The sequence below is a fragment of the Notolepis coatsorum genome, assembly GCF_963971535.1.
Source record: "Notolepis coatsorum genome assembly, chromosome: 17".
Classification (NCBI taxonomy): domain Eukaryota; kingdom Metazoa; phylum Chordata; class Actinopteri; order Aulopiformes; family Paralepididae; genus Notolepis; species Notolepis coatsorum.
In genome coordinates, this window is record NC_140181.1 from 52947121 (window position 1) to 53069016 (window position 121896).

General features: G+C 42.6%; 3 protein-coding genes across 5 annotated transcripts; all 3 read right to left on the reverse strand.

Annotated features, from left to right (window-relative positions):
- Nucleotides 1-7096: 7096 nt before the first annotated feature.
- plekhm2 (pleckstrin homology domain containing, family M (with RUN domain) member 2) lies at nt 7097-56581 on the reverse strand. 3 transcript variants are annotated; one of them, XM_084334141.1, is made up of 21 exons: nt 56041-56581; nt 54981-55087; nt 52409-52518; nt 51203-51302; nt 44668-44755; nt 43758-43932; nt 42063-42122; nt 38583-38880; nt 36737-37609; nt 35812-35881; nt 35369-35459; nt 31605-31669; nt 30891-30929; nt 30010-30098; nt 29576-29708; nt 25348-25538; nt 25143-25208; nt 17623-17782; nt 14690-14875; nt 12357-12473; nt 7097-10746 (listed from the first exon to the last, which is right to left on the reverse strand). In XM_084334141.1, the coding sequence occupies exons 1-21, from the start codon at nt 56098-56100 to the stop codon at nt 10609-10611; spliced, it is 3216 nt and encodes a 1071-aa protein (XP_084190267.1). In that variant the 5' UTR covers nt 56101-56581; the 3' UTR covers nt 7097-10608. The 3 variants fall into 3 exon arrangements, with proteins under 3 accessions (XP_084190267.1, XP_084190269.1, XP_084190268.1); XM_084334143.1 differs by lacking the exon at nt 42063-42122; XM_084334142.1 differs by lacking the exon at nt 30891-30929.
- A 284-nt stretch (nt 56582-56865) lies between these two features.
- Nucleotides 56866-65992, reverse strand: ddost (dolichyl-diphosphooligosaccharide--protein glycosyltransferase subunit (non-catalytic)). The gene is made up of 11 exons (XM_084334216.1): nt 65663-65992; nt 65008-65118; nt 64806-64892; nt 63836-63939; nt 63563-63657; nt 63328-63421; nt 60307-60455; nt 59057-59204; nt 58183-58303; nt 57711-57817; nt 56866-57550 (listed from the first exon to the last, which is right to left on the reverse strand). The coding sequence occupies exons 1-11, from the start codon at nt 65895-65897 to the stop codon at nt 57401-57403; spliced, it is 1401 nt and encodes a 466-aa protein (XP_084190342.1). The 5' UTR covers nt 65898-65992; the 3' UTR covers nt 56866-57400.
- Nucleotides 65993-67791: 1799 nt separating this feature from the next.
- On the reverse strand, nt 67792-118463 carry zbtb17 (zinc finger and BTB domain containing 17; the record flags this gene model as incomplete). The annotated part of the gene is made up of 15 exons (XM_084333453.1): nt 118149-118463; nt 117166-117374; nt 116077-116256; nt 112176-112478; nt 111104-111193; nt 107978-108330; nt 104530-104672; nt 102395-102783; nt 99528-99644; nt 92773-92893; nt 90748-90878; nt 89201-89461; nt 77908-77997; nt 68491-68765; nt 67792-67815 (listed from the first exon to the last, which is right to left on the reverse strand). The coding sequence occupies exons 2-15, from the start codon at nt 117368-117370 to the stop codon at nt 67792-67794; spliced, it is 2682 nt and encodes an 893-aa protein (XP_084189579.1). The 5' UTR covers nt 117371-117374; nt 118149-118463.
- Nucleotides 118464-121896: the final 3433 nt, after the last annotated feature.

A 121896-nucleotide genomic window follows, 5' to 3' on the forward strand; every position in this document is an offset into this window, starting at 1 on the left:
GCTGTGGTCTCGACTCCCGGAGAGTCAGCATTGCTTTGGCTCGGGCTGATCGCTATACTAACTCATTTGGCTGAGTTAGGGGGAGGGGAGCAGTGGGTGGGTCCTGGGCGTTGTGGACAGCGACCCCTACAGTTCGGTCGGGGCGCCTGCTCAGCGAAGGTAGGATCTGGTGAGAGGTCGTGCGGCCTCCCACACGTTACACTCTCCCAGTGAGAATCTGCGCGGCCAGGCTGGCTGCCGGCTGGCTGCACATGCGTCGGAGGAAAGCATGTGACAGTCTCCGGCCTCTCGGACCAACAGTAGGGGAAAGTGCGCAACAACCATGAAGGGGTTGGGAATTGGCATAACGACTAACAGTGGGATGGGAGAAAAAAAAATCGGAAAAAAGGAAAAAAATAAAAATAAAAAAGCCTGCCTGTAGAAGTACGTTTTTAGCTGCCTTTTAAAAATTTGCTCTGAGGGAGCGGTTTTCAGGTTTAAGGGGAGGGCATTCCAGAGCCTTGGGGCAGTCACTACAAAAGCTCGGTCCCCACTCCCCTTTGGTTTTAAGTCTGATCCTGGGCACCACCAGGAGCTCCTGATGGGATGACCGCAGTGACCAGCTGGAGGAAAGTGGATGGATGAGCTCATTAATGTAGGGAGGGCTTGTCCATGGAGGGCTCTGTAGGCGAACACCAGGTCCACTCGATCACTTCCCAGATGAGCTGGACATGCTTCTAAGCTCCTTACTGGAAGATGATACCCCCCTCCTTCTAATGGGTTACTTCAACCTGCCTGACTCATCTCAGTCGGACACAGTGGTCTCCCTTCTACAATCCTTTGACCTGACTCCCACTGCCATGCCTCCCACCCACAAAGCAGGCAACTCCTTGGATCTCATATTTTCCCGTAACTCCAGCATCATTAACACCACGGTAACTCCCCTGCATGTATCTGACCATTCCTTCATATCGTTCTCACTAACTCTCATGCTTAACCGAAAGCCCTTCACCCCAACTCAAACCGTCTCACTCAGACGCAACCTGCCCTCCCTATCCCCCTCCACCCTCTCCTCTGACATACTATCCGCTCTACCTTTGAGTGACACCTTCTCTGCTCTCCCCACAGAGATGGCAACCTCCACCCTCCTCTCATACCTCGCAACCTCCTTCGACAAGCTCCGTCCCCTCATTGAGAAACCTGCCCGCCGTTCCCCACCCAGTCCATGACTGACGGATGCAGTGAGAGAACAAAGACAGGTCCTGAGAGCGGCTGAGAGGAAGTATAGAAAGTCACGCCTGACTGCTGACATCGCCACATATTATCACAACCTCTTGATAACATTCTCCAAAACCATTAATACTGCCAAAGCTTCTTTCTTTCACCATAGGATCGAGGCCTCTGCCAAGAACCTTCGCAAACTGCATGCTACCATGTCCTCCCTCCTCACTCCCCCCCACCCCCTCCTCTTTCTCTGCCGAAGACTTTGCGATGTTCTTTGAGGAAAAAGTGGAGAACATCCGCAGCTCCTTCTCCCAACCCCCACCCATTCCAAACACTGAATCGAGAACCTCATCCTTCACTCTTGTCATTTTTCTCTCCCATTACAGAAGCCGAGACCCTGACACTGGTAACGTTGAACCGTCAGACTACATGCCAGCTGGACCAGTCCAGTTACCCTCCCCACTCCTCCAGACCATAGCACCAGACATCCTCCCATTCCTAACTGCAACCATCAACTCCTCCCTCAACTCGGGGGTGGTCCCCACCTCCCTAAAACAAGCCAGAGTCACACCGCTCATAAAAAAAACTCTCTCTTCTCTCCTTCCTTTCTAAAACACTTGAACGTGCTGCATCCACTGGCCACTCCACAGAAACGGCCCTCATTGCGGTCACAGAGGCACTTCACTTAGCAAAAGCGAAAGGCCTCTCCTCTGTCCTGATTCTGCTAGATCTATCTGCAGCCTTCGACACAGGCAACCATCAGATCCTCCTCGCGTACCTCGCAGGAATGGGAGTGGCTGGCTCTGCGCTGACATGGCTGACATCATACCTCAATGACTGCTCCTACCAAGTGTCATGGAGAGGGACCCTGTCGGCCACCCGCCCACTGCGGACGGGTGTCCCCCCCAGGGCTCGGTCCTAGGACCCCTTCTCTTCTCCCTCTACACTAAATCTCTGGGTAACATTATCACATCTCATGCTTTCACGTATCATTGTTATGCCGATGATACTCAACTCTTCCTCTCCTTCCCCCCCTCAGATATCCACGTCTCTGAGCGGATCTTGGCCTGTCTGGCCGACATCTCCGCCTGGATGACAACCCACCAACTCAAACTGAACCTAAGCAAAACAGAATTGCTCCACCTGCCGTCCCCGACCGCCAAGAACCTTGGTGTTGTCCTCGACGACCAGTTGAACTTCTCCGCTCACATCGCAGTGACAACCAGAACCTGCAGATTCCTCCTGAGCAACGTCAGAAGGATCCACCCCTTCCTGACAAAAGAAGCCACCCAACCCCTCGTCCAATCAACAGTCATCTCCCGCCCGACTACTGCAAGCCTATTCAACTCATTCAGAATGCAGCGGCCCGCCTGATCTCAAACATACCGTTATAGCCATTACTAAATAACTAGAATAAATACAAAAATAAATACTGATCCTCTCATTCAATAAAAATCCAGTAAAACTAATCATTCAATAAAAAAACGAATTAATTCAATAGAAAACGAATCCATTCAATAAAAACCTAGTCTAATTCAATAAAACTGATTTTCAATTACCTGCTTTTAGAATCTTTCTCTCGACTTTTGCCAGCTTTGCCTCCTAGACAGGGTCAATTTTCAGAAAATCATAACCCTGAAGGCATTTCGTGTTTATTTTTGGTACACAACATTTCTAGGGGTATTAAGGGGTGCTTGGCGGCCATGTTGGATTTCTCAATTTTGAGGCCTTATTTGACATTTTTGAGCTTGGTATACAGCAGATTTGGATTCAGCACCCCTTAATACCCCTAGAAATGTTGTGTACCAAAAATAAACACGAAATGCCTTCAGCACTTTATACAAGCACATTTTCTGAAATTCTGCCTAGTCTATCCTTGCTACCTTGGATGGTTTTCTGTAAAGACAGCAGCATAGTATTAAATTAAACTGGACTTGAAGAAGTCTTCATTCGTAGCACACATTACTACGTAGTCATGCGACAGCGTTAGCGATCTGTTCTCCATGTTTTTCCATTGGGTTTATCTCTTTTTGGGGGGGCGACAGTGTTAACCACTACACCACCGTGCCGCCTTGTGTGATGATAGCTGCATTCTTTTCAACCATTTTTCACCTGAAGTGAAAGACTTTCTTCCTCTTGGAGCGGAGCTTCCACTCCACAAGGTCAATTGTCTACATCTTCTGGCCACCTCAGACCCACTCCTATCCAAGCTTCGGGGGGTCATCAAAGAGAAGCCGGTTATTCTTGGTCCTTGCTCCACAATGGTGGAACGAACTTCCCACCACAGTCAGGATGACCAATTTTCCGCCATCCACTAAAAACACACTTATTCAATCAATATCTGAAAGGAAAAAATATATAAATAAGAAAAAGTATTTTACTATCATGCACTTTGCTACAAATGTTCCTTGCTGATACCACCTACTATGGGCGGTATCCACAAAGAATGGATTGCACAATGCTAATTGCACCCTTACTTACAATTCATTATGAATTGAAAATGGGGGACCCTGATGTAAACCAGACGAAAGTCATTCTCTGGTCTGAGCCTTACTGCATTGTACCCATTCTGTGCAGGTGATTGATTGATTGAACATTTTATTAACAGATTGCAGAATGGGTACAATACAGTACAAGCTCAATACACACAATTGTTAAGGGATTGCAGACCAGAGAAAGACTTTCGACTTGTTTACATCAGGGTCCCCCATTTTCAATTCATAATGAATTCTAAGTAAGGGTGCAATTAGCACCGTGCAATCCATTCTTTGTGGATCCCGCCCTATGTCTTTACTATTATGCACTCAAGACTGTAGCACCCATGTTAAACAGTTTTTTGACGAACATTGGGCTCTCTCTCTCTCTACCAAATCCATTCTGAGACAACGGAACGCTGCGTCAAAGTCAGTTGTTTATTTATTTATTTTTACTGTTTGCATACGAGGTGGTCCGCAAATGTAGACAATCTCTAAATATGCATTCTATGAGTACGACCTGGGCGGCCAGAGCATCTAACTGTTCTAACAGGAACATATAATCCATTTCAGAAGCAGAACGCATGCAATAAGTTATAATAATAATAATAATTGAAAAGTTCTGGGTTTTTAAAGTCATATTTGACCAATGGTAGGCTTTTTTAAGAACAAAATAAGAGGAAATTAAATCTGTTCTTATATCGCTTCGTGAATGAGGTCCATTGTTCCTTAGCTGAAAGAGTTGTACCCTTCCTGCTAACCTGTTGTACAGAACTTCGCTTTGGATAAAAGCATCAGTAAAATGACTAAAAGTAAATGTAAAATGTATGCCTGATGGCCATGGTCAATCTTTCCTCTTCACACAGTGATTTTCAGGTGCTGGCCTTTCCCTCACTGGACAGCACAAGAGTCTTACCAATGCGTATTTCCCTCTTGTTGCACTTACCGTAGTCACCAATCCATCAGAGACTGGCTGTATTTCCATAGCCTTTCCTCGGAGTGGGGTCTTTCTCTGGCCATGGGTGGTCTCCCTCAGAATCAATTCCATTTGCGTAGAGACTGTGTAAGCGTCCATCCAAATTGTCAATAGTAATAGTAAATGTCAATATCTTTGCCTGTGAGGAGAAAAGTAGGAAATGAGACAATTTATGATTTCGTCAATCCATACAGTACATGGATCCATATGTGCATCTGCAAATATGATCAAGGTGATGGGATGGCTAGTTTAAGCAGCCACACCTGTCCTGGGTCAAGCTAATTAGACCTGGGAGCAGGTGTGGCTGTGCACCTGTTGTGCATTGAGGTAATCTGTTATCCCCACACACATGATGAGGGGAGCCTTTATCTTGACAGCATTCCATTTGCTCCTGGCCTGTAAATCAAATCAAATCAAATCAAATCAAATTTATTTGTAAGGCCCGACAACACACGTTAATGTCCCCATGGGCCGGACACGTCTTATTTAAACAAGTCAAGAAGAAACATAACAATAAGTCAAGAACAAAACAAGAACACCATAAGGTCCAACAAATTTAAAATAAATGCAAATAAATGAATGAATGCAAGCACTCCCAGACATACCCCACGCGAAGGTAAGGAAAAACTCACTAAAACCTAACAATAGGGAAAGAATGCTCCACAGGCAGTGTGGAGGAGAGAAACCTTAGAAGGGCCATTCAAGGGGGGGATCTCCCTTCTTAGATGTAGGTGATAGTAGTGTTGCAGACTAACAGTTGGTAAGCATGCACTCATGTGTGTAGTGAAACACAGATGAGTGCATGCAATAGCAACTGAACATTTTGAAAAATTAAAGATAGAGCTGATAGCGATAGCAACTGAACATTTTGAAAGATTAAAGATAGAGCTGATAGCGAATCTATTTGAGGCACAGGGGCGACGCAAAGAGGGTCGCGTCCTCCCCGTCTTAATCACGGGACGTTCAACACTCCGGTCATCGCTCCAAGACAGCCGGAGACAGGGAGATGGGGGGCGGCGCAGAGAGGGTCGCAACCTCCCCGACATCATCGCGAGACATCCAGCACTCCGGTCACCACTACGAGACCGCCGGAGACAGGAGGGCACGCAGAGAGGGTCGCATCCTCCCGGCCTTCATCGCGGGACGTCCGACACTCCGGTCAACACTCCGGGACAGCAACTCACAGGGAGACGCCAATGCACACAGGTTAAATCTGTCATCCCCACACAGACATGGGGAGAGCTTGTCATGCCAACGTTCCATCTGCTCCTGGCTTGTACCATCTTGCCACTCTCTTCAATAAACTGGTCTCAGTCTGTTTAAATTAATTATATTTCAGTATCTTCATAGCAATCATTAGTTTAATCTTTTGTGAGTCAAAGTTGTCTTAAGGGTAGAATCCACCTGGTAGTGCACTTTGTTTAAATTTTTTGTTTTGGTCTGATATTTGGAGTTCAGTGGGTATATATGGGAGGGGTTGCTATTGCTGGTCACACCTCAGGCTCTACCAAGAGAGGTCTGGAGAAATTCAGCGTAATAATACGTTACTAAACTCCAACTCCAACCTCCAACCAATAGCACATCTCATGAAGAGGGAATTCTATAATTACTTTTACAAGGCAACTCACACGACAAAAAAAGAAATAAGAAAATGTGTACAAGACATCATTACCATCTATGACCCCGGGCTACGATTTATTCTTTATAAATAAAAAAAATCATCTACCTTCAATAGTGTATCAAGATTATCAAAATCCAAAACTGTATAGATTCTCGCTCTCCTCCCTAAATGTCCCTCATACTGGTGGTATGGTATAGCCACTGAGACTACAAATCGATATTTTTTTGCATACTCTCTCATTTCCCGTCAGTTCCAAATCATCAATAGTGATGCCTAGGTCTCTCTCCCAAGCTTACCCAGTAGTCTGGGAAGATGAGTTAGAATTAAATAGTTTAGTAAGTTTTCTTGGATAGTTAGTTAACAAATTCTAAGGCCCATTACTAATTACCCTAAGTGTTGTTACCACACTTAGTTTCAGCTTTTATAATCAGTGTTTCATGTGCAGAATTAATATAATTTTGAGTTATGATGACTAGTCCAGTGCATGTTCAAAACGTGCCGATTGCTTGGCCCCTGGTATTGTTGCTGTGTACAGCGTTCTCGAGAACCCCTCATCCCATCATCTTCAGACTTGACACAGCAAGGGTCATGCTCAATACACCCACCAAGTGTGAAGTCGATCACATGACCGGTTCTCGATTGAACACAAATTCGAAATAGTCACAAAATAACTATTAATACTTAAAGTATGTTTTTCTGTCATTTTCAGTGACATAATTCCAGATGTTTTAAGCTCTATACAAATGTAGCCTAAGTGTGTTAACCTATATCACCACAAAAGCCATGGATTAAGATGAAGTTGTTTATTTGTTTTTTTTTGTATTTTGTCCTATGCACAAAAGATTTTATTTGTACATTCTTTTTCATTATGTACAATATAAAAACCTTCTGAACATGCATGTCTTAGCGCAAGTGTTACAATTGGTTATTCCTATATACTATTTACAATTCAAATAATACAAAACAGCTTAATAACACAAACTATATATATATATAAAATGCAAATAAGAACGTTTCTTTTTCTTCCATAATGTGTTAAAGTCTAATCCATCATTGGCCAGCAATGCCCAACATTCAAATCACTGCTCAAAACAACAAACTTCACCTTGATTTTGGACATTTCCAAAATACACTTTCAAATATTGTAATTGTACTCTCTCAGGCCAAACAAATCTATTACCAATTAAATGGGTTTTGGTTTCAAAATATGATAAGAACCTTAAGATTTTATTTTACTTTGAAACCAATTCTAATAGATCTTCTTGCTAAATGACAGGTATTTTTTATTCGTTTTTATTTTTTTTTTACATAATTTCAATGTCTGACTTTCCAGTGCTCTCCAAGTAATGCATAGAAAATGTGAGGGAAGTACTAAACTGGGAAAAACTAATTTTTATTTGGTACAAAAATAAAATAAAAGAATGGAGGTTGTCTTAATAATAATGGACGTGTCATAATAACAGAGGATGTGTCTTAATAACAGACGTGGTGTCTTAATAATAATGTTGGACGTGTCTTAATAATAATGGGGGACGTGTCTTAATAATAATGTTGGATGTGTCTTGGGTCTTGAAATAAGTACCATATTAACCTGAGATGATTTGTCCTTTGAAAAAAACAGCAGAACAGAGGTGAGATCAACCAACATCAAAACCAAAACACGTCTCTTAACACGAACATACACAGGCCTCAATGACACCTAAGTGACTTTTCTAGTCTCTGAATAGAAACCTCATTCCCAACATCAATTCAGTTGATTGTTAATTGTGTTCCAACAGCAACTAGCAGCAGTGTAAGGCCACATTCAAAAATAGTGCTTTATTTGGTTTAGGTAAATGGGCCACTAAGCCCAATTAAATGAAGGTTGTCAAAAAGGCCACATTATCACTAGGTGTAGTGGCAACAAAGCTTGAGAAAAGCTTCTATTAGTCTAGCGATGACAATGAGGAGTAATGAGACGTCTAACAATGAGAAGGTTTCTAAGAGTAATAGGCTTCATTGTCAAACAAGACTATGATTGACAATGGCATCATGCAAGTAATATGATTTGTGTAAAATAGCAAAGAGTTAAGCGATGATCTGGGGAAACGCATGGTAGTATATCATATTACTGCTTTAAAGTTATTCTTTATGTTCATCATGTGAAGCTTTCAGAAAGAGCCATAACTACAGTATATTACAGCCCCTTTTAAATATTTTAGACTGATTGTAACAGATACTACACGCTTGACCTAAATCTAAAGGCCAATGAGCATGTTTATAGACCACAACAGTGGTCAAGGAAAAAAACATAGTACTCCCATTAATTAGCTCCCATTGTGAGTTCTACTGTTGACCTATGATGGATACAGGGATACAGACTAGGAAATGGATGCAAGAAACCCCTTCATAGAACACAGGCATTACAGAATATGCACCGACCACCATCTTACTTCGCAACTAGATTGCAATGACGGAACCCACACTGAGGGTAGTATACGTCAGCCGACACAAACCTAGGTTTGTACCAAATAACACACACAGAAATGAACCACTAATTAACTCATGACTATTCTAGAACAAATGAACAAGACTTAATTGTTCCCATTATCACTACAGTTAAAGAAGCAGCACAATTTGATGAATTTGCACAAAACCCACAACAGTTAAATCAGTACCATTGACAAAAATTAGAGAAGACCGGATGCTGAGAAGCAATGTGCAATCTTGCATTCAATTGCAAGTCTCACTTGTATAATTTTGAGAATCCCGAAACAAGGCAAGTCTGATAAATCTCGTGGTAAGATTTTACTTACCGACCAAGGTTAAAATGGTAAACGGAAAAGCAAACAGACAGGCAAGAAGTTAACATATGATGTAACAAGGGGTGAATTCTCCAGACAGACTTCATAACGTAGGCCACTTTTGAGAGATCCTCATTCTTTCAAGCAAAGCACTATTGTAATTGCGAAGGAACATTTGACATTTGCGAGGTATTTGCCAATAGGCAACGAGTGAGTTTATAATTACTGTATAATCATATATGAACGCGCAAGTACAATTGATCATATTAATACTGTACAGTACTGTACACTTGCACTATAAACGTAGTGCAGTTAGGTTTCAAAAGAACATCTTGTAAGGGTGAGCAAGCGACTTCTCAGAGCGACGCGAAAACACCTCTTCTGTAAGAAGTAAAGTAAGCATAACGTACATTATTTGTGCAAGGCAAGGAGTGAGTGAACATTCCAATGTTCAAATAAAATACCCCCTATATGGCTTTCGTACTGTATTTATATCACCTATATTCTGGCATACAAAGCCGACTGGATACCAACTCTAACAGCACGGCTGAGAGAAACACTGTCTCGCTCTACTCGCGTCAGTTTGACAGGCGATAACTAGCAAAACTGGCATGAAGACACGCTAGTGTGTTTGGTCTCGACAGTGACATTGTTGACATTTACAAAAACAAAACCATTTCTAAATGTGACCTATTCAATATGTATATAGGTTAGAGAGCATTCATAGCCGTCTATTTCATATCCATTGTTAAGATGTACCTCTATTGGTTCCATCTCACCTGGCGAATTTCCTGCTCAAGTTGAAATATTTTCAACCCAAATGAATGTTGTTCACGCCGCCTAGAGCGAAGCTACGTCTGTTAGCCGCCGTTCGCATCGTTCAATTGACCTTTGCTTGTATTTGACTGTACGTAAGAGCTTGTTGGTGATTCGTTCTCTCAACGTGAAGAGAAAGCGCGGGGAATGAACAGGCAGTTGAAGTGATCCCTCCACTGTCTCCCATCTTGTCCTCCTCCTCACCCAGCCTCAGCTAAGCATTGACAAGGAGTGGAGTTCCCCATTGAAGGACCTTGTCTGTTATTTTTTGAGTGGACCAGAATGGATGTTCTCTTCTAAAAGAGGCAATCATTCCATGTTTATTCACTCAGTTGAGCCAAAATGCAGTTCATGAATTGAAAATAATCCTCATTCCACAACAATGGCGATTATTTTATAATTCAAGTCTGACACAGACTGGCATTGAAGGAGTCTTATGCTCGCCGCGCCCTCTCTCCATTCATCCATCATAGTGTTTCCCCCAAAGATCCTTCTTCAGCTTGGGCCTCCGATTACCTCCACCTATTCACTTGCATGGGAAACACTAATCCATCATTACTTGCTACACTGCGCTCAGCGCTGAGGAACAGCACATTTTCTAAATGAGTTAATAGCAACCTCACCTGCATCCATCCATTCACACATCCACCCACCCATCCATCCAATGTCCTGAAACAGGTGTCTGCTGAAACAGCCTGTCAGTCTGTGTTCACATCCATCTGTGCGTATGTCCCATCAGCACCAGGGCTCTCTCTGAGCTCGGCCGCGGGCCAGGCTGTCAGCCCTCTGCCAGGCACTCCTCATCAAGGCCAGGGCCTCGCTACAGCGCTTCTGCACTGCAGGGTCCAACACTTCCTTACGTGGGAGGGCCACCTGGAGGGGGGGGTATAAATTGAAGAGGGTTAATTAAAGTGGTGCTTAATTTATGCTTAGTTGTGATGTTTGCAACCGAACAAATTATATATTTCTGCACACTCTCTCCCTCTTTCACACATACACTCTCTTACATAGTCAAGACATGTAAGACATTGGAGTATTTGGAAAAACTTGTACACTCTCACACGCAGACATATATGAAGTCCTATGCATGTATTCAACATACCATCCCCCACGCTTTCCTTTCCTAAGTTGTCACACATGCGGACCGAAGTGACAGGAAGTTGGCAAAAACCAAAATGAACAACTATCACCCTGGTAAAATATGTACCCGTTTGTATATAAGTTGGAAGATGGCCAAAGGCGTTGAATTAAATTTCCCTGATGCATCAGTAAAGCTTGGTGAAAAATGTTATTCAAATCTCAACCCACTGAACTTAAGTTTTAATAGGAATTTTTCTTGAGGTTTCTCCTACAAAATGTACCGTGGACATGCAAATGGCTGCATTTATATAGCGCCTTTATCCAAAGCACTTTACAATTTGTTACTCACATTTTACCCATTCACACACAGACGGCAGAGGCAACCATGCAAGGTGCCAACCTGCTCATCGGGAGCAGTTAGGAGTTAAATGTCTTGCTCAAGGACACTTCGACATGCTGCCTGGGAGGAGCGGGAATCGAACGAAGAACCTCCGGATTACCAAACGACTGCTCTACTGTCGTCTACACTTGTTTCACCTCGTCTTTCAGACGTTCTGTTGAGATAATTCTAGTTCCTTCGGACGCATGTCAGGGCTTGGTTAGTGATCATCAGAATAGGCTTCTAGAAATCTTCAACAACGCCTTCAAGTTTTCAGATCTGGAATGTTTTCAAATCGTACTATTTAAGGACTGTGCATTTTAGTGTTCTATGTTTATTAGTGATAGTTATAAACAGTGTTAATTATGTTTAGGGCAAGAAATAAGATACTGCCAGAAAAGTTACAAAATCTTTTTCATTTAGAAAGTGAGTTTAGTAGGAGGGAATTTCATTTTAAACATTAGTTTGCACATACCACACTTAAAACAGATGTCCTTCAGTTATTGGTGTAAAATTGTGGAATTCTCTCCATAGCGGTGTAATATTTGTCAATTCAAAAAGAATTATAAAATTTTTATATTTACCGTAGTCATATGAATCTGAATAGTGAGATCTTTTTTTAATCTGTGAATTGTTTGTTTCTTTGTATATTGTATGAATTATTATTTTGTGTAAATTAGGTTATACGCCGACCATCAAGTGTTACTTGTTTAGTTCAGGAATAGGGGGCAGGTAATTATAAGATGTATTCTTCTTCCTGCTCCTTTTGACCATGGTAGAACTGGATTTATGTTTTTGTATGAAAACTGTATGATTTATATTACTTCCATGTGGCAAATAAAACTCTGAATCTGAAATGTATTCATAGTTTAAACAAAGTTGTGCGTTGACGGGTGACTATATACAAAATAAAATCTAAATCAAAACTACATGGTTATTTCCCTTTAGTTAACTTTTAATAATATGTAGAATTATTTTCTCCAGTTATGGCCAATATGTCCACAGTTGCCTTTCAGCATCATACCTGGAAGATGTCTTTCCAGGCGGTCTCTAGCACCTCCAGGAGGCGATCTCTCTCCTCACACCCGCTGAAGTACAGCACCCAGGGTGGCAAGAACTGAGCCCGGTCCAGAGCAAACTCCTACACAGAGGGAACAGAGACAGTGGACAAGGCATGAAGTCTTTCATTATGAACACTATTTCAATACTTTGACTATGATTTCAAACAGTCCATTTAATTTAATTCAATCCAAAGAGCGTAGAGGACATACATGTTCATGACGGGGCTCCCTCCCTTTGGAACACCCTCCCTCTGGAACACCCTCCCAAACACATCTGGGACTCCACTTCACTCTCCACCTTCAAAGCCTCATTCAAAACCCATCTGTTCAAGACTGCTTTTAACCTCGGAGCTTCTTCCTATTCTCTCTGTTACCTTGTTCTGTTCCTTGTCATTTTAACCTCTGAGCTCCGTTAACGCTAGGAGCCATGAACACTGTTTCAAAAACCTTTTCAGTACAATTAAAAAAATTGCATAAAGAAATTCATCAATAAGAAAATAATCGTTCTTAACCTTTAACGTCGAAATTTCATACAACTTTTGTGTCGAACAAATCTCAATATTATTGCCATAAAATACAATGTATTGTATATTGTTTCTTTACCTATCTAACATCATACATAATAGTGGTTAAATGAGAAGACATGTAGCATTGTGGATGGGAGTGCTTGCATTCTTTCATTTATTTGCATTAATCTAAAAAATGTTTGGACCCTATGGTGTTCTTGTTCTGTTCTTGACTTATTGTTATGTTGTCTTCTTGACTTGTTTAAAGAAGACCTGTACGGCCCATGGGGACATTAACGTGTGTTGTCGGGCCCTATAAATAAATTTGATTTGATTTGATTCTGGAGATGGCACTGGGACCTTTGGGACACTTTGAAATTCTGTAGAAGTTGTAGTGAGTTCTTCATGCAAGGAATCCCTAAAACGTCAGTGAATTGAGGGAGTTCAATGAGGAAAACTAACCAAAATCCATCAAAGCACATGCAAGAGACTAGTATAGGAAAGGTCTCCTTATAAGGCGAATGAGGCGGGTGTAAAACAGCCGAGTTTCGCCATCTGATCCCGGTCTGATATATTCAACAGGAAGCGCTTTGCAATCTCAAAATGACACAGACACACACACGTCTCACGACTTGCGACTCAGTCCATGTGTGTGTGTTCCTGTGGGTCGCTCATCGCATGTGTGTGTGTTCATCTGATGACAAATAAAGACTTATACGTATACGTACTGAGAGATGTCATCTCTCTCTGAAATGTCCGTGGAGAGATGTCATCTCTCTCTGAAATGTCCATGGCTAAAACTCCAAGTGCGCTCAGAACTTTAGGTGTGGAGCAGAGTTTTGATTGATTGATTGAACATTTTATTAACAGATTGCAGAATTGTTACAATACAGTACAGCTCAATACACACAATTGTTAAGGGGATGCAGACCAGAGAAAGACTTTCGTCTGGTTTACATCAGGGTCCCCCATTTGCAATTCATCATAACATATATGACATACATGACATACAGATAGATAGTACTGCTACATCTTCATCTATACAGAGAAGAGGAGAGGAGAGGAGAGGTTGTAAATATGCGTTATATGCGTACGGCCTGGGCAGCCAGCATCTAACTGTTCTAACAGCAATATATAATCCATTTCAGAAGCAGAACGCACGCAATAAGTTATAATAATAATAATAATAATAATAATAATAATAATAATAATAATAATAATAATAATAATAATTGAAAAGTTCTGCATGGGTTTATAAAGTCGTATTTGGGGGTACTGTATTTGGGGGCAATTGACCAATGGTTTGCTTTCAACCCATGAACTCCTTCCTCTCTCACCATTTTATATATATTTTTTTATTTTATCTACTAAAACTGTAATGAATTATATTGTTTGTTTTGTAAAGTGTCTTTGAGAATTAGGAAAAGCGCTATATAAATCTTATGTATTATTATTATTATGAATGGTAGGCTTTTTTAAATGTTTCTCATCTGGGTAAGAATCTCTTATTTCGGTAAGAGTGCTCTCGACCACTCTTATAATTTGTTCTTGCCTGAGAAAAAAGCAACAATAAGAAAACGTTGCTGAATCCCAGGTAAGAACAAAGTAAGAGGAAATGCTAGTTAAGAACAAAATCTGTTCTTATATCGCTTCATGCATGAGGCCCAATGTTCCTCTGAAAACTTAAAAACAGAGTTATACGATTCATCATCTCAGGTATTCAAATTATCTTCATGAAAAGCGTGGAAAATCAACCATGGAAAGGACCAAGTAGGACCACTCTTACTCACAATGACACAGTACTCCTTGTTGGCCTCCAGGTTGACAGCGATGACGTCACAGAGGTCAGCCCCACCCAGCGAGCGGAAGAAACTGGTCTGGCAGTCCTGGTGACACGTCAGCAGCTTCCCGTCTGTCACCACCAGGCAACAGGGGATACACGGGGTGGGGGCCACACCCTGAGGGATCACCTGGAGCTGATAGGATAATTTAAGACAGGTGCAATTTAATGCATTTTGATACCCTACTGTAAGAGCTAAGCTATGTTCGCTTGCAGCCCGGATAGCTTTCTACTGAACACACAGAGAGGAAATTAGTATCCATCTTCTTGTCTGACTCTACACCCATAATGTTGGTGTATTCCTTTAGTTTAGATTAGTTTAAAAGTTCACAAGTCAAAAGAATATATGCACACATAATATATCCAAAATGCATGTGGTCAAATAAATTGGGGCTTTAAGGGAAATGCACAAACACCACCGCCAACAACAACATGCAAAAGAGAGGTAGGCCTTAATGACTGATGGAGGTCCGTGTTAAACAGTGTCCTATTGTTGTGGGGATAATGGATTTACTGGATTTAATGGTGGAGGCATGATGGAGGAATTGAGTGAGTGACCATGAATGAGAGAGTAAGTCATGAAATCGGCATCTTTGTGTCAAATATCTAAAGAAGCAGTAAGAATTTGCATTTGAAACAGTGTGATAAAGAAAATAAACTTGATTTCTTGATCAAACGATCGAGTGCAAAACAGAAGCTGTTTCAAATGCAAAACATGTTCAAGTGACCTGGATTCAAAACAACCTACAGGCCTACAGCGAGCCCCTTGCATACCGACTGGGATTATTTCTCTGGAATGGGTAATACTTTCCTCATGGCAATAGAAATATGCCAAGTCACCTTCTCTTCCAGGCGGTGAGATTAGCAAACCACCGTGACAGATGAGATTCCCACTTATGTTTGAATTAAACAGCAGTTACGTGTGATACCGCAGAGCGAAGGAGTCATGCGTGTGTGATATGGTCACACTAAGGTCCAGACATGAGTGTGTAATATGGTCATACAGTACTAAGGTCCATGCATGGTGTCTTGATACAAAAACCTATATTCAAACTAGGGATTGGCGTAAGTAATGATTTCCCAGATCGAGTACTGGCATGAATTACTCGAGTAGTGCTCGAGTAATTGTTTAGGGATTTTTTTTTTTAGAACGCATCTTAAAAGCGCCTGCCAGCGGCAATAACGACATTATTCGTTACACACAGACTACCGATTTTATTATGTCTTGCTCCATGGACATAACAATGCACAGCAATATACCCAATGCTTAATGCATATTGTCAGTCAAAACAGTCAGTTAACATTTGTAATAATTACCGCCACTCTGTTCCCAACAGGTCTCTCCACTCAAGGAATGGCATGTCCGTATCAATACTAGTCTATGAACGCTACGCAAAGTGGGCACAATTTGGAAATGCACAAACACAAACCGGCATTTTTATCTTTTAGATAACGCTAAGCTAGCTTTCAACGCAACAACATTTTCGTGGTACGCTCTCATGCTCCGCAGCTGACCAGTGTTGTCTTGCTGCAACAATTCACGCCTCGCAGGATATGAGTGGCACAAACAAGCACTTTGTGATAAAAAAAACCCACTAGAGTTCAGTTGAAACGGCTAGTACTGAAGTAATCGATTACTCACACCCATCACCAATTCAAACCCAATTGCCGCTTTGTTACCTACTGGCTGCCACCATTCCCAATAGAATTCACCCTGCCAAGAAAACTGTGGACAAATACTTGTATAATGCGTTCTTTGTGAACTGTAGTCTCCTTTAGAGAATATGATGCCTCTGACAAATTACAAAAATGTTTGTTGTTTCGTCTCTGTACTCCAGCACATTGGATTTGAAATGGAAAAACTACTATGAGGTTAAAGTGCAGGTTTCAAGCTTTAATTTGACGGCATTTACATCCATATGGGGTGAACTGTGTAGGAAGGTTTAGCCTACAACTGTATTTATGTTAATATTAACTTGTACGATTACTGGTACTTTTGGTCCCCCATTACAGGGAACAATTTATTAAAAGGCTACAAAGGGCTACAGTTCCTACACAGTTCACACAATATGGATGTAAACACACTCATGTTAAAGCAACTCTGACCTTTAACCTCAGTCATTGTTCCATTTCTAATCCAATGTGCTGGAGTACAGAGCCAAAACAAACAAAAAGAATGTCATGCTACGCAGATTGCACTGTATACTCTGGCATACATGTCTGTTTTACGGTTAGCTCCTATAACAGATACAGGATAGAGTCTAATTCTGTTTCAATCAGCATGTATGTGCATATTTAAATGTAGAAAATGCAGAGATATATAACCATAAGCAACTGCAAGGCACTAATGAGTCGAAAAGTCTTTAGTTGATGCCTGTGATACAGCAAATTTCCCACAACAATGGAACAAAAGCGGAAGATAATCATGTTCGATGGGATATGGCAGCCAATAGGATAGTGGCCTGTAGCAGTTTCATTCCAGTAGTCCATAGTTATGCTGCGTTCATTTATGGTCGGATGTGGGAAGTTGGAAGTGGGAATCTAGCTACAGAAAGTCAGAAAAGCATGGATGCCTCACGGTAAACTTTTTTTGGCAATTTCTTCTTACAATTTGAACGTTTATAACGACATACCGGTATGTATAGCTAATATACTTACAAATGTACTCTTAAAACAGCCAATAACAACATTAACGTTTACACAATGTGGGTGGCCATGTTGAAATTACGTCAAATGCAGTAAATAACTGGGGGTTGAGAAATCATACCTGACCGAGTCTGAGACTAGGAAATCAGTTTTATAAAATGTTTCCTAGTAATAAATATCCGACTTCCAGCATTATGCATTTTTCCTGTATGTTCTCTGTGTGTGTGTCCTCCTCACCCCTTTGGAGGCAGACTGGCAGAGTAGCAGCATCCAGTCGGCCATGTCCTGCTCATTGTTGGCACTGAGCTCCAGCGCGGGGCGTTCCGTCAGGATGACCTGGAAGGCGTGGGGGCGCTCTGTGCTGTTGGAGCGACGACAGCCTCCACAGTGCTCTCCTCTGAGGGGAGAAGAGCAGGTCATACAGGGAACAGACAAGGTGCAGTGCTCTCCTCTGAGGGGAGAAGAGCAGGTCATACAGGGAACAGACAAGGTGCAGTGCTCTCCTCTGACAGGGAGAAGAGCACGGCCATACAGGGAACAGACAAGGTGCAGTGCTCTCCTCTGAGGGGAGAAGAGCAGGTCATACAGGGAACAGACAAGGTGCAGTGCTCTCCTCTGAGGGGAGAAGAGCAGGTCATACAGGGAACAGACAAGATGCGTAAAGATGGCAGCCTCTGCAGTGCTCTCCTCTGACAGGAAGAAGAGCACGGTCATACGGCAGGGAACAGACCAGGTGCATAAAGATGGCAACCTCCCGGGTAGAAGATATCATCTGTCCCACAATGAAAATGATTGAAAATGCAGTTTCCCCAAACACAGACTCTATTTATTTCATAAAAATCCATTCAGAAATGAGTGATTAGGAGCGATTTTGGTCAACTGTGTAGCGTTCCTGGTCTCCTTTTCCTCATAGACTTCAATTCATTCTGCGTTTTTTCTCTTCCTGTTTTCGCTTGTGACTTTTCACCTAGATCCCTGATTCGTACATCCCCAGGTAGGGTATCATTGGAAAGCCACTCATTGGCTACAACCCTGTTCAATAATTTTCGAGATCGCCAAATGATTGACGGAGCTTGTAACTGAGGGGTACAATTCCCTGACTGTATTAATCAAGTACTAGTATCATTAAACTACTACCGTCTTGTACATTACTGACCAATACCGTACAAAGGTATATTAGATTAGAACACTTCCACAATGAACGGTTTCCACACAAATACTCGGTTAGAATATTTATTACATAAAAGAATATGATATTACATCAAATAGTATTACTTTGTTCACTTTAGATGCGCTTATAAGGCAAAGAATGTGCGTAGGCAAGTCAATACTGAATATTAAGGAATTAGATCTGGTATTCTGGGGAGGGGGGGTGTACTACCGGTTGTAAGCCAGCAGGGGGGGGGCAAAGCTCTATGCAAGTCAATGGTCCACAGAGCTGCAGCAAGGCACCTGGAGACGGTGTTTTACTCCCTGAGTCAGCGGGGAAAAGCAGCCTGGTCCCAGGGTGCGCGCCGTGTAGGTGAAAGCCGTGGAGGTGAAAGCCGTGGAGCCTCTGGTACGACAGAGGCGGGCTCGAGTGATGGTCTCACGGGCAGGTGTAGATCCCACAGTAGCAGTGGGGTAGGCGGTTCTCTGCTCCAGCAGCTTGGTCAAAGCAATGAAGAAGAATAATCCTTGCCGGAAAGTGCCACTGCTGGCGGGGTGTAAATCCTCCGTGGTGCGCGGTGTAGGTATCCTCCGGTGCGTGGTAGTGCACGGTTGAACTTGACGTTACTACTATCCTATTAGCACGCGGAATAAGTGCTCTATGTAGACGCACAATTACCCACTTCACGTGGTCTTTGACTCGTAATGAAGGTTTACTAATAAATAGCGAACGATACGTTAAACGAACGTATTAGGATAACACAAGACTCTATCTTGGGGCAATGCGAGCCCTACTCTGCACCACACGTTGCGTAGTGGGTGAGGCTTTACTCGGTAACTGAACCAGACTGAACTGAAGGCGAATTGAAAAAGAAGTTCTGTATTTGCTGGTCATATTTATACGTACGGTGGACAAATAGTGCCGTTCGTATTTTGGTAGCCGTATTCATGGGCAGAAGCGGGCATGTTAAGACAAGTCATGTCGGTAGCTTTCAAGTCAGCTCGAGGGGGTAAGGCACTGGCGCCAGGGGATCGCTTCCAATAGGAGAACGAATATTATGGTCTGTCCTGTAGACTAAAGGGATATTCCGTATATATGTACAAAGAATATACAAGGGATATCAAACGATATGCAAATATTATACACGGGATCTCAGGCAATAAATATATATATTCGGTTTAATCTGACCCTTTGTAACAGCCGCCCCCTAATTAGTCCCACCTAATTAGCTAAGCAGAGACAGATTAACCGCACTGTCCACTACTCAATGTCTGTGAGGGGTCGGGCAGTTCACAAAGTCAGGGGTCATGGTCGTCATTAGGCGAGTCGGGGAGCCTTGGCGACTCTTATCAGCCTCGCCACGGGTCGGTTGTAGATCCGCCCTTGGCCGAGCACTTCTGCCACTCTGACCTTTCCGTCGGCACCAGTGATCACTTTGCTTACGCGGCCGGCCGGCCACGCAGCTCGGGGTGGTGACTGGTCTATGGTCATGACGACTGGACGGGATGAAGGGGGGCTTAGGAGGAAGCGGGCCTGAGACTGCTTTGATCTGTGCTTGGCTGTGCTTTCTCCTCCTCCGTCTGTTTCTCTTGTTCGCTCTGTACCCCGTGTGAGGAGGGGCCGGTCCCGGCCGCCCCGTCAAGGAGTCGCTTGGGGTGCTGGGTTCGAGGTCAGCTACGTCTGAAGCGCAGCTGAGGGGGGTGGAGTTCCGAACTCCCTCTGGTACCCACGGTTCTCTCACGGGCCTCTCGCTTAATGTCAATAGCCTCTGCTGTACGGGGGAGAGGCCGGTGTCTTCTTCTGTCGCTCTGGAGTGGAGGCAGCTAGTGGCTGCTGTTCGGTTGAGAGATTTAGCGAGGGGGCCTTGTAGTGTCCACCCTAGGCGGGTCTCGACTGCTGCAGGACAGCCTCGGGTTCCGGTATGGACCCGGTCTATCGGGACGATGAGGTCTGCATGGTCGGAGCCTATCAGCAGGGTCGGGGTGGCGCCGTCTATGAGCGGGATAGGTAGTTGACTCAGGTGCACATATTTATCCATCAGCTGTGGGATGGGGTAGGTGTACTGTGATAGTCCTATTTCTTGGCTGGTGAAAGCATTTGTAATCCTATACCGTCGCTCTGGCTGCCCGCTTGCTGCGATAGTGAAGGAGACATTCTCGCCCTTTATCGTCTTTAAATCTCTTCTTATTGTCCGAATCGTCATTTGGTTCTCGCTCCCCCGCAGTCCCAGCTGGGCCGCAGCGGACGCGAGCAGAAGGGTCTTCTCTGACCCGTCATCAAGGACGGCGTAAGTGTCCATGACTTTGTCCTCGTGGCTCAGGAGCACCCTGACCACTTTGAGGAGCACACGGGGGGTCCCGCTATGCTGGGGGTCTATGTGGAGCACTCCTGTCTCGGGTGGTGACGTAGACTCTATATGGTGCGAGTCGCACCTTGACTCCCAGTGTCTGCCGTAGCAGTCGGGACACCAGGGAGCGGTCTGGTGGAACTTTGGTTCTGGTGCCACCGCCTCGGCATGGTACATTACCGCGACGGGCCCACTCGGTTGTCCTGGCTGACGCTTGTTGATGTCATGCAGGACCTCCAGGTGGGTGCCACCGCACCTGCTGCACTTCTTTTTCAAGCGGCACTCAGCTGCTAGGTGGCTGCGCGCGCAGCGGAAGCAGCGGCGGTGGTCCTTGACCCACTGGCTCACATCATCCGTGGTCAGCTTCTTGAAATCTTCGCACTGATAGAGCCGATGTTCTCCCTCACAGTACTGGCACTCAATCTTCCACTGGTCCTCTTTCGTCGAGGGGGTGTTGTGGTTCTGGTGCTGCGGTACTGATTCGGCTTGGTGCATAACAGTCACCGATCTTCGGCCATCGTTTACTCTCCTAGGTCCCTCTCTGTAGCTTGGTGTGCTCCGCACGAACGTATCCAATCGTAGGCTGCTGACTTCTCTCGCCAGGAAGTCGGCCAAGTCTAGGAGGGATGGTTCTGGACCGTTAGGATCACGGTGGTCTCTTTGCCGCCTGAAGCGCTCCTGTCTGGCGGGCGGCAGCTTCTCTAGAATCCTCTCGACGTTAGAGTTGGCGTATAGCTCGTGCATACCCTTTTCTCGTTGCGCTCCCAGCATCCCTACCAGGGACTGTACTTTTATAGACAGGTCGTCTAGTGAGCGATTGTCTGTTGCTGGGGGTAAGCGGTCAATATGCCTTATCTCTTCTATTACGTAATCCCATATACGTCCATATCTCTGGTCCAGCGCTGCTAGAGCCGCGGTGTATGGGGTCGTAGAGGTGGCATAGGCTAGCGCTATATTGTGCGCCCGGGGCACTTTCAGGTGCTGCAGTAATATTGCATACTTGTGGCGTTCATCAGCGACATCCACCATCATTGTCTCTAAGCACATCCGGAGCTCCGTATACTGTGCTCGATTCTCATGGGTGAAGTCTTGAAACGTCGGTGTGCCAATGTATGATGTCATGGATGACTGGCACATCGGTGAGCGTTGGGGGAGAGGCCTCCTCGGCGAGTCTCCTCTTGCGTGTCGTCTTGGGCTGGTACTTGGTGGGTACCGAAGGTCGGGTACCCAGGTGCTGTTCCTCGGGGCTGACGGTGCGTCAAACTCACCCGTGAGTTGAGTCGGGGGTTTGTAGCGCAGGGCCTCGGGGCTGACTTCTGGGCTGTACTGGACCTCCTGGTCCTGAGTACGTTGCTGCTGGTCGGGGCTGTACTGAGCCTCCTGGGCCAGAGCACGTTGCTGCTGGTCGGCTTGACACTCCTCCTCCTCCTCCTCCTCTCCCTCTGCTAGGACCTGGAGTCTTCTGTTCAGTCTCTCGGCGTGGTCCGGTTCTTCCCGGTTGCTGGGTCTCGTATGGACCGGCCGGGGAGGGGGTTCGGAGACGTGGACAGGATCCTCCTGTAGGCGGGGTCCCGGGTCGCTTCGTCGGGTAGGGGAATGTGTCCTAGACCCATGTCTTGACGATCTCTGGGAGCTCCGTGCAGAGTGAGGGGGTGTCGCCATGGCAACCAGTTTGTCCATCAGCTCCGCCTGCAGCCGGTCGCGCTCTGCCTCGCGCCGGGCATGGGCTGCGTCGCGCGCTGCTTCGCGCTGGGCATTGGCGATGTCGCGCTGCGCATTGGCGCTGGCCTGGGCAGCGTCGCGCTGTGCGTTGGCGACGTTGCGCTGGGCATTGGCGCTGGCATGGGCGGCGTGGAGCTGTGCATTTGCGACGTCGGCGCGGCTTCTCTCGATGTTCTCTTCTGTCTGGAGGCGTCTGGTCTCCAGTCTTATTCGGTCGTCTTCACTCCTTTGTTGCGCCTGGAAGCGCTCTCGCTCGCCTGCAAAATGTTCGCGCTCGCACGTCTGTTGCGCTTGAAGTCGATCGCGTTCGGTGGAGGCTGCCAGGGTGGCGATGAGTGCCTGCGCCAGCATCTTGTCCGCCTCGCTGGGGGAAGACGCCGTTCGGGGCGATCGGCTCCCGGCAGTACTTGTTGGAGATCCGTTCTCCTGTTGCATACCGAGGAGATCCGTCTCCTGGGTGCGCGTCTCTTTAGGGTTGTCTTCCTCCCGGAGCTGATCGGGGACTATTTCTTCGGTATTGTCTGGGGGTAAAGTCGTGTCAGTTCCCTCCTGGTCCCCACCGTGAGCTTGGTCAGTTACATTAGAACCCACTAGGGCCTCTGTGGTCGGGGTAGCCTGGTTGTTAGGGTCGGACATAATTTTACTTTCTACTTTTTCCGCGTTTAACTTCCCTTTAAAGCTAGGTATTGGACTGACAGAGTATGCCTCTAGATAGGGAGGTGGCTGCCGTCTGCGCTGCGGGCGATCTAGCTTAGGAGAACCGTTTGTGGAGTGTTCGTCATCGGCCATGTCAATATTAATATTATATTAATATTACGCGAATTATTATCCGGCTCGAAGGACCAATTGTAACTGAGGGGTACAATTCCCTGACTGTATTAATCAAGTACTAGTATCATTAAACTACTACCGTCTTGTACATTACTGACCAATACCGTACAAAGGTATATTAGATTAGAACACTTCCACAATGAACGGTTTCCACACAAATACTCGGTTAGAATATTTATTACATAAAAGAATATGATATTACATCAAATAGTATTACTTTGTTCACTTTAGATGCGCTTATAAGGCAAAGAATGTGCGTAGGCAAGTCAATACTGAATATTAAGGAATTAGATCTGGTATTCTGGGGAGGGGGGGTGTACTACCGGTTGTAAGCCAGCAGGGGGGGGGGCAAAGCTCTATGCAAGTCAATGGTCCACGGAGCTGCAGCAAGGCACCTGGAGACGGTGTTTTACTCCCTTAGTCAGCGGGGAAAAGCAGCCTGGTCCCAGGGTGCGCGCCGTGTAGGTGAAAGCCGTGGAGGTGAAAGCCGTGGAGCCTCTGGTACGACAGAGGCGGGCTCGAGTGATGGTCTCACGGGCAGGTGTAGATCCCACAGTAGCAGTGGGGTAGGCGGTTCTCTGCTCCAGCAGCTTGGTCAAAGCAATGAAGAAGAATAATCCTTGCCGGAAAGTGCCACTGCTGGCGGGGTGTAAATCCTCCGTGGTGCGCGGTGTAGGTATCCTCCGGTGCGTGGTAGTGCACGGTTGAACTTGACGTTACTACTATCCTATTAGCACGCGGAATAAGTGCTCTATGTAGACGCACAATTACCCACTTCACGTGGTCTTTGACTCGTAATGAAGGTTTACTAATAAATAGCGAACGATACGTTAAACGAACGTATTAGGATAACACGAGACTCTATCTTGGGGCAATGCGAGCCCTACTCTGCACCACACGTTGCGTAGTGGGTGAGGCTTTACTCGGTAACTGAACCAGACTGAACTGAAGGCGAACTGAAAAAGAAGTTCTGTATTTGCTGGTCATATTTATACGTACGGTGGACAAATAGTGCCGTTCGTATTTTGGTAGCCGTATTCATGGGCAGAAGCGGGCATGTTAAGACAAGTCATGTCGGTAGCTTTCAAGTCAGCTCGAGGGGGTAAGGCACTGGCGCCAGGGGATCGCTTCCAATAGGAGAACGAATATTATGGTCTGTCCTGTAGACTAAAGGGATATTCCGTATATATGTACAAAGAATATACAAGGGATATCAAACGATATGCAAATATTATACATGGGATCTCAGGCAATAAATATATATATTCGGTTTAATCTGACCCTTTGTAACAGAGCTAGAGCCCCGGGAGTCGGGGGTGGTAATCTGACTCTGCCGTGTACTTTGGCGCACGACTCACATATCGGCATGTAACTTGAGAACCGCTGAACGGATTTTGTCGCCTGAAACGGCAGTCGACAGGCAACAAATATGGCTTTAATTCCATCTATATAATGTATTAAAAGAAATGCACACTGAGCCGCTAGACGTCAGCAAAGTGGCGGTGGGCAAATCGTCCTCAAGAGGGCCCAAATGTGGGACCCCAAGTGTTTCAGTGGATATCCTTGAACTTCAAATAGAACTTTATAAAGGCTTGACCTGGCTAAAGAAAATTTAAATAAAGAAATCTTGTTCTCATAATCATTTGATTAAGGAAGCCCTCTTATCATTCATTTTGTGGGTTTTATCTTTCAGCCAGAGAACCTTACCCCATAGTGATTGCCAGCAGTGGTGCAACGTCAGTCCTCTCTGCATACTGATACAGAATGCCATTGCTGTAGAGACAACAGAGAAACTCACTTTCAACTGAAGCTCTTTGCAGAACATTTCCACAAAAAAATAAATGCTTCTCAGCTCTGACAGAGTTCATTAGAAAGTCAAAATTAAGAAAGTTGGACGGTGGTCGGTGGGTACCTGAGCACCAGGTAGCAGCTTTTCCACAGCTCCTTTCCCAGGTAGGTGGTACCAGCCTTATACAGCAGGGCACCTTCCTTGGTGCTGGATGGCCCACCTGGGCCTGGGGGGCCATGCTGAGGGGACAAGGCCATCTCCATGGGGTCCTCCCAGTGGACCAGTGAGTAGAGACGGATAGATACCTCGGACACCTGGATATGAAGCCAGTGTTGTTGTTTTTTCTTGTAAACAGCTCACGTTTGTTTATATTCACATTTCCACCAAAATAGACAGTTTTCTATTGTTGTTCTATAGCGTAACTACAGGCTGAATACATTTCCTACCTCTACCTCCTGTATACTGAGAAAACTGTGAAAATGGACATTTGCAGGGAGCTCCAGTAGCTCACCACGTACCGCGAGCGCTATTTCAGCGCCGGGGACAACCGTGCTCGTCACGGATCTGGGGTTTAGCGAGTTCGAATCCCGGACTGCAGCCGTGCCTTTCCCAGAGTGTCTTCCCCCCCATCTGAACCCTTTCAGCCTGTTTCTGTCGGTCATCCTTGACCAGAATAAATGCGATAAACGTATAAAAGAGCCAGGGGAATGGCCAAAGTTTAAAAAAATAAAATGGACATTTGCCAAGGTTATACATTAGATTAGAAGGAATACATTTTAATATAAACAATAAACATTCATATTCTTAACACATTGGGCGCCAGAGGTCGCTGTGGGCGTTGGGCCGTTGTGTGCCAGCGCTCTGTTCAATGGGGATAAATTCCGGTGTTTGCAGTGCTAAAACTATATTAAATATTATAGCTATGGATCTAATAACATAGTCGATTGTCAGTGAGTTTCTTCCGGTCAACATGCAAAAAACTGATAATTTTTTCATCCATACATTTTCATTTTATACCGTGGTGAATATGAGTATAGTTTTAGAGTGATTCTGTGTAATCCCGGGAAACAATGCCAAACAGCGTTTTACTGCATTTCATTATAAATCGTGCCATTTCTCGCCTGGATCAATAATCAATCTGAAATCAACGCTAGATTATTGGTATTATGTTTCATCATGCATGCAAGAAAGGGTGGGGGGGGTTCCATGCTTCGATCGCCAGCAACAGGACACGGCCCACACACACACGCTCCGATCGTGGGGAAGAAATTATTGGATCAACGCAAGATTGATAACATAGTCCCAGGGATTAAAGCAAAAAAAATTTCGTTTAATAGCGTTAGCATTTGAACCCTTTCACTGCCACACGACAGAAGGTTAACCCTTTACTATCACACAACCGACGGTCGTCGTCTGTTGTGTGATAGTAAAGGGTTAACCTTCTGTCGTGTGGCAGTGAAAGGGTTAACCGGCTGTCGTGTGGCAGTGAAAGGGTTAACCTTCTGTGTATTTTTCGCAGTGAACAGGGTTAACCGTTTTGGTAGTGCAGCAGTGAAAGGGTTAAGGGAGCCTACTTGTAGAGCCTACTGTCCTGACTGTGACTATAGACCCTACTGTTGTGGTTGTCGCGCCAGGCAGGGAGGCTGTGTGCTGGAGAGCGCAAATGCAAGTCTTGTGGCTAGCTTCTGATTGATGGCGAGCTAGCACCCTTTTCTCATTACTGCCACACTGTAATTTCCTGTGGCATACGTTGCAAAAACACACACCTGGCTCTTTTAGTTTTTTGCACCATGAACTAAAAGGCTTGTTATCATACAAACAAGGGACTAAACACGTTTCGCAATTATGCCACAACAATGTGGAACGCCCTACCCACAGGCGTCTATACTTTAAGCAAGTGGCTTGTCCTTCCGCGTTCCCGTTTTGCGCACGTTTCTGGTCATGTGACATGTGCGCCAATCGTGGGACGGCAAGTTCTGAGCCTATTTCCGGGTCTAACAGCCTGCAAACTACCTAACGCCTAGTTTATCACTGGTTAAGCTTAGGCGACTCTTTCGCAGTTGGTTAAGGTTAGAGTTTGGAATCAGGGCAGGCGTTCTATCGCCATGCTCTAAGACAAACTCTAACCTTAACCAACTTCGAAAGAACGCCTAAGCTTAACCGTCCAAAAACTTGCCGTCCCATGATTGGCGCACATGTCACATGACCAGAAACGTGCGTGGCCAATCAGAGCGCAAAACGGGAACGCGGAAGGGATAGCCACTTGCTTAAAGTATAGAAGCTACCCACAGCCGTAAAAAAAAAATGTAATCCTATTCCCTACCCACATTCAAAACCACTCTCAAAGAGCACCTACGGGAGGCTGCAATTCGAAACTGGCCACCATAAATGTCCAACCCCCCCCCCCCCAATGGACAGTCTCCTCCCTACCGTATGTATATATTTTTTACCACCCACCCACCCCCTCCTAATGTACAGTCTTCTCCTCATCATATGTATATATTTACTGTTAGGATCTCTGGGTAACAGTACTGTATATTTGCATATCGTATATGTGACAAATGTTACAGTACTATATACCTGTATCTGTATGTCCCTATGTCATAAATGTCATGTATGTTGTGTATGTCATAAATGTCACTATGAATTGAAAATGGGGGACCCTAATGTAAACAAGACAAACGTCTTTCTCTGGTCTGCATCCCCTTAACAATTGTGTGTATTGAGCCATACTGTATTAGTGTATTGTACCCATTCTGCAATCTGTTAAATAAAGTTTTCATTCATTCATTCAAGTTTCCACGCTCATATGGGCTCCGATGAGTATCAGAGGTAGATCAATGTGTGAGAAATACGTTTTGTCCGCTAAAGTAGGCCTAATGCAGGATTTGTGGATGTGTTTTCTGACATAGACTAATGATGTGAATGCGTTTCTGCTACTGGATCTACCAGATCCAGAGAGATACACCTGTGTGATGTTGCTACGGAGTTAAGCTAATAAAGGATACTCACAACCACAGCAGAGGTCTCACGTGTTTGTACTGTGAAGTAACACGACAATGACAAATGTGTTGTTTCTGTTTTTATTTTTGATATAGTTGCGGCACACAGAACAAGTTAACAACTCACCACTACAGCCCCCAGTAGCCTAGCCAGTCTCTTGAAACACCGCTATCTTCAAACCACTCCTCTCGAAACTTTCTTTTGTTAGGTGGTCCCACTCTTCCTTTTCGTCTGAGAAAACCGCGGTGGGTTTTCTTTTTAGCGGCCGGCTTACTCCTTCCATTTAACGTTATTAAGCTAACGTTAGCTAATCGGTATAGCAGGCGTGCGTAATGTTAGAGTGCAAACAGGTGGTGGATGTGACGTCGGTAAAAAAGGCGACTGTCGTAAGACCAAAACACACCGCAGTTGTGTAATTATTTTACATGACTATTTTGTTACCCGCCATGTGGCGGACAGACCTCTCATTTTCACTCGCCAAACCTAAAACCTGCCCGCCATTGTCGCTTGGCGGGTGCTTATGTTGTTCCCAGTCTACAAATCATATTATACCAGGTAGCCAATTGACGGAAAATCCGTCACGACTCCGAATCAAATTGACGGAAATCCATCTCAAGACCTAGCGCTTTAATCCCTGTAGTCCTTATCTTGTCTATGATGTACTGCAAAAAGAATAATCCAATTATCTGATCGCCATTCCAAATACTGATCACGATCGAGTGTCCAACGTAATCCAGCATTGAATATGAACAGGGGGCGGGGACCCTCGTCGATGCCATCCCTATAAGCGCTTGTCTTGCCAAAGTATTTAGACCCCGCCTGCACGCCGCAGCTCGGCCCAGAAAACAAACCACATCGTTTTAAATGGAGTGTAATAGCGGCCACAAGGCGTTAGGAGGCGGTATTGGCCGTTTGCGATCTCAGAGCCATTCCCAATGATAACATCAGGCTGGATGGATGAATTATGAATGGATATAGCGAATAAAAGAAATAACGATTAAAACCCGACTTTTCTCGGGTTTGGCGCTCAAGCGATGGCGAGTTCCTTGTACAATTTACAGCATTAGTTCTCTGAGAATCTCTTTCATATCCAAGCAAAATTTGTATTGTAACTGGAATATCCCTGACCAAATCAGGACCTTTGGAGTTGGATTTGAATCGAAAATCAGTAGGGATACACAGCCCTAGTTCCAATAGCATTATGTTTGTTGCCAATATCATATCAATATAATTACAGTCACAACCAGAAATCTTTGCATGAAACCCATCTTCCTGAAGAAATATACAAAATTAAATAAAAAAGGTAAAGAGAGAACTGTGGCAGGTAGAATATAATGAATTACTGTACCTCACAGTGTGATTCCTGGGAGACAAATTTGGTGAGGGCCAGTTTCTCCATGGTGGCGTCAGTCAACACGGAGGGGTAGGGAGGCTCTCGGCAGCCCTTCACCATGGCAGACTTCAGAGCCGACAGTAACCAGCTATAGAAGAGGATAGGGACGGGAAGAATAGAAAATAATAAATAAAATAAAACTAAAGAAAAGATGAAAGAGGAGAATATCAAAAGTATCTTCTTAAAAAAATCTTCTTAAATATGGCAGCCTCCTGCTTTGACAGGGTTCTCTGGGTCCATCCCGAAATACAATGTACATCCAATTATTCTGAATTGGCAAGAAGATGATGTTGATGCATTGCGTTATAGGAGGAGTACAGTCAAGCCAGGGGGCTGCCACCTTTGTTCCTCTGGTCTATCAAAAGAGAATGAGATGAAAGTACACTCACCCAGTCAGCGAGGAGTCGGCCGTGTCCAATAGGAACTGTCGTCGTCTGTTGGTGCATACTAATGTTATTGTCTGCTGGTCCTGGCCTACCTAGAAAACAGAACAACATACTAATGTTATTGTTTGCTGGTCCTGGCCTACCTAGAAGACAGAACAACATACTAATGTTATTGTCTGCTGCTCCTGGCCTACCTAGAAGACAGAACAACATACTAATGTTATTGTTTGCTGGTCCAGGCCTACCTAGAAGACAGAACAACATAGTAATGTTATTGTCTGCTGGTCCAGGCCTACCTAGAAGACAGAACAACATACCGGTAGTAATGTTATTGTCTGCTGGTCCATGCCTACCTAGAAGACAGAACAACATAGTAATGTTATTGTCTGCTGGTCCATGCCTACCTAGAAGACAGAACAACATAGTAATGTTATTGTCTGCTGGTCCTGGCCTACCTAGAAGACAGAACAACATAGTAATGTTATTGTCTGCTGGTCCTGACCTACCTAGGAGACAGAACAACATAGTAATATTATTGTCTGCTGGTCCATGCCTACCTAGGAGACAGAACAACATAGTAATGTTATTGTCTGCTGGTCCAGGCCTACCTAGGAGACAGAACAACATAGTAATGTTATTGTCTGCTGGTCCAGGCCTACCTAGGAGACAGAACAACATAGTAATGTTATTGTCTGCTGGTCCTGGCCTACCTAGGAGACAGAACAACATAGTAATGTTATTGTCTGCTGGTCCTGGCCTACCTAGGAGACAGAACAACATAGTAATGTTATCGTTTGCTGGTCCAGGCCTACCTAGGAGACAGAACAACATAGTAATGCTATTGTCTGCTGGTCCAGGCCTACCTAGGAGACAGAACAACATACCGTAGTAATGTTATTGTCTGTTTGCTGGTCCAGGCCTACCTAGAAGACAGAACAACATAGTAATGTTATTGTCTGCTGGTCCAGGCACATCTAGGAGACATAATAACAGCAATACAGCTTTCTCAGTTGATAGTTACAATATTAACTTTCTCAGTTAATAAGGTACAGGAGCACTTTCACCTAAAATGCCTTGCCGATTTTAATATTTTTTTACAGAAAATCAATTGTGATCAAAATAGTCCCATAATGTCTTAAGTGGACAAATAAGCAAAATAAATACAGAAAGCATCACATTTCACACTTAACTCATTGAACGCCGACCACAAGTATAGTCTGGTTAACTCGCCGACGCTTGAACGCCAATCACGAGTATAGTCGGGTTTTAATCGTTATTTCTTTTATTAGCGATATCCAGAACCGGAAGTTAGGAACCGGTTCCTATTAGAACCGGTTCTCGGTGCCCAACCCTACTGAGAATACAAATACCTTTTTGATTTGGATTGATTTACATTTAAATATCAAGTGGGCGTTCTCACCAGATTGGCTTATTGTTTAGAAACAGAGCCAGCTTCCCCATGATTAGAGAGCACTGTTTGCATTATGGCTTTTTCTCAAACAGAGCTACTAATGTGACACATAATATGAGGTTGGATCAAACAGCTATGAAACACGACGCAGCAAAGACGACAGCAAAGCATTTGCCATTTGACTTACAGAGATGTAGTCGAGCTCATTGTAAGAGACGGCGTCCTCCACGGTGTACGGCTTCTCTTCGGCTCCTGAGGAGGACAGGGAGGTCAATATAATTTACATCCTCTATAAACACCATTGGAGGACCCTTATGTAAACAAGATGAAAGTATTTTTCTGGTCTGCATCATCTTAGCAGTTGTTTGTATTGAGCCGTACTGTATTGTACCCATTTTGCACATCTGTTAAAGTTTTCAATCAATCAATTCAATCAATCAATCAAACCATAGTGTAATCTCTCTTCATTCCTACACCATTAAAAAAAAGTGTAGAAGGTATATTTAATTTAGGTATCCAAGGCCCTGGTGTTGTGGCTCATGCTGGCTCACTGGAATGACTCTGGTGCATCTAAATGTAACAGAACCATGTGAAAAGGGCTAAGGCTACATTTAGTTTAATCCATTTGCTAGAAGCTTTCTAAAAGCCTTGTTATTAGCATTTAAAAGTTAGATTGGTCTATTGCTTGTTACATTCCAATGGGTTCTTTATTAGGTTTGGGGAGTAATGTAATAATCACTGAGGCATTAATTTGAAGAGAATTTGAAGATTTCCTCTTTTACTGGGCTTAACGTCATGCTAGGGCTGTGCGATATAGACAACATCTTCTATCACGATATGGGAAATAGCTCATATCTCAATAACGATATATATCACAACATAGTCGAGTCTAGTGTGAACTAAATATTAATGAAAGGCGCACACACATGCCCCCACACACACACAGAAAACATCTCACCTCAGCATCTCTTACTACCGCAGCTTTCACTCATTTGCACAAAACCAATAATTTACACAGATAGGTATGATAAATTAGAAATAATCCACTTGATAAAGTCAAATTGGATGCAACCGAATAATACCAACTAGAGAGAACAGCTCAAGACAGAGATGCTTGGAGATCACTTGTTGACGGCCTATGCCCCAGAAGGGGTAGCAGGCGTGCGTAAGTAAGTAAGTAAAGTATGTATGCAGATAACGCTTTGGACTCTTGCAAGACATTTGTATTGTCAGATGGCGGCTTGATTTCCATCACAGGCCAGTTGCGGGGAGTTTCGTTGTGCGGTATATATGAATATGTACTGTTGGACTGTGGTAATTCCATGTACGAATAAAAAATAAATAAATGATGTTTCTTTTTCAAATGTAGCCAAGAGTATACTAAAGACCCTAACCCTGTCAAAACAGCAGTCAAGGTGTATATTTTCAGCACTACATTTGTTTAGCAATGATTTTAAGTGTTATTATGAGCTTGCAAAATATCTCTGCGCATTGCACCGGAAAACAGATGATTTAGACGGTAGAACAGGAAGCACTCATGAAATCGTTGTAGTCCAGAGAAAGAGGAGACACTTTCGATGGACGTCTAAATTTCATAAAACTACACTACCCAGCTCACACGAGCCGACAATGATTTTCTTTCTTCTTACAAGCATTGACTGAAATGTCATGTTTATATCTCACAAACCTCAACGTTATTGCCATAAAATACAACGTATATTGTTTCTTTCTGTGAACGTCTAGGAAAAAAACTGCATCTCAATCCGGTGATTTTTTACGCAGCCCCTGGCCATTATACAAAAGTAACTTTACTTAGAGTAGATTTCATTCACAGGCTTTGCTGCTCTCAATCGGGCACCTCGTGGTACTAAATCCAGATTTAACAGTGCCATCCGACAGAGGAGACAGAGGCCTTTAACAGGCACCCAGAAAAGTGGCAATTTTTTTTACTTGAACTTTGAGGACTGCATACTTTTTTTGCAAAGCTTAGCTTTATAGCACATGCATAAGCCTGGTCTCTTTTGAAAGATAACATTCTGAAGTTACTAATGCAAAAAAGGAAATGAACTTTTAGTGCTAATGAAATAGAGTAACAGAGGTCTGCAGTTGAGTTGAACTTGTGTGTACTCAAATTTTTCTGTAGTGGTTGCAATATCCCAAAGAATATATATAAAAATGTTTTGGTATAAGCTGGAAAACACTGTGGATCCATAGCCTGAAGTCTTATGTAGTACAGGTCCAAATTTTATAGAGATCCGCTCAGAAATGGGTCTTTGAGAGAGATCCGGGTAAAACTTGTGCCAAATAAAAAAGCTCCCCAAAATCCATTCCCTCATCCACAGGCATTAATTCGAAAATTGATTCACTTCTGGTTTTCGCTCGTCAACTTTCACCTACTGTAGATCGCTTTCTCACCCCCCCCCCCCCCCCCCCCCCCCTCCTACGATGCTGACCAATCATTTTCGCCATCAGCGGGTGATTGGCAGTTCTGGAGCTTGGGGAGTCCGGGGTGGTCATCTTTACACGGCACGTAAAAAGACGCTCGCCTGACATATCGTCATGTAACTCGAGAACCGAGGTACGAATTGAGTGAGGTGGCCTTCGAGGTGGCAACAAATAGACCTTTCAAACGGTAAATTATATGTTCGGTGAAAAATGCACCCCCGAGCCGCTAGATGCTCGCAAAATGCCGTGACTTTGTGCGTTCCGCCAGTGGGCACGCCGGTACGTATCCCGGTGCACGTTAACACTTTGAGAGCCAGTCCGTGTTTTCCTTTTTACCCCCTTGAATGCCCAAATCCACTCCAATGTTAACGTTAATATCGCCTAATCTATGTTTTAAATTATGGCTATGTGTCTAATCTGCCCGTCGCTTATCAAAGACTCATTTTCCAGTCAACATTGTCAAAGCAGATTGTTTTTTTATCGCTTCATTTCCGTTTGATAGCATTTTGAAAATCACTCGTTTTCGCGGAAAAAACAACCGACTATGATAATCGCCTTTTTTTTAGTCTAACCCGGGTCGGCCGTGTCGCGGCTGAGCCCGCTATGTGGTTCGCCACTGGGGTGCCCGATAATCGCCTTTTACTGGAATATTCATTGTCATTTGTCTGCCTATTTATGAATCGTTTTCAAAAAAAGCTAGATAATCGTGCCGCGCGCTGATAATTGCTGCTCTTATTTCCTGATGGCTTTTACAGTCAAAACAGCTATATGACATATAGGGGAAACGCTTATATATCCGTGAAAACGAGTCAGATTATCCTAAGACTGATAACATAGATTCCTTACCTGAAATCAGATGGTATCCAAATGGATTATTCCAATTCCTGATCACCATTCGAAAAAATCGATCATTGTATTGATCAACCATGTATACAGTAGAACACATAATCCCTGCTGCTCTTCAGGCTCCGGAGTAATGCCGGTCGATGCCGGCTGCGTGAGTGAGAAGTAAAATGTGGAGTCAGAAATCCTTTCTCCCATTCACTTTCATTGAGTCCAATCCAAAAGGGTGATTCACCATCTGGGAGACGATAGGGGGCGCTTTTTTCACATCTGAGAGCCTGGGGTGACTGATGCAATATGATTTCAGATCGCTAATAAAATAAAAAATAATAATAAAACGAATATTCTCGTGATGGGCATTCAACCCGCGGGGGGTAAACCCGAGAAAAGCCGTGAGTGGCATTCAAAGTGTTAAGAGGTTAAAAAGACATATGACTTGACCATAATGACCAAAGCCATTTATGGGCCTGATATTCTATATTCATATTGCATGTGTCCGGATGGCAAAATTCAGTACTGTATCTACAAAAAACCATGTAAATGATCTGCCCTTTGTTCATTTGCTTAGCTTTTTACGTCTTCTTGATCTCAAGAAGGCTTTTGGTCATTGTCAGCATGGTGTTATTCACCGTCAAAGATGCCTTGTGTGGTTCAGCCACTTACCCCTCCTGAGCAGGTAGATGTAACAGTCAGTCATCAGGAGGTAGAGGGCCTGCAGATCCCCCTCCATGTGGCCTGTACTCATCCTAACCATCTGGGGACACACAGAGGAAGCTAAATGCATACAAGTGTTCTGTATTTATCCATTTCTATTTGTCTTATTTTGCTTTATTTCGTGTAGTTGAGCTTAGTGATAAAGATGCTAGCTATAGTGGAGTTCTCTTCGTAAAAGAGACGACTAAAAGTTTGACGTTTTTCAATCAAAACTGATGGATCTCGAAGGCTAATAAATCCCTTTCTAGATACTGTGGCATTTGCATATATATCTGAACGCAGAATTACACGGCAGTATAATAGATGGTGCTACAAATAAAGCTGTGATAATGTCCACTTATTATGGTGCGGAAACAATCCGAGTACAATGAGAGTACAGTGAGAGTCCTCACCTTGAAGAGCTGCTCCTCGTTCTCTCTAAACACATGGATCATGAGCAGCAGCAAGTGGTTGTTATCCACCCTGAAATACCAGGAGGAGAGAACACGGTGAAGAGTTGCCCTCAAACATGGTAGTGAATAAATCTCAACAAGGATGACGTGACTTCTCTGTATGTGTATTCTCTACGGGGTGTCACGGTTAATAGGCTGAACCAAATTAAATCGATTACAAAAATAATCGGATTCAAAGTGATTCCGTCGATACTTCGAAACATTTAATTGCTGGCAGTTAAATGTTCCAAAGCATCTGGTGTGACGGAAACACAAAAGAAGAAGAAATTCTGTTAATTCAGAGACACTAAGATTGTTCACAAATGCTAAAAAAACTGTTTAAAAAAAGTGCTGCTTTAGCTGGATGTCAGTGTGCATTCATGAGAAAAATTAAATACAAGTAAACTTAAAAATGGAATTGTTCAAATGTGTTTTTTCTTTTTTTATGAAAATGTATAATGTAGATGCACTGATTAATCAATCAAATAATTGTTGGATGAATAGATTATTGCATTTACAATTTATGCCTCACATTCATCAATTCCCTCACACATTCACACCGATGACGGAGGCAACCATGCAAGGTGCCAAGGAGCAGTTAGGGGTTGGTTAAGTGTATTGCTCAAGGACACCTCGACACGCTGCCGGGAGGAGCCGGTATCGAATCGGAAACCTTCTGATTACCAAATGACCGCTCTACCTCCTGAGTCACTGTCGCCCTAGTAGAGGCATAGTAGCAGCACCCTAGTATTCCCAATTTCCCTTCAGACTCCATGTCAGTCTTTAGAACACCGACACACATCTATAAGCATACAGTATGTTTGACCTCAGAGTTTACCAGTTGAAAGTAGCCCATGTTTTACAGTCAAACCAGAGAACAACTTACTTGAACTCTCGAGGATGATCGTTTTCTGTGGGACTGAGCCTCTCCTCCTCCAACCGCTCCTCCCTTTCCCCTTCCCCCAGTCCGTTCTCCACCACCACCACCACTGGCTTCTCTATCTTCTCCTTCCCTTCCACCTCTTCCTCCTCCTCCGTCAGGGTGGATTCCTGTCCCGCTGGTGCCTCAGTCTCTCTCTCATCTTCATGGCCACCAGGAGGAGTCTGCGGCTGATCATGGCCTGCAGCGTCATAGTGGCCACCACCCTTGGAAGCAGCATCTGGACTGTTGGGGGTAAAGCAGTAAAAGTCTGCGGGGGCCGGATGGGCTTGCAGGAAGGTGGGGCTCGGGGCCAGAGGGGAACGAGGGGCTGGATCTGGTGGCTCACCCCCTGGACCCTCTCGAAAGGGCTGCAACACTGGAGGCAGGGAGCCCTGTCTGCAGGCGGAGGTGGACAATCCATTCTTATTCTCCTCTTCCTCCTCCTGTCGCTCCCAGCCCCCCCCCCCATCCAGAGCCCCATTGAGGCGGTCCATGACATCACTAAGGGGCTGGCCTACATTGTCCATGGAGGTGTCCGTCATCTCTGGGAGCCGTAGGAGAGCGTCCGGTCCCTCCTCCTCATCATCTCCTTCCTCCGCCTCCCCTAGTCCTCTCTTACTTCTCCTCTTCACAGTCTCTGACCCGGAGTCCAGCTGCTGTCTCACAGACCAGCTCAGAGTGTCTATGTCCTCCTCCGGCCCAGGCCCGTCCTCTGGAAGCTGCAGGCCACTGTCTACCTCCACCTGCTCAGACGAGGCTGAGTTGTGGTTACTGCAGCTGGAGTCGGTGGAGCCCTTCCCCCGCCGCTTCTTAGCTGGCTTCCTGCGTCTGGCCAACCTGGACGAGCGTAGTGGTTAGCAGTTGTTCTCTCAATCTAAATAAGAGGTTGAGCAACTACTTAAAACACAACATTAGCCTCATAGTAAACCTGGCAGCAAGCTACTACATCCAATATATTAAAGACTTTGTCTTGTTTGCTGTGGCCTACCACAATATCACACACCTGCCACGAATAGATTTCAAAAACTGATACAAGAACACATGAAAAGGTCTTTGTGTACAGTCTTTTCCTCTGCGCCACTTTGTATCATGCCCACTTCAGCCTTCCTCCACCACAAATAACATTAAAACCTGTAGGAAATGCTTGTAGCCATCCACCTGCTAAACCCTATGACTGTAAACTCAAGCCTACAAGGTACACAGTGAACTTGATGATCCCAGTTAGGGAAATAAGGCACAAACAATCATAAAAAAAGGTGTTCAAATACAATATATATAAAATATGCACAGTAAAGGTGCTCCCATAGTCGAGCGGACGTACACGGAGCAGACTCCCGCGGGCTCAAAGCTGACCAAAAGGGTACTCAAAGCAGACCCAAAGCAGAGTCCAAGTGCGAAGCTCCTATTTTCTGACGCGCGGATGTCCGCGGCGCCCACTTGGTGTACTGGCGCGAGGTGTAAACTGACGCCGACGCGAGACATGTAGGAAATTGGTCCGCGGAGATCCACTCGACTATGAAAGCTCAGAGTCCAGTGGACCTCCGCAGAGTCCAGTCCGTGTACAGTCTGCTCGACTATGGGAGCACCTTTAGGCAATTCAACATCCCAGTGTCAAACATATGCACCAATGCTTCGTCGCACATTTGACCAAATTAGTTTTTGATTTAATTTCAGTTACTAAATGTTTTAAACTTTTTTAGTTTTCATACCTGGTTTTAGTTTTCCTGTTTATTTCCTGTTAGCTCCCAAACTATAATAACCCTGGTGAGAACAGAGAGGTGACTGTAGTGAGTAAGTGAGGCAGCTCTACCTGATGACCTCCAGCTCTTTGCTGGTTATCTCCGTATCATCGCCGGTGGTGGTGGTGGTGGTGGCGGCGGCGGCCGTGTGGACGGGCGTGATGTCGGCTGAAGTGTTGGTGTCCGAGTCCGAGTTGAAGGGGTTGTGTCTGTACGTAGGGCTGTGTGGCACGGGAGGGAAGGAAGGAGGAGCCACCATTACCGTGACAGCACCGCCGCTGCCTCGGACGACCACCAAGTCGCTGATAACGGTCTGGGGGTCGGAGCCACTGGAGCGCGGACAGCTGGTCGGGTCTGTGAGGTCACCCTCTATGGGGAGGAAGACACTGGGTTAATAATATCAATTATCTCTCACACACAACTGACACGATAGATCGACAAGGGTCAGCAGCAATGTAGCTCTTTGGCAGGATCAGAAGAACGGCACACAGGCAGGATGCATAGGACACACAGACACAAGCTTTCTTTGCAGTGACACAGGCCTTGGTTTATCCTCACTCCTGCAGCTAACTGAAGCTGTACCATACTATATAATCTTATACTCTCTAGACAATATTCAAGCAAATGTTTAATTACTCAATGTGAATAACAATCTAGTCTAATCTATCAAACACCCTAGATAATCATGGTGAATCGAGAATCAATTTTAAATCGACAAATTACTAAATGTAAATTGAATCTTGACCCCAAGAATCAAAATGTAATCGAATCATGACATTCCCAACGATTCTTACTCCTATTGATCAATTCTTACTGTAACTTACTGTACTGAATCCCGAGTTTTAGATAGAGTGGACATGATTCTAAAGCTACAAATAACTAGGGCTGACCTTCGAATTTTATTTTGGAATTCGAATCTTCGGGCCGAGATTCGATTTTAATTCGAAGCTTCGAGATAAAAAAAAAAAAAAAAAAAAAAAAATTATAAATATTTTAAATTTATTTTTTATGTTGTGGGACTTGTACAGCACTTTGTTCGACTTTTTCAGTGCTGTAAAGTTTAAACCTTTTAAAATATTAGACAAACAAAACACTTTGCTTTCATGAAATATTGTAAGCCGTCATTTGAGGCTTTATAAAAGCAGCACAATTAACACAAATCTGTCAGTGCCGAGTCCGACCTCATCTTAAATAACAAACAGCATTGCTTGTTGTAATTAACAAAGAGAGGCAGAGTTGATTTAGCAATTTTTTTTTTTTTTTTTTTAAATAATATAATCGATTTTTTTTTTCATATTCGAATCCCATGCCCATCGAAATTAGCTTCGAAGCTTCGGAGTATTTAAGACAGCCCTACAAATAACCCAGGAGAATAAACTACTAGAATCCTGTGTTTTATATAGTGTGGACAGGATTCTAAAGCTACAAATAACCCAGGAGAATAAACTACTAGAATCTACTTAGTTGAAAGAAAAAAGGAAAAAGGTGATGCTGAAAATTCTAAGTAAAAAAAATTCTGCAGATTAAGTTTGGACCTACTACCGGTAAGTGAAATAAATGTTTCCACAAACAAGTTATATTTTGTAGACAGCTACAGAGGCCTACACATGTACATGACTGAAGCTACATGAGTTCAACTAAACCTAGGCCAGTGCTGTGTGGTCTTAGCTGCACATCTCCACAGAGGAAGAGAGGACATTTCAAAGATACAACAGACAGACATACAGACAGCAGAGTGAGTACCAGCTGCATCAAGCATTTCACTTGTCTTTAGTAGCAGACCACAAGAAAGAACACAGTGAGATATCGCCAGGTCTGGACAACTTCCACACCATGACTAACATTAAACAGTGAAAACCCCAGTGCATAGAGAAGCAGTGTTACTGTTGCTGTGTCTCCAACTCACCAGTGGATCATAGGGTTGCTGTGTATAATGTAGTGAAGAGGCATTTTGCAGATACTTCGTTTTGTGAGGAGGACATGTGATAATGATATCATTCTGTTGTGAGGACATGATAATCCTATCGTGCTGTTGTGAGGAGGACATGTGATAATCCTATTGTTCCGTTGTGAGGACATTAGGGGTACAGAAAAACCACAGTTCGGTAAGGGTTTTCAGTACAGTGGGGGAAAGTTTGGCTTTTGTTCCACTCAGGGGTGATGTAGTGTGCAGTTACTGTTAAGTAGGGCTGCCAACGAATATTTTATATTCAAATGAATAATCGACATTAGAATAGAAAATTCTAAAATGAAAAATGTATTCTATTAGATTGTGGGCATGGGCCTGAATGCACTGCATGACGGATAGGAGACACGTGACGTCATTGTGCTGAAGAATGTGCCAGTACTAGTAACAATTATTTTGGGAGTTCTAGCGTCAAGAATGTAAGTAGCCTACTTTTCAGTTTTTAGCACTGTATTGTAAATAATTCCTCAGGGTAAAACTTTTTTGAGAATAGAGAAAGAAGCGTCATGCAGGTCCCTAATGGTTTCATTACTATTTCCCGTTGCATGCCAAGGAAAAGATATCGGTTCATGTTTATCACACCTTGTTCAGAGGAACGTTGCTGTGTATGAATGTCCATTCTATATGCCGTAAACTATCATTAATTAGAGACAGCCCCTTCTCAATCTAGCATCAATTCCTCCTCACGCACTTAGAGAGAGAGAGGGTGTGTGTGTGTGGGGGGGGGGTAGGTCTTTTAGCTCTGGCTTGTCGTTTGCGTTCGCCATGCTATGAGGCTATGCTAAATTACAGGTAATCTCTCAGTGGTGTGCATGGGCTGAATGAACAACATATGGCCCTTTGTGCAAGTTATATTTTGGGAAGGGGATGTAAAATTCTGCATGAAAAGAAAGTTCTGCATGTGCATTCCGTTAGTGGTTAAAGTAACGTTGTGTTCTGTACACAACGAGTACTGAACCAAAGGTCCAGTACTGAAGCGTTTCGGTACGGATACGTGTACCGTTACACCCCAGGAGGACATGTGATAATCATTCTTATGGTTCTGTTGTGAGGACATGTGATAAATAATCCTATCGTACTGTTGTGAGGAGGACATGTGATAATCAGACATAAAACTCTCCAATGTGTTCTGCGTGTGTATGTGGGCTCTCAATACACAAGTATGTTTTACATCCGATTAATACATGTCCTCTTATTTCTACAACTTCTAGGAAGCTGTGCAGAGCACACTTTTATAGGTACAAGGTATTTGCTACCTACAGAGAAATGCGCCTCAAATCTAGGCCACATAATAGTAATATACTGCAAGAGGTTAACGTGACATTATGTCAAACTTACAAGCTTTACAATGAAATGCACATCCCAGATATGGGGCACTTTGATGGTTCTTTCCCCAGCATTAGCATCTCTCTCCAGCTAGCAGTTTGCTCATCAAGAGTCAAATTACACCACTGTCTACACGCAGAGGACCCAGCATGCATTCTGTGAGATGAGCATGCATGAGAATGACGGAGGGAGGGAGGGAGGGAGGAAGGAAGGGAGGGAGGGAGGGAGGGAGGGAGGGAGGGGTAAACCAATGTCCCACCTTCCCAGTCTGCACTTGGCATTGACTGCAACAGGGGGAAGATGTCACCAAAATCATAATCTAAAAGAAGGAGGGATAAGACTTAACATTAGAGAGGGAGAGTAGAGGCAGGAGAAACATAAAAACAGAATAATGTGAAATATGATACACATGGTAACAATAGACTTGATGGGAAAAAAGACGGAACTAAAGATTAATGTATGTGACGGGAGTGATGGGAAAGCATTCACACAGAGCACTAGAGTTCCACCATCACTAGTCCCGCTCCATGACATCACCCTGTGCATGCTTCTCAGTGCAACCCAATAAGGTTCATTACAGCGTGAGCCCTGGTCATTCCGGCCTCAATGAGTCACAAGTGTCTACCGGGATCGATACGGCCTCTGGTTCAATACTCCATTAACTTGACATTACACTGAGGCATCACTAGGGAGGGGGGGGGGTGGTGGTGTGTGTGTGTGTGTGTGTGTGTGTGTGTGTGTGTGTGTGTGTGTGTGTGTGTGTGTGTGTGTGTGTGTGTAGGGAACAAACTTAACTTTTTGACTTACCAGCCATTTGGCTAGTAGATTTTAAAAACTACCAGCAAGGCAGATTTTTTACCAGCCAAAAATTATAAATAGCTTTTTAGTATATCGCCATGTGTTATTATTACTATATAATACTCTCATATGCTATTTTCAATTAATATCATAAACAACATAAGGAATATTAGCATAATTTTGAGTGGACTGAAGGAATGAGTCAGCGTTAATAGTTTTAAATGCAAATAATTTATTGAAACATAGAAGTGGGGTCGGGACACACACACACACACACTGTTTCAACTCACCACCCCTGCATCATATTGTAGTCTGTCTTCAAACTTCCACTCCTCTCGAAACTTTTTTATATTTGAATATCAACATTATCTGTCCATCCTCAGTAATCCTCAGTTTACTATAATATACTCCTGTCCTGAGTCCTGACTAGTGACTTCATCGTCTTTCCAAACGCACGCACACACACAGGGAAGGGGAGAGTGCCCCCCATTTCCCTTTCCCCAGTCCACACTGTCTGCTGTTCTCTATGGCTCTGCGCCTCTGCCTCTGATCAGGATTAGCTTGTTAGCTTACGCTAACGTTGTAGTGATTGTAATGGTACATAAACGTTAATTTCGGGCGATGTGGGCATAAAGGAATGGTGACGGTGCAAAGCATGTAGATGCATTTGACCCGTTGTGAGAAGAAAAAAAACACCACAGACTTATTTCGGGTCGTGTAGGCGCACTGCTGTGTAGCGCTGCTCTGCTTTCAGAAGCACGGACTGGGCGGATATGACTCGCGGAGTTGCTACAGGGTTTTTCAAAATAAGAGTATCATATGAACCGAACGTTGCTAGCTGCCGGAGCCATAGATATTATGACTGGAGCTGCGCTTGGGGTGGAAATGAGACCCGCACAGGATTTTCAAAATAAGAGTATCGATATGAACTACACGCCAGGTGGTGGGCAGACCTCTCATTTTTACTCGCCAAACCATAAATCTACACGCCATTGGCGCTTGGCGGGTGCTTATTTTGTTCCCTGTGTGTGTGTGTGTGTGTGTGTGTGTGTGTGTGTGCTCGAGCAGGCAGGATCTGCTCAGATGAGAAACATCTGTAGAGATACTACAGAGAGAAAGAGCGAGAGATAAAGAGTGACAACCACAAGTCTCTTACCTTCGCTGGAGGGAGCGATGGCGCTGTCATCCCACTCCAGGTTGGTGGAGGTCAGGGAGGTGAAGGAGTGGAGCGACAGGCTGTCTGAGCTGGGCAGCCGCTCCTCAAAGTCCAGCAGGTTCTGGGGTTTGTAGTATTCCGGCATGTAGGGGGCCACGTCTAAATATGGTACATCCTGAGCCAACAGGAGGCAATGGACATTCAGAGACAAGCTTCTGACATTTAGCAGCTGAGTCTTTATAATTAGTTGGGTATTGTATGATGTAGAGATGCACAGAAACTGAAATTTAATACTGGGCCTATACCAGACAGGAAGAACAAACTTGTATCAGAGAATGGCGTGATTTTTTCCCATAGCCTCTGTTTGCGAAGACGCTCTCTGATTGGCTAGCCCGCGTACAGCAAAGACACTCTCTGATTGTTAGCCCTAACCCTAACCATAACTCTAAGCATAACCCACTTCGAAAGAGGGCCAAAGCATAAACACTTCGAAGCAGAGAATATATATGTACAAGGCGGACATTTCTATCCCAGAACCCTTCGGAGCTAAACCAATCAGAGAGCGACTTCGCAAACAAAGGCTACGGAAAAAAAATCACACCAGAGAATGTCCTCATAATACTAAAATCGAATACAAAGAGTCATCTGTAACATGTAAGAAATCACAGCAAACAGACTAAATTTTTGGCCCTTTGATCTCTCTAATGGAGAAAAACAGATATCTAAAACATTTAGATCCAAAAACGTTCCCAAACTAATGATGCAAGTCAATACTGTTCATCAAAAGTGATAGATTGGTACTTTCAAAATCGGTACTTTCAAAATCGGTCATTACTTAAAGGATAGGTACGTGTAATTGTATGGGCATTGAATAAGTGGCATGGGTGCATCCACAGGAAAATGTACTAACCAACTCCAGATCGAAGCGAATGAACTCCAAGCCTGACACCAGTGTGAGGAAGAGTGTGAGATGGTCATGGCTGCAGACCAATGCATTTCTGGTGGAGATTGAAAAAAATTGTCAGGTTTCATGCGTGTTACACACATTTCTGTTAAAAGGGTAAGACTCCTCCTACTTACAATTATGGTGGATCTAGCCAACACCAGATTATAGCTCATATTGAGAATTCCTAGAACTCCATTGTAAAAAAAATCTAAAGATTTCAAAAGAAAAAAGGATTAAAGCAAATGGCAGATCCGTCCTGGTGCTTTGGTCAGCAGAATTCATACTTGCCATTGTACTTTTTCCATAGACTTTTGAATGCCCCTATTTTTCATGCTATTTAAAGCTGGAAATATATGTTTTTGTGAGCTGTATTTAACACTTTAACTGCCGAAAACGCCGGAACTCGTCATTCCCCGCCATGCTCAAGTTGCCGAGGACGCCGTAACTCGTCTTTGATATCAATATTTAAAAAATCTGTGATCGAAATCATATTTCCCCTCCGCAGCCTTGACACACAGTGCTGATCTCCTCTCAACCCTCTAGCGGTTCAAGAGCGCCATCTGGTGGCCGATCTGCAGATCGAAACCGGATGTCAACCTTTGAACCGGCAGGACTCACTCCATATGGGGTCCGGGCACTCGCTAATGTCTCTGTCTTCACACAGTGAACATCGATCGGTGGAAATAACTCGAAAAAACAACATGATTTGGACGTATATACTATTATACAACCTGGAAATAGATCGGGCATTTCAACATCCCATAATTGAAAACTGTCTACTCCACGCTGATCGCCCAACGGCCCGAGGAGACTGGGGTGAGTTTTAGCGTGTAGTATTACCGTGTTCGATATAAACTGCTATGATGAACATATGACCCACATTAGATGAATGGTATAACGTTGCCCACGGAATTATAAACGCCCCCTCGCCCATCCGGTCAACATCAGATGACGTGTAGTAAATTCTAGAAGTACGTCCTGTTGAAATTTTTGATCTTGCGCAGATTCCTACCAAACTGTATTTGATCATCAATATAATGCATTTGGGGCTATAAATCACGTTCTGGAGAAAGCTGCAGAAAGAGATGAAAACATACTTATACTTTAGACCATATTTTAGTATGAATATGTGAATGAAAAAGTTTAACGTTGCTACACCATGAACAATACATATAGGACATTGAATGGGCCCTAATAATGGCAATCTAGCAATAGAATTTAAAAAGTTATAGCCCTGCAAAGAAGGGGAACTTCTCCATGTTAAATAGAGCTGGCAAGGGATGGTATATCATGAATTTAACCATGGCAATCAAAGTGTTAATGATTTTAGCATACAATGGGAACATATGGGTTCCTGGTTGAGAGCTCCTAAGGCTAGGAAAGAGTAGAGGAACACAGTGGGTGACAATATTGTCACAAGGAAAGATGAAATTACATACCTAGGTTCCATCCTAGAGGCAAATATTTCCTGTGACAAAATGGCATCCAATGTAATAAAAAAAGTCAACCAACGAACTAGATTCTTGTACCGGATCTCCTCTCTGGTAAACAAGAATACCCTGAAGACTCTGGCAGGAGCACTCATTCAAAGGCACTATGACTATGCTTGCACCTCATGGTACCAAAGCACCTCAAAGGCGCTAAAAACTAAATTACAAACATCACAAAACAAACTGGTCAGACTACTGCTTGACCTTACTCCTAGAACCCACCTCACCCCTGCCCACTTTGACAACCTAGGATGGCTTAGAGTAGAGGACAGAGTACAGCAACTTGCAATGGGCCTAGTCTACTAGATACACTACAGTGGTTCCCAAAGTCGGGGTCGCAACCCAAAGGTCAATTATTTTCTTTTTTAATTTTTTTCTTTTGTCAGACCACTGAACTTAGAAGCAGGCCAGGACAGTGTTTCTAATTGTATTAAAAACGTATATTCTATTGTATTCTAAAATGTGACTATGGTTTTATATTAACTTAATAAATAAACAAAAACTAAAAATCTACTTATTTCAACGAACATTTCAAACTAAATAACAGATTATGCACATAAAACGCTGAAAACAACCGAAGCAACAATAGTATTTTAATGAGGCTATTATTATTATCATTATTATTTTGCAACAAGTTAGCCCTCTCATAAATAGCACATAATAATGAATAACTAACTTGAACTAACTTAATAGGATTGAAGTGATATTTGTCTTAAAAAAATCGGTCGTCTGGCAAAAAAAAGAAAGAAAAAAAAGCCTGACGATGTGCATTGGGCCGCGGCTCTCTGACGCCTTATTTTCTGGGTCCTGGCCTGAAAAGTTTGGGAACCCCTGCACTACACGACTAAGGTACCCATGATAAGTACTCGCTATTTGCATATCAATAGCGCCGGTCGTCAGGTGTGTTAAATACGCTCTCAGATACATTCACACCCAACCTGTTGTGAAGACATGTGTTACATTCCATTCGTAGAGGCAATCAGGCACTGTCTCCAGTCTGCGCTCAAGCGAGGGGACATTAAATGCGCATTCGCGGGAGCGCGCGCACGCGCCGGGAGCGCGCGTGCACGTGGTGCGTGCAACCCCCGATGATTTTAATAACGCACCACTGGGTTTCTCTATGACAACACGTTTAACACAAATTCACTCAATTATTATTAATTTACATATACCTATATATATATATATATATATATATATATATATATATATATATATATATATATATATATATATTGTTTTTTTTTTATTATTATTATTATAATTTTTTTTATTATAAATGTTTTCCTCTGTAAAAAATGCCAGTGAATTTTTTTTTCTTCAAAAATGGCCAAAATTGACAGCTCTGAGCAGGCCTGCACTGCAGTAATGCCTGCAGTAATTATTCGTGCAGAATAACTGCACAGGTTGACCCAGGGTTAAATAAATAATAAATAATAGCCAATCAAAATAGGCTATTAATGTCATCTAAGCACGGTCTGTGCATTTAAACTCTTGCCATTGAATGGAGGGTTGAATGATTGACAGCCCTTGACATCCAATACACGGAGGTTGAATGATTGGCAGCCTTGCAAATCCAATCAGAGTATGGCTCCTACGACTGCAGCTCTGTAGCTACACGGCTGTTTCTCCCCTTGCGGGATTGATTGATTGAAAATTTTATTAACAGAGCACTGAGAGCAGCAATGTTCGAAACCTCTATATTAGTGTATCTAACATTTAGCACTTTAACACTTTCAGTGCCACCAGGGGGCGCACGACTTAGTGCTTGAATGCCACCATCGGCGCCAATGTTAACGTTAATATCGCCTAATCTATGTTTTAAATTATGGCTATGTGTCTAATCTGCCCGTCGCTTATCAAAGAATCATTTTCCAGTCAGTGCTGTCAAGGCAGATTGGTTTTTTATCGCTTCATTTCCGTTTGAGAGCATTTTGAAAAGCACCCGTTTTGAGGTAAAAAAACAGCCCATTCAGTGATAATCGCCTTTTACTGGAATATTCCAGAACGTTGATATTTGTCGGCCTATTTATGAATCGTTTTCAAATAAACGCTAGATGATCAATAGTATACGTGCACGCACGCACGCACATTCGAGGCGCGCGCTGATAGCTGTTTTCATTTCCTCATGGATTTTACAGTGAAACCGCTGGAGCACATATCAGAAAAAAGCTTATATCTTCATCAAAACGAGTCTGATTATCCTAACACTGATAACATAGATTCCTTACCTGACATCAGATGGTATCCAACTGGTATATTCCAATTCCTAATCACCATTCGAAAAAAATCGATAAGTGTATAGATCTAACGTGTATACAGTAGAACTCATGATCCGCGGCGCTCAGAGGATCCAGAATGAACTCTGGTAACCCAGGCTGCATCAGTGGACTGGAAAATGTGGACTGGAATATTTTTTTCCCCCCATCCATTTTCATTGAGTCCATTCCAAAATACCTGATGTCATCTGGGAGACGATAGGGGGCGCTTTTTTCACATCTGATCGCCGGCGGCCCATGGGTAGGCTAGGGTAGGCTTGCGTTATGCAATATGATTTCAGATCGCTTTATAATAAAAAAAAAAAAAAAAAAAAAAAAAAAAATCTCGTGAGTGGCTTTCAACGTAACTATCGTAAACACGAGTTTAGCCGTGAGTGGCACTCAAAGTGTTAATAGCAACTTATTTTTCGCCAGCGGGACATTTACTGAGGACCAGCACAACACACATGTGGATATTATGATTTAACAAGTCTATCTTTCCAGGAGGATGACAACATTATTGCAGGTACTGTAAGCACTAAGCAGGCAGCCTAGCAGTTTCTAGCTTGGATGCTAATAACTACTAACGTTATCACACTAGCTTGGATGCTAACTAACGTAATTAAGCTGGTCATGGTTCATGGTGAGCTGTTTGTGTTATAACGAGACAGCAAAAAAATTTATGAATGAATGAAAACTTTATTTGGGTGAATCGCTTGGGTGACTGTCTGAGTGACCACCTGTCGGGAGTCGGAGTCCCGAAAATGGAACATGTGTCACGCATCAACAGAACAATGTTTAGTGGATTTCGACAGCATCCTCACGCAACTGAAGGATCGATTACCGGTAGATCACAAAAGACTGCTGTTTGTTGCATTGCTGGATTTGCAACTGCAGAGGAGGTCATTGAACGTTTCATCAGAAAAGAGCGAAGGATGGATTTCATTTACAAGGAGCGACAGGGACACTATTTCCTCCTAAGAAATAACGTTGTCAATGGTGAGTGAATTTTTTTTTTTTAATATTTAGTAGCTGTGTGGGGCGGGTCTGTGTTGATTATGATTTAATTGGCTGTATTCTCTCTCTGCGTTGGTATGCGTTCTGCCTTTCTGTGGTATAACGAGCAATTTCTTTTGGTCCGCCGTGGCCCCCTCCCTCCCTCCTTCTCTCTCCTCCCCTCCTCCTCTCCTCTCCTCTCCTCTCCTCTATCAGAGTTTCCAACGCTATAGGTCTATATGACAGGCGTTGTACTCTTAAACAGTAATGTATATTTGTAGATCTGGTATGTCATAAATGTCTGAATGTAGCAGTACTGTCTATATCTCTGTATATCATATATAGATGTAGCAGTACTGTCTATCTGTATGTCATGTTATGATGAATTGAAAATGGGGGACCCTGATGTAAACAAGACGAAAGTCTTTCTCTGGTCTGCATCCCCTTAACAATTGTGTGTATTGAGCCGTACTGTATTGTACCCATTCTGCAATCTGTTAAATAAAGTTTTCATTCATTCATTCATTCATTCATTCATTCATTCATTCATTCATTCATTCATTCATTCATTCATTCATTGTCCTTGTGTTACATAAAACCCATCTGTGGCTTCGTGCAGAGGAAGGTGGTAAATACATGTTAAGATATTCCAATGTACAGTTTTGCATACCATTGACTCAGAATGGTCTGTTTTATTGAAATCGTCACAGCAGTATAGTTTGTTTATACTTCAGAAGTATGATATTTAAACATGGTCCCCAAAATGAATGGAAGCGAATGAGGAGCCTGACACCTGGGAGGAATGGGGGTGTTGCAGCGTTGGGGATGTTTACAAAATATAATTTAATATATAATATAATATAATAATTTGTGCTTCACCTAAAAATTTGGTCAGCAGCCTCCACTGCCATGTACACGTCAAATTACTTCCCAAAGGTCAGTGAATACCACAACCACAACACCAGAGGGAGCTCCACAAATCATGTGAAACCCAGATTCGGCTAAAAAAGGGACAGAACACGTTTCGCAATTATGCCACATCAATGTGGAATGCCCTACCCACAGCTGTAAAGGAATGTGAATCACTACCCACTTTCAAAACCACTCTCAAAGAGCACCTACGGGGGACTGCAATTCGAAACTGGCCCCTGTAAATGTCCTAACCCAACCCCCTCCAATGTACAGTAAATGTCCTAACCCAATAATACACAAGACCCTCTTCTTGGGACCAAGTAAGGTTTTGTGGATAATCCAATGTACAGTTACCCCACCCCCCACCCAACCACCTCCAATGTACAGTCCCCCCCCCCCCCCCCCACCGACCCAACCTCCTCCAATGTACAGTTTCTTCGTCAAATGTATAAGTACTCTCTTTTTTTAGACTATTTTTGTATCACAAACAGTACTGTATTTGTAAATCTGGTATGTCATAAATGTATAGATGTAGCAGTACTGTCTATCTGTATGTCATGTATGTCATTATATGTTATGATGAATTGAAAATGGGGGACCCTGATGTAAACAAGACGAAAGTCTTTCTCTGGTCTGCATCCCCTTAACAATTGTGTGTATTGAGCTGTACTGTATTGTACCCATTCTGCAATCTGTTAATAAAATGTTCAATCAATCAATCAATCAATCAACACTGTCTTTTCATAGGCTATGTTGACAATAAGAAAAAGATTTAATGACACTGGCCTTGTGAAAAAAAACATTAAAAAGATGAATGAAAGTCAGAACTCATAGGTCACTCACTTGAAGTAATACTTCTGTAGCAGAGCGTGGTTCTCTTGGAAGAGCCGCAGGTAGCTTTCTAAGGAACTCTCACTCAGTGCTAGGTATAACCATGCACGACCTGTAAAAAATATATAGAAATAATGAGGCATACCCTCCACTTCAAATTAAATTCTTAATCAAGTCTCATCTTCCATTCCAAGTGTACTTTCCTGTTGCAACTAATAAATAGCTCAAAACTATGCTTAAGAAACGTGGGATAAATACAAACTGCATAGGACCAAGAGGATAATTACTGTAATCCACCATAACAACTAGATTTCTCAAGTGAAAAGGTGCTATAGATAACATTCAGCCACTAGATGTCACAATAGAGCACCTGCATGTCAGACCAAAACAATGGTCTGCTTACATAGGATTACATAGGGTACAATGATTATTGTAATTATCGTATGCTGTACCATGGAACTAAATATCAAACTGTCAAACTAGTTTATACAAACTAGTTTATAATAGTTGTCAGAAACATATTTTAGGTTCAACTTTAGGTTGAAAACGAGAAAGTTGAAAAGAGAGCAAGCCATTTTCATTTTGAAAATGAGATAAGAGAAACAGGGACCTCTTAACTAGCAGCATGCTTATCCAATCAGGTGCAATCCAAGTAGGAAGGGGATACATGCATTCAACATGCACATAACATGTAAATAACAACAATAATTTCTTTAAATAATTTGTCTACATACAAATTGTATCTATAGCACCCTTTTTTTTTTTAAGATTTATTTTTTGGCGTTTTATCGCTTTATTTCTACTGGGCAGTCCAGTAGGGAGAGACAGAGGAGGAATGGGAGACAGAGTGGGGGGGAAGACATTCGGGAAATAACGACGGGTTCGGGAATCGAACCCGGGTCGCCCGTGTCGCGGCTGAGCGCGCTATGTGGTTCGCCACTGGGGCGCCCCTATCTATAGCACCTTTAACTTGGAGTTGGCTCATTTTCACTTGCACCACAGTACATGTGATAATATACAGAAGCATGAACGTGGGGTGTTGCTGATAAAGAGCTAGTACACTCAGTCAACCTTCCCCAAGTAAATACAAGTATGACTGCCTTGTGAAACACCATTTAGCACTCTAGTTACACAATGCTGTAACCAGATACAGCAGTGTCACAGTGTTTGTTGGTGGTTGCACGTGTGGGTGTATGTCTGTAATGGCTGGGCTCTCACTTCGTCCTAGGTTGGTTGCTATGTGCTGAAGCTCTTCTATCTGTCGGACGGCCTCTCTCCTGGTGAAGTGCAGGACAAGGACCCAGTAGCCTGAGGAGATGTCTTGGAGCCTGCAATGTAGAGAGCAAAGACAGAAACACCATGAACATGTGGGCCTGAGGGCTAAGACATAGACATAGGTGTAGCCTTGGGCACTAAACCTTTTTCATCCACTGGCAACAGTGGCTGTTGTTCCAATAGACATGATCCTTTTAGGGCTGTACCGAATGTCATTTTTTAACATTCGAAGCGTCTATTGAAGTATTCGAACGAAGCTTCGAATGTCTGTATAAAAAAAAAGAAAAAAGAAAAATAATTGTATTTCATAAAAAAATCTTTTTTTTTTAACTAAATCCTCAATTTAAATAAAGTGATTAATCTGATTAAATTAGTATTTTTTTTTTTATTAAATCAACTTTCTTTAATGAATATAACTCAGTTTCGTCAAATATAAATAATCCAATAAGGGCACGGTTGGTACGAAAGTGATGGTGACGTCTTATAGTATAATATTATAATATTAGTGTAGCCTAAACTTTATCTGCAACTGTGAAGAAAAACCCCATTGGTTTAAACAGATTGAATAGACATATACAAAAAAGATTTAAAAATAAGAAAAATAAATATATTTTAATTTTATTTCAAATGTTGATTTAGAATTCGAATGTCAACATTATGATCGAAGCTTCGAAGGTTCGAAGCATTCGGTACAGCCCTAGATCCTTTAAATACATTATGGTTGTTTACCTGCCAAATAGCTGGTAGAAGATACAAATGTACCGACCACAGCCAGAATTTACAAGCCTTTGCTGGTGGATGCTGCTAATTCCCAACCCAATAAGCCCAATTCAATGTTAATTGATCAGTCATAGACATTGGTTGAGGATAGAGGTTGACCAATAGTGGATCTTTATTGGCCAATATAATAACGATAGTTTGGAGCAGGAAAAAGCAGATGGCAGATTAATCTACCACAATTTATATATATTAAAATGGTTTTGGTGTTGAAAATTAACAATCTTTAACTTTACTTTGATAACTGTTGAAATTAACAATTTGTTGTTTTAATGTAAATGGTAAATTTATATAGAGCTTTTATCCCATTCACTCACACATTCACACACCGACGGCGGAGGCAACCATGCAAGGTGCCAACCTGCTCATCGGGAGCAATTAAGGGTAAAGTGTCTTGGTCAAGGACTCTTCGACACGCTGCCCGGGAAGAGTGGGAAACAAACCGGGAACCTCCGGATTACCAGACGACTGCTCTACCTCCACTGTCGCCCCTTTAGCCACTGTCACCCCTAATGTGCAAAATAAAGCTTTTTCAATAGCTTCTTTGTGTTTTAGACTTGTGCAGAATCGTTCTTTAATTTTGAGAAACCTCTACCATAAATAGTTTTGGTCTGTTGTGTTTTAGTTACTCATGGAGAGGTTGTAGTAATGTTATGTTGGCTGTCGTCTCAAGCCGGTGATAAGTGACCACGGAAACTCTGCAGACATTAAAGTCTGCCTGATATCAAGACACAAGAAGATGTGGAAATGTGTGATTTGGTGGATTATTGGAATAATGTTCTCAATGGGCGATGCGTTGTTCGGTTTGATTGATTGAACTGACATTTTATTAACAGATTGCAGAATGGGTACAATACAGTACAGCTCAATACACAATTGTTAAGGCGATGCAGACCAGAGAAAGACTTTCGTCTTGTTTACATAAGGGTCCCCCATTTTCAATTAATCATAACATATATGACATACAGGTAGACAGTACTGTTACATCTAGACATTTATGACATACCAGATCTACAAATATACAGTACTGTTTACGAGTACAAAAGGAGTCTAAAAAGAGAGTATATACATTTGAGGGGGAAGAAACTGTACATTGGAGGAGGTTGGGTAGGTGGGAAACTGTACATTGGAGGTGGTTGGGTGGGTGGAGGGGGGGGGGGGGGTGGGTACGTGGGGTGGGGGAAACTGTACATTGGAGGGGGTTGGGTTTGGACATTTACAGGGGCCAGTTTCGGATTGCAGTCTCCCGTAGGTGCTCTTTGAGAGTGGTTTTGAAGGTGGGGTAGTGAATCACATTCCTTTACAGCTGTGGGTAGGGCGGTCCACATTGATGTGGCATAGTTGCGAAATGTGTTTAGTCCCTTGTTTGAGCCGAATCTGGGTTTAACATGATTTGTGGAGCTCCCTCTGGTGTTGTGTTCGTGGTATTCACTGACCTTTGGGAAGTATTTTGACATGTACATGGGTACCTTAGTGGTGTAGTGTATCTTGTAGACCAGGCCCAGGCTGCGCAGCCATCGGCCACTATCCGAGCATGTCCCTGCGTGACTGGTGGAGGCTGCGCAGCCATCGGCCACTATCGGAGCCGAGTTCCACAGATAACGATAGTTTGTAAAACATGCTATTGGTAATCGGCCAAAACAATTAATCAGTCGACTTCTAGTTGAGGATGGCGCTCAACTCTCAAGTACATTTCTATGGGCTCATTTGTCTGTATGTAGAACAGCCTCGCTCTCACCCATAGAGCAGAGCATGGTCCAGGTGCTCACAAAGCCTCTGTAGGACCCGGTCGTGGTTACGGATGGCCGGAGTTTCATCTTCACAGGCCGCAAAGTAACTCTGCAACTGTAAGGCAGACAGTGAACAAGAGAGCTGTTAAGAACAAACCGGACTGGAAGTATGGAAAAATCTCCCAGGGCCATGACACACAAGGAGGGAGGCTGTATTCGCTGTTTACAACTCCATTTAATTAACAGAGAAATGTTTGTCTGAGAGAAATAGCTTGATTGCAACAGTAAGACAAACTACCTGATAGCACTATAGTACAGTTTCTGAATGCTGCCATTACAGGAAACAGGCATTATGCCAAACCTATTGGGGTAGAAGAGCAACCAGGCATTAAACATGCAGGACTTGAGCTTCCTAATTCAATCACCTGATAGCCATGTGACCATGGAAGTGGGTAGGGGAAAGGGGAAACATTAAAAGATAGGTTTGCCTAAACATAATTGGATTTCGATATCCGTAGCTTGCCCAGTAAAAGCCAGTGCATTTGTAAACATTGACAAAGACGGGAAGAGAAACGGGCAACGCTGACTTATCGGTTATACTGGCCGTTTGTTTCCCCAACACTAGCCCTTGCTAAAGAACCCGCCTTACATGAGAACATGCTATAATATTAAATCGGGTTGTTGTACAAATGCTGCACTAACCGCATGCATGTTTACAACAGCCGCAGTGAGGACGCGGGGCTTGGTTGCCATTGCCACCATTGTTCAACACACCGTCAACATAATGTACAAAACAGAACAGAACCTGATAACATGACAATACTTGAAAATGGGCACAAAGCGTCGCGGGTTAAATTCTAAACTTAGTTAATATCATCATCTGAGGCGACGCCCAGTGTGACTTCTTCAAACGAGCTGGAATGTTATTGTGTTTCCCCTCTGGTCACTTGACTCGGAAGTTACCGCTCTCCGACACAAAAAGATGATAATTAATAACTCATGTGGGGATGATGAATTTAGCTAACGTTACACGAAATAGCTCACAGTTAGCTCAAAACACGAGCTTACCTTCTTGACGGACATAGAGATGTTCTCCAGTATTCGGTCCTTGACTTTGAGCTGGTCCATCTCTCGGGTCTCCTCGGCTCCTGCAGCAGCTGTCAGCTGATCTCCACAGCGGGTTACTGAGCTGCTAGCTTGATAGCGTCACGTTAGCTAGATCGCTAACGTTAATGCTAGCTTATAATCGAAAATAACTGTCTGACACGCACATTGACACTGAATAAAACAGTAGCAATAATCAGTTAACGTTAACTCCTATTATATAGCTGGCCGCTATGATATATGCGTAGCAGCTAACGTTAAGTCACTGGACTGTCTGCTTGCTATATTACAGACGTCTTCATCAAGCTAAAGATGTTAGCTAACTTAGCTCGGAAGTTACAGTTGCTCACTTACTTTTATCTTGAATAATGTATCCCCACCTGCACATTTTCAATGTCGCTTGTCGTGCTACCGTGGATTTCTTAACGTCACTTTTTTCGCTTCTTTGCCAGCATAGCTAAATTCCAACTTCAAAACACATTTCATGACTAACGTGTTTGTTTCGCCAACCTGCCCCACAGCTTGACAGGAGCAGCTAGACGTGCACGTTTGATTACGTCACTAGCCAACCCGTAGCTGAAATTATTATACTAATCACAAACATGACTCACTTTGTTTGTGCATGCTGGAAGTGCATGTGACATATTACAACTTCAAAAGGTTGAACTCTAGACGAAAGTCTCTCTGGTCTGCATCCCCTACTGTACCCATTCTGCAATCTGTTAATAAATTCAATCAAATCAACTTCCCCAATTTTTTTGTTGCAAACATCTGACAAGACAGGAAACATTCTAGAGTGGAATGTCAATATTTTATTGTGGTTTAGGGTGTAACTTGTTGCAGACATGTTACAGTCTTACCAAAAGAAAAACATTTGATCAAGCTTATTCAGTGCATGTAGTTACCACATCAACATTTCTCAACCCTCAAAATGGGAAACAAATACATTTTGTATCAACATGAGATGTTCCAAGTGCTCTACCTGATATTGGGATCATGAGCAAAGCAACTCCATACAAATAGTGACTGAATTCACAATGTGTGCAGGCATTTACATTTTTTATACACAAGAGTTGCATTTATAAGTACAAAAAAGGTCAACCGACCATGGGACAAGGGCTGAGCGACGCTTTTGGGTCTCCGAACCATTTATTCTGTGAACACTCGCCACAACAAACAGAACTGATATTTTCACAAAGGTTTAGTCCTTCAAGTCTCTGCCAGAAGATTCAAGCCACAAACACCCTCCATTTGAACCTCTCACCCAAGACCACCAAACTTAATCTCTTTATCTTCACCCCCCCCCCTCCTGTTTATCTGCCTTTTAGTCAGACTTCTCCTTCTCTTTCATGTGTAGGAAGACTATGCTGAAGACGAAGAGGCCTGCCATCATAGAGAAGACGCTGGCGTAGTAGGGGAAGGCCGAGGGGATGAAGCGCTCATACTGAGTGTGCTGCAGTGGACGCACTGACACCTAGGACAAGGAAAACAAGATGGTAGAGGAACAGTTCAGAGTACGGTTCATCAGTCAAGGTTCCTACACATTCCCCATTTCTAAAATTACACTTCTCCAGACCGTTTTTAATATAAACAGTGGTAATATATTAGGGTGGTCAACTCTCTGATGGGCTCACCTGAGTGGATGAATACAGGTGTGTGAATCCCAGCCTGTTGTAATCCACCTTAAACTGGAACACTCCATACACATCCGGCAGCTTGAACTGGATGCTGTATTTGCCTCCTGTCAGGAAGATATCATGACATTTATCTCATCTACAGCACCAGTATATAACTTCTGAGGCACATAGAATACGAGTCCCCAAGATCATCAGGATACTACACATCGGCGGCTGATTGGCGCAGTGGGCAAGGCGCTCGCCACTAACGCAGGGGACGCTGGGTTCAAGCCCAGCTCTCGGCGTTGCTACCGGCTGGCCGGTCGTTCATACTAACACAATTGGCAAGTGTTAGAGGGTGGGAAAGCCGGTGGGTGGGGATTGGACGTTGTGGACATCTAGCTTTCATAATTCTACATGTAATTCATGTATTCAAAAACAAAAAGTAGTTGGTATGTAGTACTACACCCACTATAGCTATAACTCCTACCTTTTTCCCTGAGGTATGTCCTGACAAAGGGGTCGATTCTCACAAACTCCAGTTGAATATCGTCTCCATCGAAGGGAACCCAGCGACCCTCCGCAAGCATCTCAATCACGATGCTGTACTCCTGTATGGGAGAGATTTTCTTTCATTAAAAAAGGTGCTATAGATAACATTCAGCCACTAGATGTCACACTAGAAATGGGGAGTAGGGAGGGGACATCCACGCAACATGTAAACAACAATATTCATTTTGGAGGGGGCAATACTTTTATTATGCACCTTTCTAAAAGCCCTGTGGATATATTCTTTTTATAAATGATTACTCTACATAACAATTGTTATCTATTGCACCTTTAAGCAAAAACACAGTTCCTCGTTTAGGTAGGTTTAAGATGCAGGATGGAACATTCAAACCATAAAGAAATATCTGTTCAAATGTTATCATTGAGACTGATAAATACAGCTCCTCTGTTAAAACCCCGTAATCATAGAACACTGCTTTGCCGTGCGATCATGCTTTCAAAAGCTGGTGTCTAGGGTAGTAGGGAGGACTCTAAAAACCAATGTTGGAACACATGCTCAAACAAATGTCTTCCGGAAGCCAATAAAAAATCCTGGAAAGTTACATGCTGCACTTTAAAGGTATAATCTGTAATGCTGTCAAACTGTGACCTGTAGGCAAAAGAGCCCCTCTTGGTATTGCACTTTGTTTACATTTCAATTTTGTTTTGGGCTGATGCGTGCGTTAGAGTTGAGTGGAGATAGGGGAGGGATTGCTATTGCTGGCCACACCTCAGACTCTGCCAAGAGAGGTCACACTATAATACGTTACAATATATATATATATATAAATAAATAAATCATATTTTTGACTCACAACAAGGTCGGTGATGGTGTAAGCGGCTGGGGGACTGATCTCACCCACAGGGTGATGGGTAACAGCTCCCACCCTGAGAACTCCGGCCTCCTTGAACACCCAACTAGACAGGGCTTCGGCCAGCTCCATGTTACCGGTCTGGTCATAGCTGCACAACAGAGCATCAAACTTTACATTAATTTCAACGGGTGAAAGTGGCTAATGGATTCAGAATGTCACCAACTAATTAAATGTCTTCTATTTATCCAACAACAGTCCTAACTTTCTTTCACAAACACATTCAAGTTGGGCTGTGAGGTATAACCAATATGAAGGTATACAATCATCCACAATACATACATATTGATGTTGTAAAAAAAAAATGAAGAAACCCACTAAAGAAAAAAAAACACACTGTAGCCTATATTACAAAGTTAATCAAAATAAAAATTCTTGCAGAAGTATTACAAAAGTAAAAGAAAATACCATGTTGCATGAAATAGCACCATGGTATTACAAAAAATAGTCATTCATCAGTCATATTGCTTTGTAATTCATACTGGAAAACAAAATGCCATTCAAACAAAAAATAAATATTGTGATATGATATTTTGGCCATACTGCCCAGCCCTAATTAAAAGCAGACAGAAGATGTGCATAATAAGGGTGGAATGTGAAGGAAGTGGTAAAGCTGGTCCAAATATCACTTCACCAGGTTCTGGAAGTTAGTACTTAAACGACCCAGAAAGATTCCCCACAGATGTATAGCTGTAAATATCTTGTTATTTAACTAACCACAGAGCAGTCCTCTCTAATGAATGTCAAGTCTATTTTCCTTTTAACTCTCGAGTTGGTTCCCATTTGGGGGGAAAACAACATTGTTTTCAGAGGTCAGCATTTTAATTGCGCTCTTAGCGGTGCACTAGCTAAAAGTTATTACTGACGACACCATGGAGTCAGGAGAGGGCTGGGTTTCACTTGCCGCCCCTTGGGAACTGTCATTGTATCTCTTTGCATATGCCAAGTTCTAATGTCATGATGAAGATGATGTTATACATATTTCATCACCTGTATGCGAGGAGGTTATTGAAGTGGAAAACATTAAATTTAATAATTTTCATTGAGTAGATAAAAACCTTCCAAATACCAACGTTGGTAACTGAACCTCAGCCAAACAAAATAACCATTCACATATCTGAACAGCTGCAGCCAAGTCTAGAAGGTGGTGGTGAGGAATAAGTCACTGGGCAGCAAGAGACGGGGAGGATTACCTCTTAGAGCCGGGCGTGGCCTTCTGCACTGCGGAGTTGAAGAAGGCGTCACTGAAGAAGTGGAGGGAGCCGCTGAAGACCACCCTGGCGTTGTTCCTGGCCTGGAGGCCGGCTATCAGCAGGGTGTTCTTACCAACAGCGTGAGGGTACTGGAGAGACGAGACGCAAGCAAAGCGGAGACAAAACACAGATTAATGCCCAAATGCGTGCGGTATCTGAACATAATATGGGGAAAACTGTGTAACATAAAGAATGTCACAAATACACATTCATTCACAACACTAACCCCCACTGCCCTAGCATATTCCACATTATTTCGAGCAAGAAACTGAGGGAAACATATGAATCCCGTATCGAGCAGCTGAAAGCCAGCAACTAAGAAAATGACGATGTAAGGACTGCCACATCGCCGGGGGGGTTGCTAGCTAGCTGCGCTAACATTAATTGGTTACCGGTGCGGTACCGACATTAGCGCTGCCAAAGATAGGAGGGTAATGGCTAGAAGGCATTCACATAACAGCAGGCAGAAAAACAACACTGTGCGTAGTGGACTGTGGACTCCAGGATAAACCCAAATGACATCATGGCAGCTTTAGGAATGTCTGCCATTGATCAGTATGATGCCGCATAATAACAAACAAAGGGGGTCTAGTTTGAGAATTACCACCACACCACAATTAAGACTTTGAGTGCCAACGACGAGATTTCTCGTTAGTTCATGCCACCCGTTGAGTGCCAACGAGACGAGAGATCTTGTTTGATCGTTTTTATTTTTTATTAGCGGTTTCCATTCATATTTCATCAATCTAGCCTCCCGTTACCACTGGGACTCTGTCTGAGCTCCATTGGGAAAATACCGCCCCCTATCGTCTCTCTCTGTGGTACTGCACCCCTTTGGATTGGATTGAATGAAACGCATGGGGGGAAAGAAATCCTGCTTCCACATTTTACTTCTCAGGCATGTAACTCGAGCCGATCGGATTCATTGTGGACCATCAGAACAGCATGGAATCGGTGTTTCGACCACCCAGCGTTGGATCAATAAACGCGATCAATATTTGGAATGGCGATCAGGAATTGGAATAATCTTCTTTGACATCTGATCTGAGGTAAGGAATCCATTTTTTACCAGTATTGGGATAATCAGAGCTTTTTTCACCTATATATCAACATGGGCCCTGATCAGGAAATGGATAATCGATTTTTCAGCCCGCTTCTATAGCGTGCATAAGTACACATATACTATCAATAATCTAGCGTTTATTTGAAAACTATTCATAAATAGGCCGAAAAATGGCAGTTTTTTGTGTATTCCAGTATATTCCAGTAAAGGGCGATTATCACAGAATCTTCTGAAATTTTCTGGAACTTTCATAAAACGAGCGTTTATCAAAATGGTATAAAACGGAAATGAACCGATTAAAAAAACAATCCGTTTTGACAATGTTGACTGTTGACTATCCTATTCTCCCTATACATGCTGCCCCTTGGTCTGATAATTAAAAAACACAACATCTCTTTCCATTTTTATGCTGACGACACTCAGGTCTATCTCCCCATGAAACCCAACAATATAAACAATCTTGACAGTCTTCGTTCCTGCCTAGACAACATCAAATGCTGGATGGCACACAATTTTCTACAGCTCAATCAGTCAAAATATGAAATCCTCCTTTTCGGCCCTCCGAACCAAACCAGTGTCATTGCCAGCAGCCTGGGTAACCCGTCTCCCCTAGTCAAGCCCTTTGTTAAAAACGTGGGCGTGCTCTTTGACCCAGAGTTTTCCTTCAATAGGCAGGTAAACTCGGTGGTGAAGGGGTGCTTTTTCCAGCTCCGGTCCATAGCCAAGATGATCAAGGCCATTCTCTCCCCCTCAGACCTGGAAAGAGTAATTTACGCCTTCATATCCTCACGCTTAGACTACTGTAACTCCCTATACCTGGGGCTAAATAAATCCACCATATCCCCTCTACAACTCCCCCAAAACGCTGCCGCTAGACTGCTCACAGGTACCCGGAAGAGAGCTCACATCACCCCTGTACTTGCCTCCCTCCACTGGCTCCCGGTGCGCTTTAGAATAGACTTCAAGGTCCTCTTATTGGTTTATAAAGCCCTAAATGGTAAAGCCCCTGCTTACCTAGCAGACCTCCTCACCCCCTATACCAACGCCATGGCCCTCAGATCGGCTGATAAGGGTCTCCTAACCACTCGTAGGTCTAACTTCAAGTCTAGGGGGGGGGACGTGCTTTTGCGGTCGCAGCCCCTGACCTCTGGAACAGCATCCCCATGTCCATTAAATCTGCCCCCTCCATCGAGTCTTTTAAATCAAAACTCAAAACCCACCTATATCGCCTGGCGTTCCCCGACTCACTTTGACTCTTGCCGTACTTGTTGACGTGTTGTTCTGTTTTTCCTTCGTCTATCCGTTGATTTTAGTTTATTTTTCTGTTTATTTTATACTTTTCTTTGTACTTAGCTATGTGAAGCACTTTGGTTGACAAGCGTCATGTTTAAACGTGCTATACAAATACATTTTATTGATTGAAACAAGTCATTGATAAGCGACGGCCATATTATACACAGCCATAATTTAAGATATAGTTTATGCGTTCGCAAATATGAGAGCTCCATCATTGAAGTGGGCGTTGGCACGCAACGGGGTTCCAGGGCACCGGACCTGTGGCACAGAAAGTGTTAAGACTCACTCGTTGGCACATTTATTTATAACTCATCCTTGACCTGCTTCCCTCTTACCTTTGTGGGTATATCTCACATAAAACTAGTAAGTATGGTTTGTGCTCAAACAACACTCGAAAACGTTCACACTGAACTTGGCAAACAGGTATTTATGTTCGCTGCCTCTGCAGCCTGGAACCACAGATTTGCAGCTAGATGAGCGGATTCCAATTAGGACATTAAAAAGTGTAGTGAAGGATTTGGAGGCAGGTTCAATTGGAATCTCCATGGAACTCACCTGGTTAAATAAAGGTTAATGCGTCTGGAAAGTTGCTGTGGTAATACCTGAGAGATAGGTCTGTCTGGGAAGAAGGAGTAGGAGGTGGAGGAGCCGGTGAGGATGTCCAGGACCAGAGGGTTGTCTGGGTCGGCCACCATGCTGGAAGACGAGGAGGATCAAAGTCAAGGTCAAGGTAGAGATGGAGAACATCAGCATCACTAATCACCATAGTCATGTACGGGGAATTAGTGCATTATGCTTATACACACATAACAATGTATTCACAGAATAATGACTCACCCGACACCCTTGAACAGAATGGGTCTGTCGGTGGGTTTGCCCACAATAGTAGGGGCTTTCAGCAGATTCTCTGGGTCAGCAACGATGAGGGTGTGCTGGAGACGAACAAAGTCAACCGGTTCTTACATGTTTATACACTCCCGTCTTCCAAACCATCAATCTCAATCTCCAGTGTAGTCTCAAGCAATCATTTCACATTTTTACAGGGCTGTCAGCTGAAAACAATATGTTCTACAGAAAAGGTTTGCCGATGCCAAGGAGAGTTATGCCTACCTCGCCAGGATCAGACACGTCGTAGTTGTGGTGATCGATGACGGCAGTCTTCTCCTCATCAAACTCAATGCCACACTCGCTACCCAGCTCCCTCAGAGGGTCCCCTGCACCACAGAAGATGGGCCAGAATATTACTAACATTTTATTACCACTATAATAATGTAATAACAATAGAATGAAACATAATTATTCAACAACAAAATGGGTAAATAAAACAGTAGATAACTGAAATATTGGAACAACGATGTGAGGCTAAATAATAATTCAGTCTTGTGTGTACTGTATGCTGCCCACTGTCAGCATCTCTCCCATATCCAGTTGCCTTGTAGATGTAGTCACAAATGAAAAGTTGACAGTAGGGTAGGCTGGTAAAGATATGCCTCCTAAAGTGTGTAAACGGAAGTACAGGCTACAGGCTTTCCGGTTTAGCCAAAACCAGTATAGAAACGTGTGAAGTGCACAATATTTCCTCGTTTAAGCCACTGCAACGGCTTTGCCTGCAGAATTTACTACATGACCGGGACGTTCTAGCTTGTTTGCCGACAGGATTGGGGAAAAGTTTGGTCCGTTCGGAGGCAGCTTCCAGGGGTTAGTACATACACCGGAAATTCTACCCCATACACACTTTCGGCCGTAGTTCTTTACCAGGCTTTATCTCATGAAGGAGATAAAACTGGGAACGAGGTTAACAGTAGGGCAACAAAGTATTGTCTCGTTTGTGTAGTGGTAAAAAAAAATTATAGCAGTGCCGTCAACATTGTGTGAGTTGTGTCTACATTGTGCGAGTACTGGTATTGTGTGTGGCATTCACACCAATGAGTACCACAAGCCTCAGCTTAGCAAACACTGTATTTTGGTTAATTGAAGAGTCACTGGAGAGACACTTTATCCCCATAAATATACTGGTGCAGACTAAAGTTTTAAATGTCAAGGATTGCATTCATGTAGTCCATTGCTGCTTTACACAGACCAATATCAGAATTGGCAGCAACCAGGACGTTGCCTCCACCGTCAATGAAGGCTGTGATCGTCTCAACATTGATGTTTCCTCCAAAGTCTGAAAGGGGAGAGAGATGAATGAATGAAAGTCTCCTTGGTTGTATTTACAATAGAAAACTCTCAAGTGGGAAACGTGACTTTCTGTTCAACTTCAGTCAAAAAAGAAAAAGTACCTTCAACTGATGGTGAGAAGATAACTAGATGGTCATACAGAAACTGTCCATATTTTATAAGAGAAAGAGAAGGATCGTCTGCCGTCTTGATGGTTAAGTCAAAGCCACGATCTGAAAGAAGAGACAAGGCATCAGAGGTTTACTGGACGGGGCTATAAACACAAGCGTCAATTAGCCTACAGAATCAGCTCACATCGGTAAACATAAATGTATATTAACCTACAGACTGGGGTCTCGTGCATCACTCGTGATCATCATCATAATACATTTTGGAGCAAGTCAGTGCACAAAACCAAATTAATTTGTGAAGAAAACATGGAACGGGTGCATTGTGAACGTAACCCCTGCTAGAACGCCTTCGAGTTTGCTTGACAATATGCTGCAATCTAGCTACTAGCTAGGTTAGCAAGAGATATATTCATGGTAAAACCGTTGACGGTTTGTTAGCTACTAGGCTAAGGTAGCCCCTTCCGTGACTGCGATGCGGAAGGGGCTACAAGCATGTTTGCCTAGTCGCATGGATCATTCCAAGAATGTCGAGAAAGCGCTAGAAGGAACACCATTATAGATTAGAACATTAAGAACACGTAAAATGAGTAGCTATGTAGGTAGAACACAATTTAGGGTGAGATACTAACCTAAATGTCCCACTCACCTGCCAGACTGCGGAAGAAGATTGAATGGGTGTCGCGGATGTTCAAGTTGTCGAGCAGCACCAGGGTCTTTCCGTCAGCCCACGCTGTGTGCATCAAGGATGCCAGCGTTAAGAATAAAATAACAGTGTTGCTCATCATTCTGGACCTGCCCTGGGTCGAGAAGCCGGCCCGTTTTTTGGAAGATAATAGAGAATGGGACCGGCCCGTCGGCATAACTGCTGTCAACGTCGCCATTTTTGCTGGAGAAGGCGACGTCAGCGTTAGCTGGAAGATCAACTTTGACCTCGCGATTCACCCAATCACATACATGAACGCGTCGCTCGGGCTGTAACCCGATAACCTCGTTCCCAGCTTTATCCCGAGAAGCTAGCCGACCAATAGCACGCGAGTATAGAAGCCACCTGCGTGATGCTAGGCTGGAAAAGATCAGAAAAGATATGCCTCCTAAAGTGTGAAAACGGAAGTACAGAAATACCGGCTATAGGCTTTCCGTTTCCGGTCAGCCCTGACGCGTTTACAATAGTCGCCATGATTGATTGAAAAGTTTATTAACAGATTGCAGAATGGGTACAGTACAGTACAGCTCAATACATACAATTGTTAAGGGGATGCAGACCAGAGAAAGACTTTCGACTTGTTTACATCAGGGTCCCCCATTTTCAATTCATCATAACATATATGACATACATATAGACAGTACTGCTACATCTATACATTTATGACATATCAGATTTGCAAATACAGTACTGTTTGTGATACAAAAGTGTCCAGAAAAGGAGTGTATATACATTTGGCATAGAAACTGTACATTGGAGGAGGTTGGTTGGGTGGGGTGGGGTTGGGTGGGTTGGGTGAGGGCTGTACATTGGAGGTGGGGGGGGGGTTGGGAAGGGGACACACACACATTTTACACTGTACATTTGAATATTGACAAAGCCTTACTTGGTCATTTACTGTACAACTAGGTTAGGACATTTGTAGGGGCCAGTTTCTAATTGCAGTCTCACGTAGGTGTTTTTTGAGAGTGTTTTTGAAGGTGGGTAGTGATTCACATTCCTTTACAGCTTTCGGCAGGGCGTTCCACATTGATGTGGCATAATTGCGAAACGTGTTTAGTCCCTTGTTTGATCCGAATCTGGGTTTTACATGATTTGTGGAGCTCCCTCTGGTGTTGTGATCGTGGTATTCACTGACCTTTGGGAAGTATTTTGACATGTACATGGGTACCTTGGTCGCGTAGTGTATCTTGTAGACCAGGCCCATTGCAAGTGTCAAGCCATCGGCGTGATTACGAAACCTAGCCGCATTAGACGTTTTTTTGTGTACAAATATTATGTGGAATACCTTATTATAATGTATGCTGTTAACATGTCTATGAAATAAGAGCCGAGATGACAACATGACAAACGGGCTTGACATTGAAATGTGACGATTCTTTGTCTTTATTGATCTATGGATTAGTTACAGAGGTTTCAAGGAGTGTTATTGATATTTCACAAGTTCATAAGTTGCAGGAATTCATGTTCTAGACAAAATAATAACACAAACACTCTGTCAACGATGACATAACTGCTCCTACTGCTGACATTTGACTGCAAACAAACTGGGATACAGAAAGAAAACAAAACGTGATTCTGGTGTTGATTGAATCCACACCTTTTCTCAACAGCAGTAGGACTTCTTTTTGAAGAACATAAATATACAAATAGCCTACTAAACATGCACAGCATTTTAAAAGTCTGCCAGTACATTAATATAAGACAAACCTTCTCACTCAAATGTCTACCTCTACACATAGTAATGTAGATAGGTTATGTACACTGTGCTTTCATGAAAATATTTCACCTACTGCAGGTATAGCAACATTTTAAATTTTAAAAATTACATAAGTAATTTAAGTGAAATGGAAAAATAATATAGACAGCTTTCATGTAATAACGTCAATTGGTAAGAATGGGAGAGTAAAAATACAGTGGGATCTACAGCTTGTATATTCAGAACCATGTCCAATTCTGTATACAATAAACACCATTAAGTTCATCACTACAGCTCGACGGAATTATAGAATTCCAAATTCCATGTTATGAATCGATAACATTTGCCAAACCACAAACAATGTAGCTGAATGTCATGGTCCATGATCACACTGTGACTGAGAATTTATCTTAGAAAAAAATCATCACATCATAAACACAGTTCAGGATCTTTCCCTCCCTGACCATGACATATCTCACGTTACCTTTTCTGATTTCTATCAGATCTCTCACGTTTGCCACACACAATCCGTTTGTCAAGAGTAGCACAGGCTAATTAGCATAAGACTTTTCATTAAAATGCTGATTTCCGGCAGTGTTTTTTCCATAATATTTATATTTATAACTATGTCTCTGCTTTCATAATATACACGTCTTACTGAAGAAGTCAGGAAAACAAATATACTTTGTAACACTTTACAATGGCCTTATTCCAGTGTATTAACCTGTATACATTTGATGGTGATTTTCTGAAGGAAACATGGTTTGGCACCATTTGATAAGATGAGAAGTAGAGGAATGAGAAAATATTGGTAGAAACCTTAAGTTCTCACTCTCCTCCAACTCAACAGTACAACTCAACAAACTAACAGCAAGCGATTTTATAAAGCTTTTCCTCTCTACGCCTGACTCTCCCCCTCCATCTCATCCTTCTCACCCTCCCTCTCCACCTCCTCCCGCTCCCTCTCCACCGCCACCTCCACTGCAGCAATGGCTTCAACTCCATCTCCCCCCTCTCTCTCCTCTCCCCCCTCCTCTTCCCCCTCCCCTCCTTCTTCATGTATCTCCCCTACCACCTCCCCCTCTCCTTCCTCCTCCCCCTCTCCTTCCTGGGTGCGGAAGATCAGCTCCCCCTCCTGGATTATGTGCTCGGTGGCGGGTTGCCAGGTGGTGGTGGTCGTCTCCCCCTCGGCAGTGGTTGCCGTGGTGTACTGGTAGAAGTCAGAGTCTGCCTGGAACATGACCAGGGCCTGGGCCGTGTGCATTCGTACATGTTGCGCCAGAGAGCCGGCGTCCAGGAACTTGTCACCACACGAGTCACAGGCGTAGAGGATCTGAGTGTTGGGGTCTGGGGAGGAATGCACAGAAAGGACAACTGAGAAGCAGAACTGGAGATATTGTGAAAAGGTGAATCTAAAATGTTGTTATTTTTAGATGCAGGAAAACACTGCCATCAGAAGACATTTGACCATATGTTTTGTCCAACATTGTTGCTAGATAATAATAATAATACACTTTATTTGTATAGCACATTTCATATAAGAATTGCAGCTCAAAGTGCTTCACAGCAGCAAAAAAGACAGGCACAAAATGAGCACATGCAGAAACATAAAAATCACATCGTTTTTCACGCCAGGATTGATTCTATGGCAGTTTTATATAATATAAATAGTCTTCCTTCCTGTTTCATACCCACGGCCACTTTGACCCTTCAAACTTCCCTCTCAGGGCAAACCTCCCTCTCAGGGCGCAGTTCCCCGCCTGGGACAGTCTTTTTCCTGCTTGATACCCACACAGTTCAATACCTGGCCATCCAGGCCCAGGCTACATCAGCAGCCAGCCACCATCCAGGCCCAGGCTACATCAGCAGCCAGCCACCATCCAGGCCTCACCAGTAGCCAGCTACCATCCAGGCCAGCAAGATGACTAATAAAGAACTTAAAAAGGACATTGAAGAACTGACTTGGCCAAAATGAACATTCAGATGAGCAACATTATGGACCTCATGAGAGAAATCAAAGAGCTCAGGAAGAGGAATGAGCAGCAGGAAACCAGAATCAACTCCTTGGAAAATCGCATGGCTGACTTGGAACAATATTCTAGAATGAACGATGTGATAGTGACTGGAATGAAAATAAAACCGAGATCTTATGCCAGAGCGGTGGAAAGTGAAAATCAACAGGACAAAGACGAGCACAACGATTCAGCAGAGGCCTAGGTGAAGAAAAGCATCTCGATCAAAATGGATGACATAGAAGCATGTCATACAATTCCTGTAAAAGGTGAAAGAGGCCAGGTAATTAATCAGGTTGTGATCATTAGGTTTGCCAACAGGAAAAATAAAGTTAACCTACTCAAACAGGGCAAAAACCTCAGGGGATCCGATGTTTACTTAAATGAGCATCTTACAAAAAGGAATGCTGATATAGCAAAGAAAGCGAGATTCCTAAAGAAAAAAGGGGAAATACAGTCCACATGGACACACAATTGCAGTGTTTATCAAATTGAATGGTAGTCCTGAGAAAGCAAGAATTGAATGTATCAGGAGTTTGGAAGATTTAGAGAAATATGAATGAGGACAGTCACTCACAGACTGACTTCCTGAATCCCAACTATGTCGATCAAACTTCCATAGAAGGGTCTTAGAATAGCCCATTTAAATATTTGCAGCCTTAGGAATAAGGTGTATGACTTAAGTTCTGTCTTGCTTTAAAACAAATAGCATATTGCTGCTATTTCTGAAACACATTTAGATTCCTCCATTGATGATACCAAAGTAGCAATACAAGGGTATAATATATTCAGAAGTGACAGGGACAGCCATGGGGGAGGTGTTATGTACAAGAGCATATACCGGTTAAAATAAGAGATGACTTATGTGTCCTGGGACTGGAAGCACTATGGCTACAGATACATCTGCTTTATCTTAAACCAATACTAATCTGCTGTTGTTATAGGCCACCCAGCTCAAACATAGAATACTTAAGAGAAAATATGTACAATATTTCAAAATGTCACTGACATGGGAAAATAAATCTATTATTTTGCAGACCTTAAAGGGGAGATGAATCGTTGAACAATATGAGCCTAGTTTGTTTGTTGTGTACCTTGGGTAAGACAGGGTCCTATAATCAAATGTGAAATCCTGCTTATTTGCCTGAAAACTAAAATGACTTTTTTTTGCACACCACGTCTCACTGCTGTCATTCTAATTGGCTCAAAGGCATAGGCCACTGGGTTTCGGATACTCTCTGTGGGTCTGTCCAGTGTCCACCTCGTCAAACATGTCCAGATCCATTCTAGCTACAGCCTCTAGGTCAATAGCTACAGCGTGCAATTCTTTGAGGTGGGAGGCTCCGGGCGCACCATCTCCGTGACGTCAGCATTTAACGTGAACAAACATGGCGGCGCACTGGTTGATAAATTCTACACGAAGGGAAATAACTAATGTATTTTTCTTAGAAACGGCTTATTTTTATAACGTGATTTTTTCGGTGGTTTATCTAAATACTAATTTGATGCTATGACTATGTTTATATCGCTATTCAACATCTCCCCTTTAATGTTGACTGGTTTTCAATTACCTGTGCCCTTAACACTTTCAGTGCCCAGCAGGGGGCGCACGATTTAGTGCTTGAATGCCCACCACCCACTTCAATGTTAGCGTTAATATCGCCTAATCTATGTTTTAAATTATGGCTATGTGTCTAATCTGCCCGTCGCTTATCAATGACTCATTTTCCAGTCAACATTGTCGAAGCGGATTGTTTTTTTATCGGTTCATTTCCGTTTTATAGCATCTTGAAAAGCCCTCGTTTTCAAGGAAAATAAAAATATTCCATAATAAACGGAATGTTCTAGAATACACAAAAAATATTTCAAATCTTTCGGCCTATTTATGAATCGTTTTCAAATAAACGCTAGATTATCGATAGTATATGTGTACGTATTAGGGCTGACCCCTATTAATCGATTAGTCGACTAATCGGTCGAAAGGAGCCGTAGTCGACTGGCCAACCTCTTAGTCGAATATAATAATAAAAAAAAAAATATATATATATATATATATATATTATCATTCTTTCCAAAAGAAAAGAGGCCTAGAAGCGTGGCTAACGCTAATGGCATGCATACCAGAGGCTAACTGCCTACGAAAACAGGCACAGAGGCACTGAAAGAGGATTTCACCCATCTAATGAGCACACTAGACTAGACAAATATCAAGATGTATCCATCAGTGGACCAATTGCATGCTTTTGCAGAGGACAAGAAGCCTTCAGTCGACTCCTTCAGACATTAAGCACCCCCCACAGCCCAAATGGAATGATAAAAAAAATAAAAATTTTGGCCAATTCTAGTCGACCATCCAAATCCTTAGTCGGGGACAGCCCTAGTACGTATGCACGCTGGGGCCGCAATCTGATATCTGATCTGATATATTTCCTGATCGCTCGCACAGCCAAACAGCCATGACACATAGGGGAAAAGCTTATATCTCCGTGAAAACAGGTCTGATTATCCTAAGACTGGTAAAATAGATTCCTTACCCGAGATCAGATGGTATCCAAAAAGATTATTCCAATTCCTTATTGCCATTCCAAAAATCGATCCTTTTATTGATCCAACGCGTATACTGTAAAACACTATTACACGCTGTTCGGAGGCTCCACAATGACTGGGATCATCTCCGGTTACATGCGTGAGAAGTAAAATGTGGATTCCGGAATTTTTCTCTCTCATCCATTTTCATTGAGTCCATTCCAAAAGGGTGCATTACCGTCTGGGAGACGATAGGGGGCGCTTTTTTCACATCTGAGCTCCTGGTGGGGCTGGTTTCCCAACGGTAGACTCGGTTGATGAAATATGAATTCAGATCGCTAATAAAAAAAAAAATCACGCTAATTATCGTGGTGGGCATTCAGGGGGCGGGCTGCTAACACGTGTTATGTCGTGGCTGGCATTCAAAGTGTTAAAAAGAGACTGAATGATATAGCCTGTGTATGTAGTTTACAACAAATTGTAGACGTACCAACTAGAGTAAGCATCAATAGCTCTGGAGCCATCTCTTCAACCTGCATAGATCACTGTTTTACCAATGCCAGTGAAAAATGCTCCAAAATGGTGTCAGTTCAGGTGGGCTTTAGCGATCATAACATCATTGCTATGGCTAGAATAACAAAGGTCCCTAAAGCCGGCCGTAAAGTAATTTACAAAAGAGTTTCTAAAACATTCAGTCAGTTATTAAATTTTAGCTTATTTCCTAATACCCATTCAGAAATTATCATCAACTGACATCAACTACTGTAGGTGTCCTGTTTCTCCAAGCAAGAAGAATGATCTCCAAGCCTGACTTAATATTTTCTCCCTTTGATATGTATACATGTTCAATACATAGTCAGAAAGACCAACTAAGTTTTTTAGACGATTTATTAGGATATCATGGTCGATCATGTCGATCGCTGCACTTAGATCTAATAGGACCAGAATTGAGACTTTATTTGCATCCGAGTTGATTTTGAGGTCACTAATTATTTTAGTAAGAGCAGTTTCAGTGCTATGGTGCGTTCTGAAGCCTGATTGAAATTCCTCCATGATGTTGTTTTCTTAAAGGAGTTTATTTGTATTGAGACATTTTTTTCAAGTATCTTGCTGATTGGGAGGTTGGATATTGGCCTATAGTTGGTCAGTACATTACTGTCTAGTTTGGGTTTCTTTAGTAAGGGTCTTACGACGGCTGTTTTGAATGCATCTGGGAAAATGCTTGTCAGAATGGTTGGAAATACCATTTAGCCTTGTAGGAAAATATCCCTTTTTGGCAAATGTTTTTTATTGTAGACATTTGTATTTGTATGTGCTCATCTAATATGCACCTTGTCTTGCCTGTCTGGTCTGTTCCCCAATCCCTACTGTCTCCTGCTCTCTGAAATTGCTTCCTAGGGCCCTATGTTGCAGAGAGCGGAGGCAGGATGGTGAGGGGAATGGATGAAAGGGTTAAACAATTTGTGATTTGAAGTTAGAACAACTCTGGATTAAAAATATTATGCTTACTTTGTTGTGGATGGAATTAGCTTGTTTGTAAAATAAAATGTTATTTGTTAATAGGGTAGAACCCTTGTCTTTAGGGGGAGGGTGTGACGACCCCCACTTCACCTGCAAATGGGGAGTCTTCTGACTCAGGCCATGTCCCCACGTATCTGGATCTTTTGCCAAACGGATATTCTCAGGCTCCGTTTAAAAAGAAATCCTCGTCCACACCTGATCCAGACGCAAACACATAAACGCATATGAATTGCTCCAACAAGCATGCGGGCCAGTAGGTGGCGATAAGCGATATCCCAAATACCATAGTGGTACGAGCGGTCAGGACGACGGAGAAACGATAGGAATTGTCCATTGGTTCACCCAGCCCACTTGACCATTCCTAGCATTTCCATTGGCTATATTGACATACATAATAGTGGAGGATTATGCAGTCCAGAGGAAACAACCAATCTAGATATGTCACGATTCAATGCTTTACTTCTGCGCACTGGGAGACGGAGAGATACAATGTCAATGTTGAGATCACAATCTCCGGATTCTGAAACTAAATATGGCGAGTCCTTATCACAAACTATATATATACTAATTACAACAAGACATTCATTAATTGCATTGTACTGTTCACGTGTGGTGCCGTCGTCGCATATATAAGTAAGGATAGTTTGAATGACATTTCAGCACCAAGGCGTCCACCGAAGTTATTATTACTTCAAAGCGCTACTGCCTATATGGATCAAACAAGGTGTAATAAGGATGTTTTATGTGGTGGTAGTTTCTCTGTTAGGACATTATAGCTGAAATATATTATATAGCTTAGCTAGCCTATAGTCGGTCTGATATATATAACATAATATACAGATAGACAGTACTGCTACATCTATACATTTATGACATACCAGATTTACAAATACAGTACTGTTTGTGATACAAAAATAGTACAAAAAAAAGAAAGAGAGTATATACATTTGACGAAGAAACTGTACATTGGAGGAGGTGGGGGGGGGGGGGAACTGTACATTGGAGGTGGTTGGGGGGGGGGGGATGGGTAGGCGGGGTGGGGGTAACTGTACATTATCGACAAAACCTTACTTGGTTCCAAGAAGAGGGTCTTCTCGTGTATTACTGGGTTAGGACATTTACTGTACATTGGAGGGGGTTGGATTAGGACATTTACAGGGGCCAGTTTCGAATTGCAGTCTCCCGTAGGTGCTCCTTGAGAGTGGTTTTAAAAGTGGGTAGTGATTCACATTCCTTTACAGCTGTGGGTAGGGCATTCCACATTGATATGGCATAATTGCGAAACGTGTTTAGTCCCTTGTTTGAGCCGAATCTGGGTTTAACATGATTTGTGGAGCTCCCTCTGGTGTTGTGGTCGTGGTATTCACTGACCTTTGGGAAGTATTTTGACATGTACATGGGTACCTTAGTCGTGTAGTGCATCTTGTAGACCAGGCCCATTGCAAGTTGCTGTACTCTGTCGTCTACTCTAAGCCATCCTAGGTTGTCAAAGTGGGCAGGGGTGAGGTGGGTTCTAGGAGTAAGGTCAAGCAGTAATCTGACCAGTTTGTTTTGTGATGTTTGTCATTTTGTTTTTAGCGCCTTTGAGGTGCTTTGGTACCATGAGGTGCAAGCATAGTCGTAGTACCCTTGAATGAGTGCTCCTGCCAGAGTCTTCAGGGTATTCTTGTTTACCAGAGAGGAGATCCGGTACAAGAATCTAGTTCGTTGGTTGACTTTTTTTATTACATTGGATGCCATTTTGTCACAGGAAAGATTTGCCTCTAGGATGGAACCTAGGTATGTAATTTCATCTTTCCTTGTGACAATATTGTCACCCACTGTAACTGAGAAGCCGTCGGCCTTACTGAGTTTGTTATTTGAACCGAAGAGAATGGACTCTGTTTTACCCAGGTGTAATGATAGTTTGTTGTCAGCGAGCCAGGTGCAGATTTTGCCTAGTTCCGAGCTGAGGGTTTTTTTCAACCTGTAACTTGTTCTTGTCAGAGACCAGCAGGGCTGAGTCGTCCGCGAACAGGAACAAGTTGCAGTCACAAGCTGACGACATGTCATTTGCATAAATTAGGAACAGTAGCGGTCCTAGTATGCTTCCTTGTGGAACACCACAGCTCACTGGGAGGGGGGGGGGGGGGGGGGATAGGATAGGGTACCGTTTACCTCCACCATCTGTTCTCTCCCCTCCAGGTAGGATTGCATCCAGCTCACTGATAAACTATCAAAAACCAATTGCTTTTAGCTTGTCAATCAGAATGGAGTGATTGACAGTGTCGAAGGCCTTTTGTAGGTCCAGCATGACCATGCCGCAGTATTTGCCCGCATCCACCTCTTGTTTGATGTGGTCGTTCAAATAGAGAAGGCATGTGTCAGTGGAGTGGGATGTTCTGAAGCCAGATTGGAAGACTTTTTCCCGCAAGGTACTGTTCACATATATTGGTTCAAAGGAACATTATGTGAAATGTGCATTATGTGAACCGTCTTCTCCAGAGTAGATAGATACCAATTTCCTCTCTGTGCATTCAGTTGCAAGCTAGCCTAGCTTAGCACACACAAATAGAAGCGGATACAGACTACTAGAGGTGTGTTTGGCCAACAGCTAGGCTAGTTTGCAGCCGGATAGCTTTCTACTGAATGCACAGAGAGGAATTTAATATACATCTTCTTGTCTGACTCTGGAGAGGAGGGTAAGTACAGAATTCTTAATTTGGGTGGTGTTCCCCTTTAATTCTGTTCTAATTATATTTATCGATGATACAAGATGATGTTAGATAAGAGAATAACGGAGTATCTCAGAAGAAGAACCATATAACTCTTGTTTGAAGTTTTCAGAGGAACAATGTTTACAAACTTTATTATATAAAGATGGCAATTTTGAGTGTTGTGTTCATTCATAGTTAACACTTCCAGCGCCAACAGCAGAGGGCGCTGATGGCCCTTCAGCACCAGTGCTTTATCCAATGTAGGATAGGACTTATTTGCGAGTGCTTAAAATATATCAAATATAATAGCAATAGATCTAAATAACACAGTGATAGTCAGTGAGTTGCTTCCAGTCAACATGCACGAAACAGATAATCTTTTCATACATACATTTCCGTTTTATACCGTGATGAATATGAATATATTTCTAGAGCGTTCTGTCTCATCTCAATAAACTCGAGCTTCAATGTATTTCGTTAGAAATCGTGCCATTTGTCGCTTGATTTATGAATCGTTTTCAAATAAACGCTAGATTATCGATATTATGTGTGTCATCATGGGCGAACAGAAGCAGGGTCTGAAAAATCGCTTCTCCGTACTTTGGTCGGGCGTGAACCTCACACACACAGACACACATGCTCCGATGGCGGTGAAAGGAACATCGGATTAACCCAAGATTCGTAACATAAAGTCCTTACCTCACATCTGATGTAGGGCTGGGCGATTCTTGCTAAAATGTGAATCACGATTTTTCTCTCTAAGAATTGAGATAACGATTCTCTCACGATTCTTATTTCTTCAATAAAACCATTTAAAAAGTAAAAAGAAAAGAAAAAAATGTAATAACCTTTTTTTTTATAAAAAAGAATAGTCATAACTTAGAAATTAGATTGCATAGGTCTATGAATCGAGATCGTGATTTTTTTCAGATTAATTGCCTAGCGCTAATCTGATGTAGTGCAACAAGATTAATCCAATTCCTGATCGCCATTCCAAATATTGATCGCATTTATTGATCCAACGTTATATGTCTAAAACACATAATCCACGCTGCTCCGAGTGTCCCCAGTCAATGTGTTATAACGATACTGCATGCCCGAGAAGGAAAACCTGGACCGGACTTCTTAGATTGATGCACAGCCCCAGCCAGAGGGATTCCAATGATGTGCAATACCATCTGGGAGACGTTAGGCGGCGGTATTTGCCCTTTGTGAGCTCAGACCCATTCCGAATGATAACGTCAGGCTGGATGGATGAAAAATGAATAGATATAGCGAATAAAATAAATATCGATTAAAACCCGGGATTTCTCGGGTTTGGCGCCCAGAGCATGGCGAGTTAACCAGACTTATCTCGGGTTTGGCCTCCAAAGGTAAAGACAGTAGAGGTTGAATAGTTTATTATCTAAAGATGGTAAGTTAGTGTTGTGTTCATTCATAGTTAAAGACAGTAGAGGTTGAGTACTTTATTATCTAAAGATGGTAAGTTAGTGTTGTGTTTATTCATAGTTAAAGACAGTAGAGGTTGAGTACTTTATTATCTAAAGATGGTAAGTTAAGGTGTTGTGTTCATTCAAAGTTAAATACAGAAGAGGTTGAGTACTTTCCGATGATATATGACATTCACACTCCCAAGGATGCAACTATATCTGTTAGTGTTTAGTATTGCTATAATGATATTTAATGGCTCCAGGGCAGATTTAATTTGACTCTGTCTGTTGCTTAAAGTCTCACCTGCTTCCTGCACCTTCTCCACAGCCTTGGTGATCTCAGCTTTCAACGCTTCTGTCTCATCTGCCGACACAGAGGCAGCAACAGGAACCACTGGAGACCGAGAAATTGGCAACTGAGTCAACACACAGGAAGTACAAGACCTGCTGTTCTCTTTGAGGCTAAGAACCTCAAAAGAAACCAAAGTAAATATTTGACCGTATCTTAACACTTTAACTGCCGGGAAACGCTTTACAGCGTCATTCCCGGCCATGCTCAAGTTGCCGAAGGACGCTTTACAGCGTCTTTAATATCAATATTTCAAAAATCTGTGATCTGATTCATATTTCCCCTCCGCTGGCCTGAGATCCACCAGGAGGACCCACTGAGCTCTCTGGCGGTTCAGGAGCGCCATCTGGTGGCCGATCGGCGCAATCGCCAAACAGGAAGTGCTGTGGAGGTTGTGCTGGTCGGCCATATTACTTCCGGGCACTCGGTTTGGCTGCCGGCACTCTGGCTCGTCACAATATATAGCGATCCATTGCCAATAACTCGATAAACAACATGATTTGGACGTATATAGTATTATACAAGCTGGAAATAGTTCATCAGGATAAACATCCCATAATCGAAAACGGTCTACACCACGCTGATCGTCCAACGGAGCGAGGAAGATCCGGTAAGATTCAGCGTTATTTTTTATCGTGTTCCATATAAACTGTTATGATGAACATATGACCCACACTAGATGAATGATATAACGCTGCCCACGGAATTATACACGATCCCCCGCCCATCCGATCAACATCAGATCATACGTAGATCATTCTAGAAGTACGTCCAATTGAAATTTTTTATATCGCCCCCGATTGCCATCAAACTGTATTTCATCATCAATATAATGCATTTGGGGCTATAGATCACGTTCTGGAGAAAGCTGCAGAAAGAGATGAAAACATACTTATACATTAGACCATACTTTACTATGAATATATGAATGAAAAAGTTTAACGTTGCTACACAATGAACAATACATATAGGACTTTGAATGGGCCCTAATAATGGCAATGTAGCAATAGAATTTAAAAAGTTATAGCCATGCAAAGAAGGGGTACTTCTCCATAGACGAATAGAGCCGGCAACCTATGGTATATAATGAATTTAGCCTTAGGCAATCAAAGTGTTAACACATTCAGTGCCAGGCATTAGACGGGTCCCGTTGCCACGCTTTAAAAGATAGGAGTGCGTCACCTTGTTTGTAGAGCTATAACTATATTCTATATTATAGCTATGGATACAATACTATGGCCCATTTGACATCAACTATCTATCGTTCAATATGTGAAAAAGAATAAAAAATGTCATCCATACTCTCCCGTGTTATACCGTGGTGAATATAAGTATCGTTTTAGAGTGGTCTGGGGTAATTCCCGAAATTCTGAGTTATAGCCTTATACGTGATACGTACTAATGGTCTGCAAGGGCCTTGAAATGAAGTCCGTGCCCAGCCCGAGCCCATGACATTCAGGCCCTGTCCGACAATAAGCCCGACTGTAATGAAACATTTGAAGTAGGGCTGTCTTAAATGCTTCGAAGCTTCGAACGTTCGATTCGATGGCACAAGCTTCGAACATTAAAAAAAAATCGAAGTAAAAAAAAAAAAAAAATTATATTTTTTTTTTCATTTTTTTACTTCGATTTGTGTGTGTGTGTAGGTGTGTGTGTGTGTGTGTGTGTGTGTGTGTGTGTGTGTGTGTGTGTGTGTGTGTGTGTGAACTACCCATCCCAGTTAGGACAGCCGAATCCCGTCCAATCTTTCGCCGTCGACTAAAGACTCACTTCTTCAACCATTATCTGAAATGATAAAAAAAAAAAAAAAAAAAATCTAACCGTGACTAACCTTACTGTCATGCACTTGTCCTAATAAACTAACCTACACTGTAACACGCAACACTTTGATGAACATTGTTACTCAGCTGATAGAGTTGTACCCTTCTTGCTGTCTTGTCGTACAGAACTTGTAAGTCGCTTTGGATAAAAGCGTCAGCTAAATGACTAAATGTAAGTGTGTGTGTGTGTGTGTGTGTGTGTGTGTGTGTGTGTGTGTGTGTAGGTGTGTGTGTAGGTGTGTGTGTGTGTGTGTGTGTGTGCGCGCACCTTGTAGAATTCCACACATAAGAAAGAAAGATACTGGGATGAATAAACAAAATAGGAAATAAAATGTAGAAATGCATGCAATACATAAATAAATATGAATCTCCATATATGAAATATAACATTTAGATAAGGTGCTACTGAGATGTTTTGGTGAGTTCTTTGTTTTTTTGTGGAAGTTGCCCTTCTTAAAAATGCATGAACATTCACTGATAATTGGTCTGTAGTGGAGTCTACAAGGTCTACATTGCCGGACCATGTAGAATCCGGACCTTGTAGACTGACATAATTCTGTGCATAGTTTAGTCTACACAGGCCATATTTCAAATAATCAAAATCTTACTTCATTCATCTTAAACATTCTTGATTTGGGGGATTGGTAGTTCCCATGAAATCTGAAGTTGTTCAAACGACAACAGCGATCCACCTTGAATTAAATCACACAGCCGAGTGAAACCTTGTTGGATGCGTCAGTCACGAAAGGGGCTACTTAATTAATTAATCCAACCCACTTTATTTATAGAGCACATTTAAAAACAACAACGTTTACGAAAGTGCTGTACAAGTCCCACAACATAAGATAAAAAAAAAAAAAAAAAGAATATTAAAAAAAAATATTTTTTTTTATTTTTTTTCGAAGCTTCGAATTAAAATCGAAGCTCGGCCCCGAAGCTTCGATTGCCAAAAAAAGCTTCGAAGGTCAGCCCTAATTTGAAGCCCTAGCCCGAGTGAAAGCCAAAAAAATAATATATATTAGAGCTGGGCCGTTAACGTGCTGCGTTAACGCTATACTAGTATCGTGCGATAATATAATTAACGCATTAATCTAAAAAAAAAAAAAAAAAAAAAAAAAAAAAAAAAAAATTCAGGAACGCCCTGCTTCACATTCACACAGTTCCATTCACACCTGGGAGCTGCCCAGTACAACCACAGTTGACACCATTGGCCACTGAGCAACTCCACTGGAGCAGTTGATTCAAGCCATGTCACATAGTTCAAGTTTGAAATGATTCTTTCTGTTTTGCTCCTGAGAGTGCTAGATACTGTACTGTACTGGTAATATTATTTATTTGTGTTAACTTCTTATTAAACACAAGTACATCTTATTGAACATTATTTTGATATTTCATTACCAATTATCATAGCAAAACAGCTTTTTGTAATGCATTTTGGAAACGGGAGATGGGCTCATGGTGTAATGGGCCACCTGGCCTGAGAAACATAAGGAGGAAAGAAAAAGTAAGGACTTACTTCTGGTCATTATTTGTGTAGAACACACATATTTTGAATGCCTTCGGCAGGTTTTTTATTTTTTTTTGAGCCATTTTAATCTAGATTAAATCCAGGATTGCAGATAGATTAATCTAGATTAAAAAATTTTATCTATGCCCACCTCTAATATATATATATATAATATAAATATATAAAATAAATCTTTATTTTTATTTGTTTTAAATATTCGAAACACGGTTTTATATGAACTTAATAAATAAACAAAAACGAAAATGTCCAATAGGTCTACCTAAATAACAGATAGGCGCATATCGCGCTGAAAACTAACGAAGCATTATATTATATAACCAAATATTAAATAATTTTTTAGTTTTAAATATTCGAAACACTGTTTATATATTAACTTAATAAATAAACAAAAGCGAAAATGTCCAATAGGTCTACCTAAATAACGCATATCATGCTGAAAACTAACATTATTAGCATTATATAGCCTGTTTCGCGTATGCCGTCTATTCCCATTTCCCAGCACGCGCGTTAGACTGACTCACACGGTGCCTCGTCACAATCAGTCCAAAAACTGCATCCGATGTCGCGAGTATACAGAGGTACTGGCAGACACAGACTAAAACATTAATGTCATGACACAAAAGCATACAGAAAAAACTCGACCAGCAGCCAAATATATATAAAATAAATCAGGACTCAGCACGCTGTTGACGTCAGCAACAAAAACGTCTTGCGTTGAATAACGTTAACAAAACGTCGCCAACCGGCTACATCCAAGAACTAATTAAAACGTTCGCCAACTGGCTATATTCCAACTTCAAACAACAATTGAACCACTTCGGTCCGCTGTTCATTTGTTCACCATCCACCGTTGATGGCTTCAGCACTGTTCTACTGTCCTCAAGTTCTCCCTGCGGTAATTACATCCAAATGTTTCCAAAAATGCAGCTTTCCCAGACGCATTGGGAACTTTCAAAAGCTCTCCCTTTCCATAATTCCCTTTACTATTTTATCTGTTCGCTTATCCATCTTGACTCAGAGACATGAGGCTCTCACTCTCTGATCTGATGACAGCTGGCGCAAAACAGAAAGTGAAAGCAGCGCAAGGCGCGCGCGCAATAAAACAAATAAAATAAAAGAGGGCGCTGCCCGACCGAGCCCGAATTATTTATTTAAAAACAAAGCCCTAGCCAGCCGAACCCGTCGGGTCGGGTAGGGCCCCGTTGGGCTCGGGCAGGGATGCAGTGCACTAATACGTACTATAAGTGTTGCCATTTCTTGCCTGGACACGCTACTATTCCCAAATCAAATGTATATAATAGGTATTATGTTTAATCATGAATGCATGAAAGGGGGGTCGTTTCTGATTATTTGATTGCCAGTAACGGCATTCGTATTGAACACTAAAAACGCTTATCAGCCCGATCGGTATAAAAGCATTGCACGATCAAGCTAAAATTGACGTCAGATAGTCCTTACCTGTGATCGGGAGTATTCCAAAAATAATATTCCAATTGTTTGATCGCCATCTGGTACATCCGATGTCCATTTGGTCCACGACATAACCCACCACAACATATGGATCGGGGATATTTGACGCACTTCAATGCAACCGAGAGAACAGCTCTACTGCGCCCGGAGACATTTGACCATTGCACAGGCCAAGATATAAGGTTTCAAAGGGTGCTCGATACTGCCGCCTGGGAGGATGCGGCCGGTATTGCACTTTGGCATTCTCAGGATGATTCCCCATGTTAACCCTGAGTCCGTGTGCCTGTAATGAATAGAAATATCGAATAAAAGAAATAACGATCAAATAACGAGTATACTCGTTGTTGGCGTTCAAGCGATGGCGCCCAATAACGAGTATAATCGTTGTTGGTGGGGAATGTGTTAAAGGGTTTACAGGGTTCCTGCAGGTTTCAACAAGTTAAATTTAAGACTTTTTAAGACCACTTTGAATAGAATTTAATACCTATTTCACGGCCATACTAGCAAAAAAGTATGAAGGAAAATTACAATGAAAAGAGTAATTCCATTGTAATTAGGGATGCTCGATATTGGCTTTTTTACCGATACCGATATACCGATATTGTCCAACTCTTAATTTCCGATACCGATATCAACCGGTATCACATTTTAATGCCGATATCGGCCGATAATATCGGACATCCCTAATTGTAATTGTTGGCGGGAATTGTTGGGGGGGAATTGTTGGGGGGAACTGATATTACCATGCTGCTTACTTTGCAGCCCGGACATTTCCCCCAAAGACATTTAAATGTGATACAGAGAAGTTATCGCAACATAGAGGTAACTTCCTAATCCAATACACTTTTATTCAACGGCAGTCACGAGTATAGTCGGGTTAACTCCCCGACCGTTCAGCGCCAATCACGAGTATAGTCGGGTTTTGGTCGTTATTTCTTTTATTAGCTATATCCATTCATTTTCATCCATCCAGCCTGATGTTATCATTGGGAATGGGTCTGAGCTCGCAAAAGGGCAAATACCGCCACCTACGCCTTCCAGCTGGTATTGCACTCCATTGGAAATGGTGTAGTTTCTTTTCTGGGACGATCCGAGCCGTGCGGGCGGGGTTTAAATACTCAGGCGAGGTAGGCTTCAACAACGATGGCATGGAACAGTAACCCCACCCGCCCGTTCATGTGTAACGCTCGGTAATGTGGGACGGACCTCCACGAGCAGTATTTGGAATGGCGATCAGATAATTGGATTATTTCTTTTGCATTACATCAGATACCAGGTAAGAACACTATATATTTTTCTTTTTGATCCACTTTTTCTCCCATTTTCTCCCATCCCAATTTCATATCATCCAATTCAACCCTCCCCTGTCACGGACGCTGTTTCTTGCCTCCCACAAGCCGGCTGCAATGTGGACTAAGTCATACATAGTAGGGGTGCACCGATATATCGATCGGGTATCGGTATCGGCCGATAAGTGCCTTGTTGACTGCAATCGGCCTATAAGCTCAAATGTGCTGATAGCAGTCGCCGATAAATAACCATCAATTTGTGTAGCGTCAAAAGGCAAAAAAAAAAAAAGAAGTTCACTCGCGACCTACCTGCACAACGCCCGCCGTCCCCCACACACACACACAAGCTACTGCATCAAAGTTACTACTTGTGGCATTAACGTTATATAGTTAGTGTTACACGGACAATAACATCAGCATATTATTATTACCCATAGCAGCAAGGCATTACTCCGAGTCCGTTCATTAGCTACCGGGAGATGCAAGACTAACGTTACTGGTGAAAATGTGATTTGCGTTGGAATACTCCTTTGCCAACTTGCTGTACTTTGCTTGCAGGTCTGCAGCCATTATTGCTGGATTATGAATAGCCCCAACTTTAGCCAAGGTAACGTTATGGCTAAACCTTTAACAATAGTTAACGCTAGCTTTCGGTTAGCTGTTCAATGCTATTAATAACACAACTCCCCGTCAACACCCTCTCTCGGGAAGATGGCATTTAAGAAAGTATCTGCTGTTAAAATGACACAAACATTCGTTTTGTGGCATTAACGTTATATAGTTAGTGTTACACGTTCAATAACAAGCATATTATTTACCCGAAGATAGCAGTAAACAAGACATTACTCCGTTAGTCCGTTCATAGCTCAGTTCCATTCCGTTGCTCATTCCGTACCCAACTACCCATTCTGCAATCTGTTAATAAAGTTTTCAACCAGACAAATGTATAGAAAGGCTTTGTTTTATTATAACATTTGTTGCAGTAAAATCATTATGTCTCATTTGGTCATGCTGTGGAGCGCTGGTCGGCGGGCCGGGCAGCTAACGTATTAGCTACGTTAAGTTTGTTGTGCTCTCGCAAACAGAACAATGGCGGCATGCCCGAAAGTAGAAAATGAATAAACGCTTGCCGATTGGTGGTAAGGACAGCAGGAGGTGGGTGCTAGCGGTGTGGCGTAATTGGCCGAATCGACTGTCAATCAAAATGGTTATATTGCATTGGCTGAGAGCTCTGGTTGAGAGAACAGTATCCATCTGCAGGCCGCCAGACGATACTTGAACTGATACAGGCTACTGGGAGAGGGATAGTGCTAGGGCTGGGCGATATGGCCTAAATATGATATCACGATATTTTCTGACCTTTCGGCAATACACGATACACATCACGATGTTTTTCTTTTTTACCCCAAACAATTCATTATGAGGCTTACCAAGACAGTATTTGAGTTTGCAAGCTAACATTAAAGACAAAATAAAATACCCATGCATTTAGCATTTTTATATTATATATTAGATTTAGATTATTAGATTATATATTGCATATGAGATATTATATGATTTAGATATGAAATATGATGAATTGAAAATGGGGGACCCTGATGTAAACAAGACTAAAGTCTTTCTCTGGTCTGCATCCCCTTAACAATTGTATGTATTGAGCTGTACTGTACCCATTCTGCAATATGTTAATAAAGTTTTAAATCAATCAATCAATCAATCAATAGCATTTTAGCATTTTTATGAAACTACTGTATATATGTATGTCTCTAAATGTTTTGATGAATTGAAAATAGAGGACCCTTATGTAAAAAAGCCGAAAGTCTTTTTCTGGTCTTCATCCTCCTGTACTGTATTGTACCCATTCTGCAACCTTTTAATACAGTTTTCATTCATTCATTCTGACGGAAACATAATCATTTTGATTGACAGTCGAGTCTGCCAATGACGTCACACCGCTTGCACCCGCCCTGCTGTTTTTAGCACCAATCGGCAAGCGCTTAGTTTTTGACTTCCTGAATGTCCTGTGTGCTGAACAACAAAGCTACTAACGTTAGCTCCCCGCGGCCGTCGAGTCGGAGACCAGTGCTCCACAGGATGACTAAATGAGGCATAATGATTTTACTACAACGAATGTTATAATAAAAGCCTTTCCATACATCGGTCTGATTGAAAACTTTATTAACAGACGGCGGAATGGGCATATCTCAGCACGGGCTGAGATATGAACGAGTAACGTGTGGACAGATTGACGCGACACAATCCTCTTGGGCAAAACATCACGATATCCACGATACATTGAAAAAGTGTATCGTTAATGAACTGTACCCGATATTTATATAATATCGTCATATCGCCCAGCCCTAGATAGTGCTACATGGCATGGTGGAATTAATACCATAAACATATTTCTTGATGTTTCCTTTTTTAAGTAAGTAAAGAGGCCTACAAATACAAACATACACATATACAGTAGTTTCATTAAAAAAAAAATATATTACAAAAAAAAATATCAAAAAATTTTTTTTTAAAGAAAATAACAAATACTATACAAATAATACACAAATATCGGTATCGGTATCGGCCGATTGTGTTACTTGAACAATCGGTATCGGTGGCCAATTTTCATATCGGTGCACCCCTAATACATAGCACAAGTCCCCTCCGGTACTTGAGGTAACAGCAGTCGCATCTTTTCACCTGCGCAGCTCGATCTCTCAGTGGCGAGGAGTAACGCGTGGGAGGCTCACGCTGCCCCCGACACTTCCTGATTCTACTGCGCAGGCGCACCAACCGACCTGTAGGAGTCGCTGTCCACAACGCCCGATCCCCACCCATCAGTTTCCCACCCCCTAATACGGCCAATGTGTATTAGTACGGACGACCAGCTAAACTGAAAGCAAATGTGGAGCGCTGGGCTCGAACTGACGAGCCCAGCGTCTCCAGCATTTCGTGGCGAGCGCCTTGCCCACTACGCCACGTAGCCGCCCGTAAGAACACTATATATAAAATCTTGCGTTGATCTGATATTTCTTTCTACCCCGATCGAAGCTGTCTCTGTGTGTGTGTGTGTGGCTGTGTGCCGTTGGGTGGGAGGAGGTGGCGGGGGAGCCCCGCGGTCCAGGGCTCTTTTCATTCTTGCATGAGGAAGGATAATAATGATGATCTAGCATCGATTTCAGGACGATTCGATAATCAGGCGAAAAATGACAACATGTTTAGTGTATTCCACTAAAGGGCTATTATAGCGTCTTTTCCTGGAACTACTCAGAAGCACCCAAACTATATTCATATTCAAAACGGTATAAAACGGAAATGTACCGATGAAAAAACAATCTGTTTCGTGGATGTTGACTGAAAGCAACTCACTGACAGTCGACGGGTGTATTAGACCCATAGATATAATATAAGATATATTTTAGGCACTCGCAAGTGAACAAAGCGCCCCATTGACTTACAGTGCTGGCGTAATAGCGCCCTCTGGCGCCCCGACCCGTGGCGCAGAATGAGTTAAGACATCAAAATCACATGTAAAACGTTTTTAAGATGTTTTAAGGCCAACAAATTTTTTTTCTTTTTATTGGTCTTTTTCCCCCTCCATTTTTCCTCCGATTTTCTCCCATCCCAATGTTAGTCGTATGCCAATTCCCAGTCCCTTCCTGGTCGCTGCGCACTTACCCCCCACAGTCAGATCATCTGGGAGAGTGGAGGCTACCACGTGCTTCCTCCGACACACGTCCAGCCAATCAGCGCTTCTTTTCACCTGGAAGCGCGGATTCTCATTGAGAGGGCGTAGCGTGTGGGAAGACCACACTATCCCCCTCACGTCCAATCCGCGCTTAGCAGGCGCCCCGACCGAACTGTAGGAGTCGCTGTTTACAACGACCCGGACCCACCCCGCCAGCTTCTCCCACCCTCTGATACAGCCAATTGTATCAGTGCAGACGGCCAGCCAAGCTGGTGACAACCCCGGAGCTGTGAGCTGGATTCGAACAGGCAAATCCAGCTCAGCTCCGGGGCTGGTGACGAACGCAATCTCCGCTCGGCCACCTAACCGCCTAAGGCCAACAAATTCTGATAATTTAATTTAAGTCTTTTTAAGACCCTTTCCACCCCGTGGGAACCCTGTAGCTACAAGTTGAAATTGTTCTGAACATTTTGACACTAAATTGACATTTGCTGACCTGTAGATCCAACTAAAACAAATTTAATTTTTTTACTTAGAGTATCTTCATCCCCGTCATCCTTGCGTTATTGTATATATAAACGATCACTCTTTCAACATGACCACCTTGCCTTCAACCCATTTATATGAAAACTAAATCCATACTGATGAATTCAAGTTATCTACAGTATCTACAGTGAAAGTAATGTCACATCTTACCCGTGCAACTGTATAGGTTAAAATAATGTCACGTCTTACCTGTGCAACTGTATAGGTTAAAATAATGTCACGTCTTACCTGTGCAACTGTATCGGTTAAAGTGATGTCACATCTTACTTGTGCAATGGTATAGGTTAACATGATATCACACCACTTTAAAAAAAAAATTATGCGTCTATGTCGTGTGTCTTTACGATGTCTGTATCTGTATGATGCATGTCTGAACACTTCGTTCCCCTACAAGGACCACAATGGAAATAAGCTCTGAGCTTTTTTGTGTCTATCCTTGGCAGTATTCCAGACTGTGCTTCTCTCACATGTTTATTTATATAGTCAAACTAAAATCTATCAATCAAATCAATCTAGTCTGTCTCTGCTACACCAGAAGTCTCTACATGATTTCTCCTCGTGGTCTTGGATTAAAGGCCCAATCAGTGATCTTTTGACCATGTTTAATATGGGTTTCTTCTGTGAGTTTGATCTGTAGATGGAAAACATGCTTTCTGAAACGTAACCCATTATAAATCGTAATACCGGCATATTGGTAGATCTGTTTTACTCCAGAGTTTACAAACCTTACCAATGTAAACAAAGCCGTTACAAAACTCAAACGTTCTCGAGTCTAGTGTAGAGAATGAAAGTAAGTCTCCATTATTATTCCTTACTTTTGGTGTTGGGGCTCCCCGTTTGTCAAGTTTTGGATCACTGATTGGCCCTTTAACATGTATTCATTCACCCACTACCCAGCATGCACTCTGACCTGTCAGCTGGGCCACGGCACTGGCGGCCAGGGCCTCCGTCGCCAGGTTGACGATGTCCTCCGTGGTTACCGTGACGATGCTGATCTCGCCGTCCGAGTTGCACGCCCCGGGGTACCCTTCGTCCCCGTCTCCGTCGCCAACGCCAACCACTAGCCGCTTCATGCCCGCCTTGCCCTGGTGGACGGTCTTGACGTGGGAGCGCAGGTTGTCCACACGGTTGAATCCTCGACCACACTTGTCACACAGGAAGGGTTTCTCCCCTGAGAGAGTTGGAGGCAAACACTGGTAAGAAATATGATAGATACCCAATTCCAGATATCCAATTCCAAATGGTTTGGACACACAATAGATCCAATGTTTGTGGATAGCGATTTTTTTTTTTTTTATCTTTATCTTTTCCCCCCTCCTTTTTCCTCAGTTTTTCTCCCATCCCAATGTTAGTCGTTATGCCAATTCCCAATCCCCTTCCTGGTCGCTGCGCACCTACCCCCTACGGTCGGTCTGGGAGAGTGGAGGCTATCACATGCTTCCTCCGACACATGTGTAGCCAATCAACCGCTTCTTTTCACCTGGCAGCGCGGACTCTCCCTGAGAGGGTGTAACGTGTGGAAGGATCACACTACCCCCCTTAGATCCTTTCCTTGCTGAGCAGGCGCCCCGACCGAACTGTAGGAGTCGCTGTTTACAACGACCAGGACCCACCCACCAGCTTTCCCACCCCTAACACTGCCAATTGTGTTAGTATGAACGACCAGCCAAGCTGGTAGCAATGCGGAGAGCTGGGCTCGAACCCAGCATCTCCTGCACTAGTGGCGAGCGCCCTTGCCCACTGCGCCACTTAGCCGCCCGATAGCGACACATTCTAAAGTGTTGGCTCTTTAGTATTATTTGCATTAGTGTGAAATGTCATAATGGCTGTGAGTTTAAAATAAAGTGTCATGTTTAATTTGATGATATTGTAAGTATCTCGAAAAATGTGTTAAGATTGAATTGAATTACGCAGTAATGTACTCAGAAATTCTTAATAAGCCATCACTAGACATTTGATATCCTAATCCTTTTAGGTCCCAACCTTTAACCATTCAAAAGCTCTGTGATAATTCAGCTGTGAATCATGCTACTACTACAGAGCTTTGAAATAAGGGTGGGTGACTTTAGCAGTTGAGTTCAGTTGTTAAGTTGAACCTTTATTAATCCCCTTGGGGAAGTTCGTCCACTGCATTTGAATCATCCTACCTATTTAGGAGCAGTGTGCAGCCACACAGTGTGGCACCCGGGGACCAACCCCCGTTGTAATGCCAGTACTTTGGTCGAGGGCAAGAGCAGGAAACCCAACATGCATGTCTTTTGGTATGGGAGGAAACCAGAGTAGCCGGAGGAAACCCACACAAACACGGGAAGAACATGCAAACTCTCCCTATGTACTTCCCTATGAATTCAACAGGAACATTAGTGAGGACGACCCATTGAAGTCATTCATGTCGCGCTTCATGTTGCTCTGCGGCAGTAGCTTGATAACTGAGCGGTAATGTCATGCCTGTGGTACCTGTATGAATGATGATGTGTTTGGACAGGTCTCCCACGTTGACAAAAGCCTTATTGCACATCTGACACTTATGAGGGCGGATGTTGTCATGGTGGCGGATATGATTGGCAAGTTGACTAGACTGGACAAACCTGTCAAAGATAGACAAAGAAAATGTATATAAACATTAATAGATTACAATCATCACCTGATTTATATTTCCAAGTAAGAAAATGTCTTTGGAATCCTGAGTGCACCCTCTTCTATTCCCTATTTCCCCACAACGTTCTTAACACTTTGAGTGCCACGGATGCGTTGTCGTTAGTTCATGCCGCCAGTTGAATGCCAGCAACGCTATGTAGCGTTTGTTTGTCGTATTTTTTTTTATTAGCGATTTGAATTCATATTTCATCAATTGAGCCTCATACTAGTGCTGCAGACTCTCTCTGAGCTCCATTGGGAAAATACCACCCAATATCGTCTCTCCCTGTGTAACTGCACCCTATTGGATTACTGATGGGGGGGGGGGGTCCAGCCTCCTCATTTTACTTTTCCGACGAGGCATCTGAAGAGACCCAAGTGATCGCCGAGCCGGAAAACGTGTGGAATACATATTTACAGTACCCAACGCTGAATCAATAAACGCGATTGATATTTGGAATGGCGATCAGGAATTGGAATAATCTTTTTGGAAAACATCTGATCTGAGGTAAGCAATTTATTTTACCAGTCTTGGGGTAATCGGATCTGTTTTGACCTATATATCAGCGTGTGCCCCATTTGTGTGTGTGTGTGTGTGTGCGCGCTGATCAGGAAATGAGAATATATTTTTCAGATTGCTTATATAGCGTGCATAAGTACACATATACTATCGATAATCTAGCGTTTATTTGAAAAATATTCATAAATAGGCCGAAAAATGACAACGTTTTTTGTGTATGCCCGAATATTCCAGTAAATGCCGTTTATCACGGAATCTCTATATTTTCCTGAAAAACTAGGGCTTTTCAAAATGCTATAAAACGGAAATGAACCGATTAAAAAACAATCCGTTTCGACAATGTTGACTGCAAACAAGTCATTGATAAACGACGGGCAGATTAGACACATAGCCATAATTTAGGACAGAGTGGCAACCAAAGTGTTAACACTTTAACTGCCGGAACTCGTCTTTGATATCAATATTTCAAAAATCTGTGATCGGAATCATATTTCCTTTCCGGGGCCCTGAGACACAAGTGTGATCTCCTCTCAATCCTCTAGCGGTTCAAGACCGCCATCTGGTGGCCGATCGGCAGATCGAAAAAACGGATGTTACCTTTAACCCGGTAGGACTCACTCCATATGGGGTCCGGGCACTCGCTAGTGTTAGAGAGACTCAGTCTTCACACAGTGAACATCGATCGCTGCAAATAACTCGAAAAAACAACATGATTTGGACGTATATATTATTATACAACCTGGAAATGGACCGGATATTTCTATATCCCATAATAGGAAAATGTCTGTTCCACGCTCATCGCCCAACGGCGCGAGGAAGATACGGTAAGATTCAGCGTTATTTTTCAATGTGTACGATACTAACTGCTATGATGAACATTTGACCCACATTAGATGAATGGTATAACGCTGCCCACGGAATTATAAACGCCCCCTCGGCCATCCGGTCAACATCAGATTACGTGTAGTAACTTCCAGAAGTCTGTCCAGTTGGATTTTTTTATATCGCGCCGATTGCTATCAAACTGTATTTGATCATCAATATAATGCATTTGGGGCTATAAATCACGTTCTGGAGAAAGCTGCAGAAAGAGATGAAAACATACTTATACTTTAGATCATATTTTAGTATGAATAGCCCTGCAAAGAAGGGGAACTTCTACATAGACAAATAGAGCTGGCAACCTATGGTATATCATGAATTTAGCTTTAGGCAATCAAAGTGTTAATACACTACACTCTATATTCTCCAGGGATGAGAGTTTGTTGGAGACATGATGAACATTGTAATAAGAACATGATTCGTATCTCCGATGACAAGCTGACCTTTTGCCACAGCGATCGCAGACGTACGGCTTCTCTCCAGTGTGCTGGCGGACGTGGGCAATGAGTGAGCTGGCCTGGGTGAACGCCTTACCACAGATAAGACACAAGCAGGGTTTCTCTCCTAGAATAAAATGCAGACAGAAAGGTTGTAGATATTGTCATGTGAGCTGTGTGTGCAAGTTTACACAATCCAAGAAGGAGAATATGGATAAATAATAGGGTGTGGGGAAAATATTGATACAGTACAATATAAAGATGGTTTCCCCCATAATGTTGTACTAGGGCTGTCTTAAATACTTCGAAGCTTCGTTCGATGGGCATGGGATTCGAATATGAAAATAAAATTTGATTATAAAAAAATTAAAAATTAAAAAAGTTTTTAAATTATTTTGTAATTATTATTATTTTTTGCTAAATCAACTCTGCCTCTCTTTGTTAACTACAACAAGCAATGCCGTTTGTTATTTAAGATGAGGTCGGACTCTGCACTGACAGATTTGTGTTCATTGTGCTGCTTTTATAAAGCCTCAAATGACGGCTTACAATATTTCATGAAAGCAAAGTGTTTTATTTGTCTAAGATTTAAAAAGGTTTAAACTTTACAGCACTGACAAAGTTGAACAAAGTGCTGTACAAGTCCCACAACATAATTCTTTTTAATTTTTTATAATTTTTTTTTTTTTTTTATATATCTCGAAGCTTCGAATTAAAATAGAATCTCGGCCCCGAAGCTTCAAATTCCAAAAATAAATTCGAAGGTCAGCCCTAATTGGTACATGACAACCAGTATTGTAATGGTCAACTTGTACAAGTACAAATAACGTACTTGTCTGCATAAAAGTCTGAAAGGCCTTGAATTTATTCTAGTACTTGATTCACGGCTAGTCACTCGTGAGTTTCAAGGATTTTAAGGGTTAGTGATCACTTGGAAAATGTTCCCAAGAAGATTTGCTGAGATATGCTTTTTTCATGCAGTAACATTTCACACTCATGTAGTTCAGTCGTACTTTCAGTCACACTTCGCTATCCTTTATGTCACCACAGCCCCAAAAATCCAATATCACAACAGGAGCTCTCTGTCAATTTACCACCTCTGATGAAACTCCAGAAAAATTTGAAATGCCAGCACCATTACTTTTGTGTGTGTGTGTGCACTATTACCTGTGTGTATGCACTATTACCTGTGTGTATGCACTATTACCCGTGTGTATGCACTATTACCTGTGTGTATGCACTATTACCTGTGTGTATGCACTATTACCTGTGTGTGTGCACTATTACATGTGTGTGTGTGTGTGTGTGCACTATTACCTGTGTGTGTGTGTGCACTATTACCTGTGTGTGTATGCACTATTACCTGTGTGTATGCACTATTACCTGTGTGTGTATGCACTATTACCTGTGTGTATGCACGATTACCTGTGTGTATGCACGATTACCTGTGTGTATGCACTATTACCTGTGTGTGTATGCACGATTACCTGTGTGTATGCACTATTACCTGTGTGTGTATGCACGATTACCTGTGTGTGCACTATTACCTGTGTGTGTGCACTATTACCTGTGTGTATGCACTATTACCTGTGTGTGTATGCACTATTACCTGTGTGTATGCACGATTACCTGTGTGTATGCACGATTACCTGTGTGTGTATGCACTATTACCTGTGTGTATGCACTATTACCCGTGTGTGTGCACTATTACCTGTGTGTATGCACTATTACCTGTGTGTGAGTATGCACTATTACCTGTGTGTATGCACTATTACCTGTGTGTGTGTGCACTATTACCTGTGTGTGTGTGTGTGTGTATGCACTATTACCTGTGTGTATGCACTATTACCTGTGTGTGCACTATTACCTGTGTGTATGCACTATTACCTGTGTGTGTGTGTGTGTGTGTGTGTACTATTACCTGTGTGTATTAGGGATGCACGATAATTATCGGGCCGATATCAGCAATTATGACGTCATCCCGATAAACTCGATAACGTTATTGATAGATCCGATAACATATAATACATTTTTTGGTTAAAAGAAATCCGGTGTGGGTGGATTTGGATGAAGGGCGCTTGTTTTTATTATAGCCTCCTCCCGTTTTGCCAGTACTGTGGTAAAACTGATAGCGTGTGGTTTAGGAACAGGGAGTTTTTCACAAATCCAGCGCTCCCTTTCTTGGCTGTGACGTAGTCACGTTACATTCGGAGACAGACAGTCGATCTGCCAATTACGTCCCACGGCTTGCACCCACCCTTCTTCTTACCACCAATCAGAAGCTCTCGTTCGTTTATTTTTTTTTCAGATTCAGAATTTTTATTTGCCACATGGAAGCAATACAATCATACAGTTTTCATACAAAATCATAAATAGAGTTCTACCATGGGCAAAAGGAGCAGGAAGAAGAATAAATCTTATGGTTACCTGCCCCCTATTTTTAAACTAAACAAGTATCAGTATCAGTTTAATTTTTTCATTTCAAACCATACAACCTATACAATACAAGACAACCACAAAACAACACTACAACCACCACAAAACAATAGACAACAGCAACAACAGACACCATCCATGGTCCGAAAAGTGGTATGGAAGAAGCCAATCCTGTGAACTTCCATTCCCCACACCCCGGCCATCACCCTCTACATACAACATGTAACACAGCTCCGCTTCCCACATCCCCCGACATCTCAACAAGACATACATGAGTCTGACCCGTCAATACATATTTTATATACATACTCCTTTTAATGCCAAACATCATGTTCACCCTCCTCCTTATACCTTTCCAATATTCCTTTTTTTAACTTTCTTTTAAACTGGTATATGTTTTTACTCAGTTTAACGTCCTCGTCAAATCCATTCCATAATTTTACTCCACAAACAGATATACACATAGATTTTTGAGTGGTTCTTACACCCGGTTGCTGGAGTTTCTGTTTCCCTCTAAGATTATAATTCCTGGTTCCTACCCTCTCAGTGAACCGATATTGGATGGGGGTTGGAAGAGAATTTACCTCCGGATTGTCAGCCATTACTCTACTCGGAGCTAACGTTATCTCCCCGCCAGCCACATTGACAAGTACCAGCGCTTATACATTACTGGCAAATGTCTTGTTGCACTTGTGGCAACGAGCGTTGTCAGCATCGACTTTAGTAAAATAGACCCAGACTTTTGAACATTTCGTTCTGTCCGCCATTATGAGAGCAGAGCTGTCTGTACTCGGTGTGTGTGTGTGTGTGTGTGTGTGTGTGTGTGTGTGTGTGGGAGGGGAAGAGAGGAGAGAGCAGGCAGCCCGCTCCCCGCGCAGACAGAGGCAGGAGAGATATGGACAACGGCCAACAAGATTAGTTTGCGACGTTTAAATTCCTCAAAAAAAACTCCATAATTTCTCGAGTACCGATAGCAGTACCGATGACGTCGGAGCTTATAAATACTCAATTTTTTTTTTTGATAAAAAATATATATATATATATATACAGTTAAAAAAAATATTATAATACAATAAATATCGGTTATCGGTATCGGCTTGAGGAGCATAAAGTTATCGGTATCGGTGTCAAAAAAATCAATATCGTGCATCCCTAGTGTGTATGCACTATTACCTGTGTGTGTATGCACTATTACCTGTGTGTATGCACTATTACCTGTGTGTGTGTATATGCACTATTACCTGTGTGTATACCTGTGTGTGTGCACTACTACCTGTGTGTATGCACTATTACCTGTGTGTATGCACTATTACCTGTGTATATGCACTATTACCTGTTTGTGTGCACTATTACCTGTGTGTATGCACTATTACCTGTGTGTGCACTACTACCTGTGTGTATGCACTATTACCTGTGTGTGTGCACTACTACCTGTGTGTATGCACTATTACCTGTGTGTATGCACTATTACCCGTGTGTGTATGCACTATTACCTGTGTGTGTATGCACTATTACCTGTGTGTGTGTATGCACTATTACCTGTGTGTGTATGCACTATTACATGTGTGTGTATGCACTAATACCTGTGTGTATGCACTATTACCTGTGTGTGTGCACTACTACCTGTGTGTGTATGCACTATTACCTGTGTGTGTGTGCACTATTACCTGTGTGTATGCACTATTACCCGTGTGTGTGTATGCACTGTTACCTGTGTGTGTGTGTATGCACTATTACCTGTGTGTGTATGCACTATTACCTGTGTGTATGCACTATTACATGTGTGTGTATGCACTATTACCTGTGTGTGTGTGTGTGTGTGTATGCACTATTACCTGTGTGTGTGTGTATGCACTATTACCTGTGTGTGCACTATTACCTGTGTGTATGCACTATTACCTGTGTGTGTATGCACTATTACCTGTGTGTGTGTATGCACTATTACCTGTGTGTGTGTATGCACTATTACCCGTGTGTGTGCACTATTACCTGTGTGTGTATGCACTATTACCTGTGTGTATGCACGATTACCTGTGTATGCACTATTACCTGTGTGTGTGTATGCACCATTACCTGTGTGTGTATGCACTATTACCTGTGTGTGTGTGTATGCACTATTACCTGTGTGTGTATGCACTATTACCCGTGTGTGTGCACTATTACCTGTGTGTGTGTATGCACTATTACCTGTGTGTATGCACTATTACCTCTGTGTGTGTGTATGCACTATTACCTGTGTGTGTGTATGCACTATTACCTGTGTGTGTGTATGCACTATTACCTGTGTGTGTATGCACTATTACCTGTGTGTGTGTATGCACTATTACCTGTGTGTGTGTATGCACTATTACCTGTGTGTATGCACTATTACCCGTGTGTGTATGCACTATTACCCGTGTGTGTATGCACTATTACCTGTGTGTGTGCACTATTACCTGTGTGTATGCACTATTACCTTTGTGTATGCACTATTACCTGTGTGTATGCACTATTACCTGTGTGTGTGTATGCACTATTACCTGTGTGTGTGTGTGTATGCACTATTACCCGTGTGTGTGCACTATTACATGTGTGTGTGTATGCACTATTACCTGTGTGTATGCACTATTACCTGTGTGTATGCACTATTACCTGTGTGTGTGTATGCACTATTACCTGTGTGTGTATGCACTATTACCCGTGTGTGTGCACTATTACCTGTGTGTGTGTATGCACTATTACCTGTGTGTATGCACGATTACCTGTGTATGCACTATTACCTGTGTGTGTGTATGCACTATTACCTGTGTGTGTATGCACTATTACCTGTGTGTGTGTATGCACTATTACCTGTGTGTGTATGCACTATTACCCGTGTGTGTGCACTATTACCTGTGTGTGTGTATGCACTATTACCTGTGTGTATGCACTATTACCTCTGTGTGTGTGTATGCACTATTACCTGTGTGTGTGTATGCACTATTACCTGTGTGTGTGTGTATGCACTATTACCTGTGTGTGTATGCACTATTACCTGTGTGTGTGTATGCACTATTACCTGTGTGTGTATGCACTATTACCTGTGTGTATGCACTATTACCCGTGTGTGTATGCACTATTACCTGTGTGTGTATGCACTATTACCTGTGTGTGTGCACTATTACCTGTGTGTATGCACTATTACCTTTGTGTATGCACTATTACCTGTGTGTATGCACTATTACCTGTGTGTGTGTGTGTATGCACTATTACCTGTGTGTGTGTGTGCACTATTACCCGTGTGTGTGCACTATTACCTGTGTGTGTGTGTATGCACTATTACCTGTGTGTATGCACTATTACCTGTGTGTGTATGCACTATTACCTGTGTGTGTGTATGCACTATTACCCGTGTGTGTGCACTATTACCTGTGTGTGTATGCACTATTACCTGTGTGTGTATGCACTATTACCCGTGTGTGTATGCACTATTACCTGTGTGTGTATGCACTATTACCTGTGTGTATGCACTATTACCTGTGTGTGTGCACTACTACCTGTGTATATGCACTACTACCTGTGTATATGCACTATTATCTGTGTGTGCACTATTACCTGTGTATATGCACTATTATCTGTGTGTATGCACTATTACCTGTGTGTGTGCACTACTACCTGTGTATATGCACTATTATCTGTGTGTGTGCACTATTACCTGTGTGTATGCACTAGTGCCTGTGTGTATGCACTAGGGGTGTAACGATGCAACCTCACAACGATTAAATTCGATTAAGATTCTTCAGGCAACGATTCAATGCATCATGAAATCTCTTAATTTGACCACGATTCGATTCGATACATTTTCTATCAGTTAATTCCCCCAAAAATGTTGAACACACAAATGTGGCTGGGGGAACTGATTCATGTCAATAAAAACAACAATACAAAAAAACATAATTTTTTTTTATATATATTTGTTTAGATTATAATTGATTCTAACATTTTCAAATCGATGCAGTTGAATCGTCACATTAGGATCGATGCATCGTTACACCCCTATGCACTATTACCTGTGTATATGCACTATTACCTGTGTGTGTGCACTATTACCTGTGTGTATACACTATTACCTGTGTATATAATAATAATAATAATAATAATAATAATAATAATAATAATAATAATAATAATAATAATAATAATACACTTTATTTGTATAGCACCCTTCATACAGAAACTGCAGCTCAAAGTGCTTCACAACAGAAAAAAATAGGCATAAAATGAGCACTATTACCTGTGTGTGTATGCACTATTACCTGTGTATAATATGCACTCATGTCTCTGCAGTGAGATGCCAGCACTATTACCTGTGTGTATGCGCTCATGTCTCTGCAGTGCACCTGGGTCAGAGAAAGCCCTTTGACAGTGCATGCAGACATAGGGTTTTTCTCCACTATGAACACGCAGGTGTCTCTTCAGATTTCCTGGGGAAACAAAACCAGATGCCGTCAGACAAAAAGGGTCAGGCAAAAGATGAAAGACAATTGTTGACTGCAGACACAAACCAGTCAAAACACATCACAGACCAGATGCAATAATTAAAAATGATACATAACAATTTATTTAAATCAACAAAGAGTAGGCGATGATGAACTCAATCTACTTTTCCTACATGTCCTCCTGTTTTGTACCGTCACCCAATTGAAAATGCACAACACTCCCTTAACGCCCCTTTGAAGCGTGAAACCAGGGCCCTCATTCATCAACGTGACGTGGAAAATGTTCTATTTCCACACGTAAGCACAGAATTTAGAATGAGTGCACGCACAAAATAAACGGGATTTACCACACGTGCGTACGCAGGTTCTACGCACACCTGTCATGATAAATATCACCTTGGCCCTGCGCCGAGGCTCGTGCACACTTTCACGTATTTGCATACCAGAACCGCCCCGATTAACCATATACGGTAATGGACCACCCCCATGAAATGTGGAAAAGTGGACTAAGCCGAGGGTGTTGTACACTGTCGGATATTATATCTATTAACTTCCTAAAAGACCATTGCTGCCTGGACACCGCAAACACTAATAAAGACCATTAACCACTGTTTTGCCGTTGCCCGTTAGTGTCATTAATGCATGCTGGAATAAGAATGCCTTTCTTAATTTATTTTTAATATTAATAATTATTATAATACAATAAAAGACAGCTCCGTCTTTTAATACACATATATTGTACAGTAACGTCAAATAAATACTACAGTCCCCGCTGAAATAAAGGTTCTGCACGCACATACCAGCAGTGATCTATAGCATAAAAGATAGCCACTTTATAATACTATTCTGAGTAGATAATTCATCTGTATCGCAACAGAGTCACGGATCTGGTCGGGGCAGGTAGCATTATGTCGGGAAAATCCTTATGAAATAAACAAAAGTGAATTAAAGAATTTAAAAACAAAGTTTAGCATATTAAATCGTTTTATAAGCTTTCTGAGTAGATAATTCATCTGTATCGCAACAGAGTCACGGATCTGGTCGGGGCAGGTAGCATTATGTCGGGAAAATCTTTATGAAATAAACAAACGTGAATTAAGGAATTTAAAACGAAGTTTAGCATATTAAATCGTTTTATAAGCTTATAGCTTTTTTCGTGCTGATTGGAGAAGGGTCCAGCTGCAGAGCCGGAGAGCAACTCTCAGGGCCAAGATAGCACTTATACTATTTTGAGAGAGACAGCAGAGAGACAGACAGCAGAGAGACAGACAGACAGACAGACACTGTTCCACAGTGTGTGTGTGTGTGTGCGCGTGCGTGCGTGTGACTACTAGTCTAATAGTAGAGACTCAGCCCCCCCCCCCCCCCTCTGGACCACCTCCTAGTAGAGACTTCTCTAGGAAGAAGACGAAGATGAGGATTAAGGCGAGACACTGCAGGTGAATAGGCAAATATACTTTTTTTGTTGATTTTGAGATTGTTATATTTTGCTTCCTAAACATGTCTTCTATGAAACTAGTGACAATAAAACGTCAATAACACACATTTAGTTGTTCATTTTACTTCATTTTGCCTTATTGCATCCATAAATGTCCACATATTTAATGGGGAAGTGCCTCATTTGCATATATAAACATAAATTTCAGAAAACTTGTCTCTACTAGGAGGTGGTCCAGAGGGGGGGGGGGTCTCTACTGGGAGGTGGTCCAGAGGGGGGGGGGGGTCTCTACTAGGAGACTAGTGGTCACACACACACACTGTGGAACAGTGTCTATCTGTCTGTCTGTCTCTCTGCTGTCTGTCTCTCCGGCTCTGCAGCTGGACCTTCTCAAATAAGCACGGAAAAGCTTTTAAGCTCATAGCTCCAATTTGGGTCCCAAATTGCGGTACAAATGAAGGAGGTGTCTCGGGTAGTGGACTCTAGTTAATATTATGTTCTCTCTGCAATTAGACTGCCCCTCATTCATTCATTCATCCCTATCTGATGCTATCTCTGAAAACAGTTCCTGCGAGCGCAGTCAGTGCACCCGATAACGCTATATATATAAACCTGCATTCATTCGGAGAGAAAGACCTATTCCACATGCTATTTAGGGTTTGACAATAATTACACTAATATCGCTATTTCACAATGAACTATAATGAATTACGGGGGTCATACAGAACGCGCCAGTGTCTTTATTTCCGCGTTGAAACGAATGCATGTACTGAGGAGCGCTTGTGCCGTAGTAACGATATTCTACCACTGGGCGTCAGCTACGCATGCTCAGAGCTGTGCGTACACATAAGCACGAAGTCAAGTTCAAGTTGAAATTGATGAATCCCACTCTTTGCTTAGAAATGGTTGTACGCACAGCTTAAGCACATATCTGTGCGTAAGTCACGTTGGTGAATGAGGGCCCAGGAGATTATCATACAACAGTAATAGAAAGCGTCTAAAGGAGAAAGGCTTGTCAGTAGGGTTGGGTATCGTTTGAGAAACCGATACTTGGCTTCACCACACTGCTTACAGTGTCACGGTTCATTTCACTTGTTTGGTTTCATTATTGTAATTAAAGTTGAGCCATGGAAACTACTAGAAAAAAAAGAGCTTTGCCTGCCATTCCATTCCGAGAACAATCTTCTTTTTCCCTGGATTCTCAACATTCCGGTGCCGCACATGATTTGGTCGGTTCTCGATACCAAACGCTCTACCCATCAGCGCTTGCTTCTGCACGCCTGAGTAAAACACTCACCCGAAGTGGTGAACTGTTTCCCGCATTCTTTGCACTTGAGCGGACCGTCCGAGATGTGGATCTTCAGGTGAGCCTTCAGGTTCCCTATCTGGTTGAAGCGCTTGTCGCAGTGTGGACACTTGTTGCCCTTGTTGGTGTCGTGGGTCTCCAGGTGTCGCATCTTGGCGGTGGGGTCGGAGAAGGCCCTCAAGCAGTAGTCGCAGTGGTACGGCTTCTCGCCGCTGTGCACCAGCTGGTGGCGCTTCAGGTTTCCGGAGGTGGTGAAGAGTTTGCCGCACTCCTCGCAGCTGTAGCGCGCCTCGCCCGTGTGACGCTTGCGGTGCAGGTTGAGCAGGCTGATCTGGCGGTAGCTCTTGCCGCAGGTAGAGCAGCAATACGGTTTCAGAGGGCTATGAGGAAAGAAGAGGTGGAGATGAGAGAATATTAAAGATGTTTGTGTCTCCATTAGCTATGTTCAGCCTGGCTGGGGCTAGCCATGGTCTAGCATGGTATGGTATGGTTGGGTTTGTGTCTCCATTAGCTATGTTCAGCCTGGCTGGGGCTAGCCATGGTCTAGCATGGTATGGTTGGGTTTGTGTCTCCATTAGCTATGTTCAGTCTGGCTGGGGCTAGCCAAGGTCTAGCATGGTATGGTACGGTTGGGTTTTTGTCTCCATTTGCGTTTCTTGTAAAGTCCCCGTTTGCTAGGCAACCTTTCAAAATGCATGGTACACAAGCTAAACCATGATGAACAGTCCCAACCGGCTTTGGCCAGGTTGTGAAAGGTGTCCGTCTCAGCCAGGGTCCAGCCAGGTTTGACCAGGTTCTAAAGAGAATGGAGACACTCACTGTGTATTAGGCCACAGCATTGCTAAACCCTGGCTAGTGGAGACAAGGCATAGGTAAGCCTAGTTAAGCCAAACCTAGCCACAACACTCTTGTATGAGTCTTTCAACAGTTAAGGACATTCACTAGTGTAGGCTAGCCCTCAGGGTCTGGCAAAAAGGCATGTGATGTAAGAGGCTCAGCAAGTGGATAAAGATCTAACGATTATTGACGCAATGCATTTTTATGCCTGATAATCGGACTGGATAGCATTCTGTTTCTAAATTAAGATAAATAGATACTTTAATGTCTTATAAGGGAAATTTGTTGCCACAATCTTGTAGATGGGACTAGTGATTGCCGATTCAGGGTCTGGATCCAGGCAATGCTTTTTTCCCATGTGCAAGCCAAGTGCAGTCAAGAATGCTAATGTCCATAGTCATAATTTATGTAAAAGCTACTACAGAGTAGGGGTGGGGGAAAAAATCGATACGTAGTAGTATCGCGATACTTTTCGTGGCGATACTGTATCGATACACGGACGCCAAGTATCAATATTTAATTATTCATAAAATATATATATATATATATATTTTTTTTTTGTATAAGGAAGTTGCATTGTTCATTTCAATACCTGTAATAGTACAGTAGTCCACACGCACACACGTGCATTCAGTTAAGTTGGAATATGACTGTAATACAAACAGTTCAGTTTGTCAGGTACATGTAACACAGATTACAGTCTGCTTGCGAAAATACCATGTTCTGCAATAAAAATGATTGAAGTGAGATGAACAGATTGAACTTTATTTTATTAGATAAAACATGTTGACAAAATATATATTCCTCAATACTCAGCGTATCGCGATATATTTAGTATCGCGATACTATCGTATCGTGACGCAAGTATCGCGATCGTATCGTATCGTGAGGTCTCTGGCGATTCCCACCCCTACTACAGAGCTTTGAAATAAGCGTGGGTGACTGTAGCAGCTGAGTTCAGTTGTTAAGTTGAACCTTTATTAATCCCCTTGGGGAAGTTCGTCCTCTGCATTTGACCCATCCTACCTATTTAGGAGATTTGGACAAATCTGCCAAAAGCCTCCTATGAAGCCATGGGCAAAATCTCTGTACGCTTGAGCTGGTTCATCAATGATAATAATCAATGATATAAAAAATAAGGGACCTTGATTCCAAACACATCCACTCCCTGATAAAACGATCTGGGATGAGCTGAGTAAGCCATCACTTCTGATGAATGGAGGTGAACAAAGGCACGTGAATAGGGATGATTAACTTCCCAATGTTAGAGACACGGTTCTCCTACAAACCTGTGTGTCTTCTCGTGGGCTTTGCAGGCTGCAGGGTCGGAGAAGGCCTTGTGGCAGTCCCTGCAGCTGAACGGCTTCTCTCCTGTGTGGATACGGACGTGTCTCTTGAAATTCCCAGTGTGAGTGAACTTCTTCCCACAGTCCTAGAGAGAGAGACAAACTCCATGTGAGTGCACGCCTTAGGAATTGTACGATCTTCAAACCTTATTCACGCGTTATGTTGGGAATCACATGAAGCTACCAATATTAATATTATCATGGTACTTAGGCCACATTAAAGGAAAACACCAACATTTTGGGAAATTAGCTTATTTGCCATCTTCCCTGGAGTTAGACAAGAAGATACATACCCTTTTCTTCTCTGTGCGTGCATTAGGCTTAGGGAACAGCCGCTCCGTTAGCGTAGCTTAGCTTCATCACTGGAAGTGGGGCAGTCCTTTACCCTGAAGTTCCCTACAGTCCCCTACAGTCACGAAATACACTCCAAATACAACTCCAAAACATTCCTGTAAACATGTTGTGACCTGTGTATTTACCACATGGAGAAATTAAAAATAATTGAATTAGACAATTACGTTTTCTAAGCAAATATACTCAGAACTATTTTTTGCCGAACCACTCCTCTCGGGGCGCAGTCAGTGATTTCACGCAACGCAGTGATACTTACTAACGTGACGCCAGTGTTTGTTTACCGTACTTTTCGGACTATAAGCTGCAGCTTTTTCCCCCATTTTTCGACCCTGCGGCTTATATAACGGTGCGGCTTATATGTGGACAAAACCCGAAAATCGAAATATTGCTTTTTTTTTTTAAATTGAACATTGAAATGTTATTTATCCGTTCCCTTATTTGCTAAACTTAATACAACTTGTAAATGAGTTAATTCTTGTTATTTATCCGACAGTATTGTGTCCCAATGGGAGTCTCTCTGTAGAGGTGAGGTGGGAGTCATTCTCTGTAGAGGTGGGAGTCATTCTCTGTAGAGGTGGGAACTTAAAGCTCAATATAAGAACATGCACCACCACCCACAGAATCTAGAAAGAGCAATCAATCTGTCAATCCTTTCCGTGTCCGGGCCGGGTGAGGTTTCCCGTGTTGAGTCAAATTAAGCCGCAGGCTCCACTCCTTACATATGGTAATTACGGTAAACATTAAAACACATGCGGCTTATAAGTGCGGCTTATATATGTACACTGTATCATTCAATTTAGCTGCTGCGGCTTACAGTCAGGTGCGGCTTATAGTGCGAAAAGTACGGTACATTCTCATTTCATTCAAAGGATCCAAACCGATTGAAGTTTATGGATACCATGACTTAAAATCCGCTTACCTTGACGATTAAAAGCCTCCCCAATTTAGAAAACAGTATTCCCATGGCTGGTGTTGATATGCTGCTAGCTAACGAAAACCAACAACCGGACACTAAAGCAAATAACGAGGGTCAATTTTTACTTCCGGTCGGGGGGTTCCAAAATAAAAGAGCGACGTCTATAGCACGAGAAATACGTTTATTTTGTACATTATCTAACGTTAACACGAACCTAAACTAACTTTAGGTTAGTTGTAACGTTAGTTTAGGTTCGTAAATCGGTTCGGATCCTTTGAATGAAATGAGAATGTAAACAAACACTGGCGTCACATTAGTAAGTATCACTGCGTTGCGTGAAATCACTGACTGCGCCCCGAGAGGAGTGGTTCGGCAAAAAATTGTTCAGAGTATATTTGCTTAGAAAACGTAATTGTCGAATTCAATTATTTTTTATTTCTCCACGTGGTAAATACACAGGTCACAACATGTTTACAGGAACGTTTTGGAGTTGTATTTGGAGTGTATTTCGTGACTGTAGGGAACTTCAGGGTAAAGGACTGCCCCACTTCCAGTGATGAAGCTAAGCTACGCTAACAGAGCGGCTGTTCCCTAAGCCTAATGCACGCACAGAGAAGAAAAGGGTATGTATCTTCTTGTCTAACTCCAGGGAAGATGGCAAATAAGCTAATTTCCCAAAATGTTGGCGTTTTCCTTTAAGTCATATACGTAAGATCACTATACTAGTGTCAATGTATTGATATGGTATCATTAGGGGTGGTGGTATTGCAATATATTGCAATATTTTGCGTGCCAATAATATATCAATACAGTGACGGCAAGTATTGAGGTAAAAAAAATAATGAATCATTTACTTTTAATTTTCGCTTGACAATCCCATTTTACTGCAATAAAAATTATTGGAATGAAGTGAACGGACTGAAAATGTTATCTTATTAGATAAAACAGATGATATATATATATTTTTTTTTTTTATTATTACAGATATTACGTTTTTCGTTGGAGACATCATTTGCAGTTGAAAAAAGTAATCATTTGCAATATATCGCAATATCGTGATATTACAATATGGTGACTCTAGTATCGTGATAATATCATATTGTGGGGCCTCTGGTGGTTCTCACCCCTTGGTATCTCGATAGCATACTGTATCAATCATTTCCCCCATCCCCATTCAAATTCTCACACACACACACACACACACACAACACACACACACACTAGGGCTGACCTTCGAAGCTTTTTTTGGCAATCGAAGCTTCGGGGCCGAGCTTCGATTTTAATTCGAAGCTTCGAAAAAAAAGAATTATAATTTTTTTTTCTTAATCTTATGTTGTGGGACTTGTACAGCACTTTGGTAAACTTTGTTGTTTTTAAATGTGCTCTATAAATAAAGTGGATTGGATTAATTAAGTAAGTAGCCCCTTTCGTGACTGTGACGCAGCCAACAAGGTTTCACTCGGCTGCGCTGCCTGGGTGCAGTGGGGCTGCTCTCACAGCCAACAACATGACATTACATAATTATGTTGCAACCTTCGTCTATCAAGCAAACAATTATATTATATTTAATTTATAATTATATCAGACAATGCACCTACAAAAGCAGATGATTACAATTAAATTAGCCAACTTGGTAACACATTAGTCATAGCAGCATAGGCATAGCCTTATTAATGTTTTGTGTGGCGTCGCCGTCGTGTACAACGATACTTAAGTTTTTTAGGTGATTTGACAAAGTTGTTGTAGAGTTGTGATATGCCATTTTCTTCTGGCATATCTGGCACTCGGCTTTTTGGGCATTGTCTTTGCATATTTTAAAGTGTAACCACACGTCTGATGACTTCTTCGTCGACATGTCTGCTGCACATGTCCTTGTTGTTTTCAACACAGATAATCTCCACGTGCTTGTTGTAGAGAGGTGGAGTCGAGGCGCCGCTTACTTTCGTTTCATTGGAATGGAGGCGCAAGATTTTGGAGGCAAAAAAATAATAATAAAATAAATAATAATAAAATAAATTTAACTTCGATTTTTTTTAATGTTTGAAGCTTGTGCCATCGAACGAAGCTTCGAAGCTTTGAAGTATTTAAGACAGCCCTAACACACACACACACACTCCTCACCTCACATTTGTGAGTCACAGAGCTGTAGGGCTTTGACTCAGAGCGGCTGCTGATTCCTGACAGAGACCTCCCCTCTTTCCCGCTGCCTGACCCTTCCTCTTCCGTCTGGCTGTTAGCCTCCTCCTCCTCTTCTTCTTCTTCTTCTTCTTCTTCTTCTTCCTCCTCCTCCTCCTCCTCCTCCTCCTCCTCCTCCTCATCTTCATCTTCTCCTCCTCCGACCTCCTCTTCCTCCTCAGCCTCCCCTACAGCAGCTTCTCCAGCGTCCTCGTGTTCTCCAGCCACCTCTGTCTCATCCACCACTTTCTTCTCCTCCTTTCGCATCTTAGGAGCACTTCCCTCGTCTGAGTCGTTGTCTACAAAGGGGACAGCATATTGAAATGTGATAAAAAGCAATATATGCGTGATTGGATAAAAACGCTATATAAATGCAGTCCATTTAGGTATTAATACTATTACTACTATAGTATAACTATCAAAACGCACATTCCCAAAAGAAATTCAGTTTGTGAATTCTCTGAGCATGTCTGCCCTTTTCAGCAACGCTCTCCTCCACACATCCCACACATTCAGACCTGAGAGCTGCCCAGTACAACCACAGTCTGACACTGTTGACCACTAGGAGCTGCCCAGTACAACCACAGTCTGACACTGTTGACCACTAGGAGCTGCCCAGTACAACCACAGTCTGACACTGTTGACCACTAGGAGCTGCCCAGTACAACCACAGTCTGACACTGTTGACCACTAGGAGCTGCCCAGTACAACCACAGTCTGACACTGTTGACCACTAGGAGCTGCCCAGTACAACCACAGTCTGACACTGTTGACCACTAGGAGCTGCGCAATACGCGTGAATATTAAAGGCAACCTACTTGTGTTCAGCTTTTCTCTGATTGGCCAAGACCCCCCACCCCCTTTTGCCGCGAACGCGGCAGCAGAGGTCCCTGCAAGGTCCCAAATTAAATGAATGAAGCGCGCAGCGAACGCGGCAGCAGAGTGTATAATGTTATTTCGCGTATAATTATTACATTATAGCATAATGTATAATGTTAATTCGCCCGTTTTCGCCCGTTGGAGGCTGCTGACTGATTAATAATAAGCTCTTTCAAGAGTGTATAATGTTATTTCGCGGAGCATAATGTATAATGTTATTTCGCCCGTTGGAGGCTGCTGACTGATTAATAATAAGCTCTCTTTATTTCGCTTCCATTCATTTTGGGGACGATGTTCAAATATCATACTTCTGAAGTAGAGCTGCCGCGGTATTGATATTTTCCTTACCGCACAAATTTGCGAAATATTTCCTACCGCCGCGGTTATTACCGCACAGTGCGCACAAAAAAAAATTAAAATTTGAATGCATTTTTTTTTTTAGTAGTCTACTCTTTATAGCATATAGCCTGCCTCTAGTCTAATGGCGCTTTTCCACTGCATAGTACCTACTCGACTCGACCCGCTTTAGGTACCTGGTACTTCGTTCCTTTTCCACTGCAGCCAGGTACTACTCCGTTTGTCTCCGTGTGGGGATGCAGGCGCCAGGCGGGGCCGCTTGTGTACACTGAAAGCTCCGTGGGCATAGCCATGTCCGAGGGCTTGCAGCAAGCCAGAGTTTAACAGTTTCAATCAATCAATCAATCAATCAATAACAACATTAACCAGACTCTCGTTGTGTCTATTGTGCTAAAGCTAACGTTACCTCATTGTGTCTATTCTACCAAGCAACCCGGGTTTAACGTTACCTCTCGTGTATATCTGCTGACGTTAGTATTAGGCTAATAACAACAACAAACTTAACACATCAGCGATCTTGTTGTGACACTAAACTCTCCACTCGGTGGTAAATTGGGTTGATGCCGGTTTTGTTTCATCAATAAATGAGGCAGAATACACAGTGAATCCATCCTTTTCTGTTTATTACACTTGGTGCTGTCGCAAACAAATCCTGAATGAAATACATCCTTAGCGAGGCAGTAAAGATGGCGGCTTTCTGTTTTTGTTCAGAGACTCCAACGTGTGACGCGTCTCTCTTCTGACCAATCAGTGGTCTGCAATGTTTCACATGACTTTTCTGGTACCACTTCTACCCAATAGGGTCGCTTGGAACCGAGTAGGGTATATCTGCAGAGCCGCAAGTCCAACGTCTGGGCGCTACTTTATTATTATTAAAAAAAACAGCGGTGATGCGGTATTCAGCCCAACTCTGCGGTGGGCGTGATGCAACAGCGATACCGCGGTAATGCGGTTATCGCGGCAGCTCTATTCTGAAGTATAAACAAACTACACTGCTGTGACGTTATTTCGCCCGTTGGAGGCTGCTGACTGATTAATAATAAGCTCTCTTTATTTCGCTTCCATTCATTTTGGGGACGATGTTCAAATATCATACTTCTGAAGTATAAACAAACTATACTGCTGTGACGTTATTTCGGCCGTTGGAGGCTGCTGACTGATTAATAATAAGCTCTCTTTATTTCGCTTCCATTCATTCTCTCTGCCGCGTAACAACACACAGGCGCGGCGCGGATAAGGGCGTGTGCTAGGGCGGTCACGTGGCCAATCAGGGAAACGCTGAACACAAGTAGGTTGCCTTTAATATTCACGCGCCCAGCACAACCACAGTCTGACACTGTTGACCACTAGGAGCTGCGCAGTACAACCAGTCTGACACTGTTGACCACTAGGAGCTGCCCAGTACAACCACAGTCTGACACTGTTGACCACTAGGAGCTGCCCAGTACAACCACAGTCTGACACTGTTGGCCAAAGTGCCTTGCTCAAAGCAGGGTTCCCACACACATTTTACACACAATTCTAAAACTCAAATAAAATTCCCATGACTGTGTTCTTGCGGCGTAATGAATGAACAACCTTTACTTTACTTTGATATTACATTGCAAACTTGGGAGAGATTTACTGTGGCTAGAGATTGGAATCACGCAGTCTCTCTTTCACATAAATGACAACATTTACATAAACCTTAATCTAACCTTCAGGCCACAGCTACATTTAGTCAAGCCTGACAAACACCATCCCCATCATCGTTACTGACATGCTATGCATTGTACAGCACTAGACCAGCATATTATTCTTCCTCACTTCATCAGGGTTGATGAACACCATGCTCACCAGGTGGGAAGTTCCGTCGAGGAGCTCTCCTCGTTCTCCTCCCGCGAGAACTCATGTAGGTCGAGGTGCCACCAGACTTTAACAGTGATTCTTTAAAGAAAGACAGGAGAGATGGAGAGAGAGAAACAATAAAGATGAGTTACTAACCAACCAGTACAACTATAACTGTAGCCCAGTATAAAACTTGTCTTGACTGGTAATATGCTGGTCTGCTTTTGTTTTGATGATCCGGCAACATGGAATGTTCTACAATGCCGCCTAAACTCAATAACCCATTTCAATCCAGTGACCTCAGAACATTCAGTTTCAGTATGCACTTGTTTTAATTGATTATCCTCTTTTTTTTAATCCTGTGTTGTTTATTATGTCATTAAAATTTGTTTGTACCTTGACATCATTGAGAATGAGGGCCAGCTATCAATGATCTATTCCCCTTTAAGCACTGGTGCTTAAAGGGGAATGCCACTAATTTTAAGAATTTGCCTACGTCCGTCCTATACGCCAGGACAGTACAGGCACACCACTCTCTCCTAAAGCTGCTAGAGAGAGAACCCTCCAATCTGTGATGTCACCGTATGTCAATCTGGGGCTGCTCCATAGACAATGAATGGGGCTCTGAATGAAATAAAAATTAGGTTTTAATTCTGGTTCACTTCAGACCTTCTAGCAATGCTAGAATATAAACCTAATTTGGGTGTAAGAGCTCACGCAAATATTTAATGGCCTGAAAAAGGCAGAGCACCATTCATCATCTATGGAGCAGCCCCAGATTTTAAATCCCAGAGACATCACCGATTGGAGGATTCCCTCTCTGATTTCTAGCTTTAGGTTCTAGCTTTAGTGTTCACAAATATTGACTGGGGCACAGGAAGAATTTTTCAAATTCCCCCTTAACCCTTTCACTGCCACACGACAAAGGGTTAACCATTTCACTACAGAAGGTTAACCCTTTACTATCACAACCGTCTGTAGTCTGATAGTAAAGGGTTAACCTTCTGTAGTGTGGTAGTGAAAGGGTTTAAGCTATATGCTAATGAAGAAATATGCAACGTATGTCTGAAAACACACTGACTCGGCGTGTAGTCGGCGTCCAGCGGGTCGTCTTGAAACTCGGGGACGCCTTTAGCCGCGCCTCCGTCCTCTTTCACCGCCGCCGTGGTCTTCTTCTGCACAGCGAGGGCGGCGTTCTTTGGGGGTCGTCCCCGACCGGAGTGTGCTCTGACGGGGGCACTGGGGACCGTCTCTTGTGCCTTCGCCACAGTCTCCTCCTCCGGGTTCTCCGGAGTGACATTTGAATCTTTGTCCTCCGGAGACGTGCCAGGCGTCTCCTCTGCCACGTCTCTCTCAAGCTTCTGTTCACCTTCCTCTACTTTTTCTTTTGTTTTGTAAAAAAAAAGAGAAGAGGAACAGTTGGTCATTTTCCCTTTTCCCAAACGAGAGGGACAGACAGCTAGAGACAGTGGGTCTCATTCACCAACGGACTTAGGACAAAAGATCTGACAAATGTTGGTCTTAGCGCCACTTAAGACATTTTCGGGCCGATTTTGGGATTCATGAAAGGCCCCTTCTCCTGGATTCGGTCCTAACTAAGAGCAGGATTTACGATCGCTGAATAGCAGTTGTAAGTTGACAGACTGGTGTGCGCCGTGTTCTTAAGGCCTTTATTTGGGAGGAATCATAGTGATTTCGTTCATGTCAACTCTACAAGCCTCCTTGGAATTAATTAATCATAATGTAAATAAATATGACAATATTTGAATGATAAAAAATTACATTTTATATTTAAAGTCATGCCTCAAAGACGCATTTGATGTCCGAAAATAAATAATAGCACTACACCAACACTGCAAATGACAGTGGATAAATAAATAAGACCTAAAGCTAACCGCATGGATATATCTATAGTGGAATAGACTATTAATATTCCATATTTATACCATCTTATTGCGCCCTGGCCACCTGTTTAGCACGCACGCACACTGTATAGCCTACATGTCTAATGAAAAGTAGGCTTATATTATTCTAATTACTTGTTTCATTAGGATTTAGTAGATACTATATGCTCTGCCCTATACGTACAGTAAGTACAGTACACATCTTAGGGCCGCCACAGAGTCAGGCGTACTGTGAGCGGACCGGACTCTGTGGAGATGTAAAGCTAAGATGTGTACTATACTGTAGTCGAACTGTGATGTAGAAATGACTACTATGGCAGCGCATTATCTGTGATCTCCTAATAAAACAAGTCATTAGAATAATATAAGCCTAGTGCGTTCATTCATTATGCACGTAGACTAATACAGTACGTGTGTGTGCGCTGCGGCAGGTGCACGGCCAGGAGCCGAGCGCGCATAAATATGGAATATTAATACAGTCTATTCCACTATAGGTATATAGTGTGCTGTGTGATGGCAATACATTTGAATCTAATCATATTTTGATCCGTCGCAAAGCACTTCCTCGCTGAATACCGAACCTCTATTTCTACACCTGCATGCCCTCACATTATAATGAGCTGGACAGGCGTGTCTGTATGCAAATGAAGTAAACGGGAAAGCAAGTTTGTCAATGAGTGACTTATCTAATTTTGGGAATCGCAGCTGTGATTTTGATTTTGGCGAGTTAAGACAGCCTCTCCACGCGTTGGTGAATCCGGGTGTAATTGTCGTTGTCTTTCTCTTATGACCTTCCAAGGTGGTTGTCGTAAGAGAAATCTTATGACAATGTTGGTGAATGAGACCCAGTGTATTTTTTTTATTTTTTAACTACTTTTTCTCACCATTTTTCTATTTTTCTCCCGTCCCCAATTTCGTATTGTCCAATTCTACCCTCCCCTGTCTCGAACGTTGGTGGCGAGCGCCTTGCCCACTGCGCCACCTAGATGCACAGACCCAGTGTATTTTAGACCTGCACTATGTAACTTCATCAAGTAGCTAAATCACAGCATTGGGAGAAGTCGGGCTGAACAAGAGAAAAACCCTCCCAACAGTGATGCATGAAAGACGGTGAGATTCCCTATACAAGCTCTTCTGGTCCTGCACTACCAGTAATGCGTGATCCATAAAACACTACGCTGTAGTGATTGTAATGGTACATAATTCACCCATGGAACTATTGTTAGGAACATTAGTTCCACCAGAACATTCTGGAATGTTTGTGATGATGTCAGCCGAACATTCTAGAACATTGAACATTCTGATTTAGGCTAGAACATTCTTTCTAGCTTTCCAGTAACGTACTGTATCATGTAGTTGTGCTGATGAATATTAAAGGAGTTACATTCAGCTTTGTAACACCCCGTCTCTCAGCACCACAACACACTCATTTCCATAGCATAAAATGTGAATGACACAAATGTAAAAGTGTAAAACAGAGCTCAAAGTTACCTTGAAGAAATGTCTTTCTTTATGTCTATATTATCTTATCCTCCATGTTTAAACAAGGTGCAGTTCAGGGGTGGGGAAAGAAATTAATACAGCGCACAATATTATGCATGCCAATATTATATCAATACAATGGACCTCATGATCGAAAGTGTACGTAACTATCTTCGTAACTATCTTCGTAAAGTAGTTAGTAAGAAAAAATTTACGAAACAAAGTTACGAAATAAAAGGTGTTCGTAAATGGCCTAAATGTTCTCAGCTGCGATCATCTGAATGAAGAACATCACTCATTCTTAAATGAATCTGTTTATTAGACAAAACAGATAATGTATACAGATGTTGACTTATGTTTTCCATTGGGGACATAATTTGCAGTTGAAAAAAGTAATAAATCACAATATATTGTGATATTACCATATCATGCCAATCTTCCATAATGCAGCTGAAAGAATGCAGTGTTTCCCACAGAAGCTCTACTCGAGGCTCACACAGGTAACACCCACCCAGGTAACTTTTAAGTTTCAGGCTGAGTAAAATACTGACATCGCTTTCAACGTTTTTAGTGGCCGGCAGAAAAATATCGGTGCGCCGATATCATCAGTTGACACTGTCCTCTCACAAAATGACATTCCGTATTGATGATGCACAGATATAAATTGCACAAAAAGGATTTGGGCACACTTTTTTCATATGACTGCTTTATAAGATGGCCATATTTACACAGACCATAGAAAGTCCTATTTTGGTTCAGAGAGGGCTATGTGTTGATTTTATGGTAAATGACAATACATTTTACGGATAGTTAGCATTTGGTGTAGCCCATAGTCATAATTCCATCAAAGACACCAATATACCTTATGACAAGCCCTGGTGCCTTTTCTCTCCCTTGTTTACGGCATAAATGTGTTTACCAGTAATTTTGTCTCTGAGTATCAAGACTGCATGGCAGGTTAATGGGAAAATTAGGTTTCACCAAAGGTTTTGCTAGCTAAGCTAGCAATTCTTCCCTTTTTTTTTTTAAACTGCAACTTAAAATTCGAAGTCCCCTGCCTTATCAGAGAGAAAAATTTATATTAGCTTTGTTCTCAGGACCACAGCTGCATGAACCACAGACGAAGATAGGAGCAATCTATTAATAGTCCATTTGTTTTCTTTTAGCTGCAGGAAATACTAGAGATTCGGGAGCAGCTGGAAAATACATCACCCTTGAGAGGTCTATTGGCAGACATATTGTAAATGGGAAAAATAGGACATCAATCCCCATCAGGATAAAGTCTCAACAACATGTCAGGCCCTAGTTAGCTTAAATCAGTGGTTCTCAACCAGGGGACAGGGGACCACGAGGGGTCCTGGAGGGAGTTCCAGGCCCCCCCCACAAAAATAGGCCCAACAGCCCAATGAGAGACTTATATGAAAATTATTATTATGATAATAGCTTTCACTTTATTTCAGCTATAGAATTCTGAACTAAATCATACCCGAGAACAAAAATATTCTCAGATCTAAATCAAATGAGGGTCCTTGACACAAAAGTGGTTGAGAACCTGGAGCTAAATTACTGAAAACCCCATTTGAAGACTATGCTCACCAACAGTAAAGTCTTGTGCTGTGTGTGATGGGGTTGGGACTGCAACAGACTGATAGGCCGAACAAGCGTTGACGATCTCCTGCATCTGGAGAAAGTTGGCGACGGCCACCACGTCCTCTACATTCTGAGGACTCAAACTCAGCTTGGCCGTGTACATGAACTCCAGGACTTGGCCTAAACCTGTGATAGAAACACAAGAGGTTAGGTAGTGCTGTGGAGGTAGATGAGGAGGTGGGTATACCGCAGAAGAGCTGGATATTGTTACACCACGTGTGTGATACTTAGGTTGACAGGCAGTACTCTTAAAGGAACATGCCAACATTATGGGAAATGTGCTTACCGCTTTCCCAAGAGTCAGACAAGAAGATAGATACCAATTTCCTCTCCCATTCCAGAGGGGTAGAGTATACACAAAACTTGGACAACAGCAAGAACTAATACAGGCATTTCCTCTTTACATTACTGGACATCAGAGAACCTATTCAGGGCTTTGTCTTGGCCACCAAACTAAAGCATATGAGGGCAGATGTAGCTCAATGTTAGAGGAGCAGGATTGTAACCAGAAGGTCACCAGTGTGTGTGAATCTCCAGGAGAGGAAATCTGGGTGGCGGAAGTGAACGGGTGCTACACTTCCCTCCCACTTCCCTCCATCAAACTGCTGCTGAAGAGCTCTTGAGCAAGACACCTAACCCCCAAACTGCTCCAGTAGAGCTGCCCAGTGTCCAACACTAGAAGACTGTGGTTGTACTGGGAATCTCCCGGATGTGGATGCATGTAATTATATCAGTGTGTGGCAAGGCATTGCTGTAGGACATTGTAAATAAGACTAGGCAGTCTAGTGAAGCTGGACCTGGCCACGACACTCAAGCATGCATGTTTCAACAATGGGGATTCAGCCAGTCAGTCAGCCAGCGAGTCAGTTAGGGACATTCACTATTGTAGGCCGGCCCTCTGTAAGTCTAGCAAAAAAATAAATCAATAAAATAGGGCTGGTTGGATTCAACAATAAATTTTTAATATATTTCTAGCCTGGACAAAGCAAATGGCACACAGAGACAACCCAGTCCACAACCTGGAGGACGCCCTACCTGCTGCGTTACTGATGTCCAAATGCACCACATCCTTCTGGTCCAAGAAGAGGGTGCGGAAGTAGGCACTGCAGGCCGCCAGCACAGCCTTGTGGGCCTTGAAGTCCACCCCATCCACCACAAAGGTACAGTCACACAGCAGGCCGAGCTGGCGCTGATGGTTGAGCTGTTCCAGAACCTTCCCGCTGTGCCAAGGGAACTCCATCCTGCTGGGTGGCAAAGCAGGTAGGCAGGATGGCACAGGGTTTTATAATCTGTTGACAAGCAGGTAGGCAGGATGGCACAGGGTTTTTAGAATCTGTTGACAAGCAAGAAGTGATGTATGGCATATGATGAAATAAAGCATTGTAGCACAATTTTTATTTATTTTATATATAGAAATACAGAATTAGTCTATGCAAGTATCAATCAATCATGTCACATATTGACATTCATTTAGCATTTAATGAAAAAGTATCTGTAACCAAGGAGGACTACATACTTAATAATGGGTTTCCATGTTTTTGACTATTCCCAATAAAAGGAATGTTTTATACATCAGGGAGAGACTTTGGTCCAAAGTAGAACACTGGAGCCCAGGCATTCAACTTTATTTTAAAACTGTAAAAAAAAGTATATCCATTTCGGCTGGCTACTAGTTTTAAGACTAATAATAGTATTTGATATGAGGACATTCCACTGTGAAAACAAGTAGGCCTATAGCGTTTTCCTTTCGAAAGAAAGTATATAAAATAAATACTAGTGACAAGAAACCCCATACAAATACAGAGACAGTCTAATCAACATCAAACTCTATTTGACATGTTGTTGTTATCGTTGTGTTCACAGTAGCCTAGGCTAGTCCCCGCAGAAGTAGTATAGACACCGCTGGTACACATCAATACATATTGAAATCGACATAAACATGCTCTTATTTTCCTAAACTTTTGAAAACTTGGGTTTGAAGATGCAACGGATTGATTACAATTCCTCCATCCTTGTACCTTCTCTATCGGGGATTAATTCAGCGTGCCTAGCTATTGCACTGTGGAGGGACAAGATGGCGTGCAGTGGCGTCGGGCCCTTCTTTATCCCCGTCGTTTTACAGCCTCGTTCTCTTCGTTTTCCGCGCACGCCATTTTAGCAGAGACAAGCGCCAGAATTACCTATTTGTACTCGTAGCTTTCCCCTCTTCAAATGGTTGACCCGGCTTTTCTTTGAAGTGTTTTTCTCAAGTTGTTTGTATCAAACTCAATCGAGTTTTTCGGTGATCGATCTTGCCCCACAGACTCGATCCACCGCCATCTTCCACTCTCTGATCGATTGATAGTGGCCGGGTTGTATATTTTACACGAGCAGGCGCAGTTCCGTGGTGGGCAGGAGTCACCTACCAACTATGGCCACGCGATGGCGCCACAGACTACACCATACCTGTCCCTCAACCAGTGCCTCCAAACACATCAATCAACACATATAATAGGCCTTAATTAATTATAATTAAAAACATCCTACCATTACTTACAGATAAGAGGCCTAACCTAATTATATATTCACTATTCAACATACTCTTCAAAGTAGACTATTAAATAAAAGAAATCCACCATAAAACAGTATTTACATTGTGTTATTCCAATTATATTTAACAGTTCAAGGAAAACTCCAACATTTTGGGAAATTAGCTTATTTAACATCTTCCCTGGAGTTAGACAAGAAGATACATACCTTTTTTGTCTCTGTGCGTGCATTTAGCTTTGGGAACAGTCGCTCCGTTAGCATAGCTTAGCTTCATCACTGGAAGTGAGGCAGGACAGTAGCCTGACGTTCCCTACAGGTTTGTTGATATTCTCATTCCTTCAAAGGATCCGAACCGATTGAAATTTATGGATACCATGACTTAAAATCCTCTTACCTTGGCGATTAAAAGCCTCCCCAATCGGCGCCCCAGTGGCGAACCACATAGCGCGCTCAGCCGCGACACGGCCGACCCGGGTTCGACTCCCGAACCTGTCGTTATTTGCCGAATGTCTTCCCCCCACTCTGTCTCCCATTCCTCATCTGTCTCTCCCTACTGGACTGCCCAGTAGAAATAAAGCGATAAAACGCCAAAAAAAAAATCCCCAATTTAGAAAACAGTAATCCAATGGCTGGTATTGATAATATACTACTAACTACTGGACGCTCTGAGCTAACCGGAGCTAACACAGAACAGGATGGTAAAGCAAATATAATGACTTCCTTTCTGGGTTTTTCAAAATAAAAGTGTGACGTTTATAGCAGCGGAAAACGTTTATTTTGTACATTATCTAACGTTAACACGAACCTAAACTAACTTTAGGTTAGTTGTAACGTTAGTTTAGGTTCGTGTTAACGTTCGATAATGTACAAAATAAACGTTTTCCGCTGCTATAAACGTCGCACTTTTATTTTGAAAACCCCAGAAAGGAAGTCATTATATTTTCTTTACCATCCTGTTCTGTGTTAGCTCCGGTTAGCTCAGAGCGTCCAGTAGTTAGTAGTATATTATCAATACCAGCCATTGGATTACTGTTTTCTAAATTGGGGAGGCTTTTAATCGTCAAGGTAAGAGGATTTTAAGTCATGGTATCCATAAACTTCAATCGGTTCGGATCCTTTGAAGGAATGAGAATATCAACAAACCTGTAGGGAACGTCAGGCTACTGTCCTGCCTCACTTCCAGTGATGAAGCTAAGCTATGCTAACGGAGCGACTGTTCCCAAAGCTAAATGCACGCACAGAGACAAAAAGGGTATGTATCTTCTTGTCTAACTCCAGGGAAGATGTTAAATAAGCTAATTTCCCAAAATGTTGGAGTTTTCCTGTAATGAAATTGTATATTTATAAACATACACTGCTGTCTTCCTAGGCTGGAAAATAGTATCAAGACTCAAATATGTGGTGTCATCAAGCGACACCTTTTGGAGTTGGTCCATTGACCAACCCATACATTTTGTGGGTTCAAATAATTTTAGTTTGAGCTATTACATCCAAAATGATGTTTACTTAAATATAGGCCCAGCTCTGAATCAGAAAATGTACCCATATCCCAGTAAAATCATTATAGTGTCCTTGGAGTTCCACTGTAAGTGCAGCTCCATGATTTGTCTCTTGATGACATCATCACTAGTCTTGTCTCTCTGGTGTGTTAAGCTGTTTATATGAACACATCTGAAATGGAGCTGTACAATATTATAGCAATAACATGTGAATTCTATTTTCGAGGAGGATTTGCCGTTATGATTATAGAAAAGTTTTGTTTAAAAAAATTATGGTCTGACTTAAAAATAAGTGGAGCGGAAATTAATGGTTGATTAATCAGATTACAATTAGCAGTTTAAATTAAGACTAGGCCTAATTGAAATGGAATTGAAACAGCTAAAGCCTTTCTGCAGTCTGTGATCACAGTATGGTGCCCTCTGTTGAAACACAGTGGCCCCATTAGCTTACTGGCTCTGTTTTACGTAGATAATTACTAGACTACAGATGAGGTACTCAAAAAACTGAGCGCCCTCCAACCAAACAAGGCCACTGGCCATGACAACATCCCCTCCAAATTCCTCAGAGACTCAGCAGCAGCCATCACCCCAGTCATCACACACATAATAAACCTCTCCATAAAACAGGGACACGTCCCCAAGGACTTCAAAATTGCGAGAGTAACACCCCTGCACAAAAAGGGCAGCAAATTAGACCCGGGTAACTACCGCCCTGTTTCTATCCTTACATCCATCTCGAAAGTCATGGAAAAAATAGTATACGAACAGATCGAAAAGTACCTCGCGGAAAAAAATCTAATCTACGAATTCCAATCTGGCTTCAGAACATCCCACTCCACTGACACATGCCTTCTCTACTTGAACGACCACATCAAACAAGAGGTGGACGCGGGCAAATACTGCGGCATGGTCATGCTGGACCTACAAAAGGCCTTCGACACTGTCAATCACACCATTCTGATTGACAAGCTAAAAGCAATTGGTTTTGATTTATTTATTATCAGTGAGCTGGATACAATCCTACCTGGAGGGGAGGGAACAGATGGTGGAAGTAAACGGTACCCTATCCCCCCCCCTCACAGTGAGCTGTGGTGTTCCACAAGGAAGCATACTAGGACCGCTACTATTCCTAATTTATGCAAATGACATGTCGTCAGCTTGTGACTGCAACTTGTTCCTGTTTGCGGACGACTCAGCCCTGCTGGTCTCTGACAAGAACAAGTTACAGGTTGAAAAAGCCCTCAGCTCGGAACTAGGCAAAATCTGCATATGGCTCGCCGACAACAAACTATCATTACACATGGGCAAAACAGAGTCCATTCTCTTCGGTTCAAATAACAAACTCAGCAAGACCGACGGCTTCTCGGTTACAGTGGGTGACAATATTATCACAAGGAAAGATGAAATTACCTACCTGGGTTCCATCCTAGAGGCTAATCTTTCCTGTGACAAAATGGCATCCAATGTAATAAAAAAAGTCAACCAACGAACGCGATTCTTGTACCGGATCTCCTCTCTGGTAAACAAGAATACCCTGAAGACTCTAGCAGGAGCACTCATTCAAGGGTACTACGACTATGCTTGCACCTCATGGTACCAAAGCACCTCAAAGGCACTAAAAAACAAATTACAAACATCTCAAAACAAGCTAGTCAGACTACTACTTGACCTGACTCCTAGAACCCACCTCACCCCTGCCCACTTTGACAACCTAGGATGGCTTAGAGTAGACGACAGA

What these genes read in the sequence shown, in the direction of transcription:
- plekhm2 (XM_084334141.1), bottom strand. Translation starts at nt 56,100, where the DNA reads ATGGACCAGCTCAAAGTCAAGGACCGAATACTGGAGAACATCTCTATG. An exon ending in GACCATGCTCTGCTCTATGG is followed by an intron (nt 52,519 to 54,980) that starts GTGAGAGCGAGG and finishes TCTACATTGCAG; the next exon opens with GCTCCAAGACATCTCCTCAG. An exon ending in CATCTACCTGCTCAGGAGGG is followed by an intron (nt 31,670 to 35,368) that starts GTAAGTGGCTGA and finishes TGTCCTCCTCAG; the next exon opens with GAGCCGAAGAGAAGCCGTAC.
- ddost (XM_084334216.1), bottom strand. Translation starts at nt 65,897, where the DNA reads ATGGCGACGTTGACAGCAGTTATGCCGACGGGCCGGTCCCATTCTCTA. An exon ending in CTTCTTCCGCAGTCTGGCAG is followed by an intron (nt 65,119 to 65,662) that starts GTGAGTGGGACA and finishes CTCTTCTTTCAG; the next exon opens with ATCGTGGCTTTGACTTAACC. An exon ending in ATTCTGTTCAAGGGTGTCGG is followed by an intron (nt 63,422 to 63,562) that starts GTGAGTCATTAT and finishes CTCGTCTTCCAG; the next exon opens with CATGGTGGCCGACCCAGACA.